The sequence below is a fragment of the Plecotus auritus genome, assembly GCF_963455305.1.
Source record: "Plecotus auritus genome assembly, chromosome: 1".
NCBI classification, from domain to species: Eukaryota; Metazoa; Chordata; class Mammalia; order Chiroptera; family Vespertilionidae; genus Plecotus; species Plecotus auritus.
The window spans coordinates 168,381,355-168,495,102 of record NC_137770.1 but is presented as its reverse complement, the minus strand read 5'-3'; the positions used below and the strand labels follow the sequence as shown (position 1 = coordinate 168,495,102).

The 113,748-nt window shown below is 41.4% G+C and overlaps 1 protein-coding gene across 1 annotated transcript; it reads left to right on the top strand.

The window, feature by feature from the left end:
* Positions 1–16,857: 16,857 nt before the first annotated feature.
* Positions 16,858–112,471, top strand: EGF (epidermal growth factor). Its single transcript, XM_080682838.1, has 24 exons — positions 16,858–17,205; positions 42,748–42,947; positions 44,947–45,128; positions 45,531–45,758; positions 47,337–47,539; positions 62,250–62,375; positions 63,438–63,560; positions 65,736–65,858; positions 66,901–67,026; positions 68,068–68,204; positions 70,437–70,585; positions 75,535–75,639; positions 76,822–77,045; positions 81,290–81,457; positions 82,152–82,301; positions 85,314–85,433; positions 91,149–91,265; positions 92,038–92,163; positions 95,683–95,805; positions 98,029–98,173; positions 102,207–102,374; positions 106,044–106,158; positions 109,307–109,412; positions 111,294–112,471. The coding sequence occupies exons 1-24, from the start codon at positions 17,073–17,075 to the stop codon at positions 111,542–111,544; spliced, it is 3,648 nt and encodes a 1,215-aa protein (XP_080538964.1). The 5' UTR covers positions 16,858–17,072; the 3' UTR covers positions 111,545–112,471.
* The last annotated feature ends 1,277 nt before the right edge of the window (positions 112,472–113,748 follow it).

The window sequence follows — 113,748 nt, the reverse complement described above, 5'->3', positions numbered from 1 at the left end:
GGCTGGGGATGGAACCGAACCTGCAACCTACGTGCACGGGAATCAAACCCATGACCCTTTGGTGCATGGGCAAATGCTGCAACCACTGAGCAACACCAGCCAGGGCTTGTCTCAATTTTTAAACAGAGTGTATGATTTGGACTCCCCAGTGTTCTTGACATGAACTACTGGACTAGGATACAGAGCCCTTACCTATGAGGTCTTTTTTTTTAATCTTTATTGTTCAGATTATTACAGTTGTTCCTCTTTCCCCTCCCCCCCCCCCGCCCATAGCTCCCCTCCACCTGGTTCCCACCCCACCACACCCCATGCCCTTACCCCCCCGCACTGTCCTCATCCATAGGTGTACGATTTTTGTCCAGTCTCTTCCCGCACCCCCAACACCCCTTTCCACTTGAGGATTGTCAGTCCACTCCCTTTCTATGCCCCTGATTCTATTATCGTCACCAGATTATTCTGTTCATCAGATTTTTTATTCATTTGAGTTTTAGATTCACTTGTTGATAGATATGTATTTGCTGTTCATAATTTTTATCTTTACATTTTTCTTCTTCTTCCTCTTCTTAAAGAATACCTTTCAGCATTTCATATAATACTGGTTTGGCAGTGATGAACTCCTTTAGCTTTTTCTTATCTGTGAAGCTCTTTATCTGACCTTCAATTCTGAATGCTAGCTTTGCTGGGTAGAGTAATCTTGGTTGTAGGTTCTTGCTATTCATCACTTTGAATATTTCTTGCCACTCCCATCTGACCTGCATAGTTTCTGTTGAGAAATCAGCTGACAATCGTATGGGTGCTCCCTTGTAGGTAATTAACTGTTTTTCTCTTGCTGCTTTTAATATTCTCTCTTTGTCTTTTGCTCCTGGCATTTTAATTATGATGTGTCTTAGTGTGGTCCTCTTTGGATTCCTTTTGTTTGGGTTTCTCTGCACTTCCTGGACTTGTAAGTCTATTTCTTTCACCAGGTGGGGGAAGTTTTCTGTCATTATTTCTTCAAATAGGTTTTCAGTATCTTGCTCTCTCTCTTCTTCTGGCACCCCAATAATTCTGATGTTGGTACACTTGAAGTTGTCCCAGAGGCTCCTTACACTATCTTGATATTTTTTTATTCTTTTTTCTTTTTTCTTTTCTGGTTGGGTGTTTTTTGCTTATTCGTATTTCAAATCTTTGACTTGATTCTTGTGATCCTCTAGTCTGCTGTTGGATCTCTGTATATTATTTTTTCTTTCAGTCAGTGTATGCTTAATTTCTAGTTGGTCCTTTTTCATATCCTTGAGGGTCTCACTAAATTTATTGGCCTTTTCTAGGAAATTCTTGAAAAACCTTATAACTGTGGTTTTGAACTCTATATCCAGTTGTTTGCTTTCATCCATTTCTGTCATTTGTGACCTATTTCTTTGTCTCTGCATTTTGGCTGCTTCCCTGAGTTGATAGAGTGGCTTTGTGTGCTAGGTGTCCTATAGGGCTCAGTGGCTCAGCCTCCCCAGTTACCTGAGGTCGACACTCTTGGTGCACCCCTTTGTGGGCTGTGTGCACAGTCTTGTTGTAGTTAAGCCTTGATTGTTGTTGGTATCACTGGGAGGAATTGACCTCCAGGCCAATTGGCTGTGAGGATCAGCTGTGTCTACGCTGGGAGAACTTCTGTGCTGGAGACACCCTTATGAGGCAAGACTTGAGTCTCAGTGTGCTTTTATCTTTCCAGAGTCTGCCCCCTGAGTGTGTCCCTTATGGATCTGAGGAGTTGTAATCTGGCTGGTCCTACTCTGACCCCTGGGTATACTGGCTCTTGGATCTCCAAGGAGGTGCTAATTTAGCCTCTGCCTGAGGCCACCCAGCAGGAGCTACAGTGATATCTGCATATTCCTCTTCTTTGTTTGTGTTTTGGAGGTGCCCAGATGAGGCCCAGCTGTGAAGCAATGCCAGCTGCTATGGGGCCTTAGGCCTTCTTTTGGATGTTCTGGGTTTCTCTGACTCAGCTGCAGTTTGATAGGTAAGTTTAGATTTCAAAGGACCAGGCCATTCATATGCAAAAGCCTCTGCAAACAGCTTGGTGGGGTGGAGTCTCAGGGTGGAGCAAAGAGCAATGGCTTCCCGTCAGCCCTGCCCTAAGAGGTCCTCGGATCTCAGTGTCCCACGGTAATTGCTGCAAGCACCTCTAAGAGAAAGCCACCCTCGAGTTCCGCCTGCTTCCAGACAGTCCAGTTTCTCCCCGTATGAGTCTCGGTCCCCAGAGTCTCACCCGGAACTGGAGTTCAGAGCAGTCGGGAGCTTGTGTCTCCCTCCAGCTTGAAAAAGCCAGCCACGTACTCAGTTGCCAGCCCTCTCCGCACGCACGCCTCCGTACCTCTGCCTTCCGCACCTCCTCTGAGTCTGTATGCTTTTCTCTTTCCTTCTAGTTGTAGAATTTCCACTCAGCCAGCCTTCCTGTGGTTCTGGATGATGTCTGTTTTGTCTTTTAGTTGTAGTTTTGAAGTTGTTGTGCAAGGTGACAAAGTTCAAGTGTTTACCTATGCCCCATCTTGGTTTCTCCCTACCTATGAAGTCTTGAATTTCAAGTGGAATTTTGAGTCATGTAAGCGTGGCCCTGCTGCAGGCAGGCAAACATTCTAAAGGAATTACATTCAGAAGTAATTTTCCTTTAATGAATGAGGCAATCAAAAGGCGAGTGTGATCAAAGGCACAGACCAGAGGGCAGGGGTTTCAGGTTATAGGAGAACTGAACATCATGCTGTTCCTCAGAAGGCCGGTGGATATCTTACTAAGTTTTCTATAAAATTACAGCTTTAAACAACAGAATATTAAATTTACCAGGAAGTAAAACCCATAATCTCACTGTCTATTAAAATAAACTATTTTCAATGTTCTGGCTTTATCTGTTACACAAAATAATAAATATAACCACAGAATAGATAAGAGTTTGTATTAATAGTTTTTCTATTAATATTGTGGTAAACACTTCCTTTTTAATGATTATATTATATTCTCATACTTTCTTAACTTTCTGTTGCTGGATATAAAAACTGTTTTTAAGATTTGCTACCAGGAATAACATCACAATACCTATTTGTATGATTATAACTTCTTTTTTTAGTGGAGAGATTATTCCCTTAGGGAGAAATTGCCAGGAGTGAGATTACATGGTCAACGCCTATGAATATTTTTATGCCTCTGAAATGTGTTGCCAAATTGCTTGCTAAAAGGGTTGTATCAAATACAAGTTGGCTCTTAATTAAAGGTCAGATTTATTTTGATACAAGATCAACATATGTGTTACATTAAACTAACCAGTTATCAACTGGTGAGAAATAAAACCTATCACTTTTTAACATATAAAATAAGAATATAATCCAGTAATAGTGCCCTAGTCTGTCATACTGTGAATGGGCCAGGCAATCACAAATCTCACTTCTGTTCATTTTAGTTATAATTGCAAAGTAGATTCCTTCCTCTGGAAGTTACATTTTGGACAAGTTATGGTCTAAGACACAGATATGAAAATATCAATTCTCCTTTTTGTCCCAGTCCACATGGAAGGATTGAGGCCATAATTTATATATATATATTCATGCACCAATGGGGTCCTCTGGCCTGACCTGCGGGAATCAGTGGACCTCTGCATCACCGCAGCCTGGCCTTACCCGCCAGCTTGTTGGGCTCCAGTCCACTGTCCTCATAGATCCTGCACAGCACGAAGTAGTGTGCCAAGCAGCAGGCAGCCCAGGAGGAGCCCGAGCCCCGGCTGGGCGCCATGCCATTCCCACTCATCCCGCCCTGCTGCACCTGCCACCACCACTATCACCACCACTTGAGCGTGCAGGGAGAGTGTCCCCAGAGAGGCTCACACCTCAGCAGTTGCACTTGCCAGCCATCAGCTCGACTCTGGCGCCCATCTGTGGGAGCACACTGACCACTAGGGGGCAGCTCCTACATTGGGCGTCTGCCCCCTCGTGGTCAGTGTGTTTCATAGCTATTGGCCGGTTGTCTGGTTGCTTTTATATATATAAAAGCCTAATATGCTAAGTGTCTGGTCGTTTGGTTGGCTGTTCAACCAGTCAAAGCATAATATGCTAATGATATGCTAAGGCCATCCAACTGCTTTCTATGACATGCACTGACCACCAGGGGCAGATGTTCTGACTGGTAGGTTAGCTTGCTGTTGGGATCCAGCCAATTGAGACTGAGCGAGATGGGCCGGACATGCCCTTGAACCCTCCCGCAGTCCCTCCCTGGCTGGCCAACCTCCCGTATCCCTCCCCAGCCCCGATAGTGTAGCGGTGGGGTCCCTCGGCCTGGCCTGTGCCCTCTCGCAATTGGGACCCTCTCGGGGGAGGTCAGAAAGCCGGTTTTGGCCTGACCAGAAGCCGGGCTCATGGCTGGCTAGCACAGCGGCGGTGGCGGGAGCCTCTCCCACCTCCGCAGCAGCGCTAAGGATGTCTGACTGACGGATTAGGCCCGCTCCCCATGGGCATCCCCTGAGGGCTCCTGGACTGCGAGAGGGTGCAGGCTGGGCTGAGGGACGCCCCCCCCCCCCCACCGAGTGCACAAATTGCATGCACCAGGCCTCTAGTTATAATATAAGGTAACATAATCTTACCTAATAAAAGAGAAACATGCAAATTAACCATCACTCTGCTACGCCCACAGCCAATCAGAGTGAGTATGCAAATTAACCCAACAAAGATGGAGGTTAATTTGCATATGCAGGTGCAGAGCAGTGTGAAGCCTGCTATGAGGAGAAAGGGGGCGGCAGAGGGAGCTACTGGAGTGGTGCTCCAAACAGAAGCGAAGATATGCTGGCTCCGGGCAGCCCAGGAGTGGGGATGTGCCGGCTGCCAGGCCCCAGGCGGGCGGGGAGTGGGGACTTGCTGGCTCCCAGTGGGAGTGGGGACTTGTTGGCTCCCGGGTGGCTGGGAGTGAAGCCAGGGGCCTATTCTTGCACGAATATCGTGCAATGGGCCTCTAGTATATCATAATATGCTAGAGGCCTGGTGCATGAAATTCGTGCATGGTGGGGGTGTCCCTCAGCCCAGCCTGCACCCTCTCCAATCTGGGACCCCTCAAGGGATGTCCGACTGCCCATTTAGGCCCGATCCTGGTAGGATCGGGCCTAAATGGGCTGTTGGACATCCCTCTCACAATCCAGGACTGCTGGCTCCCAACTGCTTGCCTGCCTGCTTTCCTGATTGCCCCTAACTGCTTCTTCCTGCCAGCCTGATCCCTCCCTAACCACTCCCCTGCCAGCCTGATTGATGCCTAACTGCTCCCCTGCCAGCCTGTTTGCCCCTAACTGCCCTCCCCTGCAGGCCTGGTCACCCCTAACTGCCCTTCCCTGCAGGCCTGGTCCCTCCCAACTGCCCTCCCCTGTAGGCCTGGTCACCCCTAACTGCCCTCCCCTGCTGGCCTGATTGCCCACAACTGCTCTCCCTTGCAGGTCTGGTCCATCCCAACTGCCCTCCCCTGCTGGCCATCTTGTGGTGGCCATCTTGTGTCCACATGGGGGCAGCCATCTTGTGTGTTGGAGTGACAGTCAATTTGCTTATTACTCTTTTATTAGATAAAATCAAACTCACCATGTATACACACACATGGTGAGTTTGATTTTATTTTATAATCTCCTTTGTCTGAGGGAATTAAAAATGAAGATTACAGCTGATTTCCAAACTCCCTGCAAACAATGTAATTTTCCTTTGGATAAATAAGGCAGTCAGATTCTGATGTACAGTTTTAAAATACTGCACACACAAAGTTTCTTCTGAAAAATGTCAGTTGCGTAAATTTGTTATTCTTGGTTTAGCAGTTACATTTCATGAAAGGACTAAAGTGAATACATGAATGTACCCAGGGAAACTGTCCATGACATAGATTTAATTCAGATGAGCTATCACAGGATCTGAGAGTCAGTGTTCTAAAAATTGTTCCAGGATGTCTTAGTCTCAGCAAAAGTGACTAAATCCCTTCCTCTCTTCTTTCTGTCTTTAAAGTCTTTGTGTAGAATTTGGAATAACACCATTTATTAGTTATTCCACAAACAAAACACTCATCTGCATTCATTTTCGGTATTGTTTTCGTATACTCAGCTTCCCTGTTTTGAGTACTGACTTAAGCTTCCTTGACAATCAGGACACCTATTTTTCTAAAGTAATGGCTGCCTCTTCTTCTTACAATCTCCAGGCACATCTTTATGGATCATTAAAAAGACTACTTCACTTCTCAAATGACACAAATTATAGCATTCACCAGCAACCAGAGAGACCTGACCAGGTGGAATTTTAAATGCTGGGAGATATCAAAGAAGTTGGCAAAAGAGAACAGGAGGAAGGATGTGATAACCCACATTTTCCTGTTGGTGCCCTGGAGACCAGCGTGAGGGAATGGGCGCTCCCCGTGGCATGATTAGTGAAATAAAAGGAGCTCCAGAGAGTAGTGGTTCAGGCATGTGCTCTAGAGTCAGAAAGATGTGGAGTGTGTGACCATCTCCATCCCTTAACAGCTCTGAGACTTTGGGCAAGATCATTAACTTCTCTAACCTTATATTTACCCTCCATAAAACGGAGCTCATGGCTACTTTTCATAGGAGCTAGAGAAAGCTTTTCTTTCCACTTTCCTCCATATGGTGGCTCCTGACTGATAACATGACTTTGTATTATTTTGCCATTTTATCTCTGGCATTGTGGACTCAATGAAAAAGAACTCCTTATATCATGAAATGCTTAGCAAGTTTGCAGGATACAAAGTCCAAAGGTAAAACTCAATTTTATTTCTACAAAATAGCAACAAACAACTAGAAAATAAAATCGAAGAACTAGCCTATCTAATAAAAGAGTAATATGCAAATTGACCATACCTCCACCACACCCACCACCCACGCCCACCAGCCAATCAGGAGCAAGTATGCAAATTAACCCAACCAAGATGGCTGTGGCCACGGAGCAAGCAGGAGGCTTGGGTTTCCCCAGCAATGGAGGAAGCCAAGCTTTCTGCCTGCCCTGGCCTGCCTTGGCCTCCACTTAAGGCTACAAAGTTTCAATTATAGAAGATAAATAAATCCCAGATCCCAGGGCCTCTGGGTCGCCGGGGGCATGGCCGGCCTGCAAACCACCACAGGCCCCTCACCCAGGCTGCCCCATGCCCCAAGGGAACTTCCACCCTGATCCGGGACACCCTTCAGGGCAAACTAGCTGGCCCCCACCTGTGCAACAGGCCTCTATCCTATCTAATCCTATCTAATAAGAAAGTAATATGCAAATTGACCGTCACTCCAACACACAAGATGGCTGCCCCATGTGGTCAAAGATGGCTGCCCCCATGTGGACACAAGATGGCCACCACAAGATGGCCAGCAGGGGAGGGCAGTTGGGAGGGACCAGGCCTGCAAGGGAGGGCAGTTAGGGGTGACCAGGCCGGCAGAGGAGGGAAGTTGGGGGCGACCAGGCCTGCAGGGAAGGTCAGTTGGGGAGGGACCCAGGCCTGCAAGGGAGAGCAGTTGGGAGGGACCAGGCCTGCAGGGGAGGGCAGTTAGGGGTGACCAGGCATGCAGGGGAGGGGCAATTAGGGGCAAACAGGCTGGCAGGGGAGCAGTTAGGCATCAATCAGGCTGGCAGGGGAGTGGTTAGGGGGTGATCAGGCTGGCAGGCAGAAGTGGTTAGGGGCAATCAGGAAGGCAAGCAGGTGAGCAGTTGGGAGCCAGCAGTCCTGGATTGTGAGAGGGATGTCCGACTGCCCGATCCATGTAGGATCGGGCCTAAATGGGCCGTCAGACATCCCTTGAGGGGTCCCAGATTGGAGAGGGTGCAGGCTGGGCTGAGGGACACCCCCCCCCGCTGTGCATGAATTTTATGCACCAGGCCTCTAGTTTACTTATAAGAGCATTTAAAAACAAAATACAAATACATGTAACAAAATATGTATAGAGCTCTACAATGAAAAGTTAAAAACATTGATGAGATAAATTAAAGAAGACCTACAAATATGGAAAAGTATTTTATGTTTATGGATTGGGAGACTTGTTATTGTTAAGATGTCAGTTCTTCCCAAATTGAACTATATGTTTAGTGACTATATATGCGAAGAAAAATAAACTCCAATCTCACATAATATACAAACATTAATAAAGATGAATCACATAAAAGCTAAAACTCTAAAATTACCTTAAAAATTGAGAAAGATATTGAGAGATTAGAGTAGGCAACAATTTATTAGATTGCACAAAATGTAACCATAAAGAAAAAAATTGATAAATGGATTTCATCAAAATTATAATCTGCTCATCAAAAGACTCTCTTAAGAAAATAGACAAGCCAAGGATTGGGAGAAAATATTTTTAATATATAGATCTGACATACATCCTATCTAATAAAAGAGTAATATGCAAATTGACCATCACTCCAAGACACAAGATGGCTGTCCCCATGTGGTTAAAGATGGCTGCTCCCATGTGGACACAAGATGGCTGCCACAAGATGGCCAGCAGGGGAGGGCAGTTGGGAGGGACCAGGTCTGCAAGGGAGGGCAGTTGTGGGCTATCAGGCCAGCAGGGGAGGGCAGTTGTGGGCAGTTAGGGGTGACCAGGCCAGCAGAGGAGGGCAGTTGGGGGTGACCAGGCCAGCGAGGGAGGGCAGTTAAGGGGGGGGACCCAGGCCTGCAGAGGAGAGCAGTTGTGGGCGATCAGGCAAGCAGGAAGGGCAGTTAGGGGTGACCGGGCCGGCAGAGGAGGGCAGTTGGGGAAGACCAGGTCATCATGGGAGGGCAGTTGGGGGGACCAGGACTGCAGGGGAGGGCAGTTGGGGGGACCAGGCCTGCCAGGAATGGCAGTTGGAGGGGGACCAGGCCTACAGGGGAGGGAAGTTTTGGGTGATCAGGCCAGCAGGGAGGGCAGTTAGGGGTGACTGGGCCAGCAGAGGAGGGCAGTTGGAGGAGACTAGGCCAGCAGGGGAGGGCAGTTGGGGGGGACCAGGACTGAAGGGGAGGGCAGTTGGGGGAGACCAGGAGAGCAGGGGAGGGCAGTTGGGAGAGACCAGATCTGCAGGGGAGGGCAGTTGTGGCCAATCAGGCCAGCAGGGAGGGCAGTTAGGGTTGACTGGGCTAGCAGAGGAGGGCAGTTGGGGGAGACCAGGCCAGCAGGGGAGGGCAGTTGGGGGGGCAGGCCTGCAGGGGAGGGCAGTTAGAGGTGACCAGGCCAGCAGGGGAGGGCAGTTAGGGGCAATCGGGCCAGCCAGGGAGCATTTAGGTGTCGATCAGGCTGGAAAGGGAGGGGTTAGGGGGTGATCAGGCTGGCAGGCAGAAGTGGTTAGGGGCAATCAGGCAGAGGCAGGTGAGTGGTTGGGAGCCAGCAGTCCTGGATTGTGAGAGGGATATCCGACCACCCGTTTAGGCCCGATCCAGTGAGATTGGGCCTAAACGGGTGGTCGGACATCCCTCAAGGGGTCCCAGATTGGAGAGGGTGCAGGCTGGACTGAGGGACACCCTGCCCCCCTGTGCACAAATTTGTGCACCTGGCCTCTAGTATTTACATATTTTTAATACACCGATCTGGATTTATATTTAGAACATATATAAAGAACTTCTACAAATCAATAAAAAATATGAAACACAATAAAGAAATGGGCAAAAGATATAAATTGACATCTCATAAAAGAAGATAAGTGACTGACCAGTTAACACATGAAAAGTTGGTCAAATACCATTATTCATCAGGGAAAGGAAAATTAAAATTGCAATGTGGTATTAAGACACACCTACTAAAATGTTTAAAATTAAAAAGACTGACAATTCCAGTCCTGGCTGATGTGGCTCAGTTGGGTTGGGCGTTGTCCTGTGCACCTGGGTGTTGTGGGTTGGATTCCCGGTCAGGGCACATGCCTGGGTTTGGGCTGGATCCCCAGTGGGGGTTGTGCAAGAGGCAGCCAATAGGTCTTGTGCTCTCACATTGATGTTTCCCTCTCTCCCTCCTTCGCTCTTCCTTCCTCTTTCTCTAAGAATAAATAATAAAATACAAATTTAAAAAAGGCTGACAATACCAAATGTGGGTGAGGATGTGGAACAATCATGCATTGCTGGTGGGTATAAAATGGAGCAGACACTTGGGGAAAATGTTTTGAGCTTTTTATGAAGTTAAACATATACCTACCCAATGAACCAGCAAGTGGGCATTAACCGAAGAGAAATGAAAACATTCATTGAACCAAACCTGGAAACAATACAAATGTCCATCAACAGAAGAATGGATAAACAAACTGTGATATAGTCAGAAAAAAAGAATACTTCTCAATAATAAGTAAGAATGAGGTAATGATACAGACAACAATATAGATGACTATCAAAAACATTATGTTGAACAAAAGTCAGATATGAAAGTGAACCTATTGTATAATTGCATTTATATAAAGTTCAAGAAGAAACAAAACTAACCTATGATGATAGAAATTAAAACAATGGTTGCCCATGGATGTGGATGGGATTGACTGGGGGAGAAAGCACAGGGAAATTTCAGTGGTAATGCAAACATTGTATGTCTTGGTTGAGGTATTGGTTTAATGTGTGTATTCATTTACCCAAACTCATCAGATTTTACACTTCATATCTGTTCCCTTCATATAAATGTTACTTTAATAAGCATAAATGAATGCATCTGAGTTTGAAGTCAGGCTGGGAAAACTAAATGAAAGCAGCTTCATTTATTTTATTTCTCTAGTATTTGAAATTCAAAAAATATATTATTGACTCAAATATTTTCTCTCCACCATCTGTTTGTACATCTTTGCAGTTTCAAGTGGTAGACCAGGATTATTTTTACTCAAATAATTTCAGTCCTTGAAATTTAAAAAAGGGAAAAATGATACTATTTCACAGTTCTATAAACATAATAAGAGCAAAGGAAGAGCAGCAAACTATGGTTTGCGTTTTCACTAATTTCCAGAAAGTAGTTTTAATTATTGAAGTTTATAGCATCTCTAGTAATCTTGTCACACCTTCAAATACTCTATACCTAATGGAATCATGTTTCTTATAGACTCAGCAGAATCAAAGGACTGGGGAAAGGTTCGATTGTGGATGATAGGAAAGCAAGAGTTCTTCCCCTAAACCTCGACAATTTTAGAAGTTAATATACCTGAGTGAACGATGAATGAGGCATTTTTGGAGGACCACCAATTGACCTGTGATCTAGACCCCTACAATCTGAGGCTCTTCATCCACATCCTCTGTCCTTAAAATGTACATTCCACCCACCATTTCCACACTAAAAGCTGTTGCAAGGACACAGCCTTGAGAAAACAATGTGTTGTTGAGACCATCTGGACAGTAAAAGCGACTGAACCCCATTAAGGCCTCTACATAAACTTTTGTTAATTCTCAGCAGAGGATATTTTTTCCATTCATTTTTGCAGAGAGTGGAAGGAAGGCAGAGAGAGAAACATCAATGTGAGAGAGACACATGGATTGGTTGCCTCCTGCAGGAACCCCAAATGTGGCCAGGTATGCACCCTTCACCAGGAATCGAACCTGCAACCCTTCTGTGCATGGGCCAATGCTGTATCCACTAAGCAACACTGACCAAGGCTATATAAACCTTTACGGTTCTAGTGGGTGGGTGCAAAGATCAACTCTTCTTTCAATGCCCAACCCTCCTATATAAGTTGCCTTGGTTATTAAGCCTGCCACCTACCCAGCTTGTCCTAAAATGTGTATAGAAACCAGGTATTCTATGATAAAATTGTCGTGTAGTGCATGCTTTGTGTGGAATGAAGAGTACAACCCATATTCAGTGATTAACACTGTCAAAAAAAATGCAACTAACTAGCTATTGTTTGAACAAGAGTATGGCTTTTTCTCTCTTGTGGCATTTAGACTTCTGTTGCCCTAAAATTTCATTTTATTGGGAACCCATTTTTTATCTGGTCTTTCTTGACAGGTTGTTTTCCTACTTTAAACAGTTACTAAATAAAATCCCATATTTCATGAGTAAAAAAATAAAAAACAGGAATCAAACTGCCACCTACCAATCTGGTCTGCCTCTTTCTTTGGTCTCTTTGGACAAAGCAAGGGGGCAGTTTCAGATGGTCAGCAGAGGCGTGCTGAGATTATGGAGATAAATGCAATGTAGTCGAAAATGAGGCTTTAAAAAATGTAGATTCAGTTGCTGCTTTATAGAAATATAAATTACATGTTATAAATTATGTCTTCTTTTTATATATCCGGGTTCTTCCTCTTGGTCAGAGAAAAATTTCTAGGTCCTGGAGTGGGCTGAGCTGAAAAATGGAGCGTGGGAGATTCTTCTTTTATGTCTTGTTTACCAAGTGCTTTTAAAAATCTTGTTTCATTTGGTAGAAGCTTGGCATCACTTAATCTGTGCATTACTTAATTGGATAACGACTCTCCTTTAAAAAAAGTAATAGACCATTTTTTGGTAAAAGCAGTTTTAGGTTTACAGAAAAATTTTGCAAAAAGTACAAAGTCCTCAAATACTGCTTCTCTCCTCCTCCCCGCAACGCTCCCTAGTATCAACATAGTGTAGTGCATTTGTTACGACTGATAAGCCAATATTAATGCATTACTATTTTCAAGTCCATAGCTACATTAGAATTCACTCGTTGTACTTTCTGTGGGTTTGATAAACTTGAAATGGCATATGTCCACTTGTCTGTGTCACACAGGATAGTGTCACTGCCCTAAGCATCCTTTGTGCTCTGCCTGTTCATCTCTCCCATCCCAACCCCTGGCAACTACTGATCTTTCTAATGGATTTGTCTTTTGTAGAATGTCAATGATTGTAATCATACAGTAAGTAGCCTTTCAAATTGGCTATTTTTCACTTGGCAATATGCATTTATGATTCTTTCATGTCTTTTGGGTCTTGCTGGTTCATTTAATTTTATTCCTGAATGATACGCCATTGTATAAAAGTACCACAATTTGTTTACCCATTCACCTGTTGAAGGACATCTTGGCTGTATCCAGATTTTGCAATTATGGATAAAGCTACTATAAATATTCATGTGCAGGTTTTCTGTGGACATAAGTTTTCAACTCATTTGAGCAAATACCAAGGGGAAAAACAGTCCTTCTTTTTCAATAAAACATTTACATCTGGTATTCCTATCTTTTCCTTCCTTCCTTCCTTCCTTCCTTCCTTCCTTCCTTCCTTCCTTCCTTCCTTTCTTTCTTTCTTTCTTTCTTTCTTTCTTTCTTTCTTTCTTTCTTTCTTTCTTTCTTTCTTTCTTTTTGGTATTCCTATCTCAATAAATTATAAATTCCCCTCTGTAGCTGATTACTATGCCCTCCCAATTTCTTTCCCTTATCACCTTTGCAGTTTCTGCCAACGTGAATCACAGAAATGCCAGACACATGTCAACAACTTTGTCTCTAAAAAACAAGAAAATGTTTTAAAATCTTAAAGGGGCTGTCCTGGCACACTTGACGTTCATAGGCAGATGTGTACTGTTTCTGCAGGTGGATGTTAATGCTAATAGTTATGCCTACCAAAATGTACTGCCTTGTCACTTCTGGTTTCTGTAGTCATAGCCATATGCATAGTATAAGATCTGCTTTTTTAAAAAATAATGTCCCTGTCTATTTATTTTGAACAAAAACACTGTCTAACCATGAAAGAATAATGACTTCAAATTCCACATTCTCCATAAATATGTTTGACATTGGGAACTTTTCTTAGCCTTCCTGATCTTTAGTGGCCTGTGAAATAAGCAATAATATCCACCTTTTACAGCAGTGCCGAGGATTGGAAGTAATGTGAATAAAGCCTGGCACATCGGGGGCGATCTGTGAATGGTGTGGTGGTAGTGATGTTTGTACAGCAAGCATACAACCTAGGAGAATAGTGTGCTTTGTGTTTCAGTAGGGAAATTTTATGTGAACAATAAGAACGATGACCAGGACACATAAACATGCCTTCCAATAGCCTCCTTTCTATTGATGTCCACTCACACTTAAGAGCATCCAGAGCTGTCTAACTCTCTTACTGACCTGCCAGAAGGATTTCCTCCCACACAGCTGTGCCCCTCAGGATTGAAGGATCTGATAAATAAGCATCTCATTTCTTTGTCCATTCCTGTTCCACATCCTATTGTCAGCATGGCTTTCCTGCTTCTCCAAGCCAATGTGAGGTTTCCTAATTACCACATGAAGCTCTACTGCATGCTGCAGTCCATGGAGTTTGTTGAAGTCCCCCCTCTTTCCTGACAACCCCAGAATACTTAGTGCCTTGCCATTCATTAGGTGGTACTCATAAACTATTTGCTGTTGTTGTTAGTTCATTTGAGCAAGCTCTTGAACTTAGGGAACCATGACTTCTATTTCTTGTACTCCATACAGTGTCCTATCACTGTTTAATGAATCAGTTAGTTAATTTGATTCAATCCCAGAAACTCAAAGGTATTTGGCAGCTCAAACCAGTAAATCTTTTTTTTTAAATATTTTTATTGATTTCAGAGAGGGAGAGTAAGATAGAAACATCAGTGATGAGAGAGAATCATTGTTTGGCTGCCCCCTGCACGTCCCACACTGGGAATCAAGCCCACAACCCAGGCATGTGCCCTAACCAGAAATGAAACTGTGACCTCCTGGTTCATAGGTTGATGCTCAAACACTGAGCAGCACTGGCTGGGCGAAACCCATAAAGCTTTAATAGATTTCTGAGCAACCTTAAAATAAGAGGGACGTTCGTTTGCCCGGGACAAGTTCAGCTTTACCTGGAAGTAAGAGTATGTGGACTTAACAGATATCTCGGGAGGTCCTTTCTAAGTGGTGGCTGTGTCCTGTGATTTGCTGGGTGGGCAATCTTGAATTGTCTGTGCATTAGTTGGGGTTGATCTTCATCTCAGTCACCAGTTTCAGCTTCTACCACAGCCATGTTGAGGGGCATGTGTGACGCCATTGGCTCAGGTGACATATAATTAGGAAAGCGTGTCTTTTTACAACCCAAAGTAATATGAGAGATTCCAGATCCAAGTAGAATATGGTTGTGGATGACTTCATATTTGGTCCCTGTCATTCTCCTCTTTTGTCTCCACGAAAAAGCTTGATGCTTGGTTGCCCTCTAAACCACATCTATTGCTGTTGCCTGTGACACTGGCAGTGCATTTTGCTAAAAGGCAGTAACTCAGTGCAGGTTATTTGTAGGACACCCATTCTAAGTCTTGAGTCTGAGTCCAAGAAGCAGGGAAATATTCCATGTGTCCCCCCACATGACTTCTGCTGCCCCGGGGTCTGTTTCTCCTGCTAGAGCTCGGGAGCTGCCTGGCAGAGGCCAGCTGAGATGGGAGCAATCCAGCCTTTAGCTGTTTCAGAAAAGTGACCCCAGTATTTGAGGAATGATGAGGACGGAATTAAACATGAGCAAAAGGCTTGGAGTGGTTCCCGTTTTCCTCCATGGCGGGTGTCCACTGGTGTGACTGTTATTTTTGTGACTATCGCTTTATCTACACTCTGACCAGCCCTTGGAACACTAACTCTGGGCAACTTAAATGAGAGTTTGTTTTCCAGGATGAAGTAAACTGGCAGAAATTTCCATTGCTCATCAAATCAGGTGCAAATGGTTTGCCTGAGCTAGATACGTGGGTGTGCTTTTGAACTACATGCTGTTGCCCTGCCGTTGTGTCTCAGTGGTTGAGCATTGACTTATGAACCAGGAGGTCATGGTTTGATTCCCGGTCAGGGCACATGCCCGGGTTTCAGGCTCGATCCTCAGTATGGGGCATGCAGGAGGCAGCCGATCAATGATTCTCTCTCATCATTGATGTTTCTATCTCTCTCTCCCTCTCTGAAATCAATAAAAAGATTTTTAAAAGAAAGAAAGAAGTGCTATTGCTCCAAGTAGAAAGTAGTCAAGGAGGGAGTGAATGAGACTTCGAGCTTCTACCTTCTATCACTATGGGAAAAGGTAGCCCACACTGTTTGGGAAGGAACAGCAGTCAGCTCTGCTTCCCAGCTTTTGCACAATTACCTTATTTTTTCCAACACGGCTCTCTAAAAACAGCCCACTCCTCTCCCTGCACTCCTGGCCCCTCGCGATATTTTGTTATACTCCTGCTGAAAGGAAAGGTGCCTGTGCACACCGTCTCTCTTCATTTGGCTCCAGGGATTTCCCTTTGATTCGGAAAGAATGATCTTTCAAATTCCGCTATAAAACATACGGGAGAGAGAAAAAAGATGAGGCTCCAGGAAAGAGCACCGGTGTTGACATTTTGTTCAAAGAATGAGCTGAAGGTCACTCTTCTTTCATATTGCTCGAGTGAATGATCAATTGCTGTAAGACTGAATTATCAGCGGTGTTGCTCACTGCTGATTTATACGGCGTGGCTTAACTTTGTCTTCATCCTTCAAGATATTAGAACATAGCTAAGAGTCAGCAGGTACCTCCGAGACCCCGGGCGCTGCCCCGCCGCTCCCTAATTGCCCTCCCTGCTTCTGCCCAGAATATTTATGGTGAGTAGCCAGTTATCTCTTCTTTGGCAGCCGGCCCTGCTTTCCTGTCGTGTGGAATTGCCTGCGTTCGCATTTGCAAACAGAGGCTCACTCAAGTGTCACTAAAGGAAGAGGAGGTGGAGCCAAAAGGGCTTTAAAAAGGAAAGAGGAGTCATTCTACTTTTCAAAAAGAGAAACCGTGCTTGGGGAGGAATCGGATCTCCCTGTTTCTTCTTTCAGCTTCACCCAGGGTCGTAGTTGGAACCTTCCATCAATTCTTTTCTTTTTCCTTTTTTCTTTTTTTCTCTCTCTCTAGCCTTTGCCCGTTGCTCTCTCTGCCGGTCACAGTGAAGTCAGCTGCAGGCCTCCACAGTGCGGCTGTGACATTGTGAAATGTGTCAGAAGGGTGTCAGGTATTTCTTGCTGGCTTCCCAAAAACTTAGATAAGGAAATCTTTCCCAGAGTGACCCTTTCAGGCTGCTTTTGGACACTGTCTTGAGTTGAAGCAGAAGGAGGTGAAGGGCGACAGCAAAAGAGCCCAGGAGAAGATGCCCCAGGGCTGCAGGCCGGCTGGTGAGCACTCCTGGGGGCAGACGCACGCACGCCTGGCTATGCTCAGCCAAAGTCAAGTTAGTCTCTATTGAAAGTTCAAGCCCATGAGGATCATGCTGCTCTTCCTTGTCACTCTGTTGCCGGTAGTTTTTAAACTGGGTTTTAGTCTCTCAGCACTCCCGCGCTGGAACTGTCCTGCAGGCTCCCCCTCGGGAAATGGGAATTCAACGTGTGCGGGTAAGTAGTTCCATTCAAAGGAATTCACTTCTTCCTGGAAACTGCCCTCAGTACCTGTTCGTTTCATCTTGTAAAGTTGGGCTTTTTTTTTTTTTTTTCTGATTTGTCTTTGCGTGTGTACATTTGCTTATTTTTTGTTTTCTAATGCTTGTATAGTCTCTTACTGGCTGTACAAACTCCTGGTTCTCAAACTGTTCTTCCATGTGTGGCTGAATATGTGTCATTGTAAACTAGCTGAACATTCCTTTTCACGTCTTTATTCTGACACGAGGAATAACTAAACACTTAGTTGATCAGCTTTTTATTGAAAACTGGGTAAAGGGACAGCACTTTTTTTGAAACTGACTCTAAGGCATAAAATATTCTCTAATAACTTTGTGCAAGAACTCAGAAGTTGCTTAAAAACCAGTGAAAAAATGGATGAGGATTGGGAACAAACTTGTGGAAGAGCCACACTCAAGTGGTTCTATTATGAAAGCCAAGCTAAGTTTCACCTTACATTCCCCCCCCCCCCACTCCTTCCGTTTCTGAATCTCTGACTGGCTCCAGGTTTTTAGTAACAGGTGCATTGTAACTCTGTGAACAGCTAAGAAATGACAACATGCCACATACCCCTCCCATAATAAATGGGTTTTTAATCTAGGAGAAGTGGGATTTCACTGAATGCAAAATAGCAATCCTGCTTAAGGACATAGCCTGAAAAAACAACTCTCTCTCTCTCTCTCTCTCTCTCTCTCTCTCTCTCTCTCTCTCTCTCTCAATTCATTTTATTTCGCTCTTGGTTGGGTCTCCAATCTGCTGTTCAAACAAGGCAGCCACTTCCATCCATTATAGAACATGAACTGATGTTCCTTTCTTGTCATTTTGCCCTTTAGAGAAGGGATCTGACTCTCAAAAAGAGAAAAGCCGAGGAAAACATAGTACCGTTTCCAGGAGAGAGGTCTCTGGGAGACAGCACAGAGCAGTGGGAAGTGAGAGAACAGTGCTGAGCCAATGCTGACACTGTCTGGGCTCCTGCCCTGGCTGCCTCATGAAGGAAGTTACCAGCGAGATCAGGTGTTCTTGCTCTGGCCCTCAGGACTGACTCCAGGCCACACTCATTGTAACAGGGGAGCAGAACCCTAGGGCAGTGGTCGGCAAACTCATTAGTCAACAGAGCCAAATATCAACAGTACAACGACTGAAATTTCTTTTGAGAGCCAAATTTTTTAAACTTAAAATATATAGGTAGGTACATTATTATTAACTTAATTAGGGTACTCCTTCAATCGCACTGTACATGCACGCCCGCATGTGGTATTTTGTGGAAGAGCCACACTCAATGGGCCAAAGAGCCGCATGTGGCTCGCGAGCCACGGTTTGCCGACCACTGCCCTAGGGTGTTGGAAGAAAGGAAGAAATTCTCATGATCTTTGTGACTCCAGCACCTGGAACATTTCCACTTTCATTTTATGTATTCAGTCAAGTCTTGCTGAATGAATGAGGAGTCTTTCCCTGACCCGCTGATCACAGAGTCCCAGAGAATAACGACAAAAGGGGGTGACTAAAGACAAAAATGGCCTCACGAGCATGTTGCTCGGCTGTTGGAGGCAGAGGTGAAAGCTTTTGGACACAGTTGTGTTGAATAGACTGGAGCCTCCCTGGGGTGGGTGAACTGTCCCAAGAGTAGTTGGCAAATGACCAGAATTAGTCACTGCCATTTGCATGGGACATGTGGGGAGATGGTGGGAGCCAGTCAAGAAGCAGAACTTGCGAGAGGGGGGAAAACCCACAGAAATGAACTTTTTCACATAGCTTTAGAACCACTGATTCCTGCGAGCAAGCGAACTTGTGCTCCTCACCATCCTGACAGTGGCTCAGAAGTGCCCTCACAAGTCTGGATGCACCAAATAAACTTGAAGACCAGGACAGAGACAAGGAGTTCAAGGGACTGTGTCAGGGTGGAAGGAACACAGGCTTTAGAGGCAAATACACCTCATTGCAAATCCAGGCTACCTAGTTAATACTTGAGTTATATTAGAATATTGCAGGAAGTACCCCCACCCCCTTTTCAGGATCGTTGTGAGGATCACATGAGATACCACGTGAAGAACACCTAACACAGAGGCCAGCAGACTGTGCTCAGTAAATGTCCTCCTGGCTCCATGTCTTGGCTAAGCCTCTTTGATCAGATCACGCCTCGTTTTGGCAGTGCAGTGACGTGGCCTGGACCTCACGTGGTGTGGACGCCGCTCTGTGACTCTGCCTCTTTGCTTCCTTGATCCCTCATGTCACTTGTTTAAACCCCCTACTTTACACTCCATGTCTCATGTTAGCTGATAACTGCCTGGGTCACACCCTGTGCCCCCTGCATTTCAGAGGCTAGTATTTCTCCTTTCTAAATAGATATGGTGCCATCATCTACACCGCCGCCCGCCCCCCCCCTCCTCCCGCAATTGAATTCCACTTGCCTTATTTCTTGTCCTTGGCATTCAGACAGACCACCTCTGGCCAGCCTGACCCAGCAGAAAGAATGCTTTGTGGTTTGACAAGATTCAGGTAACTTTAGGCAAGACTGTCACTCATGTGACTGACTGCTAGCCACATAAACCAAGTGATAACACAGAATTGGATTTTCTTTTCATTCCTCCCCTCTCCTGCTCCTCTGTTTTGTTGTTGTTTGTTTGTTTTGTTTGCTTTTGTTTTTTTATCGACCCAGTAGTCTGTTAGTTTCTATTTGAGCTACAGTAGGTGAGGATAGCAATAAAGAAAACTGCTGGCAAGTGGCTGCTGAACTTTCAAGCTTATTTGCCCTCTAGGAGAAATACCTGTTGAAAAAAGGAACAGTTCCTGTTTGCTGTCTGTACCTGCATTATTTAGATGAACTTTCCTGGTAAAATAAAGGGTGAAGAAGAAGTACAGACTGAGCCTCAGAGGGCTGGCTGCAGGAGGAACCTGGGGCATTCAGCCCACTGGGAGATCACTGTTAGCAGTAAACAGTGAAATCACGGATTTCAGCACTGGCTGAGGCTTGGTCAGCTTCCCAGTCATGTGCAAACCGGAATAATTTCATGGTCAGGATCTTTGTTTTTTCAGCCAGGGTTATGCAAAAGGTTTTTGTTTTTCTTTTTAATCTAACTGCAAAGAAATTCTAGAAATGATCTTTTATGCACAGCACGGAAATGAAACTGTCCCCAAAGTACCCAGTGGTTTATGGTCTTTGAGGGATAGTAGAGTTAAGTGGTAAAGAGCTTAAATTTTGGAGTCAGACCTGGGTTCAAATCCCAGTTTTGCTGCTTGTGAGCCATGTATCTCATTTTCCTCATTCTAAAATGAAGATAATTACCCCCTTCTCCTAGGATTGTTGTCAGGATTGTGTTACTGTATTTGTTTTCAATGTTGGCCACACATTAGAGTCACCAATGTCCAGGCTACCATCCAGTCCATCTGGGTCAGAGTCTCTTCTGGGGGTGGAATCCAGGCATCATTTTCTCTGAAACTCTCCCTTGGTGATTCTAATGGGCATGATGGGTTTAAGCCGCTAAGTTAATGCATGTAGGGGCATAAAACAGACCTGGTATGTAATAGGCACTCAATAAGTCTTAGCTCCTATTGGTATTTTTATCATTGTTAAAATTATTTTTACCATTGGTAATTGTACCAGTATTTTCTAAATGTGGCTCAGTTTCTTCTATAATAATTGAACTTTTTTTTTTTACATCTGGAAAACACCACATTGAAAAATCTGAGATGGTTTTACATGAAAAATTATAGTCAAGATAATTTCAACATTCTTAGCTTGTATTTTTTGTAGCTACAAGTAACATTTATTAAAAATATAAAAACATATCAAACTGATTTGAGCAAGTGCCCTTGTGGTAACTGCAGTTCCAATGTTTCTTTCTGTGACACCAACTGATAAAAAATCCACTGACTGAAAATTAAATATGCTTGTTAGATTTCTTACCAGTAACCATTTTATTTGACAACAACAAAACAAGGAACTCAAAAGTAATAATTTAAATTTAATATATATTTTTCCTTATATTTTAATTGATTTTAAAGAGAAAGGGAGAGAAAGGGAGAAATACAAACATCAATGATAAGCGAGAATTATTGATAGGCTGCCTCCTGCATGCCCCACACTGGGGATGGAGCCCACAACCCAGGCATGTGCCCTGACCGGGAATCGAACGGTGACCTCCTGGTTCAGAGGTCGATGCTCAACCACTGAGCCACGCCAGCCAGTCCTGGAACCAATTTCTTTAAGATTTTTTAAAGCTGCTGGCATTTAAAGGAACGATAAAATAAGTCTTTAAATGAATTTATATTTTGAGGCTAGTTGGGAGTTGTTCAAATATATGACATTCAATTTGGTAGTTGGAGGTGAGAATTCTCTGTGTTCGGGGGAGAGCAAATGATTGTTTCCCATCAAAAGTAAATGAACTAGTAATTTGGTTCACAATTTGCCTTCATGAAAATCCTTTTAAACTAATTTCTTGTTTAGTATGAATGTTTTCTGTTTTTTGACATCAGTAGTCTCCAAACTCTATTCCATCTGTAAAAAAAATTAAGATGTGGGCATATGCTCTCAATTAGTGTGTTTATCAGTTAGTTACATGTCATATGTCTACTACTATTATGAACATTATACTACACATATTTCTAATATTGTCTTTCCAAATAATAGTGACCTTTTTTCAGTCTGTAAGCGGTACACATCCTACTTGGCGAGACTGTTGCAGAGAAGTAATAAAATGATGGAATACATGCTTCATCTTTCTTAGCTCTTAGTCAGCTCCCTTCACTCAGGCACGAAGAGATAAGCAAAGGTTTACTTTCTTTTCTTTTTTCAAGTAAAGGGGAGTTCTTTATAGTGAATTACTTCTCTCAGCGTGTATAATGGAAGAAATAAAAATGACTTTTCTCAGGATGGATAATGGAAGGCATAAAAATGCACTGAGATTCCTCCATAAGGACCAGGAGAGACCACACCTAAAGATGGGCTGCAGTGTCAGACATTCCAAAGCTCCATGGCCTGCTGGAGTGTCTGTATCTTAGGATTTTAAAATAAAAACATGTGCCTTCACCCTATGTTCTGGGGAAACCCAGTGTCTCTCCTAAGACAGTGGGAATGGTGGTGTGGAAGGGAAGGAAGGCCCTGGTGTTCCCGCTGGCCCTTGCACTGAATTATTGATCAGGGTGCTCACCTCTCTCACGTGCTGTCCCTTTCCCACACCTCATAACCTCACGCCACCCTGTTTTACTTCTTGGAAGACCTGGTGCTATGAACTGTGAGTGGACAGACTTTAACTGAAAGTTTGTGTTTGTGTGTGTGTGTGTGTGTGTGTTGGGGGCGGGGGGGGGGGGGTGGCGGGGGAGGCGGCGTCCTAGCCACATCCTGATCCAGCACATCAAACAACTAAAACTATTTTTCATTCTTGTTCTTAAAAGTTAAGTGATTGTTCTTTGTGGGAACACTTACCAGCCATCTCTCTCTTGGGTGCCAGCCCCTGCCACATTGGCTGGCCTCGGCGAGGCTGACCTACACCCAGGCCGCTTTCAAGGGGCCCCTTGGTCTGTTTCAGATGACCTACATTCCCATGCAGAACATTTTAGATTTTCTCCTCCTCTTCCTCCTCCTCCTCCAATTCTGTTTTCCTGATCAGATCCTGGGCCTCCTTTTTTTAAAATTAAAAAAAACCCAAAAAACTGAAATATTACTAAGTAGCATACTGAAGTATTTTAATAAGCAAAACAGTTGTTTCTCAAAAGAAAATTTCTGGCCACAGGTTTTAAACTAATTTTTTCTTTTCTCTTTCCACAATGGGAGAATGTTAATTTTGAGACAGAAGCCAAGCTTTTCGAAGGCAGGTTCCAGGTGGTGGGACTACTATCTGGAGAGGAGACTTTTCCTGTGTGCTCAGGATAGAAAGGAATTCCATTTTGGGGAGTGGCTTTCTTTGGCCTCATAGACACGAGTCAGAAGTGAGGCAGGACACTGACATCAAAATAGACCGTCGTACGTCTGGTGTTGGCCAGTTATTGTAAGGTATTCCTATTATACCCATTCCTTAATGAGGGTCTTATTGAAAGTTAGAGGTTGATGTTACTTGTGCTGAGGAAAATGAGAGGCTAGTCCCATGTTTCAGGTGAAATGGTACAATGAGTGGCAGGTAGGAGGGACTGAAGCACGGTGGTCTCACAGTGGGGTGGCCAGAGGTCAGATGAGAGGCACCAATGGGCGAGGATGAGGGAAGCGGCATATGCCCCAGTCAGTGGTCAACTATTAGGAGTATTAATAGTTTGGACTCGGAATCACTTACCATATCTCCTCTCTTATTTTTGTCATTAACTTGTAGATTTCATTGTACTACTTTATTTAGATTGATTTATATGTTGTCTCTTAATCCAGATAATTAAAAAATCAAAGATTAATCTTCAGACAAAAGGTAATTAAAATTTCTTACCTAGAAAATAAGTCTTCTACAATCTGTTCAACATTCTTAACTTTTTATCACTTTGATTATAGTGGAGAAAGCTAGGAGAAGAAACTAGTAACTTTCCAATATGTGTGCATTGCCTGATCTAAGATATTTCAGCAATTATTTTAATGAGGTAGTTTTTGTAAACTTGTTATGAGCAAAAAAAAAAAAAAAATTTAAAGACTCAATAAATAACCTCAATAGCTGGAAACTATTGCACTGGAGAGTTTTTTCAGAATGTCCAGGTCAGTTTTTTTTTTTTTTTTAATCATGTGCACTCAGAATAGTTTTTTATTAATACAGTATTTCTTTTTTCTTTTTTTAAATTTCTTTATTGATTAAGGTGTTATGTATGTGTCCTTCTTCCCCCCATCCCCCCCACTCATGCCCTCACCCCCCTGTTGTCTGTGTCCGTTGATTAGGCCCATATGCATGCATACAAGTCCTTTGGTTGATCTCTCCTCCTTACACCCACCCTCCCCTACCTTCCCTCCGAGGTTTGATGGTCTGATTGATGTTTCTCTGTCTCTGGAACTGTTTTTGTTCATCAGTTTATGTTGTTCATTATATTCCACAAATGAGTGAGATCATGTGATACTTATCTTTCTCTGACTGGCTTATTTCACTTAGCGTGATGCTCTCTAGTTCCAGCTATGTTGTTGCAAATGGTAGGAATTCCTTCTTTTTTACTGCATCATAGTATTCCATTGTGTAGATGTACCACAGTTTTTTAATCCACTCATCTGCTGATGGGCACTTAGGCTGTTTCCAAATCTTAGCTATGGTGAATTGTGCTCCTATGAACATAGGGGTGCATATATCCTTTCTGATTGATGTTTCTAGTTTCTTGGGATATATTCCTAGAAGTGGGATCACTGGGTCAAATGGGAGTTCCATTTTTAGTTTTTTGAGGAAACTCCATACTGTTCTCCATAGTAGCTGCACCAGTCTGCATTCCCACCAGCAGTGCAAAAGAGTTCCTTTTTCTCCGCATCCTCACCAACACTTGTCATTTGTTGATTTGTTGATGATAGCCATTCTGACAGGTGTAAGATGGTACCGCATTGTTGTTTTGATTTTCATCTCTCTGATGATTAGTTACTTTGAGCATTTTTCATATGTCTCTTGGCTTTCCTTCTGTCTTCTTTCGAAAAGTATCTATTTAGATCATTTGCCCATTTTTTGATTGGGTTGTTTATCTTCCTTTTGTTAAGTTGTATGAGTTCCCTGTAAATGTTGGAGATTAAACCCTTATCGGAGATAACATTGGCAAATATGTTCTCCCATACAGTGGGGTTTCTTGTTGTTTTGTTGATGGTTTCCTTTGCTGTGCAAAAGCTTTTTATTTTGATGTAGTCCCATTTGTTTATTTTCTATTGCCCTAGGGGCAGTATCAGTGAAGAAGTTCCTTCGGCACATGTCTGAGATTTTGGTGCATGTGGATTCCTCAAATATTTTTATGGTTTCCCATCTTATGTTTAAGTCCTTTATCCATTTTGAGTTTATTTTTGTGTATGGTGAAAGTTGGTGATCTAGTTTCATTTTTTTTGCATGTATCTGTCCAATTTTCCCAACACCATTTGTTGAATTGACTGTCTTGACTCCATTGTATGTTCATGCCTCCTTTGTCAAATATTAATTGGGCATAGTGGTTTGAGTTGATTTCTGGGTTCTCTATTCTATTCCATTGATCTATATGTCTGTTCTTGTGCCAGTACCAGGCTGTTTTAAGAACCGTGGCTTTGTAATACAGATTGATATCTGGTATTGAGATCCCCCCTACTTTGTTCTTTCTCAGGATTGCTGTAGCTATTCGGGGTCTCTTTTTATTCCAGATGAATTTTTTGAAGGTTTGTTTTAGGTCTGTGAATATGCCATTGGTATTTTAATGGGAATTGCATTGAATTTATAGATTGCTTTGGGATATTTTGATGATCTTGATTCTACCAATCCATGAACATGGTATGTTCTTCCATCTGTTTATGTCTTCCTCTACCTCTTTTTTCAGTGTCCTGTAGTTTTTTGCATATAAGTCTTTTACCTCCTTAGTTAAGTTTATTCCTAGGTATCTTAATTTTTTTGGTGCGATGGTAAATGGGATTGCTTTTTTAGTCTCTCTTTTTGTACATTCACTATTGGTGTATAGAAATGCCATAGATTTCTTGGCATTAATTTTGTATTCTGCTACATTGCCGAATTCATTTATTAAGTCTATTAGTTTTTTGATGGAGTCTTTCGGGGTTTTTATGTACAATATCATGTCATCTGCAAATAAGGACAGCTTTACTTTTTCTTTTCCAATTTGGATGCCTTTTATTTCTTCTTTTTATCTAATTGCAATGGCTAATACTTCCAGTACTATTTCGAACAGGAGTGGTGAGAGTGGGCCTCCCTGTCTTGTTCCTGTTCTTAGGGGAAATGGTTTTAGTTTTTGCCCATTGAGTATGATGTTAGCTGTGGGTTTATCATATATAGCTTTTATTATGTTGAGGTATGATCCTTCTATTCCCACCTTGTTGAGAGTTTTTATCAAGAAAGGTTATTGGATTTTGTCAAATGCCTTTTCTGCATCAATTGATATGACTATGTGATTTTTATCTCTCAATTTATTTATGTGATGTATCACGTTTATTGATTTGTGGATATTGTACCATCCTTGCATTCCTGGGATAAATCCTACTTGGTCATGGTGTATGATCTTTCTGATATACTGCTGGATCCAATTTGCTAGAATTTTATTGAGGATTTTGGCATCTATGTTCATGAAGGATATTGGCCTGTAATTCTCTTTCATTGTGTTGTCTTTATGTGGTTTTGGTATTAGGATGATGCTGGCTTCATAAAATGAGCTTGGAAGTGTTTCTTCCTCTTAAATTTTTTGGAATAGTCTGAGGAGGATAGGTTTTAGTTCTTCCTTGAATGTTTGGTAAAACTCCCCTGTGAAGCCATCTGGCCCTGGGCTTTTGTTTGCTGGAAGCTTTTTGATGACTGCTTCAATTTCTTCCATAGTTATTGGCCTATTGAGATGTTTAGATTCTTCCTGATTGAGTTTTGGAAAGTTATATTTTTCTAGGAATATGTCCATTTCCTCCAGGTTGTCCAGTTTGTTGGATTAGAGTTGTTCATAGTATTTTTTAACAATCCTTTGTATTTCGGTGGGGTCTGTTGTTATTTTGCCTCTATCATTTCTGATTTTGTTTATTTGGGTCCTCTCTCTTTGCTTCTTGGTGAACCTGGCTAGAGGTTCATCAATCTTGTTTATCCTTTCAAAGAACCAGCTCTTGGTTTTGTTGATCTTTTGTATTGTTTTTTTTTTGGTCTCTATGTCATTTATTTCTGCTCTAATCTTTATTATCACCTTCCTTCTGCTCACTCTGGGCTTTTCTTGTTGCTCTCTTTCTAATTCTTTGAGCTGTAGCATTAGATTACTTACTACCATTTTTTCTTGTTGTTTTTTTTTTTTTGAGGTAGGCCTTTTGAGCTATAAACTTCCCTCTCAGGACTGCTTTCATTGTATCCCATAGGTTTTGGATTGTTGTGTTTTTATTGTCATTAGTTTCCAGGATGCTTTTAATTTCTTCTTTGATCTCTTTAGTAACCCAATCAATATTTAATAACATGCTATTCAGCTTCCAAGTGTTTGAGTGTTTTGGATTATTTTTATTGTAGTTCATTTCTAATATTATGACAGTGTGGTCTGAAAGGATGCTTGGTATGATTTCAATATTCTTGAATTTGGGGAGACTTTGCTTGTGACCCAGTATGTGGTCTATTTTTGAAAATGTCCCATGTGCACTTGAGAAGAACGTATATTCCGTGGCTTTGGGGTGAAATGTTCTGAAGATGTCAATTAAGTCCATCTGATCTAGTGAGTCATTTAGGATTGTTGTTTCTTTGCTGAATTTTTTGTCTAGAAGATTTATCCAGTGATGTCAGTGGTGTATTAAAGTCCCCTACTATGACTGTATTGTTGTCTATCTCTCTCTTGATATCTTCCAGGAGATTTTTTGTGTATTTGGGTGCTCCTGCATTGGGTGCATATATGTTTACCAGGGTTATATCCTCTTGTTGTATCAATCCCTTTAGTATTATGAAGTGGCCTTCCTTATCTCTTGTTATGGCCTTCACTTTGAGGTCTATTTTGTCAGATATAAGTATTGCTACCCCAGCTTTTTTTTCATTTCCATTTGCCTGAAAGATATTTTTCCATCCCTTCACTTTCAGTCTGTGTGAGTCCCTTGTTCTGAGGTGGGTCTCTTGTAGACAGCAGATATAGGGGTCAAGTTTTTTATCCATTCAGCCACTCAGTGTCTTTTGATTGGAGCATTTAGCCCGTTTATGTTTAAAGTTATTATTGAAAGGTACTTGTTTATAGCCATTTTTATTTTTTGAGGCTGTGTTCCTTCTTACCTTTTTGTTTCTTCTTTTTACAGCATTCCCTTTAGCATTTCTTGCATTGCTGGTTTGGTAGTGATAAACTCCCTTAGCCTTTTTTTTTTTTTGGTCTGTGAAGCTCCTGGTTTCCCCTTCGATTCTGATTGATAGTCTTGCTGGATAGAGTATTCTTGGATTGAGTCCCTTGCTTTGCATCACTTTGTATATTTCCTTCCATTCCCTTCTAGCTTGATGTGTTTCTGTTGAGAAATCATTTGATAATCTGATGGGGGATCCTTTGTAGGTAACTCTCTGTCTCTCTCTTGCAGCCTTTAAGTTTCTCTCTTTGTCGATAACATTTGCCATTGTAATTATGGCATGTCTTGGTGTGGGACTTTTGGGATTATCTTGCTTGGGACTCTTTGTACTTGAGTAACTTTTTTCTTCTCCATATTAGGGAAGTTTTCTGTCATTATTTCTTCAAATAAATTTTCTAATCCTTGCTGCTCTTCTTGTCTTTCTGGCAGCCCTATTATATGTATGTTATTTCATTTTGCATTGTCCCAAAGCTCCCTTAGGCTCTCCTCCTGCTTTTTAATTTTTTTCTCTAGTTGCTGTTCAGATTGGGCTTGTTTCTGTACCTGACCTTCTAACTCGCTGATTTGGTCCTCTGCTTCTTCTAGTATACTGTTGAAGCCTTCCATGGTGTTTTTGATTATAGCTATATCATTTTTCATTTCTTCCTGATTTTTGCATAGGTTGCTGATTTTCTTGTCCATCCAGTGTATGAACTGTATGACCATTACTCTAAATTCTTTTTCCGTCATGTTGCATGCTTCCGTTCCACTTATTTCCTTACTTGGCGAGTCCTCCTTTTCTTTCCTCTGGGGATTGCTTCGTTGTCTCCCCATTCTGACTATCATCAGAAGGTTCAGATGTCGAGTTGCGGGAGCCTGGACTGTGTGCAGTGGGAGTCCTGGTGTCCCTGGGTCTGCAGCTGTGGTGGCAGGTCTTTTACCAGTGTGGCTGTAGGGATCCCAGTTTGCTTACGAGACCAGACTGGGTGGTGGCGAGGCTAGGATCCTAGTCTCAAGCAGTTCTGTTCTTCAAGATGCCGTGGTCTCTGTGCCACCGGTGTCCTCCCGGAGTGTTTGCGGCAGCCGCAGGGTTTTGCTGTCTAAGACTGCCTGGATTGGCAGCCCCCTGGAAGAACTGCAGGGTCAAACTGTTCCTATTTCACTCACACACACACCCACACATGTCCACACACACCTCTATCACTCTCTCACACACTCTCCCTCCCTACCTTCCTGCTGGTCGCCATCTTTCCAGGTCAGTTTTAAAGAATGAACTTTCTTTGAAGGAATTTCTAAGTATTTTTCAAGAAATTCTCAAATTCTATGAAGCAACTTGATGTTGAGTTTAGACTTTGTTATTACTCTGAATTTGAGAAATCCTAGAGTTAGGGAACAAAATGTGAGTTTTATTATGTTATAGTTTCAAATGTTAGAATTAGAATGAACTTTAAGAAGGAACCAGAAACAATATAAAAAAATAACAACAAAAATCTTGGTCATTGGCATGAAATTGTCCCTATTGTCTATCTCTTTCTTGACTTCAGGTTAGTACTTTTATCCAGAATGATAATTCTACTCATGAAGGAAATATTACCTGGACGTTAGGTGAACCAAGAATACAGATTCATGCCCTAACCAGTTTGGCTCAGTGGATAGAGCGTTGGCCTGCGGACTAAAAGGTCCCAAGTTAGATTCCAGTCAAGGGCATGTACCTTGGTTGCGGGCACATCCCAGTGGGGGGTGTGCAGGAGGCAGCTGATCGATGTTTCTCTCTCATCTATGTTTCTAACTTTCTATCCCTCTACCTTCCTTTCTGTAAAAAATCAATAAAACATATTAAAAAAATAATACAGATTCATTTTGTGGAGATTATATATTAACACTCAGGCTAGAAAGGAATTCCATGGTTGAGGGTGGCTTTCTTTGACTTTGTGGACATAAGTCAGAAGTGAGACAATAATGTTAATAAATAATGGTTTTGCACATGACCATTCCAGTCCCATCCCCAGCTGTTGGATTTGCTGGGGACCACAACAAGATGATGACTGATTTCTGGGTTGTGAAGTAATGTTTTTGTCAATTGTAGAAAAAGAAAAAAATTCATTAAATAGAAGGGACATTTACACTTCTTCAAAGATCTCACTATATCTGAAAAGATATTTCTATTTTATTTTATATGGCCAATGTTACTAACCTTTGAAAGCAATTTTGGGATAATGCATGTAAATGGCTTTCTTTAGTAGTTTTTTTTTCTTAACATTCAAAGCTTGCCTTTGATACTAGAAGTTAGTTAATGTATAGAAACCTCAGTCATTTTAGCCAAATTCAAGGCACACTCTTCTGCTCTCATCACCCCTTGACCGTCTTTCTGAGCCTGGAGTTTGAATTGGTGTGTGGGTATGTTTTCACTTATGACCTTGATTTTCTGAATCTCCCAAACTTGGCCAACCCTACTAATGTCTCTCAGTGTCTGGGTTTTCCAAGCGGTTCTCAAGTTACTTGCATACTGCAATTGTGTGAGTGTGAAGGCATTTGAGAACCAGCAGACTTCTGTGACAGTGATTCATGGTATGCACTGATTTATTTGCAAAGCCCCCTGTCAGTGGCAGGATAGAAAAGGCCTTTCAGAGAAAAGGCCTACCTTCTTCTTCCATTTAGATCAGCCTGTCATGGTGCTGCAGACCAGCTTTGTGTGCAGTATGTGGATTTCATCCTGAGGTGGTTCTTTTTGTGGGTAGATGGTTGCTAGGATACAGGCAGTCCTAACAACATCATGGCAGCTGCCTTGTTCTTCATCACATGGTGCATCAGTGGAGCAATAGTGTTTTATTTCATTCACTTCAACACTCTTGTGGTTAACATTTCTAAAGCTTGAAGAAGGAACTTTCTTCTTTCATAGGCTCCAACAGTTCAAAGATGGAAGATCAATCAAACTCAACACTGTGATAATATATGGCTGCTGACACCAATCCTGTGTATTTTGGGTTCTTCCTTTATGAGACTTAAAAACAGGCCCAGAAACAGGAGCGGCCAGGAATCTTCTGCCTCCCTCTGAAGCATACAAGTATTCTGCTTATTATAGAATTTTCAATACAAGAGAATGTAAACTCTCTTTTTGTTCAGGGAAATTACAAAGGTTACTGTCATTGATGTTAATTTACCCAGTATGTGGAGATGTATATTTTTTAGATTTAAGCAATGTTGTGGAGAATTTTAAAAACTCCAAGTGGGTGAAAAGCTTAGGTTTGAAAATATATCTTAAAAATTGACTGAAACTTTTATGTTTCTTGATTAGTCTAATGAATCATGGTAAAGGTACATGTAAGAGGGGGAAAAAAGATATATGACAAAAATTTCCATCTAGAATCTCAGTCCATTTAAAATGCACCCAACAATGTCCAAGAGAGAATGATAGGTGACTATCTTTCAATATTGATATACAGGGGTGGGAAAAAGTAAGTTAATAATAATACATAATATCATAATGATTAAATAAATAATAACACAAGAATAAACTATGTTTCTCATACTCACAACTGTAAACCTACTTTATCTTCTGGAACGAAAAGCTAAACAGAAGCACACTGTGAATGGATGTCCCTCTTTAACATAAGCTGTGTTGATGCATATGAAATGACCAGGTTCTAGTATTTCCATCAGGATGAAATGTCATGTTTGAAGCAAAGGATTAAGTGTCATTTTTGAAACAAAGGATAAATTTTAAACCGAATAAATAGTGGTTTGTGCTTTACATAAGTTGATTGATCTTGTCACAGGAAAAAAGTGGAGCAGTTTTGGACAAGTGGTTCTAGTGTCACATTTGCTTGTCACCTTAACTTTAAATGAAAGAGTTCTCTCACCCTTAGCCAATGCACTATGCCTAGCAGGATGTGCTAGGCCTCAGCTTTTTAAATTAATAAGGTCCAATTATATAGCTGATATGAGCTGCTAGTACTTGCCGCATATAAGAGTACTTAATTCATATAAGGGGCTTAGAATCTTATCTGACATACTGAGTTCCCAGGACATATTAGCTGTTACTCTCTACCAAATTCCATAAGCTGAGACATTAGTGACACGTTTGCGTTGTATAATTTTTCTAAGCTTATTTTTCAAATTTTCAGTGATGCTTAGAGAAATCAAGGTGAGTTTCTTGGGATAAGTCAAGTGTTAACAATCATCTTACCCAGGGTGTTCTCTGTGACTTATTATCCTTGATGATAAAATATGGCATGACATCTTCAATTAATTAGTTTTTCTAAGTAATTATTTTTACTATTTGTCACATTTGTTCTCAACATTTCAAGAAAATTATGTGAAGTGCTTTTTCTTGATATTTATATAGCTATACATACCGCTGGGGCACAGAACTCAGCACTGGTTAGGGTGGGGTTAATGAGAACAATGGATCTGGATTCAGAATACATCTAGACTCCAACATTCTTTTTTTTTTTTTTTTTTTTTTTTTACTATTTGTCTAGGAACACTCAGAATGTGGTATTTATAGGCAAATATTTATTTGTTTAGACTTTCAATTTGAGCAACATTATTGTAAAGTTAGTAAAAAAAAAAAAAGATGATTGTGTTAGTTACAAATGAGACTCAGACCAAATTTTGAACCTTTAAATTTTTTTACAGATTTAATCAATTTATTAATTTTTTAGACTTCCTTCAAAGAGCCAAGCTTTTAGTGTCACTTGGAAGGGGTTGTTTGTTTTACGTTATTGTTTTATTTCCTGTAGCAGAGCTCATATTGACCCTATTGATTTGGTATTTGAAGTTTAGAAAAGCAGAGAGAAGGAAACATTTCACAGACAATAGGAATTAGGGTAAAAAACATCTACTGATGAATTTCCCACAAGCTCAGGCTTCTTTACAAAATGCTGCAAACCAGGAAACTATTGAATTCTGTAAGTCAAGCAGGATAGGAATTGAACTGATAAGTGTTAGTTTGAAAAGACCTTCAAGGTCATCTAACCCAACTGCCTCATGTCACCGATGACAGGCTGAGATCCAGGGAGAAGAAATAAGTCATCAGGATCCTATGATATTTCGAACTTGGGACCCTGGACGCACACATGCCACCTGCCATGACTGACTGTTGAGAGCCCACCAATGTAATGATTAGTCCTTTCTACCAAAAAGTATTAATCATGTTAAGTTGGAAAAGTCTCTTACTATATTAGTTCCTTATGTTGAAAGGACCATGTAAATAGGACTGAGACTTTCTTTTCTACAAATTACACCAATAAATTAATTCAAATAAATTAAACACATTTTATTCAACATTAGTTATGTGTTTGGGCTGGCAGTGGTGACATTACTGACCCAGATGCCCATGGTATCCTGAGGGGACAGGCAGGTTCCCAGCCCAGAGGCCCGGGGGCGGGGTGTGCTGCAGTTTACCTGCTGACTTATGAACCATGCTAGTTGGATTTATCAAAACTAACTCTTACAAAACCCCCAAAGTGGCTTAAAAGCCTTCTTGCAAAGGCACTAAAGATAGCAGCTGATACTGTAATGCAAGCCCAAGAGACTAATGAGGAATGGAATGCACCGACCCTGCATAGGAGGTAAAAACAATGTCAATCTCAAAAGGAGACATATGTAATACTTTCAACAAGAAAGAATTCAAAACAAAAGAAAACAACAAAACAATTCCAATCTCTTTAGAGTTGACTCAAAAAAAAAAAATGATAGAAATTAAGAAGACAGTCGAAACCGGTTTGGCTCAGTGGATAGAGGGTCCCAGGTTCGATTCCGGTCAAGGGCATGTACTGTGGTTGCAGGCACATCCCCAGTGGGGGGTGTGCAGGAGGCAGCTGGTCGATGTTTCTCTCTCATCGATGTTTCTAGCTCTCTATCCCTCTCCCTTCCTCTCTGTAAAATATCAATAAAATATATTTAAAAAAAAAAAAGAAATTAAGAAGATAGCCTTAAAAATGCACTTATGTTTAGTAGTAGTAATAATGAACCTCACAACAAGTGTAAAATTTGCCTTAAAATGTTAGTTAATGCTAATATAAAGCCATCAGGACAAATAAGTTGTTTAAAAATAAGTATCTAGAATGTGAAAACAACTTCTATGATTTTTACAGTTGTGTTCCAAGTTACGACATTTAAGACTATGTTTACTATGATAAAAAGTTAGAAGGCTCTCTTTAGGTTTCCAAAGCAAAAATGGAAAAGTCTTATACTGTTGGCAAAATATGTGTTCCTCCTGCTTCCTGCTGGGGTAAAGCATAACTAAAAGAATATATGGAAAACCACATGGCAACAGATTAAAATGTGTTCCTTTCTTAGCAAGTACTATTGAAAATGTCACAGAAAGCATTACTGACATTTTGAAGAAATAAGTATTAGAAGAATTGCACAGATGAGTGTCTAATATATCTCAGTTTATGGTATATTCTAGAAACTAATAGTTAACATTAATGAGAGCTCACTATATGTGAGGGAAAATTCTAAGCACTTGTCATAAATTGATTTATTTAGTCTACATAACAATCCTAGGAGGTAAGTACTATATCATCTCCATTTTAAAGATGAAGAAACGGATGCACAGAGAGTTAAGTATTGAGTTGAGGGTCTGTAGGGAAGGGAAAAATCCCCCTTCCCTCCTCTGGTTCCTTTTGCTGGTTTATAACCCACTTGACGTGAGACAGATTTACGAGAGAAAATCAAATGTAATTGCCTCTCATGGGAACCCCGTGCACATGAGGGCTTCAGAGACAGAAGGTTAAAATGAGATATGTATGACGTTCTGAGCGAGGGATGTGGTAAGTCACCTTGGGGCTCAGAGGGTAATTGCAAGATGATAAGTTGAGCAGATGTTCAGGAATTAGTAGTTTGCCCTGCCACACAGGGGTGTCAAAAAGGTTATTTATGATCATCTCTTACTATGGGCAAGGCCCCTGATTCAAATTCTTCTAGGGAGTTAAGAAGAGGCAGAGTTTCACTTGAGCTGCAGGGTTTCAGTTGCCTTTAGCTCAAACATAATGTGCACACCATGGAGGCCCATCTTGGGGTGACTCGCTCTGAACGCCCTTCCCCCCATTCATCAGCTAATAAGTAGTAAAGCCAGTAAATAGTCAACATGGTATTCTGTGTCCAGTGCCTGTGATCTTAGCCACTCTTGTATTTGCCTGCGATATTTTTCATTAGCCAAAAATACAAACAACAACAAAAAACAAATGCATAAGAGAAGTAATTTTCTCCATGGTCACGGACTTCTTTATATATTAACAAATGTATTATGAAGAAAAAATAGTACCAGTGATGATGGAGCCACCGCATTTACTGACACATGAACAGATGAGATCACAATGGGCCCTGGACTGCAGTTCTCACAGTCTCTCAGGGAGGCAGTGTAGGAAGGAAGTTGAAACTGGAGTTGCATCAAGTGCAATGGATGTATTGATGTCATTACTTCTAAAAAACAAGAATAGACTAGATTCTTTATAATACTTACAATACTTACATTGGATGGGGAATAGCCATGAAAATATTGACCTACATGCTTCCCACCAAGTATCTTGAATCGAACTTAAGAGAGCAATCAAATGTCACAAAGTTTCCTTTTTAAAAAAGAAGTGTTTCAAGTGGTTGGACCTTTGCTGTGATAACAAATAGGTGTCACTAGGATGCAATTTGAAAAATAACTAGAGCAATAGAACTTAAAGGTGACATTTAACAATGAGTGAGAAAGTGGCTGCTGATTGTAAGATTTGTGTGTGAGGAGAACAGTTGGAAAACAGATGTTGGAAATGTTTCCATTGTTAGGAGATTAGGTTGTTTAACAAAGTCAACATGTCACCTATTAAAAACTCTCATGTCTGCAGTTTTTTTTTTTTAAAAAAAACCCTGTCAACAAAATTTTCCAAACCATTTTTTAAAAACTTCCAAGTAAAAAATTTTTGTCCCCTTTAATCTATTTTTTTTTTAAAGAAAAACATATAATACAACACTGGTTGGTTTGCATTTACTGATTAAAATTTAGGAAGATAAAAATTTGCTAGTCTAATCGAACAAAATTTGTGAATAATTGATGGGTGTAATTAAAAAGTATATTCTGTGATTTTTGTACATACAGCTAGCGAAGCATTTCTTTCACCTGATACAGATACAGTTGTGAAATATCTTTTTTGTCTATGACATCCATCAATGACTAAATATCAAAACATATGGAACTTTCAACCAAATTTTTAAATTCCTATGTCAACTTCAATCTTTTCAATAAATGGAAACTAATCTGAAAGTAGTGCATAATCTCAATTTTTGACATGCAGAGGGACTTTTGGGGCTATGGGAGATGTTCAGCTGGACACATCCAGCAGAGAGTAGAAAATATAGCGGCAAAACTCAGAAGACAGATTTCTGAGTCTTGCTGTGTGTGTGTGTGTGTTTGTGTGACATCTGGAAAAACTTTTCTAATACTTTAAGGTTGGCAAAGGTACTTTAGTCTGGTGGCAATAGTCTTTACATAAAATTGAGCATAATTTATACTGACAAGGAGAGGGATATTTAAACATGTTTACTTAGGATGAAAAATCACCTATAGCACAGGTACCTTAAAACATGGCTGGCTGTTCTGCAAAACTGCATTGTTATGAGTTATTTTAAAAAGTTATACTGAACTGTGGTATTAGCTAAGAGATAGACACATAAATTAATGGAATGGACTAAAATGTCCAGAAATGAACTTATACAAATATGGTCATTTGATCTTTGATGAAGGTGCAAAAGCAATTCCATGGAGAAAGTATAATCTTTTTAATAAGTGATGTTGAGCCCTGACTGGTTTGGCTCAGTGGATAGAGCGTCGGCCTGCAGAATGAAGGGTCCCAGGTTTGATTCCAGTCAAGGGCATGTACCTTGGTTGCGGGCACATTCCCAGTAGGGGGTGTGCAGGAGGCAGCTGATCAATGTTTCTCTCTCATTGATGTTTCTAACTCTCTATCCCTCTCCCTTCCTCTCTGTAAAAAATCAATAAAATATATTAAAAAAATAAGTGATGTTGAATCGATTAGACATCCATGAGCAAAATAATGAACCTCAACCTAAACTGAACACCTTATACAAAGATGAACTCAAAATGGGTCATAGATCTAAATCAAAGATGTGAAAATGTAAAACTTTTAGAAGAAAACACAAAAGAAATATTTGTGTCCTGGAGTTAAGTAAAGAGTTCTTAGGAATGACACCAAAAACATGATATGCAAAGAAATTGATAAATTGTATCTCATCAAAATGAAAAATTTTGCTCTGCCAAAAACAATGTTGAGAGGATGAAAAGCCGTGCTATACTGCATTTTGGAAGAAAACATTTGCAAGTGACATATCTGACAAAAGACTTGTATCCAAAATATATATTTTTAAAAATCTTTCAAATGTGACAACAAGAAAATAAATAACCTAGTTAAAAGTGGGAAAAGGATTTAAATGCATAATCCACCAAAGAGGATATAAGGGTGGTAAATAAGTCTATGGAAAGATGCTGAGCATTATTAATTGTTGGAGGTTGAATATGGCCCCCAAATATGTTTAAGTCTTAGTTCCTAGAACCTATCAATGTTACCTTACACGCCAAAAGGGACTTCCCAAATGTGAGCTGAGATGGCATGATTAATCTGAATTATCTAGGTGGATCCTAAATGTCCCTATAAGAGGGAGGCAATAATGTCAAAGGAGGAATAAGGGGATTTGAAGATGATACACTACTGGCTTTGGAAATAGAGAAAGGGGCCATGAGTCAAGGAATGCATGGAATACATTTTATTTGGGATGCAATATATCTTGGAATTAGATATGAAATGGTCTAGGGTGATATAATGATAGGAATCCATTTAGAGGGACCCACTTTCTAATCAGTTATTAGAACATGGGTGCAGAGAATCGGCCTTAGGGTGAACATCCCTAGAATAGTGTTTCCTGAAGTGAGTTCCTTGACACAATTGAACAAGATGCGGAACAGTAAGAATTCCAGATGAATTCAGCGTGTGAAAAGCAGCAAGGTGTTTAAAGGCTAGAATCTGTGATCAGAAAGACAGGACTTTACACCCCCAATCTGTAATTTATTGGTCATGTGACTGTGACAATTAACTGCTCTAAACTTCAGTCTCTTCTTCTGTAAAATGAAGATGCTGAGGGCCCCTATCACCTATAGTGTTACCCAATGAAATGAAATAATGCTTTCAATGTGTGACCCCAGAGATAACACACAGATGCTGGCTATTACTCTTCTGGCCCTATTCACCACCTACCTTCTTGGAGAGTCAAAATGTGGAATAGCACGTAAAGCCTCTGAGAAGCCCTTTGAAAACACAATTGTGCAGAAACCTGTCAGTCTCAGGTACTGTCCCGAGGACCTGGGGGCAGGCCTCTTCTTAGGCTTGATGATGAGAATGCAGCTGATAATGAGGGCCAGGTAGGGTCTATTTCTGCATGGATGGCCCAGTTCTACCACTCAGGGACTAGGGCGGCAGTCCTCATGCATAATTTTCAGGAAGCAAAATTGAGCCCCAGAGCTTGCCTTCCAGCAGTAAGATTTAAAATTACATTTTCTGGCTCCCCTTCTGAATGTATTATTCTGAGTCACATGGCTTCTGTCTCGCCTGCTGTGATTTTGACACTCATGAATAAGCTGAGAAGATAGGAATGGTTGCTCAAGAAGTAAATGTGCGCCCTTTTAAACATCACAATTGAAAAAAAGAAATGGGGATGGTCTTTTAGAGTGAACTAAAACTTTCCGTGCTTCATAAAACCCAAGATACAGCCCCTGGGAGGTAATAGTTCCTGACTCCCTCAGGTTCTTCTGGGAGGAGCGGTGTGAGGAGGCATCTGGCTGTTTTCCATCCGGCCCATCCATTTAAATCTACTTTTCTTTTCCCATGGGGTCATTGAAGCCTGAAGGTCCAGAGCTCCCTTTCCACCATCTTTGTCCTGTGAGCCTTCAGTCTGTCTCCAAATTTAGAGCAGGAACCTGTGCTGGTGAGGGCAGGTGGCAGTGCTGGCCTGAGAGAGGACTAGGATTTCTTGTTAATCTGGGTGCCAGCGCCATTAATGTGTTAACTAGGTCTGATGAGCCTTTGCCCCAGAAGGCAGTCCATTTCTTTGCTCACTGACCTATGTGGGGCCACTCCCCTAGACCCAGAGAGATGAAGGGCCTGTTGTGAACTAGTCTGTGTCCGCCACCCACTTCGATCGAAGCCTGCTTTTGTATAACTGTCCTCTAAGCCACGGAGGCCCGGGTTCCTGGAGTCACTAATGAAACTCCTCACTATGGTCCAAACATTCTGGGCTCCTTTGTCATTCCTGGAGATCCCCTCCCATTCCCCAGTGGAGAAGTCAGAGGTTCCCCTGGGTTTCCTGTGACCTGTTAGCTGTCTTGGGGGTTGTATTCCTTAGAAATGGTGTTTGATTTTCTACGCACTTTGCTATGGCCAAACTGCACCCAAAATATATGCCGTAGGGTTTTGACATGTGAAAGTTTAGCTGTTCAAACATGCATGCCCTGCCGACATTCAAATCCCCACATGTACCACACCGATGTTTATAGTCATTGACAGTCTCAAGAAACACGACTTACTTATCATTTCCAGCGGTGGTCGAGAAAAATGACTATTTCACCAAGCCTAATTCCCGTCTTTCATTTCTTTTAGATCACGTTACATTTCATGTCGACAAATACTCAGCCCAGGCCCTGGTTTACATAAAAATGATGTTGGCAGTGTAGGGAAAATGAATGGTGTTTTGAGGGAAGTGGAATTAGAATCACTTACATAAATAGAATGAAGATTGTAACATCTTGACATAGGACAACCCAGACCAAGGCAGGAAAGAGCACTGGATTGGGATGGTGGTTTCTGGGTCCTAATTCCAACTCCACCAACTAGCAGTGGGATTTTGGGAAACATTAAATTTCCTCATCAACTAGATCAATGATTTCCAAATTCACCAAGATGTAAGAATCACCTGGAGTGTCTATTCATAAAATAGATTCTTAGCTCTCAGCCCAGCCCCACTGAACTAGACTCTCAAGGGAAGGGATCTTCAAAAGACACACACACACACACACACACAGTACCCTGTGGGACTCTTCTAAAGAAATGAGTTGGGGAAACACTAGATTAGGTAATAACTAGGATCTTCCAGTTCTAAGAGACTATGATAAAGCCTGGATGCCATCATTCACAGTGAAGAGGAAAAATCTGAGAGTAAAATTTGTTAATTCATACTTAGTATTTTATAAATATTCTTTATTTGTTTTTTGAAATGTCACTGATGTTAATGCTGTGTTTTGTGCTTTATGGATATAAGTATTCTTCAGATTTCTCTTTTCTCTTTTGATTATTGGTAGTCAAATCTTGCCTGGCTAGCTCATGGAGTTTTATTAAAGGTAAATGAGGTTAGGAGGTGAAAGCCTGTTGTTATTATTATTATTGTTGTTAGTAACATAACTACCATAGGCTAGATTGCGCTTTTATGAATTTGATAGATCTGCTAGTATCTTTGGTAAAAGCCCAGACAAATTAATAAAACACACTTATTTCTTAATTAATTAATTAAAAAATCTATTGTGTACAAAGAAAGCATTATGCTATGTTCTTACTAAAATCTTTAGAGTACCTTTCCTTTCTCCTTTATTTTTAACCTGGAAATCTCCTGTATAGTTATACTTTTAAATGAACAAAATGTTTTCTTGATCTCATCAATGTAACAATGAATTAGGAAATTAATAATATGTGTTAGGGACATTTATTTAGTTTATAGAGAATACATGATGCACATTTCAAAGAGCGGACTCCACAGATGGAGTCTGTGGCCCACAGATGAGCTCTTGGTTTAGGGTGCCTTTTCCTGTTGTCTACCTTTTCTCCATGACACAATTGCTATAGGAGAGATGAGCTATGCCAACATTTTAGTCCACGGGTTCAAATCTGAACCGTGAGAATAAGCAATGATGAATCACACTTGTGTAGTGCTCCACAATTAATGAAATATTTCGACATCATAATTTTACTTCTTTCCCCAATAACCCTCTGATATAGGCAGTGAGGTCTGTGAGATGTCCAGAGAAGCTGACGGAGCCAGGACTGGAAACCAGGCCTGCTGGCTCTCGATCCAATGCATTTCTTCTATGATTTCTTTGATTCTACAGCTGGAGTGGCAATGAAGCCTGGGCTCCCCTACGTACCTGTGTGAGAGCCTTGTGTTGTGGAAAAGATACAGGAAGAGTGATTTGAGCTAATTCTCTTAGACACTTTGCCGGCACTATTTCAAGTAAATGTTTTCTGAGTAAAATGTCATTAATTCATCATCTTGTTTAATCTTTGGAACAAGAAGTACATATATTGTGTCACATAAATGTATTACAGTCTAATGTGAAAACAGAATGGAGTGAGCCCAGCAGGGAAGAAAGGATATGTTAGCATGATCTCCAATCCCCTCTCATCCCAGTGGTTGCATAGTTACCTAAAGGCCTAGAGTGGCAGGAGCCTCCCCACCCTCAGGAAGAGACCAAGGAGACTGACCTGGCTGCAGGAGAGGAAATGGTCCCCCGGCAGCATCTTAAGCATCAAAGGCAAGCTGTCCTTGGAGTCAGCCAGTAATTTAGGCTGAGGTTTCCGGAGGTCTCAGGTTCTCAAGCAGGTGTTATGTACCTGGGAGTCAGAGTGGGTAGGTGGCCATCACCTGAAATATTACAGGGCCCCAGGTGTAGGGTTCGGGCACATGGCAAGGCCCTGCAGGGGTCAAGAGATCCAGTGAGGTGCGCCACCCAGATTTAGCAAATAAAGACATAGGGCACCCAGTTAAATTTGAATTCCAGGTAAATAGTGAGTAAGTATTTAGTGTATTCCCTCCCCCCCGCTGCCCCCTCCTCCAGTATATATGCAATTCAAATTTAACTGAGCATCCTGGGTTTTATGTGGCAATGCCAACAGAGACAAGTATTCCAGCACTTTCACAGGACAGCATTTCAGTTTTTCCTGCTTCCACTTAACACCTCTAGTTTTCACCACCTTCTTCCATGTCATTACCCTGAAGGCTCTGTTCACATGTAAGACTGGGGTGGAAGGGGGCATTGAGGTAGAAAATGATAATATCTATAATACTATTTCCAATTTATATAATTACAATTTACATTCATATAGACCTTTTGCACAGCAGAATACAGTAGATTGTTCCTTTTTTAAACATAAAGTGTCATTTTATATATAAGAGAAGAAAGCACTTTTCTCTTCAAATAGTTCTTTTTTCATAATTTGACAGTGTTCATTGTTTATAATCAATTTGTGGAGAAGATAACTTACAAAATTAATTGTGAACATATATATATAAATGTTTTATATAATATTCTTTTTTTAGGTATTTGAAAGTAATTTACTTTCCATTTTGTTCATCCTCTTCCTCTTTTTTTTTGTAATTTCTTTATTGATTAAGGTATTACATATGTGTCCTTATCCCCCCATTGCCCCCCTCACCCCCTATAATATTCTTATTTAAAATATAGAACCTGGAATAAAAAATTAATAACACTTGTGTTAGTTGTCATGGGGAAGTATTATGTCTACATGCGATAAAATATTATTGAAAATGCACAGTTTGGTTTCTTTCTTCCCACTCAGGTCCTGCACCCTTCTTAATATTCTCTCATGGAAACAGCATCTTTAGGATTGACCTGGAAGGAACCAATCATGAGAAATTGGTGACAGATGCTGGTGTATCAGTGATCATGGACTTTCATTACAATAAAGAAAGAATCTATTGGATAGATCCAGAAAGACAACTTCTGCAAAGAGTTTTTCTGAATGGGACAAGGCAAGAGGTAAAGTACCAATTCCTAAGGTATCAAGGGACTTTTGTATAGGCTGACAAATATGATATAGTTAATTAGTAACATGTATATAAATGAAAATCACATTACAGTTCATATGTGTGCCTGGCATTTGTAGGTATTTATCTAATCTGCATCTGTGGCATATTATTGAACAAGCCCACAAAATTCAGAAGCTCCCCAAAGTAGAAAGTGAGGATGGCAATGTATTTAGAAAATATGTCAGTTTATTAAGTCAGGTCACCATTTTATGGTATAAACATATTATTTATATGACTCTTTTTTACTCCCTTGGTTTTCAACTGGGGGCAATATTTCCCCTTAGGGGATATTTGTCAATGTCTGGAAACATTTCTGGTTGTCACAATTGGATTGGGGACGAGGGAGGATGTGTTACTGGCATCTAGTGGGCAGAGGCCAGGGATGCTGCTAAACATCCTACAACATGCAGGACAGTCCCCACAACGAATATTATCCAGCCCCAAACATGGATCGTGTTGAGATTGAGAAACCCTGTTTCATCATCAAAAATCTTTCTTGAGAGTTTTGGCACCTGATATCTAGGAAGAAAAACCTTTTTCTTTGTATTCTCAAGGTGTTTGCACTCTGGAAAAAAATAAAGCAGATAGATATAAAGCATTTTGCTTCAAGTACTTACAAAAGATCATTAATCTTTCTTTTTAACTGGTAGAACCCTTACATGAGTCCCAGGAGGAATGTCCTTTCTCTTCCTGGGAGATAGATTACAGAGAGCGCGTGACTAGAGAAACCTTAAGCATTTATTCCCAGCACAAAGTGCCCACTGTTTTGTGCGTGTGTGGGGGGGTGTTTTTTCTTAAACCAAACCTTCTCTCTCCAATTATTCTTAAAAGCTTCAATTAGTTGCTAATCTGTTTTTATCACATCTTTAATACTTGCTAATCTCACTTTTAACAAGGATGGCTACTCATTCTCCAGCCATCTGTAGAATTGTTGCAAAATCTTAAATCTAAGAATCTGGAGAATTTCCTGTCACAGAATAGGAAATAAGTTAAACAGTTGTGAATTTATGTCAAGTCATTAGGAAAGGATTGGCTTGATGCCTAAAATCCACTATTATATTCCCTCCTTTGGGTTAAAACATTGTTTATAAAGGACACCTGTTAACATGTAAACAATTTACCTGGATGAGCTATATATTCATCTATTAGCAATTGGTTCAATGGTTGGATCAGATTACTCTGTTTGAGATACAGGAATAGAACAGGCTCATGAGAATGTTAGATCCCTGCCCAAATGTGTTCAGTGAGGTCAGGTTAGTAGCTGGAAATCAGCAATGATGGGAATATTTACACCATGGAAATCTGCAACCTTCTCCCCACCTTCCCCCCTTCCCCCCCCCCCCAACCAAGAAGACCTGTTTATCTGCGCACACTGGAATGAGGAGATAATAGAGGTTTTTGCTGGGCTGTTTTTTAAATGACAGAGCAGGGAACACTGCCCAGGAGACATCAAGAAAGAGAAGCCTTGCTCTTCAGGTCATGGGGTCAGAGTGCAAGGGCACTGGGGATTGTTGAAAGGGAGGGACCTGATGGAGGAAGAGGGGCCAGAAGAAAAGTGGGGCCCTAATGAAAAATTCATCTATTTGAGAGCTCTGTGCACAGACTCCAAGGGAATCCTGCCAGAGTTTGGCAAAGCTTGGACTTGAATTCAAGTGAGAATCTGAAAAGTTCCATTAGCAAGTGGAATTGAGTAAACTGTCTTTAAGGTAGCATCGAAATTCCACTGTTACTATAGTTACAGATACCATGCCCAGAAGTAAGCATATGGTGGGTTGACTGCTGCATCAAAACAATGGCATTGTAGCTGTGATTATTTTATCATTAAAGTGTTTGGGGAATGCACAAAAATGACAAGTACTTAAAAGAACAGGCTCTTCTACATAAAAGAAAAACAATTTTGTTGAGAATGGAGGATTATTAATAACAATTTTGAAATTTGATTTTTACAGAAAGTATGCAATATAAAGAAAAATGTTTCAGGAATGGCAATAAATTGGATAAAGGAAGAACTTATTTGGTCAAATCAACAGGAAGGAATCATTACAGTCACAGATATGAAAGGAAACAATTCCCGTGTTCTCTTAAGCACCTTAAAATATCCTGCAAACGTAGCAGTCGATCCAGTAGAAAGGTAAATTCTGCTGTTTTCAGACACTGAGATATATTTCAAAATCTGATGAAAATTCATAGGATCACAGCATTTTGACTCAAAGGGACCTCCTCATTGAGACCATGGCCCTCTTTTATGATACAGAATCACCCTTTTCAATAGGCCGCTTGCTGGATTTGAACCACAGTGACTCCCTCTACAAACAGCACTCCTGACAACCATGGCTTCCTGCCATAGAAGTATAATTCTCCTCCAACCTGAAATCCCATGGAAAGTTCAAGGACTCCTGTTGAATTACATTTCATTCAAAATAGTCAAGCTTGTCCTGTGCAGACACCTGGGGTCTGTGCACACACTGAGAGAGTTGACCATTTAAGTAACTTTACACTCAGTTATGTGTCTAATTCATGTGTTCGCCCCCAGGTTCATATTTTGGTCTTCAGAGGTGGCCGGCAGCCTTCACAGAGCAGATATCAAAGGTGTAGAAGTGAAGATCCTGCTCGAGACATCAGAGAAAATAACAGCTATGTCACTGGATGTGCTTGATAAACGGCTCTTTTGGATTCAGTACAACAGAGAAGGAAGCAATTCTCACATTTGTTCCTGTGATTATGAAGGAGGTTCTGTCTATTTCAGCAAACACCTTGCACAGTAAGTTTTGCTTCTAGTGTGAAATAAAACAATTGCCATTGAAATTCGTGCGCTAAATTAATTTTACTCTTGCCAGTTAAGCTGATACTATGGTGGTTTAGCACAGATTTTGGAGTCTTGAACTCAAGTTTTATATTTATAATTTACTAGCAAGTCACTTTGGGCAGGTATGTGACTTCTCTTGTCCTCAGTTTCCTTTAATATGGGGATAATAGTAGTGCTTATTTCTTGGGGATATTGTGAAAGTTAAGAAACACAAATAAAAATAAATAACAGAGTATTCTAATATATAAAAACCCAGGGTCCATAACGTCCAAAACGACTGAAGGCTTGACCAACCAGAAGTCAGTCCTGCAGTCAGTGCTGGGTTGCTGTGGCTGACTGCCGAGGGGGCTGCGGATCCGGACTGGAGGGAGGCGAGAAGCAGGGTCTGATCTGTAGCCTCCGTGGCAGCTGTTGATCAACCCTTGCCTTTCTCTTTCTCTCCGGGCTTGGCCCGCAGCTGCGCCTCTCTTTCTCTCCGGGCCTCTGAGGGGGCTGCTGATCAGCCCTGCCTCTCTGATCAGACCCAGAGATAGGTCGGAGATGCTGACTGGCATAGAAACTGACCAATCAGAACCAAATCTGGGTGAACTGTGAGGAGCCAAAGGCTGCCTAGGAGGCAGAGCTTTTGATGCTGACTGGCATAGAAACCGGCTAATCAGAACCAAATTGGCCGGCAGGGGAGGGCATTTGGGGGCGAGATCAGGCCTGCAGGGGAGGGCAGTTGGGGGCAAGATCAGGGCAGCAGGGAGGGCAGTTGGAGGTGAGATCAGGCCTGCAGGGGAGGACAGTTGGAGGCAAGATCAGGCCAGCAGGGGAGGGCAGTTGGGGGCAATCAGGTTGGCAGGGGAGGGCAGTTAGGGGCAATCAGGCAGGCAGGCGGAGGGGTTAGGGGCAATCAGGAGGGCAGGCAGAAGCAGTTAGGGGCAATCAGGAAGGCAGGCAGGTGAGTGGTTAGGAGCCAGTGGTCCCAGATTGTGAGAGGGATGTCTGACTGCCGGTTTATTGGACATCCTCCAAGGGGTTCCTGATTGGAGGGGGTGCAGGTTGGGCTGAGGGAACCCCCCTCCATGCATGAATTTCATGCACCGGGCCACTAGTTTGGCATATAAGTTTTCACATGTTGGTTATAGTTATTCTTTTTGGAATTTTTATGTCTTGCAGTTATAAAGTTATACATGTTTGATTTGTTATCTTGCCAGTAACTGACTTGCCAGCTTTTGGAAAGAGGCAGAAATTAGTCATGTGTGAAATGGACAAAACCAAAAGTCCAATCCTACCCTGTTCCTATTTTCTTCCCTATTTTATATCACACGTGCTGATTTGCAAAAGAATGAGACCATAAATCTGGAGCTAAAAATTATACCCCATTAATTCAGATTATGACTGCATATATAAAATTTTAAGCTCAATATCTGTTTCTAAACCTAACAGAAAAATAATCAAAAAGGTAGGTGATTGAAATTCAGACAATAAATTGAAATGAAGTGAAACTTTAATAAGCCCAGGAACAAATGTTTTTTCTGTTTGTTTTAGGCACAATTTGTTTTCAATGTCCCTTTTTGGAGACCGTATCTTCTACTCAACATGGAGAAAGAGGACGATTTGGATAGCTAACAAACACACTGGGAGGGATATGGTTCAGATTAACCTCAACTCATCATTTGCACCACCTGGTGGAATTAAAGTAGTACACCCACTTGTACAGCCCAAGGCAGAGCGTGATACTTGGATGTCTGGTGAGTCATCTCTGATCTTGAACAAGGTCTGGTACTTAGTTACTCCCTATCCAGACACTAAGGGTTTATCCTTGATTTCTCCCACTGCCTCACCCCCAATTTCCCATCTACCTCCAAGACCTTCCCACCACTTCTCTCCTCTACTGCCATCATCACGGTCCAGACAACCAGCACTTCTGGCCCACAGTCATAGCCACTCAGCTAATCTTTCTATTTTTCTCTCTTGCCTTTAAATAGTTAATCTGACCCATTTGCTTAAAAGCCTTCAAAAGCTTCCCTTTTCATTTAGATTGAAATGTAACGATTTAACAGGCCTATCAATATTTGACCACCCTGATCTAGCATGTTCTTTCCTTTTCCCTGGTTGGAATCCAACACAGGTCTTTCCAGAGTTTCTCAGAATGCCTGGCTCCTTCATGCCTTTACACATTTGCAGTCACTCTTCACTCTGCCTAGAATTCTCTTCAGTTAAATGTCATGTCCTCAGATAGAAGTTAAATGTCATGGCCTTCTCTGGGCATCCAATCAAAGTGGGCCCTTCACCTCTTATTTTTTTTCTCAATAAGCACTTTATTGGACTCATTGCAAGGTATAATTACATATTACTTTTCTTTCTTTTTTATTTTCCTCCCACTTGATTATAAATATGCAGGCAGAGACCATTTTATATATTTATTTATTTATTTATTTATTTATTTATTTATTTATTTATTTATATAAACCACCAGATATTCAGTGGTTATTTATATATTTATAAAGAATTGTAGATGTTAATAAAATGATTGGATTGACTGAATCTAGTCACAGTCACAAATTTCTATTTTTAAATGCAGTCTTCTCCCTTTGAATTCTTTAGCATGTACTTTTTTCTTAAGGTAAGCTCCTCAATATAGCTTATATACTACAAAAATGATGTTACACTAACATTTGCTTTATGTAAATGTCTTATTTTAAGAAGGTTTTCAAAGATATTTAATTTTATCCTCAAGTAGCCTTGTGAGGTTTCGAAGCAGAGGTGGAATTGCTTGTTTTCTCTTCTTCCTGTTGGATGCCACTGGGTTTGGTAACCGTGTGGGAAATGGTGGGGACCATGAGTCCCTGGCACAATTAGTGGATAAATGTGTTTATACCCTCCCGGGACGCAGCTCCTGAGGGGCACTCTGGAGAACTGAACTGAACAGGGGGACAGGCACAAGATTCCTGAAGGAAGGCTAGAATCTAGGGGAAACGGACATGCTTATATCTCATGCCCTCAAGAATGTAACCAATAGCGTGAATGCTTTTATCTGATTTCTTTAGAAACATAGATAGAAACTATACTTTAACTTTTGTAATGACTATGCTTTCAATGCAAGTAATGAGGAATTGCCAAGAATAAAATAAATTCCAAGTGATGAAGCACTTATTCAAATAAGATATTTTTTAAAAACCTTATTTACTTGAATATACAAAACAAGAATCGTGGGAAACAATTCAACTCTGGGTGGCAGCATAACACAGAATAGCAACAGCCTAGTGGTGGCATTATGAAATAGATGGTGACCATATGCCAGATACGTTCCAAGGGAAATTTTGACTCAAGCTGTCTTCCAGTTCATTGCCTAAGTGGTGATGACTCATAACAAAATGAGAACCAACCACTACTCTTACTTAATAAGTAACTCTGAGTTTCATTCATAATAGTTATAGATGTGCCTATCTCATCCTCATCACCATCTCTCACATTTATGTGTTGCCTCATAGTTTCCAAAGCATTTTCATGGGCATTATCTTATTGATTTGTCACAGCAACATTGTGAGACAGAAAGGCCAGCAATTATTGTACTCATTTCATAACTGAGAAATCTAAAGCCTAGAGAAATAGAGTGACTTTTCCCAGGATTGCACAGCTTGTTAATGATGGAGCTGGGACCACTTCCTCGTGGTCAGTCTGTGAGGTTAGTGTTTTTTCTCCCATCAACAAACATGTGATCTCTTCAGAGTCTTTTACTATTATTCAGCTTCCTTGATAAAGAGTTTATTTATTTATTTTTAAATAAATCTTTATTGTTCAGATTATTATAGGTGTTCCTCTTTTTTTGCCCCCCATAGCTCCCCTCCACCTGATTCCCCACTGCACCCCATGCCCTTACCCCCCGCCACTGTCTTCATCCATAGGTGTAAGATTTTTGTCCAATCTCTTCCCGCACCCCTCACACCTGCTTCCCCCTGAGAATTGTCAGTCCACTCCCTTTCTATGTCCCTGATTCTATTATATTCACCAGTCCATTCTGTTCTTCAGATTTTTTATTCACTTGATTTTTAGATTCACTTGTTGGTAGGTATGTATTTGATGTCATTTTGTTGTTCATAATTTTTATTTCTACCTTTTTCTTCTTCTTCCACTTCTTAAAGAATACCCTTCAGCATTTCATGTAATCCTGGTTTGGTGGTGATGAACTCCTTTAGCTTTTTCTTGTCTGTGAAGCTCTTTATCTGACCTTCAACTCTGAATGATAGCTTTGCTGGGTAGAGTAATCTTGGTTGTAGGTTCTTGCTGTTCATCACTTTGAATATTTCTTGCCACTCCCTCTGGCCTGCATGGCTTCTGTTGAGAAATCAGCTGACAGTCGTATGGGTACTCCCTTGTAGGTAACTAACTGTTTTTCTCTTGCTGCTTTCAAGATTCTCTCTTGGTCTTTTGCCCTTGGCATTTTAATTATGATGTGTCTTGGTGTGGTCCTCTTTGGATTCCTCTTGTATGGGGTTCTGTGCACTTCCTGAACTTGTAAGTCTATTTCTTTCACCAGGTAGGGAAAGTTTTCTGTCATTATTTCTTCTAATAGGTTTTCAATATTTTGCTCTCTCTCTTCTTCTGGCACCCCAAAAATTCGGATGCTGGTATGCTTAAAGTTGTCCCAGAGGCTCCTTACACTATCTTCATTTTTTTGGATTCTTTTTTCTTTCTGTTTTTCTGGTTGGGTGTTTTTTGTTTCCTCATATTTCAGATCTTTGGTTTGATTCTTGGGGTACATTGATCTACAGTTGAGTTTCTGTATATTCTTTATTTCAGACAGTGTATGCTTAATTTCTGACTGGTCCTTTTCCATTTTTTTGGCATTCTCCTTAAGATCCTTAAAGGTTTCACTAAGTTCCTCAGTGGTTTTGAGAAGATTCTTGAGTAACCTTATAAATGTGGTTCTGAACTCTATGTCGTCCAGTAGTTTGCTTTCCTCCATTTCTTTCATTCGTGACATGTTTCTTTGTCTTTGCATTTTGCTGCTTCCCTGTGTTGATGGAGTGGCTTTGTGTGGTAGGTGACCTATAGGGGCCAGTAGCTCAGCCTCCCCAATCACCTGAGGTGGACGCTCTTGGTACACCCCTTTGTGGGCTGAGTGCAAAGTCTTGGTGTAGTTAAGCCTTGATTGCTGTTGGTACACTGGGAGGAATTGATCTCCAGGCCAATTGGCTGTGAGGACCCGCTGTGTCTATAATGGAAGGACTGCTGCGCTGGAGACAAGCTTATGGTGCAGGACTTGTTTCAGTGGGACTTTGATGCTCACTGAGTCTGCCTCTTGAATGTGTCACTTATGGATGTGAGGAGTTGAAATCTGGTGTCTCACACTGACCACTAGGTACACTGGCTTCTGTATCTCCACTTGGGTGCAGGTCAGCTACTGTCTGAGGCCACCCAGCAGGAGCTACAGTGAGAACTACAGTTTTCTCCTCTTTGTTTGGGGTTTGGAGGTTTTGGAGCTGTCTGACCCGGGCTGCAAGTTTGCTAGGTTAAGCTGCGATAGGGCAGGCCATTCATATGCTAAAGCCACTGCTTGGAGCTTGGATGGGTTTGTAGGTTGTGCGGGGCGGGGTCTCAGGGCGTCACTAGGCCAGGGCGTGGCAAACAGCGATGGCTGCCAGTTAGCCAGCTCTGCGTCTCCGACTGCATCCCCGCGTCCTGTGCCCCAGTTCAGTAAACAATTATTCCTGTGCTCAGCCCTGCAAGCAAGCCACCCTCACTTTCCGACCCGATGGCAGACAGTCCAGCTTCTCCCCGTAGGAGTTTGGGTCCCCCTTGTCTCCCCAGAAACTGGAGTTTGGAGTAATCGGGAGCTTGTCTCCTTTTGGGTTGAAAAAAGCAGCGCTTCCAGTCGCCCGCCGCCAGCCCGATTTGCGCGCCTCCGTACCTCAGCTTTTCAGCGCTTGTGCACGTCTCAATGCTCTTTTCTCTTTCCTTCTAGTTGTAGAAGAACTTCCACTCAGCCAGCTTTCCCGTGGTTCTGGCTGATAGACGTTTTTTCTTTTAGTTGTAGTTTTGAAATTGTTGTGCGAGGCAGCAGTTTAGGTGTTTACCTATGCCACCATCTTGGATCCTCCCTATCCTTGATAAGGAGTTTAAATAGGATAATTGAAAGCATGAATTTTAAAAGAAAATCTATAATGATTCATTATATAACAACTTTAAACAATGTGACAAATAATAGAATTTGGTTGGGAAGCCACTGTCAGCTGTAGAGTTACAGGCAAACCTGGAATCTAGAAGGCAATGGGCAGTGGTGATATTGGCTCCAGTTATTGACCAAAGGATGTAATCCAAATGTGCTCCAAGTGCTGAGGACTTCTGATTTCTTTTTTAAAAAATCTTTATTGTTCAGATTATTACAGTTGTTCCTCCTTTTTCCCCCCATAGATCCCCTCCACCTGGTTCGTACCCCACCACACCCCATGCCCTTACCCACCCACTGTTCTCATCCATAGGTGTATGATTTTTGTCCAGTCTCTTCCTGCACCCCCCACACCCCTTTCCCCTCGAGGATTGTCAGTCCACTCCCTTTCTATGCCCCGATTCTATTATATTCACCAGATTATTCTGTTCATCAGATTTTTTATTCATTTGAGTTTTAGATTCACTTGTTGATAGATATGTATTTGCTGTTCATAATTTTTATCTTTACATTTTTCTTCTTCTTCCTCTTCTTAAAGAATACCTTTCAGCATTTCATATAATACTGGTTTGGTGGTGATGAACTCTTTTAGCTTTTTCTTGTCTGTGAAGCTCTTTATCTGCCCTTCAATTCTGAATGCTAGCTTTGCTGGGTAGAGTAATCTTGGTTGTATGTTCTTGCTATTTATCACTTTGAATATTTCTTGCCACTCCCTTCTGGCCTGCATGGTTTCTGTTGAGAAATCAGCTGACAGTCATATCAGTGCTCCCTTGTAGGTAACTAACTGTTTTTCTCTTGCTGCTTTTAATATTCTCTCTTTGTCTTTTGCTCTTGGCATTTTAATTATGATGTGTCTTGGTGTGGTCCTCTTTGGATTCCTTTTGTTTGGGGTCCTCTGCACTTCCTGGACTTGTAAGTCTATTTCTTTCACTAGGTGGGGGAAGTTTTCGGTCATTATTTCTTCAAATAGGTTTTCAGTATCTTGCTCTCTCTCTTCTTCTGGCACCCCAATAATTCTGATGTTGGTACACTTAAAGTTGTCCCAGAGGCTCCTTACACTATCTTCATATTTTTTGATTCTTTTGTGTTTTTGCTTTTTTGGTTGGGTGTTTTTTGCTTCTTCGTATTTCAAATCTTTCACTTGATTCTTGCGATCCTCTAGTCGGCTGTTGGATCTCTGTATATTATTTTTTCTTTCAGTCAGTGTATGCTTAATTTCTAGTTGGTCCTTTTTCATATTCTCGAGGGTCTCTCTAAATTTATCGGCCTTTTCTAGAAAATTCTTGAAAAACCTTATAACTGTGGTTTTGAACTCTATATCCAGTTGTTTGCTTTCCTCCATTTTTGCATTTGTGATCTGTTTCTTTGTCTCCACAATTTGGCTGCTTCCCTGAGTTGATAGAGTGGCTTTGTGTGCTAGGTGTTCTATAGGGCTCAGTGGCTCAGCCTCCCCAGTTACCTGAAGTGGACATTCTTGGTGCACCCCTTTGTGGCCTGGGTGCACAGTCTTGTTGTAGTTAAGCCTTGATTGTTGTTGGTATGACTGGGAGGAATTGACCTCCAGGCCAATTGGCTGTGAGGATCAGCTGTGTCTATGCTGGGAGAACTTCTGTGCTGGAGACACCCTTATGAGGCAAGACTTGCTTTATGGGTATTTGGTGCTCTCTGAGTCTGCCCCTTGAGTGTGTCGCTTATGGATGTGAAGAGTTGTAATCTGGTATGGACTCACACTGACCACTGGGTACACTGGCTCTTGGATCTCCAAGGAGGTGCTAATTTAGCCTCTGCCTGAGGCCACCCAGCAGGAGCTATGGAGAGATCTGCAGATTCCTCTTCTTTGCTTGGGTTTTGGAGGTGCCCAGATGAAGCCCAGCTGTGAAGCAATGCCAGCTGTTGTCGGGCCTTGGGCCTTTTTTTGGATGTTCTGGGTCTCTCTGACTCAGCTGCAGTTTGATAGGTAAGTTTAGATTTCAAAGGACCATGCCATTCATATGCAAAAGCCTCTGCACACAGCTTGGTGGGGCGGAGTCTCAAGGTGGAGCAAACAGCAATGGCTTCCCATCAGCCCTGCCCTAAAAGGCCCCCGGGTCTCAGTGTCTTGTGGTAATCATTGCAAGCACCTCTGAGAGAAAACCGCCCTCGAGTTCTGCCTGCTTCCAGACAGTCCAGTTTCTCCCCATATGAGTCTGGGTCCCCAGATTCTCGCCCGCAACTGGAGTTCAGAGCAGTCGGGAGCTTGTGTCTCCCTCCGGCTTGAAAAAGCCAGCCGTGTACTCAGTTGCCAGCCCTCTCTGCGCGCGCGCCTCCATACCTCTGCCTTCCGCACCTCCTCTGATTCTCTGTGAGCTTTTCTCTTTCCTTATAGTTGTAGAATTTCCACTCAGCCAGCCTTCCTGTGGTTCTGGATGATGTCCGTTTTGTCTTTTAGTTGTAGTTGTGAAGTTGTTGTGCGAGGCAGCAAGTTCAGGTGTTTACCTATGCTGCCGTCTTGGTTTCTCTCTGCATGTAGCCCCTTTTCATCCACACATTCTGAATGCTGCAACCTGGGCGGCAGGACCTGGGAGGCGCCTATACCCAAGGCTGGAGGGTTAAAGGGGGTCAGGCTGCGTGAACGCTGTAATCGGTCTCAGGACTTCTGATTTCAAGAGCACTGTGACGCTGGCCATTGTGAAATAGGTTGAAATTGTTTTTGTGTCTTGTAAAGCAGGAATGCTTCACCTGGGATTTAGAGTCTATGAATCTCTTGATTGTACATGTTAGATGAAATATGCAATTGTCTCCTAGGGATACGGTAGACAACTTTCATCAGATTCTCAAAGTGCCCAATATCCTTCACGTTTACAAACACTTCCCTAGAGGATGGCTAGTTCCTCCTGGATAATAGCCTTACAACCGCAGCTCCTCTGCCGAGGTGGGCCGTGGTAGTACTTGGGTTGCAAGGCACTTTGTAGTGAGACTACTTCAACAAAGCAGGTAACTGGTAAAAAATGCCTAAACTACCACTTAGCAAACCTTCTACAAAACACTAGCTCTGTGGCACTTAATGAAGGTATTTGGAGAAAAAACATTTCAGGGTCAAATAATTTAGACAGACTGGTTAAAGAAAGTTAAACGGGTTGATTTTTCCTCAAGTGGTTTCTCAGAACCACTCAGATGGTTAGGTGCATTGTTAATCTCTAAGGTGATACAAACTGGCGTTTTCCTACTTTATTTCCTGGGCAGCAGCCCACTTGACTACCAACATATTTCTGGCTCAGACCTCTTTCTTAAGATCTAAACCTTTTTATTTTTTAAAAGACTGAGGCATGGTGAAAGTCAAGCTGCAAAGGTCCATGGCAGAGCTAAGCTGCAGAGAAAAGTGATTAAGAACGTTGGGGATTTATTCAGAATATACAAAAGAGAGCAGCCCGGGGAGGACTGTGGTCTGACTGGGACAGGGGTGCGGCTCCCAAAGCCAAAGTCACGGGTGTCTCCAGGAAGCCTCATTTGTGGTTTAAACAAGGCCCGGGTTTGTGAGTGTGAATTGGCTTGTTAGCAAAGAGCTCCATGCAGCCGGCTGCTGAGCCAAGTCTCCATGGTCCAGCCACAGTCTCACTGTCCTGCTGGTTTCCTAAGGATTCTGATCAGTTTCCTGAGAGCGGTCACTCAGGTACCTACTCTGGGCCATGCCTGCTTGCCCACTGTCCCCTCCGAGCTCAGGTCCTGCAGGGGACATGTCGTTTGTACACATTCAGGCTCAGCGAACTTCGATGCCCCGATGTATGGCTGCCTTCTGAGCATCTCTACTTGAATTTCTTGCAAGTGCTTCAGGCACAAAGGACATAACTGACCTACTGGCTTTCACGTCCCTTCTCCCCAGCTCCTCTCCAACTCATAGATATTACCTACCATTTTATAGATGTTGCCTTTTTTATTTTGGGAAAGCTTGTAATTCGACATATTATCTAATCGATGGTTTTTTGGTGGTTAAATGTTTCAGTTTGTGTGGATGGCGGGGCCAAATCTCATTTCTTTCTGAAAAAAAAAAAAATTTCCCCATTTCAGGAACTCAGAAAATCTCTGTCTCTTTCTCTCTTACACACACACACACACACTCACACTCACACCACACACACACTCACATACACACACTCACACACACACACTCACACACACACTCACATACACACACTCACATACACACACACACTCACATACACACACACTCACATACACACACTCACATACACACACACTCACACTCACATACACACACACACTCACACTCACATACACACACACACTCACTCACATACACACACACTCACACACACACTCACACTCACATATACACACACACACACACACACTCACACTTCTCCTCTGGTTGTTGGAAAACAGACACAGACTTGAACCACACTTTTGTTGTCAGAATTAAATTGATTAGGCAATAGTGCTCTCCTGGCTGCCTCAACCAACACCCATACTAGTTGGTGTATAAATCTCAGAGACAGTGTGAAAAGTTTTTTTGTATACAATTTGAATACGTTATTTTAAACTCAACTTCTGAGGATGTTGCAGCTAGTTTTACTGCTCACAGACATAATTTTTTTAAAAGGTGCTAACACTTTTGCTTTCTTCTGTATTCCTTTAAATGTAGATGCCAGTTTTAAGCTCTTGAGAGTTTCAAAAACAAATCCTTTGGAAAATGAAGGGTATCTATCATCAACACAGTGCAAATTACTTCACATTCAGTTCATGTGCAAAATATTGCTGAATTTCCTTAATTCTGAGAGTTCCTGAAGGAGAATTTCCTCCACCTGGAAGTGCACCTGCTGAGGGACGAGATTAGTGTAGCTAAAACTGCCCCGGTGAGACGCTGATCCATCTTGATTGTGTTATTGCTGGAATGTCTACTGTAATCCCTGGGTTATTTGGAAAACTTTAGGAAAGAATCATCCTAGATATGTGAGTGTTTTTCCACATTTTAAAAATAATTTTATTGTGGTAAAATACATATAACATAAAATTTACCATCTTAGCCATTTTAAGTGTATAGTTCAGTGGCATCAAGTACACTCACAGTGTTATACAGCCATCACTATCATCCATCCCCATAACTTTTCATCTTGTAAAACTGAAACTCTATATCCATTAAACTATAACATCTCCCAGCCCCTGGCAACCACTGTTCTACCTTCTCTCTCTATAATTTTAACCACTCTAACTGCCTCATATAGTGGAATTATGCAGTATTTATCTTTTGTAACTGGCTTATTTCATTTAGCCTAATGTCCTCAAGGTTCACCTATGTTATAGCATATGTCAGAAGTTTCTTCCTCTTCAAGGCTGAATGATATTCCATTTCCTGCATGTTCCACAGTTCACTTATTCATTTATCTGTTGATGAGCACTTGGGTTGCTTCCATGCTTAGCTATTGTGAATAATGTTCCTGTGAACATGGGCATGCAGCGGCTGGTTCTTGTTCTGTTTGTGATGTTCCAGATTCATCAGCAGTTCAGGTGTTGCCAGCCTGGTCTATCCATTTAAGACCCTGCTTTCAATTCTTTTGATCCAGTGAATTTTTGGATCATATGACAATTCTGTTTTTAATTTTAAAATAAATTTCTATGCTGTTTTCCACAGTGGTTGTGCCATTTTACATCCCCACCAATGGTGCACAGGATTCCAGTTTCATCTGTTTTTATATAATTCTAAATGATCAATCCAAATAGTCAAAGCTCTTTTATTTTTCATAGAAATCTTAGTAAAATATGGATTGCTATATCCTTCTAACATAGTTATAGGTAGTTATTGACATTGTCTTCATGAAGAAGGTCACATTTACAAAGAGATGCCACTGGGGCAAGCATAGGACTGGTTTGAGGTAAAGCTGGATTTTTTAATACAGGTTTGCCCTGACACCAAATGGCTGCCACTTGAAACACAGTGGTCGGAATGGCTCTCCATCATTTTCCTGTCTTCCTTCTTGCAGTGGGCTCTCACTGTTTGCAGGTTTTCACATGCCTGGCTGTGACCTCACTTTACCTTCTAATCTGGGGCTTTTTCTTACCGTTTGTTTATTGAGGAAACCAGATCATTTGTTTTGTAGAATTGTTCACATTCTGGATTTGGCAGATTATAACCCCATGGTGTCATTTAACATGATTCTGTATTTCTTTGAACAGATAGTTTAGGCTTAGAAGCCTGTTCAGATTCAGGTTTTTTTGCAAGAATACCTAATAGGTGGTACTGCAGGCAGAGCCCAGGTGGTGTGGTTCTGTGACTGAGCATTGACCTATGAACCAGGAGGTCAGGGTTTCATTCCCAGTCAGGGCACATGCCCAGGTTGTAGGCTGAATCCCTAGTGGGGGGAAATGTAGGAGGCAGCCAATCAATGATTCTCTTTCATCATTGATGTTCCTACCTCTCTTTACCTCTCCATTCCTCTCTGAAATCAATAAAAATATATTATGATGAACCTGATGTAGAAAAAAGGTGTAACAGTGGAAAAAAAGCAGGATAAGGAATCCCATATCCATTGTTCAGAGCTGGACCAGAGTAAAATCTGTAGATTTACTTGGCTGTAGCAAAGCTCCTGAGAGCCTGTGTGTTAGCCAGGTAGTTACCAAAGGAACAGTTGGTGGTGGACATTAAACTCCATGATTAGGAACTTTAATTCGATCTCAAAGGTAATTAAGCCTCAATGCTGGGCCCTGGGGAGGGGTATTATCTGAGGTCATCAGCAGCATTGTGAGTGCTAGCTTTGGCCTAATTTGAAGCTAAAGAACAGCAGAAGATTAAGGAGATTAAACAAAAATATAGCCCTCAATCCTCTATGTTTTGCTATTTCTTAAAATGACCTTTTAAGGTGTTTATTGTCTGAATTCAGGTCACATCATCAGCACATTCAGAGGAAAATAATGATTGCTTTTTTGCCTATGTTCATCTTTGAAGAGTGATGTATATTATTAGTAAGATTATTAAAACCATCAGCAGCATGATCTTGTGGAAAGGGGACTGGGCTAGCAGAGTCTGACCATCTGTTTGAGTTCAAATGCTAAGGCTGACTGGAAATTGAAGGAGAAATCAAATGAAGGAATTAAGTTGCAGATGACACAATCACAGATTTTTGTGCTTGTGTTTTAGTGTCTGTAGTACATCTATGTTGTAAAAGACACTATGCTAAGTGGGACTATAAATGTGAATGGAATATATATATATAATATGACAATGGTGATGATGATAATAAGAACACACAGAAGGACAGGTTAGAGGTGGTAGAAAGTTAGCAACAACAACAACAAAAATCTAGATGAAGGAAAGAGCATTTCCTTTACCCTAGACACTAATTATTTTTATTAGTCAATTTGAATCTCCATTAACATATTTTAAGCAGTAATTAAGGTTTAAGAATCTTCAGAGGTATAAATTTAGAGGAATGTACCACAAATATCTGATTCTGTATAGAATCATAAAAAAATTTTTTTTAAGTGTGAGATCTCAGAGACTATTTACCTCAATGTTTTAATTTCATGGATTAGGAAACTGAGGTAAACAGCAACAAAAATGTGATTCAATGTAAAAGGCAGAACCAAGACAGAACTCTGTCTTCCTAATTCTTAATCCAGTGGTCATCTATCTTATGGGGTTTGGAAAGACTTTTATAAGGAATACTTATAGGAATCTTAATTGTTCAATTTTTTGTTTTGTTACCTCAAGAAAGCATAGCACTTTGGTGCCATTAAAAGGCCAAGTCAGACCTTTCTGGATTTTTGTTGTTATTCACTTGAAAACTTTATAAAAATTAAAGGGAAAAAAAATTGCATGCTATTTTTTTGTTGTTGTTAATTCTCACCTGAGGATACTTTTTCCATTGCTTTTTCTGAGAGAGTGAGAGAGGGGGGTGGAGGGGAAGAGAAGGGAAGAGAGAGGGGGGAAGAGACATCAATGTGAGAGAGCTACATCAACTGGTTGCCTCCCATACCCACTCCTGGGATGGGGATTGAATCTGCAACCCAGGTAGGAGCCCTTGTGGGGAACTGAACCTGATACCCTTTGGTGAGTAGGCTGGCACTCTAACCAGTAAGCGACACTGGCTAGGGCAATTACATGCCTTTTTTTTTTCCTTAAATAAATTTGCAGTGGGTGTATTTTGTCTCCAATAAATTTACAAGTTTATAATTTTAGTCATTTACTTTAAATTTTTGGGTCATCTTATTTTTAAGTTTGCTTAGTTAAAATTTGGTATGTGGAACATGTAGGAACATGAAAAACAATGTAACTATACATTCATAATTAGCACAAAAATGGACAAAAAATAAACATTTTGGAATGAATATAAAAATACTATTCAGTGTAATCTTAACTGACTTAGTAGGTCTTATTGCAACAGTATTGAATAATTGACAAAATTGATTGTGCACTTAATTCTGTACAGAGATTCAAGTAAACGAGTTTAAAATAAGTAAGGAAATAACACAGGCAAGGTAAAAGGAGGTATTTGCAACTAATGAAGGAGAGATGTTTCATTAGAACATTATTAGGCTGGTGTTTCTCAGAGTGTGGCGTGAAGATTCCTGGCTTCAGAATCACCCTGATCCTGTGAAAAATGCAGATTCCTGAGCCATTTCCTTGATTCAGTAAATCAGAATCTCCCAAGTGCAACATGCTCTTCAGGTGGGACAGTGCACATTAGGGACATTTTCAAGGGGCGAGAATATGTCTCTACTCTGTCATGCTGGTGTTGGTCAAGAAAAGTGTTTCATAATTTAAAACAGAAGGAAACAGGTAGAGTCAGAGAGAGGAAACATTTATAAGTAGACTAGAGGACTGGTGCACGAAATTTGTGCATTGGGCGGGATCGGGCCTAAACAGGCAGTCGGACATCCCTCTCACAATCTGGGACTGCTGGCTCCTAACCACTCGCCTGCCTGTCTGCCTGATCGCCCCCTAACTGCTCCCCTGCCGGCCTGATTGATGCCTAACTGCTCCCCTGACAACCTGTTCGTCACCAACTGCCCTCCCCTGCCGGCCTGATCACCCCTAACTGCCCTCTCTGCTGGCCTGGTCACCCCTAACTGCCCTTCCCTGCAGGCCTGGTCCCTCCAACTGTCCTCCCCTGCCAGCCTGATGGCCCCCAACTGCCCTCACCTGCTGGCCTGTTCGCCCCAACAGCCCTCCCCTGACGGTCATCTTGTGGTAGCCATATTGTGACAACGTGAGGGTGATGGGTGAGAGTTCCAGGGCCACCTAGACTTTTATTAGTATAGATAAACAGAGAGCTACATGGAGCATGGTCTCAGCCCTTTGCACTGCTGTGCTCAGGTTCTCTCTGGCCAGTTTCTTGTGCCCTTCACAGCAAGGCTGTTTTTAGCAGTCCTGCCCTTAGGTCTTTGGCTCTTTCCATGATTCATAGGTTCTCGTTGACCTCAGCCATGTCATGACTCAGGGCCCATTACCCCCATCTTCTCCCCTTGAGGTCACCTCTTGCCAGAGCTCTGGCCTCATATCTACCTGCATCCTGGGGTTGGCCTTCACACTCAAGCTTATCTCAGTATTTTCTAGAGCATTTTACAAAGGTGTTGTTATTGTTAAAATTGGCAAAGAATAAGAAGGAGCACAATTTGAGCAAAGGTATACATGTGACTAGTTTGGCCCTTGACTTGGACTCTGATAATCGAAGGTACCACACTGGCCATTTATTGTTCATTATATTTGGCTAATTCAACCCAAGCATCTACCTCACTGAGCAGATTTTACTATTTACACTGGGTTATTTTGTAAAACATGGAATGCAGTAAACTCAGAAAATCGGGGCTACAAATATTACATTGGTATTTATTAAATCTAAAAAATGTTCTTGAAACAGTGATCCTAAAAACAACTAAATATATAGATCTGACAGATAAATATTATACTTAAGAACAGATGTTTTGTAAAGAGATATTTCATTTACAGAATTTTTGTTTATGTATTTAATTACTTTTTTTTTTTTACAAAGGTAAATCAGAATGAAAAAAGCCAAGTTGTGTTTAGTGTTAGTCACCCAAGGAATGACATCCCCAGCTAATTCGAATGCCTTACCTTGAGAGCTTTTGCAGGAGTGACACACTTAGGCAACTAAATGGGCTTTGGAATGCTGCCCAATCCTCCTAAAGCCGTCTCACCCTGGAGCGGTGCCACCACCGTGGAAGACAGCACCCCTGCTGATGCCACAGGGAGATTAGGTTTAAGAATCATGAAGGAATCAAGCATTGGCCCCTGTCAAAACACACCTCTACTTCAAATAAACCCTCTTCTCTTTTAGAGCAGAAACTCTGCAAACTGAGGAAAGGTAACTGCAGAGGCAGCGTGTGTGGGCAAGACCCCAAGTCCCATTTGTGCACGTGTGCGGAGGGCTACGCCTTAAGCCAGGACGGGAAGTTCTGTGAAGGTAATGCGCCCTTGCTGTCGGAAGCTCTGACAGGCACCTGTTCTTCCGTGGGCCATTCAGAACCTCAATGTGGAATCAGTTTTACTCTCTCCCCGCCCTTCCCGAGAGAAACAATTTTATTCCCCCCTGTTTTTAAAGCCTTCGTAATACTTCCAGGTCTTCTTTATAGCTCGTGTTCCTAGATCAAATGCTTCCAGAGGCTCCGCAGGGGTTGACAGTAGGCAGGCGTTCTCAGTGTGGACTCCATGGAACTCCGTGCGTTTGGCTGTGTGCAAAATATCCGTATTTTCAAATATTTTAGGGACGTAGTTCCAAAGCTATCACAAGACTCCCAAAGGGTATGCGACTGCACCTCTCCTCCCCTGAAGGTCTAGTGGGAAAGGGAATCTGGAGAAACCGTGTAGCCCACTGGTCATCTAGGGCTCCTCCTAGTTGAGACTCCAGGCCAAGTTTAGTGAACTCAGGAGAAATACCGGGGAGCTCCAGTGAGCTGCTGATGAAATAGCGAATCCAGAGAGCTGCTGATGGAAAGACTCCGATGGCTGCCGCGCATACTTAGTGGAGGTAGCTGGCTGACACCCACTAGTTAAGGATACTCCCCTGTTTACCTGGGGCTAGTCAGAGGGAGTAGAACGGGGCCTTGGAGGCTGGGTGTCGGCCGAGGGATGCTGCTGAGAGTGGGCCCACCTTCAGGGGATGGCTCCTGTCAGCTTGGAGTGGCTGCAGAGCAGAGCAGGCATGTCCTGTCCTTTTCAAGAACTTTCAACAGTCCCGCCTTAAGTGGCTTTAAGTTGCTGCATCTTTTCAGAGGAAATAGTATTATTTTCCCACAGGGTAATTCTATGAACATCTGTATTTGAAAGTACAAACACTGACAGAATAAAGAGAACTTTCATGATAATTGAACTGACTTCTTTCACCCTTTACTAGAGTAGCAAAAACAGTGGTCAGGAACAGCAGATACAAGTGTGAGATACTCTATTTTGGGCTGACTTGTTAGGGATACTACAGTTTATTTAAAAAAAAAATAACCATCTGTGTTTTGCTGTTGTCACTGTGTAGATGTCAATGAATGTGCCTTTTGGAATCATGGCTGTACTCTTGGGTGTGAAAACACCCCCGGATCCTATTATTGCACATGCCCTGTAGGATTTGTTCTGCTTCCTGATGGGAAACGGTGTCACCGTAAGTCACAACAAGTACTTACTTCGCTATTTCCTTCATGTTCACTGATGTTTGGGAGGTGGCTAAGGTCTGGGTTGATGGTCCTGGATCAGCAGTAAGCTTCAGAATTACTTTGGAGTTTTATTTTAGTTTGTTTGGTTTTTAAACATGAGTGACTGGACTCTATCCCAGACTTGTTAAATCAAAGCCTCCATAGTTGTGATATATATATATATATATATATATATATATATTCCATATTATCCATATTTTATGATATTTCATTATATGTATATCACTAAAAGACAAACATATAAAATCATGATATATTATTATATCTAAAAAAGAGCTGTAAGTCCCTAACATCATCTAATATTCAGTCAGTTTTCAGATATAACCACAATACCATTACTACACCTAAAAATTAATAATTCCATAATAATATCAAATATCTAGTCAGTTTTCAATTTATCTTTAAAAAAATTTTTTACACAGTTGCTTGGTTTGAAGAAGTATCCAGACAAGGGTAGTAATACTGCTGTGTTAGGTTGATACAACTCTATTTTATCCTACAGATTCTCTCTCCTCTTTTTTCCCTTGCAAATATTTATTAAAGAACCATTTTTCCCCCTTCAGAGTTTCTCACATTTTGGATTTTACTGATGGCACTTCCATGATGTCCTTTGTCTTCTACAAACTTATAGTTAGATGTAAAGGCTTGATCAGACTTGGCTTTGACATTTTTGGCAAGAGTACTTCATAGGAGTGGTTATATTTCCATCAGGAGACACATTATAAATGTCCCCTATAGTCTGTCTTTCTCTTTGTCTTTCTTTCATTCTTTTTTAGAAACAAGCTCTGGCCTGTTTTACTAAAGAACAATTTTGCATGACTTACTAAGTTCAGTAGTCTGTCTGGCATGCTTCTAATGACAGAATCACCTGGGTCAACAGTAGCCAGTGTGTATGTTCTGAGGTATTTTTCACATGCTGTTCCAATATTATTATTATTATTTCTCTTTTTAAAAATTAAACTTATTAGAGTGTCATTGGTTAATAAAATTATATAGGGTTCCAGTGTACAATTCTGCAATTTGATATTATTGGCACTGCCGTGATGGACACGGGTTTTGGCCAGCATGGTGCAGTACCCTGTCTCAGATCCCCACAGCGCCGGGCAGCTGACGAGGATGGCCAGTTTCCTCTTGCCCTGTCTCATAACTCTCGGAGCGGCTTGTACCCACAGAACTTACTTTTCACTTTTTATAATGAGCTGGAGCCGAGCGTTGACTCCAACGACTTTTTGTCTTCTTTTCAGCCACTGTCTTTCTTCCTTTGGTGCAGGACCCCCACCAACCAAACACACCTGAAGCTGCCAAGGTGGCTGAGGGAGCCAGGAAAGGCCAGGAGTCTCTCAGGGGAGGGGTGTAGCAGCCATTACCAATCACTCCCTAGATTCATTATTTCACCAAGGGTTTCAAATGGTGATACCTAGTTCTAGAATTTACTTCTAATTATTAATTGGAATATCTTTATGAAGAAAACTTTCATTAACTATTTGGTTTCTTTAAGATACAATTTGTACAATTAAGGTAGGATAAATATTGATGGGAACATCTTTCACATGCTCAATGATTTAAAATACCTTTATCTTTAAAAATATCTTTATGTGTACTTGAGTCTTTTATAAATAAGCTTCCTATCTGGTTCTAATATCCTTTCCATCTTCTCCCGTACTCATTACCCACTGTCTTAATTATTGTACCTTCATGGTACATTTTGATATTTGTTAAGAGCCTCTCATTCTCTTGCTACACCTAACCACAGTCATACAATGTTCTTAGTTTTCCCTTCACATAAATTTGTTTTCCAGATGAACTTGGGAATCATTCGCCCAAGTTCCATTTTAAATATTTTGGAATTTTGATGACTAATAACTTTAAAAATATTATTTGACATACAAGAAAGTTAGAGGAAACTGGAGTCATTTCTCAAAATCAGATGTTTTTCTTTATATAATTTTTAGATTTGAAATTTTTCTTTTCTTTTTGTTCCTTCATTACCACAGTAATTCATAAATGTTTGATTCCTACTTAACTTACTCTTTTCAGGATAGCATTTTTTACTAGCAAGCAATTTTACTGAATTTCCACAAATGTGATTTAACTTAATCTTGATCTTATTCTTCATTAATTAGAATTAATTTCCTGTCCAAGCAATGCAAGTGAATGCAGCCATGACTGTGTTCTGACTTCGGATGGTCCCATATGTTTCTGTCCTGAAGGCTCAGTGCTTGAGCCAGATGGAAAAACGTGTAGTGGTAAGTTTATTTACTTTTTGTTTGTTTGAAAATATACATTTTCTAAGTGACACCTATAATTTGCATCTTGTTGGCAAAGAAGAATAGATTTTCCAACATTACGCACTGAAAGATATTTATGCAATGGCTTAGTGTAGATTTAAATGATATGTTTTGTTTTTGTTTTTAGATAGCATAGTGTAGTGGTTATGAGGGTTTTGAAGTTAGATCGCCCTGAGTTAGCATTACCAGTTACTAGCTTGTTATTTTGGACTAGTTACTTGCTCTCTGTTGGTCTCAGTTTCCTCATCGGTAGAGGTTAACAATACCTCTGTCCTGGATTCGTAGCCAGGATTAAGCAGATGATGGATGCAAATACTTAGCCTGTTGCTTGCACCATGAAAACTCAAAATTAGCAGAAGACTTATGTGTGGCTTTTTTTAAAAAAATAAAGAAAACAAAAGCAGCCAAGAGGACAAAAATGTGTGAGCAAAAAATATATATTACTCACTAGGAAAAGTTAGACCCGTTGCCAAACTCATCAAAATGTATTTTGGCCCCGGCCAGTGTGGCTCAGTTGGTTGACTGTCGTCCCATGCACCAGGAGGTCACAGGTTTGATTTCTAGTCAGGGCACATGCCCAGGCTTGGTCCCCAGTAGGGGCCATTTAGGAGGCAGCGGATCGATGTTTCTCTCTCATCGATGTTTCTATCACTCTCTCCCTCCCCCTCCTCTCTCTGAAATCAATAAAAACATATTTAAAAAAATGTATTTTGTATTCCAGTCAACTGCCAATGCACATGGTCTTGAACTCAGTGGTAGAACAACAGGACAAGGGCCATTGAGATGTGAAGAGTAAACACTCAAGATGTTAGGTTACAGGGAAGTGGAGTATGGTGACATTTTGCTTCTAATCTCTGCAAGACAAACTTGATTGCAGCAGTATAAATGATTGTGGAAATGGTTTAAAAATCAACACATACCTGGCTCACTTCAATATTTTGATAAAAAATGATTATATTTTTGAATGACAGCAACATTACCAAGCAATTGTTTTTTGTAGGCTGCTCATCACCTGATAATGGTGGATGTAGCCAACTCTGCCTTGCCCTCAGCCCAGTATCCTGGAAATGTGGCTGCCTTCCTGGGTATGACCTTCAACTGGACAAAAAAAGCTGTGTAGCTTCAGGTTAGTCCTCCGGGTGTTTGAAAGTGTGTCTCTGCAAAAGTATGTGGAAAAAACATTTCATTTAGAAAGAGCATTAAAAGCCCAATTTTTTATTTTTGGAGATGAAAAACAAATTATATTATAAATATAAGTAATGTAAGTAATAATTATATAAATAATAATGTTTTTGAGGGATATTTAGAAGTTATTAGTATTCAGCAAAGATTTGCTCTAACATCAAGCGTGGTATTCCAGTATATGTGAAAGTCATGACCAGAATAGATTTAAGCACTTTATAGTTAAGAAGAATTGAATAATTATCAATTGATTTGATTTTTAACTCTCCAATGAATGTAATAATAATAATACTTGGACAATTTCAAGTTTTTTTATGTCAGAATTCAATATGAAGTTGTATGCTTCGACTATTATTTTATCTGCTGATGTTACACCTCTTGTGTCCTTCAACGGCCTCAGAAATCCTAGATTTATACTAAATTGATTTCATCTCTCCTGAGGTTCATCATGCTTGCAATCTGGGATTGCCTTAGCCCAATACTCTTAACTTCCCAGGGTCTTTGTTAATATAGCGCAATCTGAGCTCTGAAAATTAACAAGGGTCTTGTTATTAACTCAAATAATCATGCTTCCATTTTAGAAGTGCTCAGGCCAGAGAAGGGTATTTATTCAGACCTAAGTTAATACAATATGCTAATTTTAATATGTTTCAGTATGCGTGAATCAGGGAGATTACAGCACTAACACTTGTACCATTTAGTTATGGTGTTGGTTATTTCATGCTGGCTCTTTCTCTAAGTAATTTGCATTTTAAAAGCAGGCCCCTAGACAGGGAAGAATCCAGTGATGAAATTCTGGCAATATGTCACCTCATGGAAGAGGAACTCTTCTTGCCTGTCTTAACCTACACACACTGGTGGGAAGTTAAGAAAACAAGTACTGCAGAAGTTAAGGAAGAGGGCGCAAGGACAGGGAAGAGTCAGAAGTGCCTCTTGGCTTTCAAGGCGTATTTTAAATGGAGCCATATTTGAATTTGGTTATCAGGACCACAACCATTTTTGCTGTTTGCCAATTCTCAAGATATTCGACATATGCATTTTGATGGAACAGACTATCGGACCCTACTCAGCCAGCAGATGGGAGCGGTTTTCGCCCTAGATCATGACCCTGTGGAAAATAAGGTAATGTTTTGTCACTTGAACAGATGTGGCTGTGCTTTAAGGACAGAGTAGAGAATTTTATCCTAACAGATGACCTGGGCTACTTGAAAATCCTCTGCCAAGTCAGAATCATTAGGCACAGAAAAATGCAAATATATACATTGAAGTATCATTTGAGAAATTTTAAGGATTTTCTATTATCAGAACCCTGGTTCTTGATGTGATTCAGCTATTTTATTAGAGATGATTGAGCAAGATCTTAAGATTAGTTTTGTTTCTGGAACCTACCACAGTGCCATACACATAGAAAAAAAACCCATAAGTAGGTTTGTGATCATTTGCTGGTAGTGGGAGAAGTGGGAGGTTGGGGTGGTACTTAGGAGGGATGGGTTTGTACTTTGCACTTAATGTATGTCATTGAGAGAGGGAATTTAATGACCTATCAACCATGAAAATCAGGAAATGGAAGTTTATGGTTCATGTGGGAATGGCAGTCTAGCTCATGAAATGATTTACCATAATAATCAATTTTTACATGAAGTTTTTGTATATAACTTAGAATTTCTATGTTATCAACCCAATCATTTGATCATTTGATCTTTGTTAGTTGTCTTTGTGCTAAGTTAGAAGGTGCTTGAAATATGTTACAGTGTCTCTGGGGGATTAATCACCCATACTTAGATATTTACATAGTTATTACTCTCCCTCCATAATTATTTAGTTATTATTAGGTTAATTCCTAGAATTTTAAACTTTGTGCTTTTGTTTTTTCCTGATTTGGAGCAGTCTGATAAATGGTAAAAAAAAAAAAAAAAAAAGAGAGAGAGAGAGAGAGAGAGAGAGAAGCAAATTAATTCTGTGTTTAATTGGTATGGATTGATGGTCAAATATAACTACCTTTGCAAGTAAAAGTTTAGTAAACTCTAGCAAACAGTTCTTACTTTTCCCTGAGCTGAATATATATGACTCCATGGGAAAGTTATATTAACAGAAAAAAATTAATAGGAAAAAATCAGTTCTAGATTCATTTATTACCACACTAGTCTTTTTTTCTGCACAGATAGCATTTTTACAACTAGGTGAATAAGGAGACTAGATGAATTTTGTTATGTGGCTCTCTTATTTTTCTAGTCAATCTCCTCATTTTCTTGCTTCTCAAATGGTGGTCCTTGGACCATCAGCATTGACATCACCTTGAACTTGTTACACCTGCACACTCTCGGGCTCCACCTGTGACCACCGAATCAGAGTCTGCATTTAAACAAGATACCCAGGGGGTTTGTGTGTCAATTTGAGAAGCAGTTCTAGCAGAGTGCTTTTGAATATGAGAAGTACCCATTTTGTATTATGGGATAGAACCTTCTCTATTTTATCTAGAAAGATGGTAACCTATGATATCTGAAAAGATGATAACATAATGAATTACCATTTTTGAATATTCTCATTGATTATAGATTTATGTACATGTGTGTACTCAAGTTAAAATCCCACAAATGCTATCACTGAATTGTAAACTGACCCATCACAGTTTTTCACATTCTCATGAACTACTTGTACCTATTTGACAGTCTGCATACTAGACTGAAAAAGAACTTTGTACCTGCAAGGTATGGTCTGTTGGACAATATCCAATATGGATTAATTAAAATGCAACTATATAGGTAAGAGATGAGTAAACTTTAGCAAATATTTAGTGTAACTTCACCATTTTTACAGTTGAGAAAATTGAGGTTCAGTGACTTGGCCAAGGTTATCAAGCAAAGAAGTGGCAAAACCGGGAGAAACCTGTGTCTCCCGACTTGCAGTGAAGTGGAGTGCTGTGGACCATGCAGTAGAAGACATAGCCCAGCATGCAGTCCCCATTAAACTGAAAATCGTTGCTCCCTTTCAGTCTGTAGAAGCCTAGGGTTCAAGTACAGTTTGTTATTGACCAATGATCAAGGATTAATAAATTACCAGTTACAATACTTACTATGAGCCAGGTGCAGGGCTAAGGAGTTTTATATATAAAACTAATGTACTTGGTCTTATAATTCCCATTTTACCAATGAGGAGACCTGAGACTGTGACATTGACTAACTTGCTTAAGTTTACAAGTATCTGGGAAACCCCTCAGTTGAAGTTCAGTTGCAGGTGTGTCTATGTCCAAAGATAAGCTCTCAACAATTCCACTGTATGATACTCAACCCATTTGTATATATTTCATATTTATTTTTTAAAACAAATAAAAAGTGTTCACGTTTTCTTTTGTAGGTGTACTTTGCCCATACAGTCCTGAAGTGGATAGAGAGAGCCAATATGGATGGTTCCCAGCGAGAAAGGCTGATTGAGGAAGCAATAGATGCTCCAGAAGGTCTTGCTATAGACTGGATTAACCGTAAACTCTATTGGACAGACAGAGGGTATGTTCCCTGTTAGCCATGTGAGATAGGAGTCCTGGGAGAGGTAGGATGGCTGGCTTCCTCCTCCACTTTGAACATGGGAAAATACTCCTGGGGACCTGGCTGGGATTGGAAAAGATGTCCCCAATGCTGTCCATATTCCCTCCACCCTTACCCCCACCCAGCAAACGTTCCTCTTTTCCTCAAGATTGGATCTGTATCTCTAAGAGATTTTGCGGACAAAGAATGTAGCATATGATTTTGCACTTCAGGCTAGAAATGCAAAACCTGTGTGAATATAGTCCACAAGCATTCCTTGAGCATCTGCTGTCGATGGGGCGCTCTCCACGAAACATGGGAGATACAAAGGAGTGTTTCATCTTTCCAGTCAGCTCACAGTTCAGCCAGGAGATAAGGCACATGCACACTGGAGACATTAATACAAATGCTTGGTCTAAATTTCAGTCCAGGAAATGTCTTAAGGCCACACATAAACAACTGCCAAATGAGGGGTGTACACTCCCAGAGGGAGTGCTGGAAGGGGCTTCAGGGACCAACTGGCCCAACCCCCTCATTTTACAAATGGGGACACTGAGGCTCAGAAAGGCTAAGTAATTTATTCAAGGTACACAGCACACAAGTGACAAATCTTGGACTAGAATCCACATGCTGGCTCTCTAGGTGACGTGAAGGAGGGAGAGAGAGTTCCATGCAGGAGCTGTGAGGAAAGTCCTTGTGAGATCAGAGAAATGGCCTGCTTTCCCTTTGGTGGAAATCAACAGAGCCAGAGAGAAACTGTGGTATTTCTAGTACACTGCTCTTGGGGCTACAGAAAGGACTGCTGCACTTGGGGTGTGTGTGTGTGTGTGTGTGTGTGTGTGTGTGTGTGTGTGTGTGTGTGTGTGGCCTGTGTGAGCCACAGGAATGGTGGGGGTGGGAGGAGGGTGAGGAAGAAAGCGCCTGCATCCCCCATGCGTACTGTGAGAGCCCACTTCCCTGCTTGGAGAGAGAGGAAGTTAGCCACGGAGCACCTCACAGGATGGTGTCAGAGATGCTCTGAGCTAGAATGATGCTTTCCCAGAGTCACTTAAAGCCATAGAGTGAAATGGTGGCCAACTTGAACACCTGGTACCTATACATCGTATTACATTAAAAGAAAGGAGAATTAGCCCTAACCAGTGTGGCTCAGTGGATAGAGCGTTGGCCTGCTGACTCAAGAGTCCCAGGTTCGATTCCAGACAAGGGCATGTTACCTTGGTTGCGTACACATCCCCAGTGGGGGGTGTGCAGGAGGCAGCTGGTCGATGTTTCTCTCTCATCGATGTTTCTAACTCTCTGTCCTTCTAACTCTGTCCCTCTCACTTCCTCTCTGTAAAAAATCAATAAAATACATTAAAAAAAAAAAGAAAGGAGAATTAATTAGGGTTTCACATCTATGAAATCAGCGGTCCCGCATAAAAGGTGAAGTCCCAGGGAACAGGTTTATATGCTTGGGGAGAGGCTTTCTATGCCCCAGAGCAGCTCTTTTGGTCTGGATAGCCCATGGGGAACAAAGGCATTTTTAAAACTGAGCCAGATGTGTGATGTGATGCGGCACATCTATATCCAGAGTGCATCTATTTTCATTCATTCATTCGCTCATTCAACCAGACCTTCATTCTTTTATTCTTTGGAGTGTTTATTAACTCAAATGTTCCAGATACTGCATTAATAACTTCATATCCATGATACCATTGAATCCCTAAAGATTTGTTTTCTAATCCCCAACTTAGAGAGGAAAAAAATGAGAATCAACGAGGTAAAATAACTTTACCAAAGTCAAACAGCCCGCAAGTAGTGGAGCTGGAATTTGAACTCGCAAAGCGTATGCTTTTGATAATCATAGATATGTACTGCCTCCCCCATCATCGTTGATTAAAATGTGCTCAACCCAGAGTCATAGAACAAATGGAAATCAACTTCAGTTGTAATAATGATAAAAATCATAATTACGGCCTCCTCTGTGTTGAACCTACTTAAAAGGACATTTAAAATGTCAGCTGTGCGTAATGACAGAGCCTGTACACGGCTCTTCTCAGAAGAGTAAACGCTGATCAGGACAGCAGATGTCAGCGCTGTAGACCCCTCCAAGGCTGCCAGGTCTCCTCATATTTCCCACCTTTGCCCGCCCCCTCTAATTTGAACCGTGTTTGATTAGTAGCACCACGGGACCCACTGCGGAAGCAATGCCTCAGGACACAGACAGGCACCTATCCTGAGAAGCAGACCTCAGATTCCCTAGTTCACTGGCTTCGGTAATAACAAGCCCTTCTTAAGTCCTCTTTCCTCTGAAGGCAGCTGCTAAAAGAAAACCTTTAATTTGTCTGGAAATGAAAGGTTTATAGTTTGAAAACCTTGATATTAGCTAGAAATTGGATTTAAATAACTGAGATTCCAAGCTTGTGATATTAGATTATATGGTAACTCGGAACCAATAAAAGAACCAGAGTGGATGCTTCTAGTTTACATTGGCTTACGAAAAGACGGATTCAAATGAACATCTAACAGTAGGAAGGAAGCTAATTGGTAATTTCACTGACAATGCTGTTATTTAGCACTAAGGAAGCCTGAGTCCTAAAGTCAATTGCTCAGTAAAAAAGAATCAAGAGGGTGAAAATATACATCTTTTGCTCATTCTTTTGAGATAAAACTACCATGAGGCAAAAAAAAAATCACTTTTCTAAGGTTCTAGATGGACAACTCTTGCCCTGGAAGGAGTGTGGGTCTTAGGAGACCCCAGTGACAATGGGATCGGTTTGGTAGTGGATATAAAGGGAAAGATGTTCCACTAGATTAAAGGTTATGCCTGAACTCAGGTGAGCCCAGTGTCCATGCTCGTCTTAGCTTTCTCGTTACCCACACTGGAGTTGGGGATTTGCTTTCTGGCCGAATCAAATAGTAGTGTATTATTGAGTTAACCCCTTAGGGAGCATTGAGATAAATTCCAGCAATCCCGCCTGAGATAGCTCCGGAGTCAGGGTTTCTGTTGGTCTCAATTCTCATCACCGCACTCCTGCTCAAAACAATCAAAATCTAGAGATAATGCAACAATGAGAGCAGAACTGACAGTCACAAGCGTCTTCAGAATTCCTTCCTCCCTGGCCAGGGGACAGGCACAGTGACAGTGTGGCTGAGTGACTTGGACACATGGAGTTAGAAATACCTGCCACCCTGCAGTGCCCTTCTGATGACCACTTCATCTGGGAATAAAATTATCTTTTGAAAAATTGATTTCAGAGAGGAAGGGAGAGGAAGAGAGACAGAGAAACATCAACGATGAGAGAGAATCATTGATCGGCTGCCGCCTGCACACCCCACACTGGGGATTGAGCCCACAACTGGCACACGTTGGCTCGATCCCCGGCAACAGCTATATATTATCAAAAATACTTTCTGATTTGCAGTAGGGAAACAGGGCCGGCAGGCAGCGCACCGGAACAAGGTGGTAGGTCTTTACCTGCTGTTTGTTGAATGTGTTAAAGATAGTTATACTCCCCAGTTTCAGTGGGGAAACAGGACAGGTGCCCCTGGTGGGAAAGGGGTGCTCCTCTTCCTCCTTCTGCCTGTGGTCTGTCTGCTCCAGAAGCTGCTCAGAAGCCCAGGTTACCCACAGACCAGTGACAGGGTGGGGGTTTGACAGAGTACGTTTTAGCATTTGATTCCACCCCCTTTTCCCCATTCTGCTGCCACTGCCCTAGCGCCATCACCATTCTTGCTTGTTCGCCTTGTCCTCTCCATACGAAAGCCACAGCATTATGACTGTTTCATACTCTTCAGGTCTCCCAGACTTGGCACTCGCTCACACCTCTGCTTAGGGTGCCATATATATATATATATACACACACACACACACACACACATATATACATACACACACACACACACACACACACACACATATATATATATATTTATATATATATATATTTTTTTTCAGAGAGGAAAGGAGAGGGAGCGAGAGATAGAAACATCAGTGATGAGAGAGAACCATTGATCGGCTGCCTCCTGCACCCCCACTACCGGGATGGAGCTCAGAATCCAGGCATGTGCCCTGACCAGGAATCGAACCATGACCTTCTGGTTCCATAGGTCATGGCTCAACCACTGAGCCATGCCACCCAGGGCAGGGTGTTCTTTGCCTGTCCACTCACCTCCTCTCTCCCTCCCTGCCCTGGCTCTCCCGCTGAACTCTACGCTCTGTAAGGACAGAGAAAGGCTGTTGAGTCTCCAGTGTTTAAGCCAATTCCTGACGTGTACAGTAGGTGCTTGCTCAGTAACTGTCTGTTTGATAACCAAGGTTTGTTAGACAAATAAATGGAAACACTAGGAAACAAACATTTTCTTCTCTGCCAGATTCCAGAGAGTTATTTTTTAAATGTAAAGTTTAGCAAATAATAATTGTTTAATGCTCTCATTTGTCTAAATAGCATGGGGAAGAAAATTAAAGTCAACATAAATCTCCCTTACTGTCCTTGTGCTGGCTGTCTCTGGGCCCTCGGAGCTTTCCTCTCCCTCCTTCCCGGGATCTGTGACCACGAGGCTGCCCCCTTCTCACTGCCGGCTTCCATTGGTTCCTGGGGTGATGGGAGGTTGTGAAGAAAAAGGGATGGTGGGATTTACACTACAGGCCACTGACACGATTCCCTCTTACCTTATCCTTTCCCTGTGCAATTTAATTGCCTGGGATAAATATTGGCATGCTAATGAAAATACTACAAAAAATAGAATTCGTGGGCATTTGGTCCTGATGTGTGTGTGTGTGTGTGTGTGTGTGTGTGTGTGTGTGTGTGTGTGGTGCGCGTGTGCAGATGCACAATGGGCATAGCTTAGAATGTCGGTCTTTGCATTCAGTAAGTAACAGGGAAAAGGAGTATTTTTGTTGAAAAAGTAAATGTAATGTAACAAGCCCCTTTATGTGACATGCATTTTAGGAAATCTGTCATTGAAGGCAGTGATTTAAGTGGAAAACATCGTGAAATACTCATTAAGGAGGACGTCTCTCAGCCACGAGGAATCGCTGTTCACCCAGTGGCCAAGTAGGTCCTTGGGAAATCCAGGTGCCTTTCTGAGAGGTCATGTTTGAAATGAAATGCTAAGGTCCAAAATCTGTCTTCAGTGGGTCAGTGGAATCGGAAACCAAGAAAATCCACTAGATTTGGCCACATCTTCAGAAATGATGTGGCTACCATGATATCCTAATTTTTAAGTCTTTTCATTTTCTATTTTTATATAAATATTTTATTCTTTGGATACCCTTTCATTTGAATCAAATTCAATTTCTTTTTAAAAGAAATGGGCTGTGATTCAGTAATCAATCAGACATAAGCCCATTAAACTGCTTTCTTTAAAAAACTACATTATTGTTTTCTTGAACAGAGGATGACATTTAGATTGTATGACTTATTAATTCTATTTAGAAAACTCATGAGTTCAAATGATGGGTCATTCCTAAATTTAGACAAGAGGAAATAGAAATCATAAGATTAGAAGATTCTATGTTGTTAATTATGAATTAGCGAAAAATGTTGGGTTAGGTTCAGAGAAGTAAGGAGAATCACCAATTTCTCCCTAGATTTTCAAAAACAACGATAAAAACCTACTCTTTTATTTATGATGGTCTATGGGAAAGACAATATCGGTAATAATTGATCATTGATTTGAAGCGAGCCACATGATCAAAAGAGTGACAATATAACCATCTCTAAACGGGCCAGAGAAAAGATATGGACCTCAAAAACTATTCTCAGCATAGTTATAGAATGTGATATACAGAACTTAAATTAACCTGGTTAACCGAGTACATAGCATAAAACTGGATAGTAGATAAACATGCTCTTCTCTTAATGCTGTAATTTTACATATGCATAACAGAAGGACAAGCTAGCAAGTTTCAGTGCCTTTTGTAGCATGAAACGCTAATTTAAGAATATGCACTTGAACACACTTTCAATTAGTAATATTCTGCAGTTTTAAAAATTAATAATTTCTTTTTTATCTAATGAACTAAGCCTTAATTCAACATTTCCTGTCCAAGATGCTCTACATAGAAAAGATAAGTTTTTGCTTTTGAAAAAATGATCTGTCCAACATAGTGCTATATTTACTTCTTCTATAGTCTTTAGTTTATTCTAAAGTAATTTACTCGATGTTCCCAATGATGAAAGAATAGGAGAATTTTTTGTGCAAATTTTATTTACTGTATGCTTTCTTGATTAAAGGAGATTATTCTGGACTGATATGGGGATTAATCCACGAATTGAGAGTTCTTCCCTTCAAGGCATTGGCCGGCTGGTTATTGCTAGCTCTGAGCTAGTCTGGCCCAGTGGAATAACGATTGATTTCTTAACTGACAAGTTGTATTGGTGCGATGCCAAGCAGTCTGTGATTGAAATGGCCAATCTGGATGGTTCAAACCGCCAAAGACTTGCCCAGAACGATGTAGGTGAGGCTTTGGGCTGGGTGATTTCTTCATCTTGACTGAGAGCTGATGAGTGTTAAATACAAAATGTGTTTGTTTATACACACATGCACGTGCATACACCACATTTTAAACCATATGATGAGAAAGAAATAGAGGCAGGCTGACAGACTTCTCTGGAGATTACCTGAACACTGGAATATTGAATAAAAATAGTGATGTGCAGTCATTTCTCTTTGTCAAGATTTCAAAAAATCAGAATGAAAACATTAAAAATTTTAAAACTTTTTAAAGAATAAGAACTTGATTCATCTGTTATCATTTCTTTTGTTTTAGAAAATGTCATTTTCAGCACAGAGATAATATCCTCTTCAGAAATTAATGAATATCTATTGATAACATGTGCAAAGGCTAATATAGTTTTGCCCCCTATTATAGTTTCAGACCTTACATGGGTTAGCATGTATTTTCTTAAACTTCTTTAAACTGTGGTTATGATAACTGTTAAAGGAGAAGTACAAATGGCTATGAGATTCATAGAAAAATTCATTTAGACTCAGGGAGACAGCATTTGAAGCAGGCCATGTGGGAAATAGATGATGATAAAACTTGATCATTTGAAATAGAGCTGCAGAAATTATTTTTTGTATGTTGGTATTGCCAAGATATGTTGATGAACTTAATTTTGAATGTACTAGGGAGCCATTGCATGTTCTTGAGCAGGAAATGAATATGAGATTGGTATTTCAGGATAACCACTTAAGTAACAGTATAAGAGTTGGAAATTTGGAGAGAAGGAAATCAGTCAGGAGACTACAAAAGTTGTCCAGACAACAGCTAATGAAGAATATTACCAAAATAACAAAAAAATGGAGGACCATTGAAAAATCACTGTAAAGAAAAAAATTGAGATTTACTAACAGATTGGATATAGAAGTGAGGGTCAGAGGGGTGTTAAAGATGCTTCAGAGGTTTACAAAATGGTTGTTGGAAGACGAAAACACATGGTTTCTTTTTTAAGGAACAAGCTAACAAACTAATAATCTGTATAAGATATTTATTTTGCCCATTCTCTTTGGTTTTAGAGGTAATGAATTTCTAGATTCGTGGTATATGTTACAGAGATCAAGATAAATAAAACTGTGAATATTACATACTTCTACATTTCTTTAAAAATTAGAGATGCTTCACATAATAGATAAGCTTGTGCACAATTACAGACTTTATTCATCCATGCACTTAACAGATGTTTATTGAAGCAGATACACAGTGGAGATTTAAACAAACATTGTTCCTGTGAAGTCATGGGTCTAGAGGCAGAGACTTATTTAAAAAATAAATGTGAAATTTTAGCTTTGATATATGAGGGTACTAAGTGATTTGAACATTTCTAACCAGACTATAAAGACACAATGTTTTAGACCAAAAATCATAGCCCAAATTTTAAAAAATAATTTATATTTTTACTCTAATCTGTGACTAATGCCACTTCCTATTAAAGGCCATTATCAAATAATTGGACATTAAGATGTCTAAATAGCTATACCCATCACTACAGTGCCATCTACAGGTATGTAAGTGGTGGCTTCTCAAGGGTCAGTTCAGGGTTGTTTTTCTTTAATTGAATTTATTGGGGTGACATTGGTTCACAAAACCATGCAGATTTCAAATGTACAACTCAACAAAACATCCTCAGCACACTGCATTGTGTGCCTATCGCCACAAGCAAAGTCTCTTCCAGTCACCATTCCCCCACCTTTGCCCAGTTCCACCTCCCCTCCACCCAGCCTCCTTCCCTCTGGCTAACACCACCACACTGGATTTTTAATATAAAGATTGAAAGAATTTATTCTTAATTTTAAATGCAACAGTGGCTCTTCCATAAGTCTGATGGGGTATTTGTTGAAAAACTATAGTTAATTCTGACACATGCCACAACATGGATCAACCCAGAGGACATCAAGCTAAGTGAAATAAGCCAGTCACAAAAGATCAGTATTGTATGATTCCACTTATTTGAAGTATCTATAATTATCAAATCCATAGAAACAAAAGGTAGAATGGTCTTTGTCAGGGACTAGGGGGAAGGAGAAATGAGAAGTTGTTGATTAATAGGTATAGAGTTTTAGTTTTACAAAGTAAAAAGTTTCTGGAATTTGGTTGCCCAATAATGTGAATGAACTTAATTTATTAACATTGCTGAACTATGCAAAGGTTAAGATGGTAAATATCATGTTCTTTTACCCAAATAAAAAACCTGATAGCTATATAAAAAATTCCCTTGCTGCATTTATGGCTTTAATTTATGACAATGGGCTAGCAGCCGTGGGCAAACTACGGCCCGAGGGCTGCATCCGGCCCGTTCGGCTGTTTTATCCGGCCCGCGGAGCCGAAAGAGCGGAGGGTTCTCTTGTTCTCCCCTCCGCTCCTTTACTTTGAATTTATATTAGTTCACACAAACACTCCATCCATGCTTTTGTTCCGGCCCTCCGGTCCAGTTTAAGAACCCATTGTGGCCCTCGAGTCAAAAAGTTTGCCCACCCCTGGGCTAGAGACTAAAATGAATCTTTAAGGCTCATTGCCACCAGGACAAGTCATTTGCATTTGCTGCCAGGAGAGGGAGACATTCATTCTAATCCACCAAGTCCATCGCTCATCTGCAAAGACTGGCCTGGGGAATGTGAGTGGATGTGAGTAAAGCTTCCAAACTCGGGCCTCCTTAGCTTTACTCTCTAATTACTTGAGATGGTTTATTACAACACTAGAGGCCCAGTGCACAAAATTGGTGCACGGGGTTGGGGGGGTCCCCTCAGCCCAGCCTGCACCCTCTCTAATCCGGGACCCCTTGAGGGATGTCCAACTACTGGCAGTTGGACATCCCTCTCACAATCCTGGACCTCTGGCTCCTAATCACTCACCTGCCTGCCTGCCTGGTTGCCCCTAACTGCACTCCCTGCCAGCCTGATTGCCCCTCACTACCTCTGCGTGCCAGCCTGATTGCCCCTAACTGCCCCCCCCTGCTGTCCTGGTCGCCCCAACTACCCCCGCCTCCCCCAACACCCCCCCTCCCCCTGCCGGCCTGGTCATCCCTCACAGCCTGCTGTTCAGTCATTTGGTCATCCCTCACTAAATCTCCCCCTCGCCCCCCCCACTGGTCTGGTTGCCCCACGCAGCCTGCTTGTTCAGTCGTTTGGTCATCCCTCACTACCCCCCCTGCCGGCCTGGTCATAGGCAGCCATCTTTGAGGGTGTGAGGGTTAATTTGCATATTACCTCTTTATTATATAGGATTTCCCTGCTTACTAAATACTGGAAAATCTTATCAGAGTAATTTCAGCAGCAGAGAGAGATGGGTTTAGTTGAGATGGTGTTAGAAGGGCTCTCTAAGGTTGATAGCCATAAAAATGGAGGCAGCAGATAATAAATGACTTAAAAAAAAACATGACTAAAATTGCAAGGAAAAAGACAAAAAGAAGCTAGGGGGTGAGGTCAAGGGGGGGATGAGGAAATTAAAATGCAAGAGACCTGAAGATATTCATCAGTTACAGGAAAGAAGCTAGTAGAGTGAAGAGAATGAAGACGTAAACAAAATGGGTAATTGACTAAACAAGGACCTAGAGAAGTCTTGACAGAAGATGACACCAGGGGCACAGGGCAGTAGATGAATATTAGATAAGAGGCGAGATAGGAAAGGAGGTGGCGTCCAAGGCAGGGAAATGTGTTGATGGAGATGGGAATTTGAAGAGCCTGTTATTCAGTTACCTTAAATTTTTAAATATCCTTACAACAACCTGTGAATTAGTGCACTACTTACTACTGCCATTCAAAAGACAAGGGACTGACGGCAAAGAGGGGTAAGATAACTTATTCAAGTTTCTGAATACTGACAGAATCACTGAACACAAAGTCCCCGCCTGGCCTCCTTCCTCTTGGTGCAATGACAGGGTGGGCAAAAGTAGGTCTAAAGTTGTTCATACGGAAAATAATACAACAATTAATAAATAATAATACAAGAATAAACTCTGTGTTTTGCATACTGATAACTGTAAACCTACTTTTGTGCCACCCTGTATGCCAATGAGCCCTTATTCTCCAGTTCTCCAAACGCTGGGTGACCATGGGCTTTGCTAGGACTTCATACCACCAGTCTCCCATTCGAAGATGAGGTAGGGTTAAGTGTAGGAATCGTGTGTATGTTTCAAGCCTTGTTCTTTTAAAAATATTCATGGCAAAGACAAGACGTATGTAATGCATTGGGACTGCTTCCAGGTCATCCGTTTGCTGTGGCTGTGTTTGAGGATCACGTGTGGCTCTCTGACTGGACCGTGCCTTCGGTAATAAGGGTGAACAAGAGGACTGGCAAAAATAGGGTACGTCTCCGAGGCAGCATGCTGAAGCCCTCATCACTGGTTGTAGTTCATCCATTGGCAAAACCAGGTACACTGGACATGTTACACAGTCTTTCTTTGGCTGGAATCTGCAATTATTTTAATTGTTTGATGGCTGGGAAGGAGGGGGGTTGTTGCAATTCTCACTAATCCAGGTCAATGTTAAGATTTCCCAAGATTTGGATTTTGTTTAAACTAAGACAGCCTGGTAGTGAATTTGGGCTTTATTCTTTCAATCCCGTTTCCCCACGCTCCTAGACAGCTTTTACCTATCTTGTGTTTTTAAAAGATTCTTGGGTTAAAGGCACTGAGGATGAGGGTGGGGGAGGGACAATTTAGCCACCTGCAGTGGAAGCTTCTGTCTACACTGGGGCCTTTCTCCACGCCCTGAGAGTGCCAGGGAGTGAGCAGATAGAAAAGGCACCTAGTGTCCTACAGTAACTCTTCTTTCTGAGCTGCCCTGTGTCCGTTTGACTAGATCATGGGGCAGGAAATAGGAATATCATCTTTCTAAAGAGCTTCTCAGACAACAGTACTGGTTATACTCAATAAGTTACTCATAAGGTAATAACATTTTGAGCTAAACAGAGCTCCTTATAGGAGCGCTTCTGAAATAGCTCTTGCTACAGGCTCCATTTAGATACACCGAGTTTCTCTGCCCCTAAACTGTACACTGTGATTTGTATCAATGTGGCCTTTTGATCTCCAAGCCCATCTGTGAATGCAGCTCTTTTCCCCGCTAGGAGCGGATCCCTGCTTATTCCAAAATGGAGGCTGTGAACATATTTGCAAAGAGAAGTTTGGAATTGCTCGGTGTTCATGTCGTGAAGGTTTTGTGAAAGCCCCAGGTGGGAAAAAGTGTCTGGCTTTAACTGATCATCAGATATCGGCAGGTAATGTAATAAATTATGTGCTAAATCATCCTACCTTGGCTCAGGGATACAGTTCTGTTCTACACTAATCCCTATGCTTTTGCTGATTTTTAGTATTTTGTATAATTAAAAGCCCCTCTGCTTTCAGGGAGGCCAAGTATTTTTTGTTTTTTTGTTTTTCTTCCTTTGATGAGTCTGGGCTTCTTATTAAAGACTAAATTGGATTGATCTCTTGTTGTAAACTTAGTGAACAAAAGATAATATTCAAAGTCCAATCTTCCAACCCCTTCTTTATGATGGAGTAGCCCAATTTTAGAAATAAATGTCAGTATTTTACCACCTCAGTTAATGTTCAGAGATATTTTGTTTAGAAGTTTTATGGCCTCAATGTTGGAGGTGGTCATATACAATCCCCCTGCCATGTGACTGGTGTTAGGATAGAAGTCAAAGTCTTTTCTAATAAATAATATTTCCTCAAGCAAGTATGAGGAATCCAACCTGAGAAGGTTGTAATAATGTTTTTAAAAACTATGACTTTGAGAAAGAGGAAGGAAAAGCGGGTCCAGTGTGATGTGTCAGTAGTCCTGACTTCCTTTTCTTGAATGTACATCTAATCAATTTTGGTATATTTGGATATATCTCTTGATATCTTTATATCAAAGAGAATTTACATTTTATTTAAAATATTTAAAAAACATACATATATTCATCTTAAAGGCATGGTGTAAGGTAGATGACAGATTGACAGCAAATAAATGGATCAATCTATCCATGAACCAGAATTGGATATTTTGGATTTTCAGAACTTTCTATTCATTGTTGTCTTAGGACAAAAGTTCTCAATATTTTAGTTTCAAGTGCTCTTTACATTCTTAAAAATGACTGAGAACCACAAAGAGTTTTTGTTTATGTAAGTTATATCTATCCATATTTATATTAGAAATTAAAACTAAAAGATTCTAAAAATATTTTAATTAAAATTATACTAATACTCCATTGTATATGAACATAACATATTTTAAGGAAATAAATGAAATAATTATGTATTTTTTATAATTATATAAATTAATATATAGAGGAAGGGAGAGGGAGAGAGAGATAGAAACATTAATGATGAGAGAGAATCATTGATCAGCTGCCTCCTGCATTCTCCCAACTGGAGATCCAGCCTGCAATCCAGTCATGTGCCCTAACCAGGAATTGCACTGTGACCTCCTGGTTCATAAGTCAGCGCTGAACCACTGATCCACACCAGCTGAGCTGAAATAATTATATTTTTCCAAAAAGAAATATGTAGTAAGAAGAATGGCATTGGTTTTCCTTTATATCTTTAGTATCTGGCTTAGTGGAGGGCAGCTGGATTTTCATATCTGCTTGTAGGTTAAGTCTGTTGCTGTGTTGTTTCGATTGAAGCACATGAAGAAAATTTGGCCTCACAGAGACATAGAGTTAGAAAAGGGGGGAATACTTAGCTTGTATTACAGATGCCCTTTTTTTGTATTTTTTATTTGATACTATGTCAGAACTATACAGTTGGTAGTTTCTTAGAGTTTAGTTGCAATGTGGAATCTGAAACCATATCAATGAACTTTTTTGCCTTCTGACACATTAAAATCCAGGGGTCTATTTTGTGCTTTGAGTGGCTCTTTTACCTTGCATGACTTACTAGCATCATGTTTTGGTCATTTGAAAATGTTGTTGAGTTATGCAGGTCTTCCAATTGTTATATTAATATAAAAAATAAAATTAATTATTATCATCAAACTCATCAGAAAAGTCTTTGAGTATTGGGATTTTTGTCAAGCTCATGGCAGATGAAAACATTTTCTATAATTTTACTTTCCACTTGAAAGCTCAAATTTTATTATTGGCAGCAAGTACTGTGAGTTGTTTCCCTTGAAGTGACAGGCTCACTTCATTCATTTTTCAAAAAACGCTTGCCAAACCTCTAAATGTTAAAAACATAGTTTATCAGTCATTCTTTCAAGTGAAAATTATGCTCAGTGAAAAAAGAGGCTAGTTTCAACTTGCAACTCAAAGAGCATACAAGTGATTTTCCTTCTGACAACCATCATAATTCAGTATTTTCAAAAATAACAGAATGTTTATGTGTACTTCCCTTTTTATTACAAAGAATATTAAAGAGCCAAATATTCCTTGGTTGAGATATTTAAAAATTAATAATTCTTACTCTTTATCATGGATCTTCTTAAGTGAAAGTGGAATGTATGCGTGTGTGTGTGTGTGTGTGTGTGTGTGTGAGTGTGTGTGGGAGTGTATGTGGCAGTGAAGAACATGAACACTGGTAGAGTTTGATGCCATGGCCTTGATTCTTGCTAAGGCACTGAATTCCACCCATCATTACTTTTGCCCATCAATATCCATGTAGACACAGTGAAAAAAGACAGAAAATGTCAATGTTACTTGCCTTTTATAAAAATAGCTTAACCTTATGGACTCGGTGCAATGGAACCCCAGGGATCCATGCACTATACTTAGAGAGTGTATTTGGTGTTTTAGGGGATCCAGTTTTTTCATGTCTGGGAGGTTGCATAGGTCCTATGCCTATATAAACTATGGCTTATTTCTACTCCTCCGCATTTCTAAATAAAAAATCAGGCAAAAATAAGTCGTGGAACAGCCTAAAGGAGGAGTGTGTATGGAAGTCAGGTTGGGGAGATCAGATCATTAATTTTCCCTTGTAATGACAGTCTATGATTATGGGCTGAGTATATTTATAAGGATTGTAGTATTTCACTCTTATTGTTTTTTTGCCAATACCTAAAAATGTCCTGCCTTTCACCCCCACTGCCTCCCTTTCCTCAACCATCAGCTGCACGGAGTAAAGCTGGAATGGTGTGGTATAGCAGGTGAGGTTTTCTAAGTCACCAAGACCCTGATAGTTTCCTTGAATGCTCTTACTGTGAGAATGAATCTGAATTCACACCCAACAAAGAGCCATAAATATAAATTAAATACCACTTTTCTTGAATCATAAAAGATAAATTAATTATATCTGTTGACCTTCAATAGGTAGCAACGCAGATCTAAGTAATCAAGTAATGCCATCGGACATCTTATCCAGCAGTCAAGGGTTTGAAGATAACATTACAGAATCTCAACATATGCTGGTGGCCGAAATCATGGTGTCAGGTACAGATAATGAATACTCCAGTACAGCTCTGGTCCCAACAATTTCCATCCTACCAATTAAAATTCCGAATTACCTCTCTAACTTAATGTTGGCTAAATCTACACAAAACTAGTGAAGCCCAACTTTGGACTCCAACTTTGGAACTTCTCTTCTGAACCATGTGCCGGAGGAAGATGGCCCCATATTAGACTGGACAAGAACTTTACTCATTGAAACTCCACACTGAACCTTCTTGGAAGAAATCTAACTTGGAAACAAGGGTGAAAAATAAGACAGAGCAGATTTGAATGTATCCCCCCACACCTCATATTTTTGGTATTTGGCCCATCTAGCTGTACTTCCATTAGTGTGAAAGTAGATAGTAATTGGTAAGAAAATATAGGTTGTTTGCTTCAGCTGCTCCAGAAAGTCCACAAATAGCAACTGTTAGAATGTTCCTCCTATATGGCACATTTATCACCAAATTGCTAAGTTATTTGTTCAGTATTTAACAACTTTAGGGAACATAATTCTTTTATATTCTGTATTCACTCATGAGACCAATGGTTTTCAAATTGGATTTAGCTCAGCCCTGGGTCTTCTGCAAATTCCACACCTTCTCACTCTAGGTCTCTGCCCTTCAATCAGTGCAGCTGAGTAAGATTTTAACAAAGTGTCTGTGACTAAAAATATGTTTGGAAACTCCATAGTAGGACATTACATACACTTAACAAAGTGCTCATCCAACTTATATGATCTGCAGACTAATTTGTCAATATATAAGTCTTACCCCTCCTCATAAGAACTTATCAGTGTGATCCTATATAATCCTGTCTTATAAAAGAGTAATATGCAAATTGACCATCACTCCAACACACAAGATGGCTGCCCCCATGTGGACACAAGATGGCTGCCCCCATGTGGACACAAGATGGCCACCACAAGATGGCCAGCAGGGGAGGGCAGTTGGGAGGGATAAGGCCATCAGGGGAGGGCATTTGGGAGGGACCAGGCCTGCAAGGGAGGGCAGTTGGGGGTGATCAAGCCTGCAGGGGAGGGCAGTTAGGGGTGACCAGGCCAGCAGAGGAGGGAAGTTGAAGGCGACCAGGCCTGCAGGGAAGGGCAGTTGGGGTTGGGGGGACCAGGCCTGCAGGCGAGGGCAGTTAGGGGTGACCAGGCCTGCAGGGGAGGGCAGTTAGGCATCAATCAGGCTGGCAGGGGAGTGGTTAGGGGGTGATCAGGCTGGCAGGCAGAAGCAGTTAGGAGCAATCAGGAAGGCAGGCATGCGAGCAGTTGGGAGCCAGCAGTCCTGGATTGTGAGAGAGATGTCTGACTGCCCGTTTAGGCCCGATCCTATGGGGATCGGGCTGTGGCTTTTAAAAGTGATAGATAAGGTACCTACGGGGATCGGGCCTAAACGGGCAGTCGAACATCCCTTGAGGGGTCTCAGATTGGAGAGGGTGCAGGCTGGGCTGAGGGACACCCCCCCCCCCCCGTGCACGAATTTCATGCACGGGGCCCCTAGTAAAAGCCTAATATGCTAAGTGTCCAGTTGACCAGTTGGATGTTCAACCAATCAAAGTGTAGTATGCTAATGATATACTAAGGCCACTCAACCGCTCACTATGACATGCACTGACTACCAGGGGGCAGTCGACCAGTTGACCAGTCGCTATGACATGTACTGACCCCCAGGGGGCAGATGCTCCAACTGGTACATTAGCTTGCTGCTGGAGTCCAGCTGATCAGGACTGAGCAAGATAGGCTGGACATGCCCTGGAGCCCTCCTGTGGTCCCTCCCTGGCTGGCTAACCTCCTGTGTCTCTCCCCAGCCCCGATCATGTACCAGTGGGGTCCCTTGGCCTGGCCTGCACCCTCTCAAAATCTGGGACCCCTTGGGGGATGTCAGAGAGCTGGTTTCTGCCTGATCCTTCAGGCCAGGCAGAGGGACCCCACTGGTGCACAAATTCGTGTACCAGGCCTCTAGTTTTTTAATAAAATACAAGGAGGTGGAATTTTCAGCAATGGTAATTTATATGGAGCTTTAGAGTTTACCAGGTACTTCATCCTCCAATTTGATACTTATCACAGCACATCATCTTACATATTTAAAAACTGAGACTAAGATATTTGAAGTTAGTGAATTGACCAAAGATTTTAAAAAATTATGACCAAATAATTAATTCATGTCAAGAAAATAAGAACTGTAAAACATTATCACATTAGGAATATTATTCATTTAACAACTATTTATTTGTCATACATCATGCTAAGTGCTGGGGATGCCGAGATGATATAAATATAGCCCCAGTCTCCAAGGTCATGGTCTGATGTGGAGACAAGCAATGTGATGGAATAAAACAATATAAATATGAGCAGAATAGAGAAACTTTCAAAGTCACTTGGGATCCCTAGAGATTCATAGAGTATATTTTGAAAGACTAATGTTGCCGAAACCGGTTTGGCTCAGTGGATAGAGCGTCGGCCTGCGGACTCAAGGGTCCCGGGTTCGGTTCCGGTCAAGGGCACGTACCTTGGTTGCAGGCACATCCCCAGTGGGAGGTGTGCAGGAGGCAGCTGATCGATGTTTCTCTCTCATCGATGTTTCTAGCTCTCTATCCCTTTCCCTTCCTCTCTGTAAAATATCAATAAAATATATTAAAAAAAAAAAAAAGAAAGACTAATGTTTGGGGGACTCAAAGACCAAGATAAATGACAGTAATTTAGGCACATGGGTGAAATGGAAGAGTGATGAAATGGCCGAAAATTTGGAATGTATATATCATAGGCTGTGTTTGGCTTAATAACTGGAAACATAACTCTGCCTTGTGTAGAATAGATGGAATTGATTATCTTGGTTAAAATGACCTAATCTTTTCATACCTGGATGTGTTCTAGTTTGTCTTTGCTTATAAAGTTGTAGTTCTACCTGTGTTAGGCTAAGGGATCTTATTTATGAGTGAGATTTCATTTCAAAAAGTGTCTATACTAAAAAGAGCTTGAAAACTCTATGTTGGGTTTTAGGTCAATATATTCTTTTTCCCCAAAGACACATATTGATTTGTAGCAAGTAGATCTGATGACAAAGAGTCTCAATCATAAAAATTTCATTGTTAAATCTACTAAAATTATGAATTATTCTAGTTCATGAATAAAATTTAAAATTCAGAATGTGGCCTGTTGGGCCCTAGATGAACTAGCCCTTACACACTTCACCAACCAAGATGTGTGCCCTTCTGTCCTCGGCTTTCTGTGGCCTGCTTCAGTTACCCTGGTCTTACCCGTAACATGCAGGTGCTGTGTTCTTGGCCCACAGTGCTCTTTCTAATTCTTCCAAGTCCTGCAAATCCTTCAGACTTCAGCTTTTTAAAAATGTATTTATTTACTTTTAAAATTTTTTATTGATTTGAGAGAGGAAAGGAGAGGGAGAGAGAGATAGAAACATCAATGATGAGAGAGAATCATTGATTGGCTGCTGCCTGCATGCTCCACACTGGTAATAAAGCCCGCAACCCAGGCATGTGCCCTGACTGGGAGGTGAACTGGGACCTCCTGGTTCATAGGCCGATGCTCAACCCAGAGTCATGCTGGCTGGGCCAGACCTCAGCTTTATATGCCCTTGCTCAGAAAGCCTTTCCTAGTCTCCTGATCCAGGTGAGAACCACTTCAGTTCTCTTAGAACTAGGGATTGTTTTATGAATAGTGCTTACCATACCTGTACTTAAATAATCTATACTAATAAAAGGGTAATATGCTAATTAGGGCGGATGTCTTCCGGACATCCATCTGGACAAAGCCACAGCAGCTGCCAGGCCTGGGGCTCAGGCCTTGCAGCTGCCACAGCCAGCAGTGGCAGCAGCAGTGGGGTGATGGGGCAGTGCCTTCCCCTGATCAGCCCGGTTGCCTCCCACAGAGGGAGGCCAGACTGCAACTTAGACCCATTCCCTGTGGGGAGAGGGCCTAAGCTGTCAGTGGGATATCCCCTGAGGGCTCCTGGATTGTGAGAGGGGGCAGGCTGGGCTGAGGGACCCTCCCCCCCCCCCACCTAGTGCACGAATTTTCGTGCCCCAGGCTCCTAGTTAATTATATAAGAAAGCAGAGTCCTTGTCTATATACTCCACCACTGTATTTTTGGCTTTCATTAGGATCTGGTACATATTAGGTACTTTTGAATGAAATTATTAATTTTACCAACAGGCCCCAGAATCTTCTCTAGTGTGATAAGGCAAATTGTGATTCAGGTTGTCATAGCATTCTTCTTCCTTATAATCCTTACTGAGATATGCATAATAATTTATAATTCTCAAAGGAGTTTTAAAGATCACTTTTTCTCCAAGTTCTTTCAACAATCGTGTAAAGTAGACTGGACAGAAATTGTCACTTGTATTTTGGAGAAGAGGGTTGCGAAGCCTAGGCATTCCTTCTTTCCAGAGCTAGTTTATGGTAGAAAGAACTTTGGCTATAGCCTATCCCTCCAACAACTGCACCTCCATTGCTGTTTATTGTGCACAGCAGCCTTAGGGTTTGCAAGTTACCAAATAAATCCTGAATCAGATTCTAATTTAAGATAATTGTGCAAGTGATTTAAAATGTCTTGAGTAATTGAATACTGTCCACCACACACTCTGAACAGCCTTGTGATTTGGAAGCTAGTCCTCCAGATAAATGCCGAATCAAATGGGTAATTGATTTAGTCTGAAGTTATCCATCTTTAAGAGTCAGGAGTGACACATTATCAGGCAAGCCTGAAAGGTATGTTTTCCCACAAGAGAAATCTTACTGAAATAGCTAAGCAAATCAAACACAATTACCCAAGGTCTGCGTTCACATGGCATCAAATCCTACTTTGATCATTTAACTTTCTTTAAATTTATGGGCAAGTTTGACCTCTTCTATACTCAGATGAGCAAACTTACTAGTGAACAGACAGATGACAGCTTATATCCTACTGTGGTATGTCAGATCCCCCCAACTCCAAAAGGGAGGAGACATTTGGAGAATGATTATATAGTAGTTAAAGGGTGGGGGTGGGGGTAGAGGGGGACTTGCTCATGTTTATGGCTCAGCATGCAACTCTGTCCCCTGGGGCATTTGCATTTAATGGAGTATGAAATGAAATGATCCATTTACAGCATTTAGTTTATATGGTTCATGACTTTGCAAAAGTGCCTTGAGGTTTGCAAGTCTCTGCATAAATCTTGATAATAAACATACATATTCTATCATATATGAAATGTAATTTTAGTAAATCAACAATAAATCTTTATGATTGAATCCCTTTGCCAGGTTAGTACACAGAGCTACTTGCTATATATTACTCTGTGTGTCTTTCAGGGATAAGAACATATTGACCTCTTTTGTATGTCATTATGGTTGGGAATTCTCAAATAAGCTAGAAACCTTTTGAAACTCGAGTCCATTTTCTCCTAGAAATTTTGTAATTCAAATTTTAAATGCTTTTAAAAATTGTAAATAAGTTCATGCAGGGCTGTTTGAACACCAAACAGTTCTTTAGGACTAAAGCTTTGTTGAGAGCATGTAAATGAGAACATATGGCTTGTGAGCCCTTTAAGATGGATATAACTTCCAGGTCAGCAGTGTTTCTATTTGGAGAATAACTTGTCCCAGAACTTGGAAAAGGGCACACTGGAATGTTCTGTAGAACCCAAAACATTAAAGCCCGTTGTTACCTCTGAGGTATGGAAGTAATCTGATGGGGTTCTCGCTCTTTGCAGATGAAGATGACTGCAGTCCTGTGGGATGTGGTCCACACTCTCAGTGTGTCTCAGAGGGAGAGGCTGCCACGTGTCAGTGTCTGAGAGGATTTGCTGGGGATGGAAAAGTATGTTCTGGTAAGAGTGAAGGTCAATGTACAGAACTGTGGGAAATAGTGAACCAGAAACATTCTCCCGGATCAAATGGGTTCAAAATCTCCTGAAGGACTTATGTAATCAGCAGGATTGAATAAATTACTTGGTATTAGCTAAAAAGATAATGGGCTTGCCCTCGGGGGTGGGAGTGGCAGGGGGATCAATCGGGGAAAAAGGAGACATATGTAATACTTAAACCAACAACAACAAAAAGATAATGGGTGGCATGTATAGAAATATGAAACATAGTATGTTGTTGCATTACATTGAGTTTATGTTAAAATTACATTATATATGGAGTTGACATTAAGGAGAAGAATTTATAATTAGTTTCAGAAGTATGAATGTGAATTCAAGTCAAATTTATAAAACCAACAATTTAATAAAAACACAGCCTTTTTTCCTCCAAAAGCTTAGGGCATACATTTTAATTTAATAAATAGACTGTGATGGATTGGCTTCTGTTTTACATTGATTGCCTTAAAATTATAAGTTAGCAATTACTGTAAATAATCTCAGTCCTTATGGCCTGAAACTCTGGCACAAAGTGATTTACTTACATATATGTAGCTAATCAGACATGTGAGAGACCTATAAAAATCGACTGAGACATGAGCTTTATGGGTTTGCATTGCATTTGCAGTCTTTGTAAACAACTGAATGATCATATAGAAGATTATACTTATTCTTTCCTAGTACCCTCATTTATACTAGGAAGGCCTATGTATTTCATTAGTTCACCATTTGCCCACAGATATGGATGAATGTGAGAGGGGTATCACGGTTTGCCCGCACCCCTCCTCCAAGTGCATCAATACAGAAGGTAGCTATGTTTGCACGTGCTCAGAAGGCTACCGAGGAAATGGGACTCACTGCCTTGGTAAGAGTTTGTGTGCTCAGGTGGGTGGGTGGAGGCAGGCCTCGGAGAATCATGAAATGCTCTGGGTGTGGTGGGCCAAGAAAAGGCAGGATATAACCGGGGTGACATACATGTTAAGACTAAAAGGAGCTGTGTGACCTGTTCAAACGGACATCTTTCAGTCCTTGGTGCATAGCCAAGCTTGTGCCCTTGTGCTATTCTTGGACTAGTCAGCGACAACACCCAGCGGAGGCCATTTACCCCTCTGCCTTTCTAGTTCTTTTGTCCGGGTTTGAGGGACACCAGTGCCTCTTTGATACTGCATACCGTGATCCCTGGCCGGTGTGGCTTGGTTCGGTGTCACCCAGTGCACTGAGGGGTTGCTGGTTCAATTCTGGTAGGGGGTGCATGTGCTCAGATTGTGGGTTCAACCCTCGGTATAGGACATGCAGGAGGCAACTGATCGATGTTCCACTCTCACATCGATGTTTCTCTTTCTCTCTCCCTCTCCCTTCCTCTCTCTCTCTCTATAAAGAAAAAAAAAAGTAATCAAAATATTATAAAAAATAGTAATACTCCATTCCTTGAGCCATCCTGGGTGGAATTGAACATTTCCTTTGTCACCAAATTTGGCAATCGAACAGCAGTGAACTGCAGAGCTGATACAGGTTTTACTGTGTGTGTGTGTGTGTGTGTGTGTGTGTGTGTAAAGGAAGAGAGGTGTGGTTCTGTGAAAAGGGCTCTTCGGTGGCTCTTGATAATAGATGAAAGACTGAAGCCACAAATAATGAATGATTAAGACCTCTTTCATAACCACCATCCTCTGCCAAGGTCTGGGTGTGGCTTGTTGGACGGGAGTTCACTGAGTGGCTGTCTTGTCCCATGCCAGGTATCAGTAGCGTAGCATCACTGTGCAAGTGAAGGCCTGCCTGCAGCCATCACCACCCAGCGAAGTGGGTATCTAAGGTTGTACAGGGCTTCAAAATGTCTCTGAGTGTTTTCTTTTCCTGCTGAAAACATAAAAATCTTTTTACAGCTAGGGCAGATACCCTGGTAAGAAACTAAAATGGTCCTGCTTTCTCCTATATGTTGAGATTAAAGATGAAATATCATTCAACTTCCAGGATCGGCTGATTTAAATCAGACCTTTATCAGATTAGTTTTGTGGAGTTCACAGACATCTGTAAGTGCCATTTTAAGCACATATTTGGCTGTCAGTCAGGAAAATGTCACTGCTCTAATTAAACAGGCTCATAGATAATTCAGACAAACAGGCTGTATATTTAATTTACTTTGAAGAGAAAGGAAGGGCCCAGCCTGCCCCACAGAAGCAGTGAGCTGGCTCCTACCCTCTCCCTCTCCCTCTCATCTTCCATCTCCTCCTTCCCTCCCTCTCCAGATATAGATATAGATATAGATATAGATATAGATATAGATATAGATATAGATATAGATATAGATACAGATACAGCTATAGCTATAGATATAGATATAGATACAGATATAGATATAGATATAGATACAGATTCAGATATAGATATAGATACAGATATAGATATGTATAGATATAGATATAGATACAGTGCTATATAAAAGAGTTGTTACTCTTATTGTAAAGAGTAGCTGTGCTTCTTGGCCGCAAGTCTATCTTTGTTTTTGCTTCTTGCAAAAGCTCTTTCAGTCTCAGGGAGATAGTTCATAGAAATAGCAAGAGGAAGTCAGTTTTTTAAAGACTTACTTTGAGCCATTCAGGATAGGGGTCCAATGGGACAGATATTTAATTGGCCTCCATTAGTACAACCGCACAGCACTAGGAAGTGAGGGGAATACCAAGGTGATAAAGGCAGTCCTTGCTGCAAGGAGAATGTGATCTAAGAGAAACACAGCTGTGGTAAGTGGTGAAGAGAGTCAGCATCATAAGAGCAGTGAAAACTGCAGCGGAAGTTCAGAACTGGGAGAAATGCCTGTTGGAGGTTTGGGTGAAGGCTTCATAGAGGAAGGATTACTTTGCAAGCGTAAATTTTTACTAGGCAGAAACGTGAAGGGGTAGAAAGTAGCCTCACTGAGCACTGCCTGTAGGTTGTATGCGAGAGAAAGCAGAAACCAAGGCTGGTTAAGGTAGTGTCCTTGTCTGCTGTACAGACTGGGCGGCCTAAACAAGATGTTTATTTTCTCACAGTTCTGCAGGCTAGATGTCCCAGATCAAGGTGCCAGCTCATTCAGTTCTTGGTGAGGACTCTCTCTGGTCTCTGTGGCTCATGTAGAGAGGGAGGGAGGGAGGAAGAGAGGGAGAAAGAGAGAGAGAAAGAAAGAAAGCGCGAGAGAGAGATATCTGATGCCTCTTCCTCTTATAATGACACCAATCCTATTGAATAGGGCCCCATTCTTATGACCTCATTTAACCTTAATTACTTCCTTATAGGCCCTTTCTCCAAATACAGTCACCATGGGACTTAGGATTCAACATGTGAATTTTGGGGGATGCAATTCAGTACGTAACCAGTGCATTGGGTTACATTTGTGGAAGACGAGAATCTGAGGGTTAGTCATTGGGGTTTTATTTCTCTAGACCAGCACTGTCAATAGCAATATACTGTCAGTCACATATATAATTTAAAATTTTCTAGTAGCCACATTAGAAAAAGTAAAAATAAACAGGTGAGATTAATTTAAAATATATTTTATTTATTCCAATATATCCAAAATATTAACATTTTAAACTGATAAGAACAGATACTACACTTGACCTTAGCCAAAAGGCTGAGAAGCGATTATATTAACATTTTAATATATAATCAATACAAAAATTATTAAGGTAATTTTACGTTCTTTCTCATTTGGGTATTAAGTCTTCAGAATCTTGCGTGTGTTTTACACGCACAGCCCCACGTGGACTGGCTGTGGTCCGGGTGTCCAGCACTCCCCCATGGCAATGGCTACCATACTGGGCAGCGCAGCCCTAGGCAGCAGGGGGCACCGGCAGCATTGGAATCAAGTGGTGCAGTGATGGGAGATGGGGTTCAGGAAGATTAGCCTGGCACTGGTGTTTAGGGGTGGAGCAGAGAGGGCAGGATGCAGGGGATGTGGTCAAGCTCTTCTTATAGAGAGGAGGGGCCTACGCCTTAGGTGGTAACTGAGAAAGGAGAAGGTGGGCAGCTGGGACAGAAAGTGATGGCTTAGTTTATGTTTATGTGAAAAAGGCAACAATGTTTTCTTTGGTGTGAGCTGAACTTCTAAACGTTTGTCTAGAGGTCACTTCCCAATCTCCAACTTGCCCACTGAGCTCTTGTGTTGGGAAGTTCCCCTTCCTTCCAAGCAGTAGGAAAACGCCAGCCTTATGTAGACGTTTCCCTGAACGGGCTTGCAGTCCAGCGACCCTGCTCCTCTCTCTCCCAGCGTTCATGATGAAACATTTTGGATCCAGCAACATGCAGCATGATCAAACTCGAAGATACTCTCCTTGAATGTTGGGTTTTCCCATTGCCTGACCCTCTTTCCTCCTCCACACCCCACTTTTCCCTACTCCCCCTTTCCCGGCAGATATTGATGAGTGCCAGCTGGGCGTGCACACCTGTGGGGGAAACTCCACCTGTACAAACACAGAGGGAAACTACACCTGCCTGTGTGCCAGCAGCCTGTCTGAACCCCAGCGGATTTGCCCCGGTAGGTTGGTGGGTTATCTAGATCTAAGGGGAGGGACTTGATTTGGGAAAATTCTGTACCCCAGTGTATTTGCATTTGAGATTCCAGAAACCATTTGGTTCCATCAGGCTATCCGGTTTGCTCCCCTGATTAGGTTGACGCTGGGCTTGAGAATGCACAGTGGCCTGTTTTTTAATTTTGATAGCATCTGGAATAAATCCGTCTTTATTACTCACAGTTCAGTAAAGGTGGCAACACAGGTGGCTCTCTTTAACTATGCAGCGAATGCCCTGGTTTGTGATGTCAATTTCTCAGGCTGCTGGGGAAACCACAGGGCTGGGCAGATTGGGGAGGATGTCTAAACCTTTAGCATTTTTAGTCACTTTCAAGGATTTTTAAATTTTACTTTAAAAAGTCAGTATTTCTTTATCTGAATTAGAATTCCAGCTCTTTTTTCTTCCTTTTTTTTTTTTAATGTTCATAATAGTCAACTCCTGCTTCCTGACCCCTCTCCCCATAACCCAGCCTCTTCTCACCATCAGCACCCCAGCAGGGGACTGGCCTTGGAGCTCTGGAGGCCAGGATCAGACTCACCCCCTTTACTAGTTATCCCGCCAGCTATTTATCCAGCTCCGCTCTGCAAGCAGAATGCATCCTAATAAAGGAAAGTCCTGCGCTTGCTTGGGTGTCTGTTTTTTTCTAACAAATTATTTTCTCAAATAATTTGCTCTTCTTAAAGGTATTGGGAGATTGCTAATATTTACATAGTCAGCTACACACCCTAATGTTTTCCTTTTAAAGAGCAGTGAACCATTCAGTGAAAGGACTTCACCACTTTGGCATTTCCTATGTATGGTAACATTTCTTTTCTCTCAACGGGACTAGTCTTGTCTTTGAGGTTCCCCCACTGAAAGTTAAATAGTTTTTAGAAGAAATCATTGCATGGGAGAAATTTTTGAGACTCCCAGGATAGCAGGGGTAATGGACTGTGTATTGGTGGGTGATTTATAAGCCATAAATAGATACTGTGGTTCAGCGAGACCCTCTTAAAGCTAGTTGTCATTTCACATGTGTGTGTTTGTGGATGACAGATGTGCTTTTATAATGAGATCAGTGACTCTGCATTCATTCGGTGTCTTAGGCTTGACCATTCTCTTATTTGCTTCCAATATGCTTTATGTCAAAAAATACTGAACCTAAAGAAAGAATGGGCCTCTTCATGGCGAATAGCAGAAAGTCTGGTTAGGAAAGTGAAACTATTGTTGCTTTGATAGTTCCACTGTCACTGAAAGGCACTGTATCACAAATAGTTCACAGAAACTAATTCCTGATACTGACCTAGGTTTCCCCTAACATTCAAAAGCTAAAATGAAGCAAAGTGAAAGAGCAATTACTACCATCCTATATAATAAATCCTATATAATAAAAGGCTAATATGCAAATCGACCAAATGGGAGAACAACCGGTCACTATGACGAGCACTGACCACCAGGGGGCAGACGCTCAATGCAGGAGCTGCCCCCAGCCCTCAGGCCCTGATCGCCCGATTGATTGGGGCCTCCTGGCCAACCTCTTGGTCCCTTCCCCCGATGGCAAATGGGGAACCCGGGGTGGGTGGCGGCAGGAGCAGGCCGGCTGCCAGCAGCCGGGGAAGATGGCCCTGATCGCAGGTCAGGCCTAAGGACCATACCCGTGCACAAATTTTGTGCACCATGCCTCTAGTTAATTTTATATAGAAAAAGTTTTGAGCATTCCAAGACCAATAATAATAATAATAATAATAATAATAATAATAAAAATAATAATAATAACCTACCAAAATCATACCTAATACATTTAATTATGTCCAGTCACATCCTCAGGAGCTTGTAGGCTTTTCTGATACCTTAGAACACACCTTGCTAACAGGTGCACAGAATAAAGGGAGACGAAGCACTGATGCTCACAGACAGTTCAAGACTATGGCAGCTTGATGCTGAGATGCTCAGTGTGGTTCCTGGGGGAGGAGCATGGCCCTCTCGCTGCTGGGGTGCCTCTGCCTCGCTAAGGGCTCATGCAAAACACTGAATGCTATTTTTGCTTTTCGTATTTGCTCCTAAAAGTGAAAGTCCTCTTTGGGTTTCCTTTGGGTTAGCGAAAGCAGGCACTGATTGATGTAGGTCTTTCGTAGTGGGAAGTGGATACTTGTACCTGAAGGATGCTTATAGCTTCAGAAAATAAAAGTAGAATCTTTGATTCTTCTAGACTCGACTCCACCCTCTCAGCTCAAAGAGGATGGGCGCTATTCTGTGAGAAATGTTTACTCAGAATGCCCCCCATCTCACGCCGGGTACTGCCTCCACGGCGGCATGTGTATGTACATTGAAGCCGTGGACCGCTACGCATGCAAGTAAGTGCAACTGCCTTTCTGATGTCCCAGAGATGTGCTACGGCAACCCATCGCTTCACGCTGACTTACAACATTTACAGTGAGGAGCGTTTTCTATAATTGGGTTTTCCTCAGGGAAACATAGGTAAATCTGCGTCTATACATTGTGTGTGCATTGCATTCTCCTTGCATATCACCCCCCCCCACCCCCCACAGATGCCTGTGCTACATATACATTTAAGGAATTGGGTGATTTTCCCTTTACTTAAATAACTTGATATTGCTACTGGTACAGTCTGGGAATTAAACTTCTCGTTTTGGTTGCAAAACATAGGTTTGTGGGAGAATTGCTTACAGTGTTGATTTATTTGCTGCCACATATGCGGAGAGCGTCCATGGTGTGTTTTTGAAGTGACGAAAGTGTTGTATATATTCACACTGACCTTCTTGCCTTCCATTCTCAAAACTGAAATATATACTTCTTTTCTTAATTTCCTAATAATTGATGTTTGCACTGTTGTTGTTTCATGACAACTGCGGGATGCAGTCACGATGGCTGTGTGCTCCCTTTGTCCCTGACGGTTTCACAGTGGGCAGTGTCAGCCTGCAGCCCTGTGACCCTGGGCCCCCTGCGCACTCATCAGCGAGCCTGGCCCTTGGGGCCTTTCATAAAGCGACACTCACAATGTCTAGTTCCACATCACTTCTACTTTTTGTTATTTCCATGTTTTGAAGGCAATATGAGGGAATTCGTGGATTCTGAAAAATAAGTAGGCGTCTTAATGCTAGACTTTTGACTCACTGATAATTTTCTCTGTGCCTGAGGAAGGAGTGATAAAATATTCTGATTCTCACGAATAGGTGCTATAAGTTTAAAGGCTTTTATTATTTTAAAAAAAATTTTTATTGATTTCAGAGAGGAAAGGAGAGGGAGAGAGAGATAGAAACATCAATGAGAGAGAATTATTGATAGGCTGCTTCCTGCATGCCCCCTACTGGGGATCAAACCCAAAACCCCAGGCATGTGCCCTGACTGGGAATTGAACCATAACCTCCTGGTTCATAGGTCGATGCTCAACCACTGAGCAACACTGACCAGGCAAGGCTTTTACTATTTATCAGTGGTAATGAGCAGAAACATAGTCTAAATTATTAGAAGAATTAAGTTATATTCATTCTGGGACAAAGTGGATGCCTTACATTATAAGTCATGTCAGCCTGACAAAAATAATGGAAAATGCTCATGATTATTAGCAAAAATAACTCAATTCTAATAAAAATCTGTTTCAATACTCATATTTACATGCTATAATTTTCTAACCTAAGATAAAGCTAGTGCTAGTTATTCTTGATTTTGATAATAAAATCAAGTAGTTTTTACTTGTTCGTGGTTTCTTATCATCCCAAATAATAAAATTATGAAAACAAATGTTCTAGGTTATTAGGTCCTTTTTAGAAGACTTTATGATAATATGAACAGTACGGAAGAGTTGGGCATTGCAATTAATATATTATGTTCATCTGGACCTGGTAGTGTCAATTAATTAAATGGCTTATAAACTCTAACACATTGCTTTTCTTCCTGCCATTAAATCCTGATGAGAATATCATATTCCTCTGATAATGTTTTAAACATGTGTTGTTATAAAAGGACCAAATCATATTTGAGGACCTTTCATCAAAATCAATATTGAAACTATAACAAGAATTCCCATTAATTTGGATCATAACAGTAACTTTGCTTTTGAATTCTACATTTAATTAAACTGTGGTTTAATCAAACATTCAACCCTTCCCTCTTCCTGCCCGGTGACCTCACCTTGTATGTTTTAAATTCCATAATAACACATCTCTTGGGAGCACTCCAGTCCACCTTTTATTAGAAACACTTCATGGTCAGCCTTCCGCATAGTGCTCCCAGCGCTGCGAGCAGGCTTATAAAGAGTGCTCTTTCCTTGCGTGCAAGACAGGGACCCCCGGCTGCCCAGGGTGCAGGGATGTGAGGACTGGAGTCTCCATGCCAGGGGCTTCCTCCACGCATCCCGGGACTGGAGATCCTCAGAGGACTCCAAACCTCCTGAGCTTAGAAATGATCCTCATTTATTCTGATTAGGCTTTGAACCAACCCACGCCCTTCAGGAAGGTCTTCTTCAGACCAGTGCCCCGCACTGGCACTGTGAAATGTTTCATGAACTAAGGGTCCCGTGGTCAAATCCTTTTGAAAAATGCTGATACTCTAGCCTCCAAGTCTTGATTGACGGTACAACACAGGTGTGAAAAAGCGTGGTTGGCCTTCACTTAGTCTAGAATTTCTTGAAATTATTTGACCATAGAAATTGAAACTTATTTGGCCAGGGAATCTTTTGTTTGGTTTAAGAGAAGACCTCAATAACCCAAAGAACCAGTGGTGTGTGGCCCACCCTGGTGAACCTGTGGAATGCTGACTCACTGCTCTGGGTCCTATTCGGCTCACAGAGGCTCGGCTACTGCAGCCCGTCATGGCCTCCTACATTTCTCCATCTGATGAAATGTATAATCCTCGGTATATTCCTTGAGACCTTAAAATCTCTGCGAGAACTCGAGGTGTGGCCCATTCATATTAAAAGTGTGTGCTAGGCATTGCTACTTAATGTCTATAACCAAAGATAGCTGGAATTAAAACAGATTCCAGGAAAGCCTGGAATCACTTCATAGTCCTTTATGCTTCCTACACTCAGATCCTGCTGTCTCTTGCCTGGCCAGTTCTAGAGTAGCTTTCAGAGGTGCATATGGCTTATATAGGAGGAAGAACATAGGCTTTGAAATCAACCATTTGAATGGAACCTGCCATTCACTAGCTGAGTGACCTGGCCCAAATTACTTAACCCCATTTAGAGCCTCACTTTCCTCATCTGTAAAATGGGAACAAGCCATCAAAAATAAGCAAAAGTGTCCAGCACAGTGTCAAACACATAAGGTGCTTAACAAATGCTAGATCCCTTCCCTCCTATCTCTGAAAGTGACTCACCAAAGCTCCTATGACCAACTCCAGGTAGAGCTAGGGCAGAATCAAGATATTCTGGGGCTCTGTCTAATGTCTTTTTCCATGCGGCCCCTTTCTACCATGGGGTCTGGTATCAGTTCTCTGTTTTCATTCCGTCACGTCCTTTTGGAATAAGGTGGCTGCATGAATAGATAGATAGCTGGTCCAGGGTCAAGGGGAAGACATTCCTACCAAGTGAGCATCACAAAGTATTTAATAGGATCTTTTTTTAAGTTTATGCTCTCGTGAGGAAGAATAAAACAAAGCAAAATAAAACTGCCTTTCTCCGCAAGGTGCCCAGTTTCTGGAAGCACTCACTCCCAGTAGATGGCAGCATTGTTTCACTTACTTGCATCCGGAGGTTCAGCGTGTTGGTCGCTGGTGGTTAATTCTAGAAAGTTTTTCTCTGGTGAACTAGCAGGAGGTTTTCGGTGATGCCTCTTTTCCCCTCCATTTCATCTCTCCCCTTTGAAGAAAGTAGGCAAACGCTGGGGTCTCGCCACCGAGAGCTTTTCTCTGGGGCCTGCGGTGATGGAAAAGAAAAGGTTTCCTCCGTAGACGAGGCTGAGCTTTCTTGTTCACATTACTGTGTAGCCTGGGCTCAGGCGAAGGACTGCTTTCACATGCTTCCTGCCTCCGAATTTAGATTTCATTGCAACCCGGCCAAACATTTGTAGGAAAACTCGGCTTGGCGCTTAGGGCAAAGTTGCTTTGTGTTGGTCTTAAAGGCAGCGCCTCAGGATTTTCGCCTAAGAGTAATTGATCTCTAATCAATGACCTGCGATGCCGGGTGGAGACAGTGTGGGAAATCCCCCGCCGATCCCCGGGCAAACGGACGAAAGGGGCAGTCCACGCAGCATGGACGTGAGAAGCAGGGGGCGTGGGGCTGACCCCTGATGGATTTCCCAGATGCGTCCGAAAAGCTGCGTCTGGAAATGCAGAGGCTGAGAAGACAGCTGGGTATGGAGTCTGAAGCACAGAAGCGTTTGGGGCCGGGGCTTCCAGCTGACCACTGTGTGTGTGTTGTCACAGCTGTGTCGTGGGCTTCGTCGGGGAGCGCTGTCAGCACCGGGACTTGAAATGGTGGGAGCTGCGCCACGCGGGCCGCGGGCGGCAGCGGGACATCACGGTGGTGGCCGTCTGCGTGGTGGTGCTGGTCCTGCTGCTGCTGCTGGGGCTGTGGGGCGCCCACTACTACAGGTGAGCCTTTGGTCCGTCCGTCCGCACTTTCAGCCTCACAGCCCCTCCCGGGGGACGCCTGCCTCCCTGAGAGGGACGACCACACCCTTCTGCACTCCAAACGGGGTCACAGCGAAGGACAGTGGCACAGGGGGCAGGAGTTCCCAGCTCCCAGACGGCAGCGGTTTTCCTTTTCCTTCTTCCACTCCAGGCCTTGTCCACACGCCTGCGTAGTGCCTGGGGCTGCTGATTAATGAGGCGGTTTTGTACCCACGTTTTCCCCTTGTACCTGCTTCCCCCTCACGCCTGCATAGCTGCTTTCTTTCGTGGCTGTCTTCCATTGAGTTGATTTCCCACAAAGCACTCGCTTTTGTTCCAGCAAATCAGTATCTTCCCCGACTCGGGAGGAAGGTTTTGGTCCTTGGATTTTGTGTTTTCAATCATTTCAAGTTAAAAGTTAAAAGCTGTGAAACCATTTTTGCACATTTCGTTTTTAAAAATTGACACTACGTTGGGATGAAGGAGTAGGCATCACACTGCTGACGTTCCATTTTCCTAAAAAGTAGGACATCATCCTCCCTCCATGACCCTCAACACTGAGAAACGTTTTATGTTCTGTTACGTTTGTGCTGTACCAAATCACTGAGTTGTTAACACTTTGGGGCTGAAGGGAACTTTATGGAGTCATCGAATTCGATCGCATCATTTTATGGCCGAAAAACCTAATCCCCATTTAACTAACAGGTCCCAATTTCTGGGAACGTATGGAATACATACCACCATCTGCCAATAAAACTCCAACCACACTCACTGGTACTACACAACCACGTGGGTGTCAACTGTCTTGTATTATGGAGAACTCAACATATTCAAGATATGTTTGTCTGAGATCCTGCTATATCCTAGTGCAGTGGTTAAGAACATGGGCTCTAGAATCACACAGTACAGGTTCAATTCCTAGTTCATGTTGAATTAACATTAGGAGCCCGTGTGGCTCAGTTGGTTGGGCATCGTCCCATGCACCGCAGGGTTGCCAGTTGGATTCCCCATTGGGCCATGTGCCTGGGTTGTGGAGGCAGCCAAGTGATGTTTCACTCTCACATCAATGTTTCTCTCTCTTCTCTCCCTCTCCTTTTCTCTCTCTCTAAAAATCAATTAAAAAAAACTTTAAATAACATCAGGCATGTTATTTAATCTTTATATTCATTAATTTCCTTTGCTATAAAATGGGAACAAGAATAGTACATGAGAGTTACTGTGGGATTGAGTTAATCTAAATAAAGCATTGATTGTAGGTCTGGCATTTAAGACCTATCTGTTGTTATTATTATGTTTTTCCATGAACTATAACCTTCCCCCAAAGAGTCACATGTTCCAAACCCTTTTCTAGTTCAAGACACAAGATTCTCAGGCACGGCTGGAATTTTTAATCCAGTGGTCCATCAGTAACCATTGTATTCTGGTATTCAAACATGATCTCAAATGTCTGTGGGAAGAATATTGAATAAGCAGTGTTTCATCCCATTGGACAGAATGCCAGAAGAAAAATAGATGCTTGGCAAATAATATTGTAGACAAAATTGGGAGCAAGAAACTTAAGGTTATGTGTGCCATGATTATCAAATAATTTTTCTTATTCTATGTGCTGTGGCATAGTAAGTATGTTTTATGTTCCGTTGATGTGCTTCAGAGCTCTGGATTGAAAGCCAGGGGCAGATCGCTGGCTTTTCTTACTTAGGATTCAAAGACCAGCTCAACTGAAAGATGACTGGAGACTTTAAGAATGTCTTTAGCCTCTGACCCCTGGGTACCTAAAATCAAAAAAGTGATAAGGACTACTCCTTCAAAAAGAAAACTTATCAGAAGTCTTTTATTTTTCTTTCCTTTTTGTTGAAATGCATCCAGAGTTGTGAAGTTTTTTTCCTGAACAAAGATATGGTTACTTACCGAGCAGTTCTGGCCAGTGGAACCGCTGACCCCACCACAAATTTTCAGCTATGTTCTTGACTTCATTTGTACAGTAGCTGTATCGATTCTGATAAGATCAAATTAGATCTGCCAGTCTACATATTGCCATGTCAGTAAGATATGCCAATAAATATAGCTCTGGCTTTGAGTTATTTATTTATTTAATTAGAGAGAGAGAGAGAGAGAGAGAGAGAGAGAGAGAGAGAGAGAGAGATATTTGTTGTTCCACTTATTTATGCATTAAGTGGTTCATTCTTGTATGTGCCCTGACCGGGGATCAAACCCATAACCTTGGTGTATTGGGATGATGCTCTAACTAACTGAACCAACTGAGCTACCTGGCCAGGGCTCTAGCTTGGAGGTTTGAAGTTAGACACACTAAGTGACTTTCTTTGAAGAGTCAGTTATTCCTTACTTTGTATCAGTCCTTGCCTGTCTTGTCTAGATTGTTTGATACTATTGGTCTTGTATATCTCTCAAAAGGTTGTTTGGGAAACTAAATAATTTTTGAAGTATTGAATTATTACTTCATAAACCTAGGTTTCTTGAAACAATAGGAAGCATTCTGTCACAAACTATAACTCCTGTCACTTTGGAATCGATTATGTTAGCCACTTGCTTCAATGTTTTTCTTAATGCCTTTGATTACAATTACCCCACCCCATTTCCCGGAAGCATCGTTACAGCAAATTCCCAGCTTCTGAGATGGGGCTTTCATAGCAGCGCCTACCTTCCTGTTGCCCTTGCTCAGACGCCCAGGCAGGCCTGTTGGACACAGGGATGCCCTCCTCCACCGAATTAGGCTGCTGCAGACCCAAGCCGACAGTGCTGTTTGGACTCCCGAGGCTGGCTGGTGGTCTTCACCACTGCATTTCCTCCCTTGCCTTCACTCTACGGCTGCTCCGTACATTATACACCCGTCTCTCCCCCTTGGGAGGCCGCTGGATCTCCCCTTAGTGCTAGATCTCCCTCCAGTGCCTGACACCATGCATTGTATAGACTCAGCGCTAATTTTTTTCCAGCCAAATAACTATTTATAAAACTGAATTTGGAGGTAGGAGGCCTAGTCTATTTCCTGGCTTGGCAACTATATTGCGACATGCTCTGGGCCTCCACTCCCCGTGTTCTTGCCTGTAATGCCTGTGAGCAGGAGGCCACAGTGAGCCAGTGGAAGGAGCCCTGGGCTGCCCTGGTTTGCAGTGAGTCTTGGGTGGTCACTCTGTCTTCGGCCCCACTGGCTTCACTTATAAAATGGAGCTGATGTAGTGTGTGTCTCACGATTGCTGTGATACTATTTCCATAGACTGCCCTCCTCCCCACCAAGGTGTAAATCCGTTACGGTAGAGATTTTTTGTTGTTGTTGTGGGGTTGCTATATCCCCAGTCCTAGGACAGTGCCTGGGATGTAGTTAGTATTCAATAGAGAAGTCTGTGAATAAATTCATGGCTCCCTCCCACTTCCATTTTATGCCACCACCACCCCCCCCCCCCACCACCAATCTCACAGCACCTTGGAAAAAGTGAAACATCATCTGGAAAGTTCTCCAGAAAGTAAGGCCTTAAAAATCCAAAGTTGTCTTTCTATTTTTCTTAATATTTCATCTCCCCCATGCATTTTAAGTACCTAAATTGCAGTAGCAAGCATAGTTGTCCCTGATCATCACTGAGCGGGCTACTGTTTTGTGTTGTGTTGAGATGGTCTCACATTTTGGTTTGATTGCAGGACTCAGAAGCTGCTATTGAAAAATCCAAAAAACCCTTACGAAGAGTCGAACAGAGATGTGAGTGCTAGGCCTGTAGACGGAGAGGCTGGGATGTCCTCTGGCCCCCAACCTTGGGTATGTGACCAAAGTGCATGAAGCAAGAAATTGGCTCTATATTAATCCCAGCTCATTTTTTCTCGTTCTTCTGAGTTCAGAGAGACTGGAAGCTGATCTAGCTTCCAGCGGGTGTTAATATTATAGCCAACACCACAATAACTGGGCGGGGTGGGGAGGCGGGGAAGAGACTCTGTTCTAAAGTAAAGTAATCCAACAGGCTACAATAGTGCCATACTTTAATTGTACAAGAAACTTATGGAATCTTTTTTTTAAATCATGTAGTTTTTTCCTATAACATAGATTTTGATGTATATATGAAAAGTCTTTCCCATTTTAGGTGTCCCTCTTCAGATGGATGTCTTAAAAACCCAAGGTTATTCTCCTAATTGCCTGCCTATTTCTTTTCTCACAAACATTTCAAATCCTTGAACTTCGGCAGCAAAATAGTTGCCAGGTTTAGCAAATAAAAAATACGGCACACCTAGTTCAATTCATACTAATACTGAAGGTTCAAATTTAAATTCAAATTTAACCAGGTGTCCTATTTTTTTTATCTGGCAACCCTATGTATTCAAGTTCAAAATGCTTCGCGGATTACTCACTTCAGTCATTGATCGTAGAACACTAGAGGGCAGACTTGAGACAGGCTAAACGTTTGAAACTTGTTATTTTTGTTCCCAGAAACCTGTCAGAGATGATTTGACTGGCTCACTGTGTGCTGTTGGTGTTATCGGTGGGATAGATTGTGGAAGAGGCTGGAATATATGGCAGGTCCCTAGGGGATTGAAACCTGTGGGCAAACAGGGAAACGTTTATTAGGAGAGCTTATGGAGAGGCAAAGGCACACTTCGGAGTCCTTCCCATATCACTTTGCCCGTTTCCCAGCCTCCACCTCCAGGGCATTCCCAGGGGATAGCTTTTGACTGATAAGTGATCATCTGCCCTGCCTATACTATCATCCAGCGTGTACTGATTTTGTGGTTGAGCCTGAGTATAGAAATTCAATTAGAAATGTGAGTTCTAGCCTTACTTACCCTCGCAGCAAATAGAGGTCTAATTTTCAGCAGGTCACGTAACCCCTGCCTCCTCTTCAGGACACCAAGGGGTTTGGATCGGATGCGCTCTAAGATTCCTCTGTCTCTAGAGATTCCATAAGTGTGTGATTCTGGGTGCACTTAGCTATAGAACATCCTCAGTTCTTTGAGGCCTTAGGACTTCTAAGTCCACAAATTGTGCTTGACAGTCTATATGGTATTTCATTCAGGTTTTGAGTAGGAAGTTTAATTCATCTGACTTAAATCATGGGAGAGAAAGAGACACAATCTGTGTGTATTCTTTTAAGAAATCAAAAACACTTGCTGTTGTCATGAGCAGCTTGTTGGTTGGTGGACTGGGGCTCCCAAGCTCAGTCCCCCTCACCAGACATCAATGAGAGCGGCACTGAGCTGAGCACACAAACTAGGAGGAGCAGCTGCAGAAACAAATCTGGTTCTGTCAGCTGCCATCCATATCTCAGCCCAGGATTCAGAGACCTGTGTTCTGCTCACAGAGAGACATGTGGTTGGAAATTTTGCAGTGCAGACGGCTGAGTTTTGACTGCAGCCAGAAATAATGGGCATGCCCCCATAAACAGTGGGTCACATATTGATTTTGCAAAATGTTGCTTCAGGGAGTCCATTCATGAAGAGGAGAGGGATTAGTGTTGTGGGAAACAAGAGAATAAAAACACGTGTTCAGGGGATCCACTCTTCCATGATCAACATTTCTCTCCCGACTCAACTCCACTCATCATTCCTTTCTACACTTTTCTCAAAACCTGAGCAAGGTTTTTCCATTCCCTTTTCCTCCTTGTATTTACGGGTTATGGGTTTCTTCATGTAGGGCTCATTTCTGAACAAATGGAGCTCGATTAGCCAAAACCTTGGGCAGGCCCTCCTCTGAGTCACTAATCGGTAAGGAAGGACTTTGCCAAACTGCATCCTTTATTCTGGGGCCTGAGGTCACTTCCCTTCTTTCCTTTTATCATCGATCTATTTTAATATTCAGTGTATGAGGTGTGAATGTGAACCAGTGAACTCTGGTCAGCCCCCATTGCAAATGCCACATCAATTGTTGATAATACAAATAAGAACAAAAATAATCATTTTGTTGCCCAAAGAGAAATGTTATTTTCTGTGTCTGCCTTTTAGAATTCTGGTTCCCACACTGTTCAACCATGTAAAAGCATTTGGTGGATTCCTGCAAATAGTAATTGCACTATTAGTTATTACTACCCATGCATGACTCCCATTACTCAGAACTTGGCAGCATATTTAAATGAATTTTATTAACTGCACACACACATTTGAAAAGTTGGAGCACATCTTATAGGAGTCTAGAGGCCCGGTGCATGAAAATTCATGCACTGGAGGAGGGGGGGTCCCTCAGCCCAGCCTGCCCCCTCTCACAGTCCAGGAGCCCTCAGGGGCAGGAGGCAACCTGGCGATCAGAGGAAGGTAACACCCCATCACACCTCTGCTGCTGCCACTGCTGGCAGTGCAAGCCTCGGCTGGGCCTGGTTACCTGAGCCTCAGGCGGCCCTGAGCAGCTGGGCAGCTGCCATCTGAGGCTTACCTGCACCTTGGGCCGGCCCTGGGCGGCTGGGGGGCTGAGGGGACTGGGGGACTCCAGAGGGAGGCACAGAGCAGCCAGGCCCATCTTGTGATGCTGCCATATTTGAGGGTGTGGCGGTCAATTAGCATATTTCCTCCTTATTGGCTGTGGGTGCCACCATCTTTCGATGGCGTGAGCGTCAATTAGCATATTCCCTCTTTATCAGATAGGATATTATTTTTCTGGCCTATTGACAATGCTTAGAACACTTATGGATTCTTGGGTTGATTAAAGTAAAGCATGACCCAAAACTTGGGATTCTGGAATTAGGATAAATTGTTCAGTAAAGATATTAATAGGGCCTGGTTGCTTTAATAGAGAGTAACATCAAGTTCCAAATTGAACTAAACTTCTCATTAATTAGCCAGATAAATAAATTTGACAGGACCTTTCTTTCAGCTTTCAACTTTCATGGTATGAACATGAGAAGCCATAGCCTCTGATTTCATGTATGCTGAGATAATTTATGAATTATAATGATGTTCTCTCTCTCCCTCCCTTTTATTCTCTGCAGTTTGTGGTTCTAAAGGAACACCAGAATCTCAGGGATGGGAATCAACCTGTGGTCCCCCAGGATGGCCAGGCAGCAGATGTTGGCCAGTTTTTCTCCCTGGAGCATGGTGAATGGTTATCTTTACCTTCATTCTGACTTTTTTTTTCTGAATGTAAAAAGTGTCATTTAAGCCCAGAAACAAGAGTTAAATTGGATAAGCTACGTGAGCAGCTGGCTGTATTGGAATGCCATTGAGCTTCAGAGAAAGATATTTGGGCTGGATTCCCTTTTCCAGATGTGAGGTTACCATGTTCTCAAAACTCTGGTCACATAGCAGTCCGCTAGGTCACTTTGAGCAAGTGCACAATGAGTTGACTCATTCTGAGTTAGGTTGGATTTTAAGGCCATTCTTGGGGTTTGGGTTTATATTGGTAGTTGTTGGTATAGTTTCAGTGACATTGTCAATGGATCTAAGAAAATGTGTTCCATGTTCTAGAAGGAAAGGTTCCTGTACGTTTAGGTTGATCAGGGGGCTCTCCCAGGGAACGGGGAGTATTCAAGTCTTACCAGGGCTAGCCTTCAGCTACAAGCCTGGACATCTAGGAAGTCCATCCAAGCCACTGGGAGAGGGGCCACAAATCAATCCAGGTCCTCAGGCTGCTTTGGAACTCAACCCGCCTCAGGTAGAAATGGAGTTAGATACGCGTTGACATAATGCCTTTGACAAGAGTTGTATTATGATGAACTTCTGGGGTTTCAGTCTCAGATATCAAAGTTCTGTTTCATAACTCAGAACAAGGTTGAATATACTTTGTATCATACGCTTTGAGAAAGGTGCAGAGAAACTTTGAGCCAACAAAAACAGTTCCTCTGCTAGCGTTTTAACTGCACTTACATTTTCTGATATTTGTCCTTCACAAATATGCTTATTACCATACTCTCCTCCTCAGATTTCCTTGTAGAGAGAACATGGGCTTCTTATTTTTAAAACTTACTCTAAACTTACCTCTCATACATATGTTGCCATGGAACCCAATTCAGTTGAACTTTACTTCATAATACCCAGAGGAACACCCTGGATATTAAGGTACACTTAGGAATTGACAATTAAAATTATGGTAAATATTATAGTGTTACATGTACTGTTCTCAGTGTTGTTACCTGGTAATGAAAACATTCACCATTTTCAAAAGTTGCTTTGATTTTGTTGTTGTTAGTAGCATTATTATAAAGTAATGGAATACCTTATATATAGTTACATTCTACTTTTTTTTTGAAGAGCTAAAAATACATAATTCTTTGTTATAAAGATAATCCACTCTAGAGGCACATATATTATAATTTTATAAGTTAACCAATAGCACAAAGATTTGACCATATATGGTTAAACCCAGGAAAGAGCTAAGGACTCGGCTGAGTACTCAGGAATAGATGAGAATATTTCTCTTTTGGGTCACTCTATTGCAAACAGCTTGAGCCATTCTCTGCATGCCATTCATACAACCATCTCCTAATAACATGTCCAGCTGTCTCATAAATCAAGATGGGGTCTTTGTGAATCTCTTCTCTGCTCCTGGAAAACCTATTAAAAACACAGGCTATGCCAGTGGTGGACCCATAGAGCCATAGTCATTGACCTCAGCCACCATCAGCTGGTGCAGGTCCAGTGGGAAGCACCACGAGAGGGTAGAGCACCATGCGAGGGGATAGGAATGCAAGTGCGTTCAAAGCCTGAGCTCTGGTCTCAAGTCACTTCTGGTCCAGATAGGGAGCGAGGAAATACACAGGGAAAATGCAAGAGCAATGTCAGGTAGCATAGTCCTTTGAATCATCTCAACCAACCAAAAGTATTGTAATTTTTAAAGAATTGGGTCTTGAATGGTTCAGGAATAGGTTCATTTTGTGCCACATTTCAGGTCTATTCTCCAACCAGTACTATTAAGATATATCTTGCTGGAGATTGTAAATAATGTGAATTCTAAAATTACTTTCTTTTTTTATTGTATAGGGTCAGCGCAACCGACATTGTGGAGGAAGGAGCCCCAGATGTGTGTGGGTACAGGGTACGGCTGCTGTGTTCCACCATCCAGTGATAATGGCTCTGGTCCCCAGAGGATGGAGGGTAGCTTTCCTCTCCCCTCCTCTGGGGCACAGCCTAATGCTGTGGCGGGTGAGAAACCCCCTTCTCTCTGGCCAGCTAACGCATCATGGCAACAAAGGGCCCCAGATCCACCACACCAAGTGGAGCTGACTCAGTGAAAACTGGAAGTTGAAGAAGAACACTGCTGTGTGTGTGGACAGTAATACTTTGTTCCAAAAAGTAGAGGGAAAGAAAATACAAATCTGACTCCTCAATCTCTACAACGAATCACCTGCTCAGCAACCTGGAAGCAAATATGAATTGCCTTTTTGCTTCTTCCTTCAAGCAGTCCCACTATGGATTTTCACATCAGAGTAACTGCGAGAACCACTAGATAACTCATTAGAAACCAAATGGGGACAGTTTTGCTTTATAAATTGTGTTGTCTTCAATAATCAATAAGATAGATTCTTTTTCCCCTTCAGCCCCAGAAGAAATCTGGGGTTGAAGCAGGCAATCACACAGGTATGGCCAGTTATAAAGTAACTGGACAGAACATTTAGCTCAATCTCATGAAATGGTTAGAATATTAAAATTACTGTTATGATACATTGCAGGCATTTAATTTATCACTATTTAACTTATCCATGCTGGTAATTTTGAGAATGAATTATGATAAATTAATGGAAGATGTTCTCATTTAGAATCTGATTTCCTCAGAATTAGATGACTTATTTTTCTATCATAAAATCTTTAAATGAAAAAGTTCCCCAACAGACCTCAGTGTTTCTTAGGCATTACTCTCCTCTCCCCCTCAGAAGTTTTTTCTAATGAAAATGGTAAATTTGCCTTTATGTGTTTGCACATAATTTTTTACTTATTTTCAAATGTGAGATTGTAAGCAAATTGCCAGATTTATTTTCATTATGAACAGCGATTGATTTCTTCTAATTATTTAAATAAAATCACTGTAAAACATAAACACTGTATTGTATACCTGGCTAAATAATAAGTTACAGTCTGTGGGCATGTTAGAGTTGAATCAGAGTGATTCGCTAAGCTTGCTATTGTTACTCCTTTAGAAAAATTAAAATTTCTTTAACTTTATAAAGTAAGTTTTCACAAGGTGTTCTAAATAAGTACCATTCTTGCAGCCCAGGCATCGTTAGTACAATTTACACAACCTAACACAGGAACTGGATGTTGTTCAGGGCTTTGGATTGTTTAGTTCCTACATTAACTAGTCTTCGTTCATCTTTTTATTTTTTTCCAAAGCCTTGGGCTTTGGTTATACTAGAAGTCAGCATAAAAATGAATGGAAGTACATCTATTTAAGTGGATAGTCCTTAGAAACTTCGATAAAGATTGGGGATGGGGAGGATAATTTATGTTAGTTAAATATTCAGTATGACCCTTTTCCCAGTTAATTTAGATTTTTCTCTTTCCGGTTTTGCTTTAATTTATAGTTTGGATGAGAAAACCTGTCTTATTTCTGAATGAACTGACCTCAGAAGAACAATAGTCATAATTTCCCCAGTTATAGGAAAATTATATTCCTAAGTGTGAATATTTTTTTCTTTCAAAAATGAGCATTTTTGGAGCTTTAAAGGTTTAGATTACTTTTTTTTAAATTTTAGCACCTCATTCTTTTAGGATTTCAAAGATAACTAAAGAGATGATATACAACCACAATTGCTCATGACATAGTGTTATATTTGAACCAGAAAATCCCTGTGTCCTTTGAGCTTTTCAATGAATGTGATACCTCAGAACTGGGATCTTGGCAAATCCTTGACCAGGTTCTAACCCCAGCTCCATCCCTGATCAGAGTAAACAAATGGCTCTCTATTCTTTAGTCAACAAGTCACCATGGAGTTGTAGCTTCCTTTCTTGTGGCATCACGTCTCTACCAGAAATACCCTCCTTTAAACATTTAGTTTTAGAAAGAGCATTTTCATCTATTTGATTTGCATTTTTTCCAGACTGAATATCCTTAGATACTATCATTGATAATGTCATTGTGCATGATTGTGATTCTATTTGACTAAATGTCACCCACCACATTTACATTGAGCATTTTGCCCACTTTTCTACCACCTAATGAAGTCTTAGTACACTGCATTCATTTGATCCCTATGGTTTTAGTTCCTCTTATTAGCCTTGATTCCCACTGATAGCCTTTTCCTATGTATAAAGGATTATTGTGTGATAATTGAAAATATGTTAAAAGCACTAAATAATTTCTTCAAAAAACACCCCGAACCCAAATCAAACAAAGAAACTGGGAGAAAGGGAAAATATCTGGTCAATTTAAGTATGTGTGACAGTTAAGATTGCATTTTTGTTTTGTTTTACTTTTTCTTTCTTCTTTATTGAAATCCTT

Coding starts and splice junctions, on each gene's coding strand:
- EGF (XM_080682838.1), top strand. CDS start 17,073: ATGAGGATCATGCTGCTCTTCCTTGTCACTCTGTTGCCGGTAGTTTTT. Junction 77,046..81,289: donor ACTTGCCCAGAACGATGTAG/GTGAGGCTTTGG, acceptor GACTGCTTCCAG/GTCATCCGTTTGCTGTGGCT. Junction 102,375..106,043: donor TGGGGCGCCCACTACTACAG/GTGAGCCTTTGG, acceptor GTTTGATTGCAG/GACTCAGAAGCTGCTATTGA.